General features: G+C 49.9%; 2 protein-coding genes and 2 non-coding genes across 5 annotated transcripts; 3 read left to right on the top strand and 1 right to left on the bottom strand.

The window, feature by feature from the left end:
* Positions 1 to 358: 358 nt before the first annotated feature.
* Positions 359 to 12,821, top strand: PIN1 (peptidylprolyl cis/trans isomerase, NIMA-interacting 1). Its single transcript, XM_069591001.1, has 4 exons — positions 359 to 920; positions 3,212 to 3,424; positions 11,271 to 11,381; positions 12,198 to 12,821. The coding sequence occupies exons 1-4, from the start codon at positions 797 to 799 to the stop codon at positions 12,305 to 12,307; spliced, it is 558 nt and encodes a 185-aa protein (XP_069447102.1). The 5' UTR covers positions 359 to 796; the 3' UTR covers positions 12,308 to 12,821.
* A 4,570-nt stretch (positions 12,822 to 17,391) lies between these two features.
* On the bottom strand, positions 17,392 to 91,580 carry OLFM2 (olfactomedin 2). 2 transcript variants are annotated; one of them, XM_069590999.1, is made up of 6 exons: positions 91,354 to 91,580; positions 24,448 to 24,597; positions 21,398 to 21,544; positions 20,671 to 20,890; positions 20,237 to 20,343; positions 17,392 to 18,564 (listed from the first exon to the last, which is right to left on the bottom strand). In XM_069590999.1, exons 1-6 carry the CDS (start codon positions 91,426 to 91,428, stop codon positions 17,887 to 17,889), a joined length of 1,377 nt encoding a protein of 458 aa, XP_069447100.1. In that variant the 5' UTR covers positions 91,429 to 91,580; the 3' UTR covers positions 17,392 to 17,886. The 2 variants fall into 2 exon arrangements, with proteins under 2 accessions (XP_069447100.1, XP_069447099.1); XM_069590998.1 differs by lacking the exon at positions 91,354 to 91,580 and adding an exon at positions 72,425 to 72,818.
* On the top strand, positions 27,889 to 28,023 carry LOC138441905 (small nucleolar RNA SNORA70). Its single transcript, XR_011257475.1, has one exon. It is a non-coding gene; the product is annotated as a small nucleolar RNA SNORA70 (small nucleolar RNA).
* On the top strand, positions 48,353 to 48,487 carry LOC138441904 (small nucleolar RNA SNORA70). Its single transcript, XR_011257474.1, has one exon. It is a non-coding gene; the product is annotated as a small nucleolar RNA SNORA70 (small nucleolar RNA).
* Positions 91,581 to 109,785: the final 18,205 nt, after the last annotated feature.

Here is a 109,785-nt window from a genome sequence, read left to right on the forward strand (position 1 = left end):
TTTTAAAAGCAACTTGATTCAAACTGAGCTATTATCCTCCCACCCGCGCTTCCACCCACTGATTTCCACCCACAAAGCCACCGTGTCCTCATCTGAATGGCAATGCCAACACCCACGAGTCACCCAGGACAGAGGCAGAAGCCAAACTGGGAGGGAATTAGTAAAGTAAAGTAGATTTCAAAGGAAATGGAAGGTGTTTGGGTCAGTAAAATAGGGAGTTTTGCACAAAAAATTAAAAGGAGGTGGGCTAGCTTTGGACATCTTGGGCAAACAAGTGGGACGAGGGAGAACGGAGGAGCCAAATATAGGCTTCTGGATTCTTAGCTGTTCATCACCAAGGTAACTGCGTTGCTATGGCAACAGCAAAGGCAGCACCGCCTTTTTCAAGAACTTCCTTCGCTGCGGTTACCTCCACACAGGCCAGACACTTCCGCATGGGAGGCTTCAGCCCGCGGGCTATGGTTTAGGAAGGCGGGAATTGCTACAGTAGTAGCCAATCGGATGGGCTCTGTGGCGAAGGACGCAAAGGAGGGGTCGGAACTTTTGGAAGCTCAGCAGAGGGCGTTGATAAGGCGAGTTCGCGTCCCTTTCCCACCATTTAGCGGCCGAGGAAAGGAAGAGGGCGGGACCTGGGTGAGGCCGACCGGGGGCGGGGCCCAGGTTAAAAATGGGAGGCTCCGCCCACCCCGCTTTTGCTCAATAGGAAGCCAGAGAGTCAGTCCGGACAGTTAGGGTGCCCAATGAGTGCTGTCGCCAAGACCCCGTGCGGGGCGGGCTCAGCCAATCGGCAGCAGCGATGGGCGGACGCGGGCGGCAGAGGCGGTGCGGCGGGGGCGGAGCGGCCTCTGCGGCAGGAGGGAAGATGGCGGACGAGGAGAAGCTGCCGCCCGGCTGGGAGAAGCGTATGAGCCGCAGCTCAGGTGCCGCGGGGGTCGGGGCTGGGACGGGGCCGCGAGGGCCCGCAGAAGCAGGGCTCGAGCTTGTCCCTCGAGCGCGGCAGCGCCGCTCGGTTCCCGTGGGGTCCTGGCTCCTCCGCGTCGGCCCCGGGTAACGGCCCCGGCCCACCCTGTTGGGGCTGCGAGCCTGAGGAGAGGGGAATCCCGAGGAAACAGAGGCAAGGGGCGTGGCCGGGGAGTTCCAGGGTGCTCCCGGGGTGGCAGGGGGATGGTGATCCCGCGGCACTCCCTCAGGCGATGGCCCTGGCCCTGCCGATCTGACTGACATTTTCGTTCGGCCTAATGCACCAGAAGTCCTGAGGGAACGTCTGTGCAACCCGCTGGTCCCAGGGTGGGGACCCCTTGGGGAGGACACCCCAACATCATGCTCAGGGCGGGGCCCTATAGGGTGTTGTTCGGCCTCGGATATACAACCTCATTCTGCTAATACGCTCGCTACCATCCACACCATATTCTGAGTTTGCGATATCCGGCCGGTGGTATTCTGCCTGAGAACTGCCCTTGTGCTCCGGAATCCGACTTAAGACTTTTCCCCAATAGTAATGTCAAGAATAGGGAACGTTTATCTCAGGACCAAGCATAGTTCCAAGCATTTTGGGTGTTTGCTTTCTCTAAATGGTCATAATTTTGGGAGAGAGGTAATTGTTACCCCCGTTTTTCAGATCGGGAAACTCGAGGCCAGAAAACGCAAGGAACCCGCCCAAGGTCATTGATTTCAGGGGGTGGGGGTTGGGTTCGGACCCAGTCATTCTGACTCCAGAGCCCCCTACCCTTCTTGCTGCAGACTACCAAGATGCAGGTTCCAGTATTTCACACTTCTTTCTCCATAGAGCCTAGCAGTCATTGTCGCAGTAATAATTTGATTTTTTGAACATCAGGAGCACTTTGCATACAGCACCATCCACTCTCCACATTAACCCTCTGGAGGTTTGATGTCCTTATTCTCCCACCCCCACTTTTCAAATGAGAAAACTGAGGTTCAGGGAGATGGAACCCATTGCCAGTGTTTGTGAGGCAGTCAGTGGCTCAGCTCTCACCAACCCCCACCCCACCCTGCAGCCTTGACCCATGGATGTGACCTACAATGTAAAGCCAATGCTCTGCCAAATTTGGGGCTCCCACTCCAGCCATTTCAACCCAGTTCAATCCTGACAGTGTTCCCTGAGGGTGACATCCAGCCCTTCACGGTGTTTGGACAAGTCCTCCGTGTAACCCCGGGCAGACTCTGCTCCAGGAATGACACCCTATCTCTACTGGGTCCTACTTCAAGCTTCTTGTTGGCAGCCCTCACTCCATGCTCTTTAGTCTGGATAACATCTGACCCCAGTAATGCTGGACCCCAGTTCTGTAACTGGGTAGGGGAAAAGGACAAAGCTTTTGTGTGTGACACACATGGGTACAGTTTATGCAGCAGAATAAACACCCATTGCTTTGTTTTGGAGGCACTAGTAGCTGACCAGATGCCTCACAGTAACATGTGCATGCTCAAGTCGTGTCCTACTCTTTGTGACCCCATGGACTATCCCACCAGGCTCCTCTGTCCATGGGATTTCCCAGGCAAGAATACTGGAGTGAGTTGCCATTTCCTCTTCCAGAGTATCATCAAACCCAAGATTTTTTTGCTTCCTGCATTAGCAGGCAGATTCTTTACCTCTGTGCCACCTGGGAAGCCCACGGTTTGACCAGAGATGTATTAGTATGTTTTTTGTTACCCAAATGTTACTGACTGGAGTGTCTCAACATTCATTTATAATCGCCAGCCACAGGCGTTAGTTTTTGCAAAAATCCCCCAGTCAATAATGTGTTAATATATGTCAAGTGCTGTCCTAAACTCGTTACAGATGTGAACTCATACAGTCCTTCCAAAAACCATTCAGGCAAGTACTGTTGTTATTTCCACTTTACAAGTGAGAAAACTGAGGCCCGGAGAAGGGAGTCATACAGGGAGTGAGTGGCAGATTTGAACAGGGAGTCTGGCTGCTGAGTGCATGCTTTGAACCTCTCTTCCTCATCTTGGATTATTTTCCCCCCTTGAAGTTGTTAATGATCAAAGTTATTATGTGGTCGTACTTGCTTGTTTATTGTCTGTCTGCCTCCCACCTAGAGGGTTAGCTCCCTAAGTCCTGGTGACACTGGTGGACAGCAGTGGGCTGGCTGAATGAAGGCATCTTGTTGGCCAGTTCCATATCATGGCTTGATGGTGGTATGCACTGAGCAGGTCCCAGCTGAATTCTGTACCCCACCCCCCCTTCTAGGCCGGGTGTACTACTTCAATCACATCACTAATGCCAGCCAGTGGGAGCGGCCAAGTGGCAACAGCAGTGGCAGCGGCAAAAATGGACAAGGGGAGCCCACCAGGGTCCGCTGCTCACACCTGCTGGTCAAGCACAGCCAGTCACGGCGACCCTCGTCCTGGCGGCAGGAGAAGATCACCCGAACCAAGGAGGAGGCCCTGGAGCTGATCAATGGTGAGCTGGGGTTGGAGACCAGGCCTGGGGGAAGGGGGCAGTCCCTCTCCCCAAGGGCAGTGCAAGCTTTACAGAAATCACATGAGATGCTCCACCCCAGCCAGCTTAGCTGTCAGCTGTGGCCTTGGCCGACCTATAAGTGCCTGTTGGTGGCATGAGCCTGGCTTCCATGGCTGCCTCTCATTTTCCTCCCCAGCTGGTGTGTGAGAGTGGGCCAAGGTTGGTGGAGAGGACCCAGCCTTATGGCAGCCAGACCTGGGTTCACATGGTCACTATGCCCCTAGGAGCTCCTTGACCCTGAGAGATTCACGTCACTTCCTTGAGACTCGGTTTTCACCTCTGTCAAATGGACGTCGTCATCTCCTTGCCTTCATGGGCCATTGTGAAAGCTCAGTGAGATGAAATGGTGTAATGGGTGGCACACAGTTGTCACTGTGTGGGTCGTCATTCAGTGGGAGCTATCCTGGAGAGTAGTGTCATCAAGCAGGGTCCTGGGGCACGTATGTGGATGGGTCAGGAGGGAGGTTGGAAAGGTAGCAGTGTTAGAACTAGACAACAGAGTCAGTGAATTAATTTGGCTCTGAGCAGGCTGTTCGTCGCTAAGTTCTGTGTTTGCTCCGCAGTCTAGAGCAGCAGTTGGTAGGCAGACTTTTTCTTGAAAGGCCAGATGGTAAATAGTTTAGGTTTTGTGGGCTGTACAGTCTCTGTCAGTTCTGCTTGGCAACTCCATAGCAGCTGCAGGTGATGTGTAAACAAATGGGCGTGGTCATGTGTCAATAAAACTTTATTTACAGAAACAGCAGGATTTGACCCCAGGGCTGTAGTCCTCAGCATCCTGGTCTAGAGCTATCTAGTGTGGCCGCTTCTATCTACATGTGGTTATTTTCATGTAAATTAGTTCAGTTTAAGTCATATTAAAAATTGGTTCCTCAGTCACACCAGCTACACTGTTCAGTAGTCCCACTTGGTTATAGGCTGCCATTTTGGACAGCACAACTGGAGAATATTTCCATCCTTGCAGGAAGTTCTGTTGGACAGTGCTGGTCTGGATCACAAGTGTGGTTTCATCATCCACTCAGCCTCTCTCACCAGAGATCCCAGACACCTCCCAGGCCCTCCAACCCCACAGAACCAGTGCCTCACCCCTGCCCAAACAGCCTGAGTGCCTATCCAGTTCTACCAGGTCCTGGCTGTGTGACCTTGAGCAAGCTACTTAACATCTCAGCCTAAGTCTTTTAACTTACAAAGTTAGTGTTAAGATAATAGGACCCACCACATAGGGTGAAGAAAAAAAATTGTTAGTCGCTCAGTTTTGTCCGACTCTTTGTGACCCCGTGGTCTGTAGCCCACCAGGCTCCTCTGTCCATGGATTTCTCCAGGCAGTAATACTGGAGTGGGTTGCCGTTTCCTTCTCCAGGGGATCTTCCTGACCCAGGGATCAAACCCAGGTCTCGTGCATTGCAGGCAGATTCTTTATCTTCTGGTCACCAGGGAAGCACTAGTGCAGCAAAGCACGAGTAACAGCCCTTGGCATCTAGTAAGTGTTCTGTAATCGCTGGTGGCCATTATGATGGTGGTTATTAGCACAGGCCTGGCATGGTTAGTCAGTATTAGCTGTTGTTTTGTGCCACATAACTGGCCTGTGGGATATTACTGACACACACCTACTCCCATACCTGTTCACCCCATACAGTCCCCAGCATGATAAGTGGCACCTGTTAGCCACCCACCTCTCAGCCTTGTAGAGTGGAGCCAAGTCTTTGCACAGAATCTTGAAGGCAGATTTAAAGAGCTTCCTTGGACTTCCTTGATGGTCCAGTGGTTAAGAATTCACCTTCTAGTGCGGGAGAGGCGAGTTCCAACCCTGGTCAGGGAATTTAGGTCCTATATGCCTTGAGGCAACTTAATCTGCATGCCACAACTAGAGAAGCCTGCATGCTTCAATCCACCACAGCCAAAAAAAAAAAAAAAAAGGGAAAAAACAAAAAATAGCTTGCCTCCAGAGCTCCCTAGGGCGGGGGCTGGGTCTTTTCTTTTCCCACTGCACACCGGACACAAAGCCTGGCCCACAGTAGCGCCCACATCTGGGTCTTCTGAACCCAGAGGAAGCAAGAAGGGATCCTGGCAGAGGAAGCGGCGGAAATGAAGGCCTGGGGCTGGGCTGTAGGCAGGACTCAGGGGAAGACTGCAGGGGACTGAAGAGAGATGAAATTATCTGGGCAGGCCCCAGCCAGGTGGAGAAGGGCCCAAGCTGAAGCCAAAAGTTTGGGTCCTTTTCCAGAGGCTGCAGGAAACACATGGCCACGTGATGCTGGGAGAAGGGCCCTACAGTCTGGCTTTTCGGTAAGAGCTGTGGCTGGAGGGTGACGGGCCAGGAAAGCCGGAAGGCCCAGGCCCAGGCTGGATGGGCCAGCAATGAGCAGTAAGTGATGAGTGGGGTCTGGCTGCCACTCGGGAAGAGGATGTGGCGGGATGCTCAGAAGAAACCACGAGATGACCTCTTGGATGCTTTTAGCTCAAGTGGTCCCAGTTCTGAGGCTTCTGGACCACGTGTGAGTGCACAGAACGTGATGGGCACTTGGAGAGTGAGTGGCAGGAGATGTCGTCACTGGCTGAGGGGACTCGGGAAGAGGCGCAATCTGGGGAGAGTCTCACTAAGTCTGAGGGCTGGAGGAAGGAACTTTGGCGAGGCAACCATGAGAGGATCTGGGTTGAGCAGATAGCAGGCCAGAGACAGAAGCCTGGGGGACAGTCCCAGCCAGAGGTGGCAGGTAGACATGGGGACATCTGAGCATCACTTGAAAGAATAGCTGTTGGGCTGTAGGGCCTGCCTGGGAGTGGTGCCGCCTGTCCCATCTCCAAGGGACAACGACATGTCTAGTGGGGCTGGCAACTGCAGTGGGAGCCTGGGGGTACTGAGGTCAGCTTGGGTCTGGGGAAGGGGTATCCATGGGCCCTGGGGCCTCACCTTAAATCAATGTACACTCGGAAGTGTTAGCAGGAGTCAAACATGCCTCCCTGTGCCAGGGGCCCTGGTGGAGGCCGTGGGAGGAACTGCAGCTAGAAACAGTGTGACTTGAACTTGGAGTGGGTAGGAGGCAGGGGGAGTAGATTCTAGAGAGCTTGAGTGGGCAGAATCAGGAGGACTGAGTGATAGATGAGAGGGGCAGGGAGCAGGTAAGGTCAGAGGTAGTGTGACCCACCCTGGACTGGCCCATAGGTGAATCTCAGTGCCTACTGTGTGAAAGTTGCTCAGTTGTGCCCAACTCTTTGTGACCCCATGGACTGTAATCTGTGGAATTCTCCAGGCCGGCATACTGGAGTGGGTAGCCATTCCGTTCTCCAGGGAATCTTCCCAACCCAGGGATTAAACCCAGGTCTCCCACATTGCAGGCGGATTCTTTACCAGCTGAGCCACCAGGGCTGTGTAGCTTCAAGCAAGTGTGTTCATTCTCAGAGCTCCAGCTGGCCTCATCTGTAGAATGGGCACAGGGTGGCCTGAAGATCCAGGGGCCAGCTGACCGCTGAACGCTTAGCAGAGCAGTGGGCTCAGTGTCATGCTGTCTGCATGGTAGAGCCTTAACCCCAGTCATGTAGGTATGTGTGGTGGGGACCAGGGTCAGGACAGGCCTTTGCCTACCGCAGCCTCTCCTGCTTGCTAATGGTCCATGGGTGGAGCTCTAGGGCAGGACATGGGAGGCCTGGTGGGCTCAGCATGCAGACCCTCCACTGACATTGGCATATGGTCTTAGTGTCCTGAGATGGGCCCCCTCAGGGGTCATTATGAGGGTGCAGTAAGATGGCGCAGACTTCGGTACACTTGGTTACCAGACACCCATGTGCCAGGTCAGCAAGCTCTGGGCACCGGGGCCTGGTGTCCTCCTTCATGAAGAAGGATGTTTCTCCCCCGTCCCCTCTTCTCATCATGGACTTGTTCAGGTGATGACGAGATCAGCCTTTCGGTGGCACAGTCTGCCACTGGCAGCCTGGGTCCCTCCGTACCCATTTAGAACCTGTGCTCCTCAGTTGCCTTGAAAACCAATGTGTTCACATTTTCTGCTGAGGCTTCTTTCTCAGGGCCAGCTCCTCTGCAGCTCTTGGGCTGTGGCCAAAGGCTTGTCAGGGATCTGGGGACTGGCTGCCTGTCGTTGCCTGTGTCCTTGTGTAAGAAAGCCAGGCCGCAGAGAAGCCCTCCCTGCCTGTTCCTCCATCCCTCCGTGCCCAAGGTCGCAGAGAGGCCCCAGTGTGAGTCCCATCCCTGTACCCCGGGCCCAGAGTCTGGAGGGTTAGTGAGCGCCTTCCACCCAGTGTCCCCACTCATGGTGGGCGGCTCCCTTCCAGGCTCCTGGTTTCAGGCTGGGGTCTCTGGTCTCTAGATAGCCCCTCCTGGAATTTGGATTTTTTTTAATATTTAATATTTACTTGGCTGTGCCTGGTCTTAGTTGCAGCATGCAGACTCTTAGTTGCAGAATGTGGGATCTGCTTCCACAACCAGGGATCGAATCTGGCCCCCTGCATTGGTAGCACAGCATCCTAGTCACTGGACCACCAGGGTAATCCCTGGAATTTGGGTCTTGAGGAAGGCAGACTTAATTCCATCACCTTTTTCCCTGTCCAGACCCTTTCCCTAGTTTGTCTCTAAACCTCTTTAGAGTCAGAGACCACTCCACTTGTTCACTCACTGTCCCTGGAATCATGGTGTGACTCTGGCTGCTACAACAGAATACCGCAGGCTGGGTGGCTTAGCCACAGACGTTTATTTTTCACAGTTCTAGAGGCTGGAAGTCTAAGATCAGAGTGTTGATTGGTTTGGTTTCTTCTGAGGCTTCTCTCCTTGGCTTGCAGATTGCCACCTTCTGTGTGCTCACCCAGCCTTACCTCAGTGCATGTGATGGAGAAAGAGCGAGCTTTTGGGGGACCTTTTTTTTTTAATACGTAGTTTTATTTATTTGGTTGCACTGGGTCTCAGTTACAGCAGGCAGGCATGTGGGATCTTTAGCAGTAGCATGTGGGATCTAGTTCCCTGACCAGGGTTTGAACCCAGGCCCCCTGCACTGGGAGCATGGAATCTTAGCCACTGGACCACCAGGGAAGTCCCTAGCTTTTCACCTTGATTTGTGGCCAGACTCCCAAAGGTCAGTTTTAGAAAAGAGAGCTCAGAAAGGAAGTCTTGTTTCTTTTTAAAAAATCATTTCAGGGACTTCCCCTGTGGTTCAGTGGTTAAGACCTCATGCTTCCAATGAGGGGGACGCAGGTTTGATCCCTGGTCATGAAACTAAGATCCCACATGCCGTGGGGCGTGGCCAAAAAGTAAGAAAAAAAATCAGGGTCCCATCCAAGCAGAATATTTTCTTTCTTTTAAAAAACAAAATGTATTTATGTATTTGGCTGCATCAGGTCATAGTTAAGGCACTTGGGCTCTTCGTTGGGTCATATGGGATCTGTCACTGCAGCATGAAGACTCTCTAATTGTAGCTTATGGGCTTAGTTGCTCAGAGGCATGTGGGATCTTAGTTCCCCAACTAAGGATTGAACACATGTCCCCTGCTTTGCAAGGCGGGTTTTTAACCACTGGACCACCAGGGAAGTCCTGTAGCAGAATATATTCTGAGAACTGCTGATCACAGGAAAACGTGAGTGCTGTGAGTGATGGGGAGAAAAGCTTGGCTTTTACTCAGTTCCTAGGCTGCTGTTGCTTGCGTGCACACACGCTGTGTGTCCTTGCCAGGCTGCCTAGTTCCAGGGACCCCTGCAGCTGTGCCCCCAGCCCCAGTGGCTGGAGGATGCTGCAAGGGGTGCTTGAACAAGACTCAGGACCAGGGCTGACCCCCCAAATGCTGGGCCCATGCAGCAGTGCTCCCACGAAGTACCTGGATGCAGGCAGGTACACTGGGGGGTGCTGCACTCAGGATTCCCTGGCTGGGTTTACTGGAGTCCAGACAGGAGGTGGGGGTGGGGGGGCTGGGGGTAGGGAGTTGGGAAACGTATCTCAGTGTTGCTCAGGTGAGACCAGAATCCAGGGAGAGGAAGAGATGGAGGGGAATCCTTGTGCCATCCAGGTCAGATTGGAGTCACCCGTGGATACGTCAGGCACAGGGGGTCCACTTGGCAGCCACGGGGGTTATTGGGAGCCCCCCCGGCTTTTCACAGCAGGAGGCACTGCAGGGACTTCCCTGGCGGTTCAGTGCATAGGACTCCAGGCTTTCACTGCTGAGGGCCTGGCTTTGATCCCTAGTCAGGGAACTAAGATCCCACAAGCTGCAGGGTGCAGCCTCCCCTACCTCACTCCCCCTCCAGAAAAAGCCGCCGCAGCATGCAGGCCACAGGGAGCGGGGCTGTGTCACATCTGAGAGCCTGTCTGACCAGGTAGCACAGCGCGGTGACAGCCAGCGCAGACCACGAGGTGCAGACGGGCACGCAGGTCAGAAAGGAGCAGGGCAATCCGAGTGGCAGGGCCCCGCCGAAGGGAGGGCAGCATGCTGACAGCGGGTGCCGCTTGTCTGGGTGTCTCTCAGTGCCTGGCACTGTGCCTCGTGTCCCTGTGACCGGCTGGCAAATGACTGATGGTTGAGGCTCAGAGGCGCAGGGACACAGGGCAGGCAGGGGTCACGGGAACAGCTGTGGAAGCAGCCAAGCAGATCAGATGCCAGGACACGAGTTACTGCCGTGGCCTGTAGTGAGATGGGGGAGTGGGGTGACAGGTGTGCTGCCGTAGCGTCCTGGACGGACGGGTGGATGACAGTGACAGGCTAGACTGGAGCCGGAGATCCGTGGGCCAAGGTGAAGTTCCCACCAGCTCAGCGACAGGCAGATGGTCTGGCTGGGTGTGTGGGTCTCTGAGCACCAAGTGGATTAATCAGCAGCGTCCATGCGGTGCTCAGAAAGGTGCCAGGCGTGTCACAGCCTCATTTGGTCAGACAGGAGGAAGTGTCTCCATGGTGTTGCCCTCTGCTGGGAGCCCTTTCCCTCAGTCCTCTTCCTTCCCTCCCATCAGCCCGGTCTCCCTGTCCCCCCAGGGAGAATCGGTATCTAGTTTGGGCTGCACAGAGGGTGAATCTGGTGTGCTGCCAACTCACCCCATCAGGGCAGCTGGGAGAAGAGCCGTGTCCGCTGCCCCGGGGGCGCAGTCTGCCGTCTGTCCCTTGCTGAGTCCCAGTCAGGCCGCCTCCAGGGTTCTTCATGACACCCCAGGAAGTGGCCCTGGCCTTCCTCACACTTTGGACAGACAGGACAACCGAGGCCCTCGCGCTGAGGGCTCAGCCATCTCCTGTGGCAGAGCTGGGCTAGTGCTATGGCCTCCTGCCTCTAGAAAATTTTCCTTTTACTGCCTGAGGCGTCCCAGTGTCCCTTTTTATTTTTATTTTCTTGGCTGTGCTGCTGTGGGATCTTAATTCCCAACCAGGGGTCAAACCTGTGCCCCGTACGTTGGAAGCCCCGAGTCTTAACTGCTGGACCGCAGGGAAGTCCCCCAGTGCTCCTTTGTAACGTCCGTCCTGCCTTCTGTCCTCCCCAGCAGAGCCTGGAGGTAGACTTCCTCTCAGTGTGTGGGGGTAGGTAGAGGCCATGCCATGTTCATTATGTGTTCCTGTGTGTGTAGGGAGGGGGGTTACAGAGAAGGGGTTGTAGGACTGGGTAGGAGACCAGCTGCTCTTGAGGTCACCACAGGGTCATGGGGTGCATGCCTGTCATGGGTGTGTATGGCTCCGGCTGTGGTTGTGCATGCATGCTCATGCACACACGATTAGCAGGGGTTGCGGGCTCCTTTCTGAGTGAAGTGCTGCCCTGCCCGGAACCCTCCGCCCACCCCGCCCTGACGAGGAGGCCTCCCTTTGTGTCCCCCTTGCAGGCTACATCCAGAAGATTAAGTCTGGAGAGGAGGACTTTGAATCTCTGGCCTCACAGTTCAGCGACTGCAGCTCCGCCAAGGCCAGGGGAGACCTGGGTGCCTTCAGCAGAGGTGCGCAAAGAATGGGCACCCCTGAACCCCAGCAAGACCCTCTGACCCACTGGCACCTGCACCCCACCTAGAGGGATGGCCCGTGTCGCACTGTCCCCTGGGGTCCACCAGGTGGCAGCAGAGTCCCTTCCTCAGGCTGCAGAGTCTTCTCCCCGGTGGTGGCATTTCTCTCGGGGTGGGGCATCCATCTGTGTGTGTCTCTGCTCAGTTGTCCCCATCACAGACCCACCAAGGTGGGTGCCTGCTGCCATTTCCCTCTCTTCCTGTTGAGGTGCAAAGCTGGGGCCCCTAAGAGTCCCAGAGCACATCCCCCAGAATCCTCTGCCCACCCTCCTGGGTGGAGAAACCAGGAGTGAGGGGAGGAGGGGGTCAGATCAGCAACCCTGCCAAGTTCAGGCCTCTCCACCTGGGACTGTGGGAAGGGAGGAGCAGAGGGAACCAGGCCGCCGCCGCCTCCCCCCTTCATCCTGGGGTCTCTAGAGCATCAAGGAAGGGCCCAAAATAGGCTGAGGGGTGTTTGGGAGCCAGCAAGGGGCTGTGGGCCAGGGAGACCAGCTCCTCGGTGAAGCTCCTCTCTCGGTGCACAGAGGAGACAGCCACTGTGCCTCGTTCTTCATGCTGTCCTCAGCTTCCTGGGGCCTCCCTAATAGCCTTGCCGCCCCCAGCTGCGCCCAGCTCAGGCGCCGTGGCAGGGCCGGAAAGTGCCTGACGGATGAGTCAGAATGAGGGCCCTGGGGGCGCAGTGGGAGCCCCGTCTGCCCAGTCCCACCTGCAGGTCTGGACCCCACCCGCCATCTCTCCTGCTTCCTCCCCCAGGTCAGATGCAGAAGCCATTTGAAGACGCCTCCTTCGCGCTGCGGACAGGGGAGATGAGCGGGCCCGTGTTCACAGATTCGGGCATCCACATCATCCTTCGCACGGAGTGAGGGGTGTGGATGGCCCAGGCCTGGCCCCCTGGGGGAGACAGGTGGGACGGGGTGGCTGGGCCCGCAGACTCCGCTCCCTGCTGCCGGCCAACCAGTGGGGACCCCTCCCTTCTCCTGTCACACAGTATTTATTGATCCCAGAATGGCTGGGAGGGGCCCCTTCACCACCGGGTGCTCCCTGTCCGCTCCTATTGGGGCTGTCCCTGCTAGACTCCCCTCCCCTTTAGGAATCGACTTCAGAAGGGCACAGGGTGGAGAGGCTCCCTGGGCTCCCAGGGCCAGGGTTGGGGGTGACCTGTCCCAAAGAGAAGGCCTAATTAGCTGAGCTGCCCCTGTGCCACCCCAGGTCCAGGATGGGGTCAGGTGGGCCTTGAGTTGTTGCTGGTTGGGCCGTGTTCCTCTGTTCAGTTGTAAAAAGCAGACGCTCCGCGTGGGGCCCAGGCTGCTGGCTGCTATGGGGCCTCTAAGCAGCCATGCAGCGCCTTCCCCACCCTTGATTAAACCTGGAACCACTGCTCTGCTGTCTGGCATTTCATTTCCCACCCCCAGGGCAGCGATCATCTCCCACCACCCCTGGTGTCAGGTGTCCAGGCCATGTTCCCTCCCTGGGAAGCTGCTCCTTTCCCTGGGCCTGGGGTGCTTCATAGCAGCAGCAGACTCTCAGGGAAGTGGAACAACCGCGGTCCTCAAACTTGGGTGTTCAGGAATGTTCCAGAATGCAAGGGCCCTGACCGCACAGCTCTGGGTTCAGCAGGTCAGGTGGAACAGGAGAATCCTCAGGGAACCCAAGTGAAGTCCCCGTTCACCCTTTGTGCTCTCGGTGCCGTGCCCCCCCAAACACACCCCACTTCAGTTGGAACAAAATACTCCCAACACTCCGATGCCCACTTCCCTGTCACCGTAAGCATTCTGCCAGGACCCGGGCACCTCTGCAGATGCTAATTCCATGGCAACGGGGGCCAGTGAGAGGGCACTGCCAGATGTCTCTGAGAGCAGGGGTCCTGCCCAGCCTTCCGGTGGCAGGTGGGGGGAGTTCTGTGCTGGAACATGGTAAGGGGAGGGTCACTGAGCAGAATCCCTGCAGTGGGTGTGGGAGGGGGCAGGACTCTTCAGATGGAGGCTGGGGGCGCGGCCCATCTGTTCTGCATGACTCCTCACAGCTGCCCCTGGATCTGGGCCTGGGCAGGAGGCTCAGAGGTCAGTCAAGGGGTTCATGGGTGTGTTGGAGAAGGGGTTATGTCCGTTCTGCACCCCACGCACACACTTAATGGGGACCAGCCTGGATCTTGGAGTGGTGGGCTAGCAGGGCTTGGGAATCCAATAAAATAAGCCCTGCCTGGCCTGACCCCAAGGAAGAATCCCCTTACCCCCAGAGCTGAGTCTCTTAACACAGGCCTGAGTTGCTCATAAATAGTCACCTGGGCCGACTCCCATCTGGCCAGTTTCTGGAGCAGTTGCTCTCTGCCTGCCAGCACGCTTGTCATTAAGGTTTAATGAGCCTCCTCTCAGCTCTGGCTGCTTGGCTGCCCCTCCAGACAGACCCTTCTGCCACCATCTGTGGGGGCCACGAAGCAGGCAGAGGCCCCACTGCCGTTCTCTGGGGCTTGGGGAGCCTTCGGCCCCCTCTCCTGGTCCAGTGGAACCTCTGGGAAGGATTGGAAATGAGCACTTCGGGGCAGAAAGGTTTGCAGCATCCTCCTCCAAAGTACCACCTGAGAAGTGGGCCTGTGCCCCTTAACACCAAACACCCAAGGAAGGTCTCCCTGAGCTCCCAGGCATCTGAGGTGCTGTTGGGGAAGGGAGAGGGTGGGGGTGCATTTTCCTGTGTGGGGCTGGCAGGGAATTTTTTTTTTTTTTGCCTTGCCACCTGGCTTACGGGATCTTAGTTTCCTGAAGCAGGGATGCAACATGTGCCCCCTGTTGTCCTTAGGTGTGTGTCCTGTGTGACCCTGGGGGTCCCCACCTGCCTCCATGGACCTCCCTCTTCCTTTGTCTAGCAGCAGCCAAACCCAAAACACAAAAGAAAGTTGCTCTTAGATAAACATGCCTTGGAGCCCTCTCAGCATCCATAATTCAGAAGCTGTGGCTTCTGTCACCTGCTCCACACTCCCACCCACCCGCTCCTGCCCAGAATCCAGGCCCTGGATCCCAGGCCCTCAGGATGATGAGAGTGTAGTCTACGCCACTGGTCTGGCGCCTCCCCGCTCAGACTACCTTAGGGGCAGTGTGGTCGCTTCAGTTCGGGGTGACGTGGGTACTGCCACTGGATGGTCTGCAGAGCTTCCCCCGTGAAGTCAGTCACGTCCATCATGGGGGAAGTTGCGATCAGCAGGCAACCTTGGACACAGGCGGATGACATGTGACCCAGGCCAGGGTCAGGGGATGGGGGGTTATTTCTCCTGCTCATATTTTGTTCAGTCGCTCAGTTGTGTCCAACTCTTGGCGACCCCATGGACAGAGCGCCAGACTTCCCTGTCCTCCACTGTCTCCTGGAGTTCGCTCAAACTCATGTCCACCCATCTCATCCTCTGTTGCCCCCTTTTCCTCTTGCTCTCCATCCTTCCCAGCATCAAGGTGTTTTCCAGTGAGCTGGCTCTTCACATCAGATGGCCAAAGTACTGGAGCTTCAGCATCAGTCCTTCCGATGAATGTTCAGAGTTGTTAGAACAAAAGCCACCAATGCAAAAGTGTCAGGGTGGGGCCTGCCCCTGTGTTGTGTGTATGAGAGAAGGAGCTGATGCCAGGCACCTGTGGGCATCGGATGCCCAATATGATTGGAGGGATGGGGTACAGGTGTTCTAAGGTGGGTGGTTTTGGTGTGTTTTTTGTGTTGTTTTTTTAAAGCAGGTACAGAGCAAAGTGCTTCTCAAAGTGCTTATCCAGGAAGTGATTCTTTTCATGTCAAACTTGCTAATTTAAATGGAAATTAATTGCTTTTCTTGACGATTTCTTTAAAAATTGGTTTTAAATGCATGCATCAGGCAGTCATATTTATTATTCATTGGTTTCGTTGGCAGTACAGCCCCAGTGTCCCGCATTCCGGGAGATGCCAGCACAGAGCAGAGATGATTTAATCAAGAGAGGCCATTAATTAGAGATGGGGAGACAGGGAGGGAGGCTTCCTCCCACAGGAGCAGGTTTGGCCACCTCTGTGGCCTCCGCAGGGGGCGGTGGGGTTGGAGGGTAGGGGAGCCTGAGTGGGTGGGGCTGTTCGCATGCTGTTTCTGCTAGAGATTTCAGTGGGGTGGGGGCCATGCGTTGGGGCGAAGGTGGGGGTACGGGGTACACTATCTTTGTTCCTGGCCACAGCTCCAGAGGTGACTGTCCTCCCCCCTCACCTTGCTGTCGCCCAGGCCACCAAGGATCTGGCTAAAATAAAGCCTTCATTGTGTCCTTCCCCTTCTGTGACCCCCTTCCACCCCACCCCGGTCACATCAACAAGGCTTCTGAGGACCTGGACTCTGCTGACTTCAGTTTCTTCCCAACTTGTTCAACACACCCTTCCTGCCTCTGAGACTTGCTAGCTTTGCCCATTTCTTTCCCTCCAGGAGCCCCGATCTCCACGTTGGTCCCCGTTGAGGACTATCCCTGCCCAAACCAGGGCATCAGGTGTGGGTGTGTCCAGTGGGAGACCCCCAGGCACTTTCAGACTGTTGCTACCTTTTTGTTAATAGCGCACTCAGAACTGGTGCAAGTTACACAAAATGGTTTTGAAATTAAAAAGCCAAAACAAGAAAAAGGGAAAATTATTTTGTGTCGCACTCTCATGGTGGTGTTGGTGTTCAGTCACTCAGTCATGTCTGACTCTGTAGCCCCATGGACTGCAGCACGCCAGGCTGCCCTGTCCTCCACTATCTCCTGGAGTTTGCTCAAACTCATGTCCATCGAGTCGGTGATGCCACCTAACCATCTCATCCTCTGCTCCACCCCTTTCTCCTTTTGCCTTCAATCCTTCCCAGCACCAGGCTCTTTTCCAGTGAGTCAGTCTTCAGAGCTTCCGCTTCAGCAACAGTCTTTCCAATGAATATTCAGGGTTGATTTCCTTTAGGATTGACTGGTTTGATACTCTCTTTTGGCCATACCACGAGGCATGAGAGATCTTAGTTCCCCCACCAGATGACCAGGGATCGAACCCACAGTCCCTGCAGTGGAAAAACGAGTTTTAACCACTGGACCACCAGGGAAGTCCCATCATACCTATATTCTTAAAAGCAGCCAAACTGTTAAAAAAAAAAAATGTTTAAAGTTGCCAGATGGTCACCAGTGATGCACCAGTGTGATCAGTGAGTGAAAAAAAGAAAAACACTGGCAATGGGATTTCCCTGGCAATCCAGTGACTAAGACTTTACCTTCCAGTTCAGGAGGGCAGGTCGGGTCGGGCAGCCCTGGTCGGGTCGGGCAGCTAAGATCCCACATACCTCCTGGCCAAAACCCAAAAACCAAAAACATAGAAGCAATACTTGTAACAAATTCAATAAAGACTTTAAAAATGGTCCACATTAAAAAAAGTCTTTTAAAAAACTAACAATGTTCACGTGAGGCCAGTCTTCAGTATCATGATAGAATTTGCGGTTGTTTGGATCAACTGAAACAGCTTTGGATTGGGTCTCCTCACCTGGCTTCCCAAAGGGCTAACCCTACCATGACCCCTGCCCTCATCCCTCCCACCCCACCCTCTACCCCCAACCCCCCTTCACCCCCACCCTCAGGCTGGGCTTGTGTGTGCATGCATGCCAAGTCCCTTCGGTCATGTCCAACTCTTTGCGACTCTGTGGACTGTAGCGCCCGCCAGGCTCCTCTGTCCATGGGATTCTCCAGGCAAGACTATTGGAGTGAGTTGCCATGCCCTCCTCCAGAGGATGTTCCAGACCCAGGGATAAAACCTGCATCTCTTAAGTCCCCCCTTTGGCAGGCAGGTTCTTTACCACTAGCACCACCTGGGAAGCCCCGGACTTGTGCTTACCTGCCCCTATTCACAAAGCTCGTGTCCTCGGACAAGGGAACCCAGCTGGGATGGGCCTCCAGGCTCACCCTCCACTTCACCTCCTCTGCCTCTTCTAGACACACAGAGCAATTAAAGCATCAAATGTCAAAGATCCCATTTATTCCGGCAACCCGGAAAGAAAAAGTGTAAATTAAAAAAAAGAAAAAAAGAAACAGATCCATGCACTCAACTCCTCGGGTTGGGAGGAAGGGATGTGGGGAGAGGAGAAGAGGGTCTGGGTGGGATGCAAAAAGGGAAGGGAGGGAGGGAAGAGAGAGACACATAAGCAGAGAGAGCAAGAGACCTGGAGGGTCAGATCAAATGAAAGAGACAGAGGCATCAGAAACAGAAGAAAGACGTATCCAAATCAGATCATGAAGAGACAATACAGAGAAAACGCACCAGTAGAAATACAGAGGCGGAGAATGAAAGCTGGGAGCAAAGGTGAAGAGAGAAGAAACAGTACCCGGAGGAAGAGAGGGAGGGAAAGAGAGGGCAGGACAGAGACAGGTAAACTCGGAGGGACACAGCGGAGTGGAAAGGGCCCCCGTGGCCCTCGTGTGGCAGCGCGAGGCAGCGCGAGCGACGTCAGCCCCTAGGGGTCCCCGGCGGTGCTGATGACATGGAAGAGGGTGACGTTGTAGAGCACCTGGTGGCCGTTGTTCCAGGTGTAGAGGGCCCGCTCCCGGGGGTTGTAATCCAGCATGGAGATGTGGGAATACTGGTTGTGGAAGGGCACGTCCGTGTACTCGTAACTGGACGTGTTGGTGAAGTAGGCAAAGTAGACCTTGGCCCCGGCCAGGTGGGAGTTGGTCACATAGAGCACGCCGCAGATCATGAAGGCCTCGCCGGCACTGCGCTTGGGGTAGCCGGTGTCCCACGAGCGCACGACCTCCAGGGTGTGCGGGTCCAGCCGGCTGACCACGATGTTGCCTGCATTCTGGTTGGTGGTGTACACAGCCCAGAGCCCGCTCTCGTCCACCATGAAGTCCATGTCCGAGAAGCCACCCCAGGAGTAGGGGAAGGTGTTGTTGTAGCCTGCCCCGGGGAGGCTCCGCTGCACCAGCACGGAGCGAGAGCGGAAGTGGTACTTGACCACCACGTTGCTCTGGTACTTGTTGTAGAACAGAGAGCCATTGTACACCACGTGGCCGGTGCCAGCCCACGGCTGGGGCAGCAGGTGCTGGATAAAGTTCTGACCCTTGATGAAGTCTCCCAGAGTGCGGAACTCCAGGACGCGCCGGCCCTTGTAATAGCCATCCATGTACCAGACCTGCGAGAGAGCTGTTGGTCACTGGTGGGCCACTGCCGATGTCCAGGGGTCTCGACAGGCACACATCAATCACACAGTCATGAGGGGTCAACAGTCTCTTAGTGGTCATTACTCAATCACGGGATGTCTGGTGACCCTTTGGGACCAGGCAGCATCCCGGTGACTGGGGTCACTGGGCCAGTACCATTGGTCTCAGACACTCAGAGGACAGGGCTTGATCCCCAAGAATCAGGGCGACTGCAGTCCCTGGAGACTCGCTGGGCCTAGGAATTGACTGGTCACTGGATATGGGACGGTTAGCAGTCATGAGACTGCCCTGGGGTGGCAAGAGGTCACTTGAATCTACTGCCTGTGGGTAATCCCAGTAACGATAGGTGACTACCATGTCACCATCATCCTCTCCGTCAGCATCACTCACTGTCACCATGGTAGTTAGCAATTATGAGTGTTCTTACTAGTGCTGGTTATTGGGTTAAATATCTTAAAAACTGTAAGGCTGACCTTATTATAACCATTTTGAAGATAAGGGAACTCAGGCTCAGCGACATTAAGGAACTTGCCCGAGATTCCCTAGCTGAGATTCCCTAGCTAAGAACTGGTGGAAGTGAAGTCGCTCAGTGGTGTCCGACTCTTTGCGACCTTCTCCAGGGGATCTTCCCAATCCAGGGATCAAACCCGGGTCTCCCGCATTGAAGGCAGACGCTTTAACCTCTGAGCCACCAGGGAAGTGGGATACTAATCCAAGTCTGATTCCCAAACCTAAGTTCTTTTTGTTTGTTTGTTTTGCTGTTGTTTTTGGTGGTTGCTTTTTTGGTTTCAGCCACACTTGTGTGGCTTGCTGGATCTTAGTTCCCTGACCAGGGGTCAAAATTGGGCCCCGGCAGTGAAATCACCAAGTCCTAACCACTGGACAGCCAGGGAATTCCCCTCAAACCCAGGCTCTTAACCTCTTGATTAAACCACCATGATGCCTCAAGGAGCTCAATGATCACGGTGGGGAAGTGGCTATTATGGGCTTCCCAGGTGGCTCAATGGTAAAGAATGCCAATGCAGGAAACACAGGTTCGATCCTTGGGTGGGGAAGATCCCCTGGAGAACAAAATGACAACCTACTCCAGTATTCTTGCCTGGAAAATCTCATGGAAAGAGGAGCCTGGTGAGCTACAGTCCATGGGATTGCAAAAGAATCAGACACAACTAATTGACTTAACGATCTATGATGGTGGCTGCCCAGTGACCAATATGTGTCACTAGGATAGTCGCTGAGCAGTTAATGGATGGTTCCTGTGGGCCAGAGGTGACAGGCAATTGTGACCATGGGGGTCACTGGAAGTTCAAAGGTCATCGAGTGGTGCTCAGAGGTCCTAGTCCTCTGGAAGGCACTGGTCACTGGTGGTTATTTTGAGATCAGTGCTCACTGGGAGCTAGCTGGTCAGTGGTACTAGAAACCATTAGTCTCTATACAGTCACTGGACGTCAGCGGACTTGCAAATTCACAGAGTTGGAAAGTTCTTGGTCACTTGGTGGTCACTAGACAGTCAGGGGGAGGTCAAGGGCCCTGGAGAACCTAGGACAAGATGATCATTGATGTGGAGGCACTGGGCACCTATGGAGCACCACGGGCTACGTCTCCCTGACCCCGGGTTCTGACCCCCGGCGTGAGCACACTCACCCGGCTGTCCACGCTGGGGGCCATCGTGTCCGTCATCCAGGAGCCAAAGCGGGACCCCATGGCCCGAATGGTGATGGGGTTACTGACCCCGGTCAGCTTCCCACAGCCTGGGAGGCAGCAACAGGGGGAATGAGGGTGGAGGATGGGAAGAGTCCGAGGGACACAGGGCAAGGCTGAGGGGGTGATCAAACTGAAGCGCTGGGACCAGGGGTGAGGGAAGATCCAGAGATCTGGTCCCAAGGTGGAGTTAGGTTGGGGGTGAGTAGGGGTAGGGTCAGGGCCATTTCCAGTTTGGGGGGTCTATTTTTGGCCTTGGGTAAGAAAGTCAAGGATCAACGTTTGGAAGTTAGAGGTTAAAACCGTGTTCTGAACACACAGAGGGTATTGGGGTTGGAGGTGGAGTACAGGGGTCAAGGTGAAGCATCAAGGCATACCCAGCTTCTGGGCGCAGGCGTGGAGCCGGGCCTCCAGGGCCATCACCCGCTGCTGCAGGTCCTCATAGCCGTAGGCGCCCATCTCCTCCTGGATGCTGGCAAGGCTGCCAGAGAGATTCCTCACCTCCTCTCGCAGGCGCACGATGGTCCGTGTGTCTGCCTTGTACTGCTCCAGGACCGAGCTCAGCGGCAACAGCTCTGTCATCCTGTCCTTCAGCTCCTGCCCCCAAGAGGGAACCCGTGGTGATCCCGACCCCTGACCGGTGACTCAGACCTGGCTCCAACCTTCAACCCACAACTCCACCCATTTTGAGGGGGTATTATTTTTATGGGAGTGTAATCACTTTGCCATGTTGTGTTAGTGTCTGCCGTACAACAAAGTGAATCAGTCAAATGCACACACATGTCCCCTCCCTCTTGAGCCTCCCTCCCACCCACCCCCAATTGCTATTGTCCAGTCGCTCAGTCATGTCCAACTCTTTGCGACCCCATGGACCGCAGCATGCCAGGCTTCCCTGTCCTTCACTATCTCCCGGAGTTTGCTCAAACTCACGTCCACGGAGTTGGTGCCAGTGATACCACCCCTTATCTTTGATGTACACCTGACTCTAGACATTCAGCCCAATTAGGACCGCAGATCCCAGGCAACCCTCTGTCCTTCCTGGAAGTAATCGGCACCAATCCCAGTTCCTCCTTTGACCTCTGACATGAACCCTGAAGGACGCACCTGGAAGCTCTTGGCTGAGAGGGACCCGTCGGCTGCCCGGAGCCGTGCATCCAGGCTCCGCATGAGGGTCTCCATGCTGCGCACATACTGGAGGTCCCGGTACGTCCGCAACTCAAGAACCTCCATAGACTGGGAGACGTTCTGAACCTAGGAAGTAGGAGGGTTAGGGCGAGCCAGACGCCTGTCCCTGTCCCCAGGGATGCCACAGACAAGATCTGGTTGGGCCAGAGGCTAAACACCCAACCAACCTTCTTCTCCCGACCTTATCAGCAACCTCCCAAAGGCACGCCCAATCTATCCATCTGGTCTGGCCTCCACCACCTCCCACCTCTCCCTGCCTCCCTGCTCTCCTCGCCTCCACCCTCATTCACAGCAGTCAAGTTTCCACAGCAGCCACACTGAGAAGCATGTGGGGTCTTAGTTCCCCAGCCAGGGGGCGAACCCATGCCCCCTACAGTGGGAGCACAGAGTCTTAACCTCTGGACCCTTGGGAAAGTCTGGAGAGGGAGTTTTTCAAAAGGAAGATTGAGTCACCTTCTCCTGCAGACCCTGCGAGCTGGTTCTGCCCCTTCGCCTGCCTCCTCTTCATGTTCATCTACTCCAACCACCAGCCCAGCTTCACTCTCATAGGCTCAAAGCTCCTTCCCTTCTCAGGGCCTTTGTTGTTGTTCAGTTGCTAAGTCGTGTCTGAGTCTTTGCGACCCCATGAACTGTAGCACCCCAGGCTCCTCTATCCTCCGATATCTCCCAGAGTTTGCTCAAACTCAGGTCCACTGAGTCGGTCATGCCATCCAATCATCTCATCCTCTGTCACCCCCTTCTCCTCCTGCCTTCAATCTTCCCCAGCATCAGGGTCTTTTCCAGTGAGTTGGCTCTTTGCATCAGGTGGCCAAAGTATTAGAGCTTCAGCTTCAGCATCAGTTCTTCCAATGAATATTCAGGACTGATCTCCTTTAGGATGGACTGGTTGGATCTCCTTGCTGTCCAAGGGACTCTCAAGAGTCTTCTTCAACACCACAGTTCGAAAGCATCAATTCTGCAGCGCTCAGCTTGCTTTATGGTCCAGCTCTCACCTCTGTCCACGACTGCTGGGCCTTTACACTTGCTGATCCCTCTATCTGGAGAGCTGTTCCTCTCGTCTTCCCACAGCTGGCTCCTCTTCATCCTTCACGTCTCAGCTCCAGCATCACCTCCTCAGAGTGGCCTTCCCCGATCACCCTCCCTCAAGGGACCACTCACTTTCTCTCCCTTATGCGGCTATTTTTTTTCCAGTTGTGACTACTACTGGAACATTCTTATTCATCTGCCTCCTTCAGATGGGGTCCTCAGAGGCAGACCCGGTGTTTGGTTTGTCCACAGCTGAATTCTCAATAATACTAGATGCTCAGTAAATACGGGTAAATGATGGAATGAAACCTCCCTTGCCCTGACCTCTCTGAATCAGCCCGAGGGCCCCCTAGGTCCCACCTCCACCTGGCTAAGGTGAGCTCCTCCCAGTCAAGGTGAACTCAAAGACAACGCTGGATGCTTGTTGAAATACGCAGACATTCTCGAACCATTGTTCATGTGACACTTGGAAGTTCTGAGGAAGCCAACAAACAGCCTGATACCCATCCTGGACATCACAAAACATTTTAATAGTCATTGTCAACAATCAGGGGACACCCCCTGTATGTGTTTAGTGTCTCCTGGTTTACAGTCTACAGGAACTTGAATACAATTTGTATTTTGCTGTTGTGTGAAAATTGTATGACTCTTGTGTGTGTGTGTGTGTGTGTGTGTGTGAAAATCATTCAGTCATGTCTGACTCTTCTGCGACCCCATGAACTGTAACCCACCAGGCTCCTAAGTGTATGGGATTCTCCAGGCAAGAATACTGGAGATTGCCTTCTTCAGGGGATCTTCCCGATCCAAGGATCAAACCTGGGTCTCCTGCATTGCAGGAGATTCTTTACCATCTGAGCCACCAGGGAAGCCCTGTATAAATCTTAATTATGTTAAATTGATTCATAGTGCTTTCCCGGTCTATTATATCCTTCCACTTTTTGTCTATTCATTCTATTTATTTTTGAGACTTTGATATTAAAACTCAAACTAAAAAATTTGTCTGCTTTAAAAAGTTGTAATATATAGTGGAATTATATGTTACTTTGTTCTGTATTTTCCAAGTCTCCTGTAAATGTTTTATCATACTTTCAAAACTTAAAAAATAAAGAAAGGAAAAAAAAAAACAATCAGGGGACACTACATGGTCATCTTGAACCGTTCTGGTGTCGCAGGCAGACAAGACTTTGGTGCCAACAAGGGTCTCTGTCCTCAGCTTCCTCCTCTACAGGAGGACAGTGGGAGGTGGCTAGTCCCTCTCAACACTGACATCAGAACTGACTCATAAGCAGTTCATCTGGGTAGTGGCAAAGAACAGCAATCAGCCTGTAAAGGGCACCCAAATATCCTTGGACTGAATTGCTGTTGTTTAATTCCTAAGTCGTGTCTGACTCTTTCTGACGCCATGGACTGTAGCCTGCCAGGCTCCTCTGTCTCTGGAATTCTCCAGGCAAGAATACTGGAGTGGGTTGCCATTCCCTTCTCCAGGGAATCTCCCCAAACCAAAGATCGAACCTGAGTCTCCTATGTTGGCAAGTGGATTCTTTACCACTGAGCCACCTGGGAAGCCCTTGGATTGAATGGGGACCAGTTTATATCAGTCACAATCAGAAGGGGGAGGAATCTTCACGTATCTTGGGATGGAGGGCGAGACCCTTCTTAGCAGCTGAGTCCTGAGGCTGAGTACACACTGCGGCTGGGGCTCACACACCAGAGTGCAGATGCTGCCACTGGGGTTCACCTTCCCTGGCCCACACTGTGCTCAGCTTCTCCTCCAAAGAAGCAGCAGAGAGATTTTGACTAAAACACCCGCCCGGAGGGCAGCCAGGTTATCCACCAGCTTTGCATAATCATGGCTTAGATCCAGTCCCGGCTGATCTGGCGGGAAGCAGAGGAGAGGGTGGGGAAGTGAGAGATTTTCACAGGGGAACCTGGACGGTTCTTACCTTCTCCATCAGCTGCCGCAGCTCCCGGCTCCGGCCGTCTCGGGAGCAGGTGCTTTGCGCAGGGATCACAGCTGTGCAGATGCATTTTCCGTCGGGGGCCTGGGCTGAGGTGTACAGCTGCCAGCCTTCCTCTGGGCTTTGGAAGAGGGTCTGCAGGGAGGTCAGGGTCAGAGAGCGGGAACCCCAAGGGGGATTTGCCCCCTCACCCCCTGGGAGAAAACGAGGATCCCAGGGAGATGACAGATGCCCTTCCCTGGATACTTGGAATGTCCCAGACCATGTGCTCTGCGTGCCAGGGTGTGTGATCTAAATCCTTCCTCAGGGAAAGCCCCATTTTACAGGTGACAAGATTGAGGTACGAGGGGTAAAGAAACACAGCAAGGAACTGTGGGATACGAGCTCTTCCACAAGACAAGAATTCATTCTCTCAACACATATTTGCACACGCACACACCACTGTCTCCATAACCACCATTAGAACATAGACCAGGGGACTTCCCTGATGGTCCCGTGGTTAAGAATCCGCCTTTGCAATGCAGGGACTTCGGCTTCAATCCCTGGTTGGGGAACTAAGATCCCACATGCTGCAGAGCAACTAAGCCTATGTGCCATGACTACAGTCTGTATATCAAAATGAAAAGCAACTAAGACCCAAGGCAGCCAAAAAAATGCCCCCAAAACAAAAACCCCTCCACCTATGTCATTCTGCCTTCCCCAACTCCTGCTCCCTAGAAGCCCAAGCAAGGTAATGGCCAAAGAGTGACACAGTCCTCACCAAGACCTTCAAGTCTTTGCCTGGAAGGCATCATTCTCAGACTCCTACACTAAATTTCAAGTTAGATGATGCCACTTAGATAATTCAATTATCAATTATGGCTGTTTCCCAAACCTGGCTTCTTGGAACTCTGGCAAGCTTATCAGGCATGCGAGGAAAAGGGGTGCTCTGTGGTCAAATATGTTTGTGTAATGCTGAGTGAAATGAGGTGTTTTTTTTTAATGCAGGACTTATCAGAGCCTTTGCAATGCTCATGTGCATCAGGGAACTCAGCCATAATTTCCCAAACTTACTAGAAAATATCTAGTGAGTGCCTACTGTATGCCAGGCATGGGTCTGCGATAGGGACTAGGAAGAGAGGAGAGATGAAGAAAGTGTATCTATTGCTCCCCATGGATGTGGAGGAGGCAGAATTCAAGTATGGAATCCCACTGATGCTTCCAGAACTATGTGCATACATGCTAAGTTGCTTCAGTCATATCTGTTCTTTGCCACCCCATGGATTATAGCCTGCCAGGCTCTTTTGTCCATGGAATTTCCCAGTCAAGAAAACTGCAGTGGGTTGCCACACCCTCCTCCAGGAGGTCTTCCCAACCCAGGGATCAAACCTTGGTTTCCTGAACAGCGGGTGAATTCTTTACTGTCTGAGCCACCAGGGAAGCCCTCTAGAATGATATGCTGCAGCGGATGCTACAAAGAAAGTGCAGAGTGTAACAAGGGGTGTCCCCAGGCTGAGAGTCTCAGAGGAGGCATACCAGGGACGGGACATATAACCTGAACTGGAGGAATGAGTGAGCCAGTAGAAGGGCAGAGAGGAAGAGACAGTTTGGGCACCCAAATTCTGACCAATGGGACATCCCTGGCGGTCCAGTGGTTAAGATTTTGCGCTTCCATTGCAAGGGCCTCAGGTTGGATCTCTGGTCAGGAACTAAGATGCCACATGCTGCACCACACAGCACAGCCCACCCTTCCAATTCTAATCAACCTATGGAGGAGTTGGAGAAACACTGCTCAAAAAGCATCAAATCCTCACTGGATGGAGCATACATCATGCCGCCTTGAGCTTCCCCAGAACATACTTCCAGCCAGTCACAAGTCCCAATCTTTTTTATTTTAATGACAATGTTGTTTTTGCTTAGTTGCTGAGCAACTAAGAGTTGTGTGACTCTTGCGACCCCATGGACTGTAGCCCACCAGGCTCCTCTGTCCATGAATTTTCTAGGCAAGAATACTGGATTGAGCGGCTTGCCATTTCTTTCTCCAGGGGATCTTCCTTATCCAGGGATTGAACCTCCTGTCTCCTGCTTTGGCAGGAGGATTCTTTACCACTGAGTCACCTAGGAAGCCTGCAATTTTAGGGGCCCTAAGAAGGCCTTCATGAGAAGGTGTCATTTAAATAAAGACGTGAAGGAAGTGAGGGAGAAGCCTTGGTGGTATCAAGGGAAAGACGGTCCAAGCCAATAAAACAGCAAGTGCAAAGGCTCTGAGGCAGGACCAAGCCTGGTGTGTTTGGGAAACGGAGAAGGCTATAGCTAAAACAGAGGGAACAAGGGGAAAAGTGGGAGGGGAAAGATGAGGACAGGGATGGGACAGGACAGCCTGTGCAGTGCTTATGTGCCATGGGGAGTGACACTGATTTTTGGTCTGAGGGAAGTGGGAGCCACGGTGGGTTCTGATCACAGGATAGACAGGACCTGACTCAGGTGCTCACAGGTGCACCCTGGCTGCGGGGGGTGGGGGGGGGAACAGACTGGGGGTGTCAGGGTGGGAGACCAGGGCAGATGGGTGGAAACTGAAGAGATGGGAAGAAACTAGAAGATTCCAGTCCTATTCATAATGCATCCCTACAGACAGGAAGGAAAGTCTAATAAAACCCCAAACGTTTTACAGAGAAACAAAGCCCCACTACCATGGACTATTTGCACAGCCGCTGCTTATCACCCAGGAGAGGCTGTTTCCATGAGCTGTAGCAGAGATAAAAGCCAGACTATGAATTATGAGCAATCCTAGAGATTCCAGCTATTAGCCCACCTATTTTCTCTCCCACTCAATAAAGTCTTTTTTTTTAAGCTAATTGGAATGTGAGCAAGTGGTATCATTGTACAGATGAGCTTGACTCCTCCACTAATTTATAAGAAAAGCAAACCATTTATAAATGCCAACTGAAACTATTGTAATTAGTCATTCCTTGCACCTTATATACACATTTTGGAGGTTGAGGGAACCCCCACTGTACGAGGTGCTGTGAGAAGACTCTTGAAGAGTCCACTGGACAGTCAATCCTAAAGGAAATCAACACTGAATATTCACTGGAAGGACTAATGCTGAAGCTGAAGCTCCAATACTTTGGCCACCTGATGCAAAGAGCCAGCTCACTGGAAAAGACACTGATGAAAGATTGAGGGCAGGAGGAGAAGGGGTAAACAGAGGATGAGATGGTTGGATAGCATCACTGACTCAATGGACATGTGTTTGAGCAAACTCTGGGAGATGGTGAAGGACAGGGAAGCCAGGCATGCTGCAGTCCATGGGGTCGCAAAGAGTTGGACATGAGTGAGTGACTGAACAACAACAACCACCTCTGTGAGAGTCCATGTCCCCCCCAAGAAGGAATAAAGTCACTTACCTTCCCAGCCTCCCTTTCGAGCAGAAATGGTCCAGGTGGTTTGCAGCCAATTAAGCCAACTGTGCTCTTTTCCCCATGGGGGCCCAGCATGCAAGGGCTGCAAACAGCAGCCCCCTCAGTAGTGTAGATGGCCTGTTGTCTATACAGGTTGCCCTAAGGGATCTTGGAGACAGTCCTTTCCAGCGGACATTCATGACTGGCATGCTGTCTGCAATCTAGGCTCCAGACAGGTATGGACGGTGCCTTTGGAAAGCCCCAAGGCACAGTGGCCAGGGTCCACACTGGCCAGGTCATAATGTCCATCCACACCGAGCTGCAGAACAAGAAGTGTGTGACTGAAGCCCTCTGCAGGGCTTCAAGTTCAAGTTCAAGTTCCCTGGCTGCCAGAAGATCCACATCTCCAAGAAGTAAGGATTTACTAAGTTTAATGTGGATAAATTTGAAATCATGGTGACAAAAACGGGCTCATCCCAGATGGCTGTGGGGTCAAAGACATCCCTAATTGTGGCCCCCTGGACAAATGCTGGGCTCTGCACTCATGAGAGCCTGGGCACTGTCCCCTCCTTACTCATGTGTGGGTGCTAACTTGCTTCAGTCATGCCCAACTCTTTGCAACCCCATGGACTGTAGCTCACCATGGGATTCTTCAAGCAAGAATACTGGAGTGGGTTGCCATGCCCTTCTCCAGGGAATCTTTCCAGTCCAGGGACTGAACCCAGTACTCCTGCATTGCAGGCAGATTCTTTACCATCTGAGCCACCAGGGAAGCCCACCTGGTCTAAAACAAGAAGGATGCCCCATGGGACTTCCCTGGTGGTCCAGAGGGGTTAAGATTCTGGGCTTCCAATGCAGGGTGTGTGGGTTCAATCCCTGGTTGGGGTACTAAGATCCCACATGCTGCATGGGCAATAAGTAAATAAATAAAACAACAACAACAAAAACAACAACAGTTTTTTTTTTTTTTTAAAGGAGGCTTGCTCAAGGTTAGAAAAGTGACCCCAGGGCAGAGATAAATTAGGAGGCTGGGATTAACATACACACACTACTATACAAACTGCTGCTGCTGCTGCTACTATATATAAAATAGATAATCAACAAGGACCTACTATATAGCACAGGGAACTCTACTCAATATTCTGTAATAGCCTATATCGGAGAAGAATCTGAAAAAGAATAGATTATATGTATACGTGGGGTTTCCCAGGTGGCGCTAATGGTAAAGACTCTGCCTGCCAATGCAGGAGACACAAGAGACAGGGGTTTGATCCCTGGGTCGGGAAGACCCTCTGGAGTAGGAAGTGGCACCCCACTCCAGTATTCCCGCCTGGGAAATTCGATGGACAGAGAAGGCTGGCGAGCTACAGTCCATGGAGTCCCAAGGAGCTGGACACGACTGAGTGACTAAGCATGCGCACATATACGTATATGTATAACTGAATCATTTTGCTGTACACCTGAAATTTATACAACATTGTAAATGAACTATACTCCAATATAACATAAGAATTTTAAAAAGAAAAGAGTGACCCAGGAATGCCTCCCCCCTTGGATCTAAGAGAACGCAGAGCTAGTTTCACCTTTTTTCATGGCAGATATAGTTCTTAACAAACAAAAACAGAATCATGAATGTGAGTTCAAACACCTCCATCTGTGCTCCCCTGGCCCTGGTTCCCAAGCAATTTGGACGGAATCCCCTGAAGATTTTCGTTTATGCAGAGACAAAGCAGCCTGGTTCAACATAATTAACATCCCTTTCTTACATTCTGTAGCGTGTCCTTTGAAGCAAACAAGCCATTTTCTCTCAACATATGAAATATTGAATTGTAAAAGAGAAGCAAGATTTAAGTGGCACGGAGAGAAGGCCTTCATGGCTTGCCTAAAGTAATTGTCTGCGTTGGATGTACCTTGCTGGGGTATTCTCTGCAGCAGCGCAATTAAATGCCTGGGGTTTGGCTGCCAAATCTCTGCATGGCAGAGATTCTGAGTTTCACCCATGGGGTTCAAGTTCAAAAACACAGTCAAGTTCAGGTCCCAGGGAATTGCTGAAATGCCCTGGAAGGCTCAGCATCTGAGTGTCTAAATACCAGTTCCCCAGACTGGGTTGAGGTTGGAACCAAAGTTACAAATTCTTGGACGTCATAGTCCTAGGAATAGAGAACACCTATAAGTAATGGAAGGGGCTTCCCACGTGGCACTAGTGGTAAAGAACCCGCCTCCCAATGCAGGAGACTTAAGAGATGAGGGTTCAATCCCTCGGTCAAGAAGATCCTCCGGAGTGGGTAGTGGCAACTTACTCCAGCATTCTTGCCTGCAAAATTCCATGGACAGGGGAGCCTGGCAGGGCTGCAGTCCACGGGGCTGCAAAGAGTCAGACACGACTGAGCACATCACTAACAGAAATGTTTGCATCACCAGGTGTGAGAGCCCTCCTGGTACAGACACTTCTGGTCTGGTAGCCCGTCTCACCTCTAACGTGGCAAACGTACTTGAGGAAGCCAGCCACTCTGTCAGCTGAGCGGTTGGTTCCAAGTTTAATATTCTTGCTAATGGGCTCTAAGAGCATAAGCCAGGCATTCAGCTAGCTCTTCCTCAAATTGTCTTTTCTGCCCAGAATTTTTCAAATGCTTTCACCCAGGCTACTGCCCTAATTAAACAGCTGTCTTGGTAACCAGTCCAGGACTGAGTAAAGACAAGACACGCAGGGAAAGTTTTCTAGCTGTCAGGTCCAGGATCATCAGCTCGGGCTACAGCTCCATCACCTACGTCTTGGTTCAGAAAACAATTCCTGGTTCTTTGGGGAGCAGAGGGATTGCCACAGAATCCGGGGGGGAGGGGCCGCCAACCATTAAGTGCCGGCTATCAGGGGTTTAGCCAACAGGAACAGAGCAAGTGGCTGCCTCTTAATGAGTCAAAGATATTATTGCGTGTGAGGCTGCATAATTTAACCAGGAAGCAGAAATGTCTTGGGGCTCATATATTTATTTGTTCCCCGCCTTGTTCCGGAGAGGACCGCAAGTGGTTTACAAAGATATGTAAAATACTGCACGATAGGTCCAATTAAAGAGGAGAGCAGGAATTAGATATTTCTGGAGGGCAGGCTGTCAATCCAGAGCCAAAGCCTTCAGGCTTCTGCATTTTGTATTTAACCCAGTCAATCCCACTCTAAGAATGTAGCCCAGGGAAATGGTGTGGACGAGCACTCGATGGCTATAAGAATGCTCATTAAAATGCCGTCTAAAATTGGACAAGTGGAATTTTTTCCCTCTCCAGCCTTTTGCCAACAGGGAGGCTGATTTAAAAACTCTACAGCGGAACTTCCCTGGTGATCCAGTGGTTAAGAATCCCACTGCCAAGGCAGGGGACACTGGCTCGATGCCTGGTCTGGGAAGATTCCACATGCGGTGGGGCAACTAAGTCCATGTGCTGCAGTTACTGACGCCCTCATGCCTAGAGCCTGTGTTCTGCAACAAGAGATGCCACCACAATGAGAAGCCCGAGCACTGCAGCTAGGGAGTAGCCCCCACTCGCCACAGCTAGAGGAGGCCCATACGCAGCAACGAAGACCCAGTGCGCCGAAACTAAGTGAAACAAACTAAGAACTCTACAGGGAGGAATACTGTGTGTGTGTGTGTGTGTGTGTTAGTTGCTCAGTTGTGTCCGACTCTTTGCAACCCTATGGACTATAGCCCACCAGGCTCCTCTGTCTATGAAATTTTTCAGGCAAGAATACTGGAGTGCGTAGCCATTGCCCTCTCCAGGGGATCTTTCCAACCCAGGGATCAAACCTGGGTCTCCTGCATTGCAGGAAGATTCTTTTACCACATGAGCCACCAGGGAAGCCCAGGGGAAATACTATGCACTCATTAAAATTAAGAACAAGCAGGGATTTTTATCACCATCTTTACATGTATCTTGAAGCAAAAGTTCTCTACAATAAACACGGACTGTTCTCGTGAAGAACTTCTTTTCAGTCCCTTAAAGTTTTGTCTTTGCAAGGGAGAAAAGAAAGAAAGAGAAAAAGTAGAGACACTAGAGCTCGAAGGAAAGCTAAGAAAAACCCAGCCCTTAAAAACCTGAACAACCAGCATATGGTCAGGCCATAAATTTGGCTCCCAGCTCCTTAGCAGCCAACTCAAAAAAGGGAAAGCTGGTCATTTATGCGGCTCCCAGTGTCCTGAAACAAAAGCACGCCAGATGCTCAGGAGAAAACTTAACTATTTTTAGTACCAAGAACAGGCAAGGCTCTCTCCCACGGTCCTCCCCAAAAAAGGAGCCCATGTGATGTCACCAGGATCTTTCCAGACAACATCCTTACGGTAGAAACGAGTCGTTTTCTCTGGACGTTCCTTCTCCCTGCTCAGATGGTGGAAAGATCAGATGGTCCGAGGGTCAGACTGCCTGGGTTTATGTACTGGCTTGGCCTCTCCCCTGTGGTATGAGTGGGGTCACCTCTATAAGCCTCCATATCCTCATCTGTAAAATGGACATGATAACTGTACCTACCTCACAGAGTTTCCAGGAAGCTTGAATGAGTCAAGACTACATGTGTGAGCAAGAAGAGTCATCAGCATGTATTGACAGTAAGGATTTGCTTTTGTTATTATTATAATCCTCATGACAATCTAATGCCAATCTGGTGACTTCCTAAAGTCAAAATTGTTTGAGCTTGATGCAGGCATGAAACTGAGATAATTGGGAAGAACTGGTGCTGGGACTTCCTTGGTGGTCCTTCCTTGGATTAAGACTTTGCCTTCCAAAGCCGGGGGTGCAGGTTCTATTCCTGGTCAGTGAGCTAAGATCCCATGTCACTCGGCCCAAACAACAAACAAAAAAACATAAAACAGAAGCAATATTGTAAGAAATTCAATAAAGACTTTTTTAAAATGGCCCACTTTAAAAAAAATCTAAAAAAAAGCAGGGGAACTTCTCTGGTGGTACAGTGGATAGGAATCTACCTGCCCATGCAAGGGACACTGGTTCAATCCCTGTGCAGGAAGATCCCACGTGATTAGGAGCAACTAAGCCCGTGCACCACAACTACTGAGCCTGAATGTTGCAATTACTGAAGCTGGAGTGCCTGGAGCCTGTGTGCCACAGCAAGAGAAGCTACCACAATGAGAAGCCTGAGCATCTCAACTAGAGAGTAGCCCCTGCTCACCGCAACTAGAGGAAGCCCTCTTATAGCAACAAAGACCTAGTGCAGAAAAAAAAAAAACAAAAGAGTCACTGAAAGTCCATTTGATTTGGGACTGAGAATGCAAGATGAGGAAGACTCACAGACAGCCGGATGGCAGAGAGATAAAGAGAGAGAGAGCATCAAGTCCTGCCAAAGAGGGACAGAGTTGCTGCTCCGTCTTACTTGCCACGTGACTTGGCTGGCTTCTGGTTCCAGACCATCTCCTTGACATAACTTGGTGGAGAGGAGTCCTGCTTCAGAGTAACAGGCAATCAACAAGGCTCACATGACCCTGTTCTCTGTGGCTAATCTTCTGGCCAGTGGTCCCCAACCTTTTTGGTTTCGTGGAAGACAATTTTTCCATGGACCAGGCAGGGTGGGAGGGATGGTTTCAGGATGATTCAAATGCACTTCACTTACTAGGCACTTTATTTCTATCATTACGTCAGCTCCATCTCAGGTCATCAGGCATTAGATCTCGGAGGCTGGGGACCCCTGCCAGTCATCTTACTCTTCCTGGAACACATCACGCTTTTTCCTCACAACCCATCTGGCTGGACCCTCTGCCATCAAAACTCTTGCCCAAGTCATACAGCAAATTCCCATTGGCTATCTATTTTATATATGATAATGTAAGTTTCCATGTTACCCTTTCCATACATCCTGCTTCAAACCGCAGCTCTGTAACAACCTAGAGGGGTGGGATGGGGAGGGAGGTGGGAGGGAGGTTCAAGAGGGAGGGAATCATACCCTATGGCTGATTCATGTTGATATTTGGCAGAAACCAACACAATTCTGCAAGGCAATTACCCTTCAATTAAAAAATAAATTTAAATTTCTTTTAAAAAAGAACTCTTGCCGGGGAGATCCCTGGCACTCCAGTGGTTAGGACTCTGAGCTTTCACTGCAGGAGGTATGGGTTGGACCACTGGTGGGGGAACTTAGAACCCACATGACATGCAGCACGGCCAAGAAATTGAAAAAGAAAAAAATGATTTTTAATCTTGCCCTATCTCATGGCTAGGCTAACCCTTCCCCATTAGGGCTCAGGCATAAATGTCTCTTCCAAAAGCAGCCTCCACTGTCCCTTCCCCATCCTACCCAACTCTCAGGCATCCTGTGCCTTTTTTCCCCTAATACTTCTATTTCTTCTTAGTGTATGTCAAGCACTGTTCTAAGCACTCTGCATGCTTTAAGTGATGGACTTCTCACCACGACACTTAGACAGGACTGTCATTATTCACCTTTGATGAGTTGAGATTCGAACACGACCATCTGTCTCCACAGTCCTCATCACCACACTGCGACTCCCCTGTCCTCCTTCAAGCCCAGATCACAACGGCCACTGGGGGGAACTTCCCTCGTGGTCCAGAGGTTAAGACTCCATCTTGCAACGTGGGGAACTTGGTTTCAATCCCTAGTTAGGGAACTAAGATCCCACATACCACAGGGGAACTAAGACTCAATGAGGCCAAACAAATAAATATAGGGGGAAAAAAAGAAAAACAAAGGAATTAGGGGCTTCCCTGGTGGCTCAGTGGCAAAGAATCCACCTGCCAATGCGGGAAACACAGATTCCATCCCTGATTAGGGATCTTATCCCACATGCCATGGAGCAACTAAACTCCTGCGCCACAACAACTGAGCCTGCGCTCTAGAGCCAAGGAGCTGCAACTACTGAAGCTGCTCCGCAACAAGAGAAGTCACTGCAGTGAGAAGCTGCAACTAGAGCTGGCCCAAGCAGCAACGAAGACCCAGCACAGCAAAAAATAAATAAAATCATATCCTTTCAAAATAAAATAATAATTTCTTTTTTAAAGCAATGGCTATTGGGACCTCTTGGGTGTGACCACTGGCTCAAAGCCTACCTCTGTTCTCAGACAGAAAACATCATGGAGATAGGGAGTTCTGTCTGCTTTGGTCATTGCTGAATCCCCCAGCCCTGGCATGATCAATACTGAGTAACTAGACGCTGATGGGCTGGTGAGTCAGAGAGCAAACGTCCTCACAGACCCACCATGCATTTCCCCTCTGCCACCAAATAGGTTTCCATCTCTTCCAGGGAGGGACTGGCTGAGATCAAACGGCAGGCAGATCAGCTGAGGCAGGCACGGAGGCGGCCGCGGCTTCCCTCTGACTCTGGGGATGGCAGCAGGGCCATGATGAATGATCAGGGACATGCTTGTCTGCCTCGTCTCAGCCGTGACGGGTCCTGAGTCCCTCTGGAGGGCTTGAGATAATAGCAGGCTGCCCCTGTCAAACCTAGCGGTATTGGGCAAATCCCCCCTGAGTGATAAGCTTGACAGGCTTTAAAGAAGACATCAGCTCACCCGTGCTGAGATGGAGAACCAGGATCTCCCTCAGTGTGAGCAGCGGGGGCCTGGCTGGTGAGAGCCTGTGGCCGGGGGAGGGGCTGAGATGGCATGTGGGGAGGGGGGCAGCTGGAAATCCATTCATTCATTCTTTTTTTTTTTTTGCCGCACCACTTAGCTTTCGGGATCTTGGTTCCCCCATCAGGGATGGAATCCTGGCCCTCGACGGTGAAAGTGCCACGTCTCAACCACTGGACCAGCAGGAATTCCCAAATCATTTATTCTTTTTTTAAAATATAATCTTATTTATTTATTTTTGGCTGTGCTGGGTCTTCACTGCTGTGTGGGCTTTTCTATAGTTGCAGCAAGCAGGGGCGGCTCTCCGTCTGAGGTGCGCGGGCGGTTCTCCCTCTGAGGTGTGCGGACGGCTGGCCCTCCGTCTGAGGTGCGCGGGCGGCCCTCCGTCTGAGGTGTGCGGGCTCCTCGTTGTGGCGGCTTCTCTTCTTGGAGAGCACGGGCTCTAGGGCATGCAGCCTTCAGTGGTTGTGGCTCCCAGGATCTAGAGCACAGGCTGAGTCGCTGCGGCACGCAGACTTACTTGCTCCAAGGCATGTAGGATCTTCCCAGATCAGGGATCGAACCTGCATCTCCAATACTGGCAGGTGGATTCTTTACCACTGAGCCACCAGGGAAGCCCCTGATTCATTTACTCTTTCATATCCTTCCAATGCAGATTACCCATCTTGCCCTGAGAGGCTATTCAGGCTGGCACACACAACCTCTTCCCCTCTGAAGCCACCCAAGCCATGGCAGAAGACCGCCCCCAGTGCGCCCTGGGCCACAGTCTACACACATATTCCTGGATCCTAGGCTCTGCCATTACAGTGCCAATGGGGGCCAATAACGAATGAAACAGACTTTCTTGGGAGAGATGAGAAGAGACACAGGTCTCTGAGTTTGACTGACTGCCTTCCTTGGGGTCCAGGGAAGGTGTGGAGAGGGCTTGCCTTATGCAAAATTTTACAAACAGTCCATTCTCTTGGAGTGTGGCCCAGACTATTGGAATCACCTCAAATCCCCATGGATAGCCCCAAGAGTAGGGTCTATGGGCAGAGCTCTGCATCCAGGCTACCATACAAGGGCCACTCCAGTCCTCATACCAGCTTGCTTCGATGAGGACAAGTTCTTCTCTGTCTCCAGCCCTCATGAATACCCCACTTGAGAAGACCCCTCTGGGAGGAAACAGACTTTCACTTGAGTCTCCTGAGTCTTACCATCTTCCTTTCAGATCCCCAGCGCCTCCTGAGCTCTTTATCACCCCAGGGCCTTTGAACATGCTGCTTACCCCAAAGTCATTCTGGTGTGAGGGTTTGCCCCAGGGCAGATGGAATGGAGACAGAAAATAGGCAGATTCTGGTGTTTTACACAAGTCACAGCCTGTGACTTCCCTGGTGGCCCAGTGGTTGAGATTCTGAGCTTCCACTAGAGCGGGCAGAGTTTTGATCCCTGGTATGGGAACCAAGATCCTGCATGCTGCTCGGCAAAGCCAAAAAAATAAAAAATAAAGACAGAGTCCACAGGACTCTGACCACCTCCACGTGGAAACGCCAAGTTAGGTAGTTGGGATGAGGAAGAGAGGGGGTTTGGCTGGAGATACATATTTGCATGTTCTTGGCAGAGATGGGATGGAAAGAGACATCCCTGGTGGTCTAGTGGTTAAGACTCTAAGCTTCCAATGCAGGGGACGCAGGTTCAATCCCTAGTCAGGGAACTAAGATCCTGTATGCCAAGCAGCCAAAAAATAAACAAATAAAACTAAACCAATTGCTTGAATTAAGATCCCTGAAAGCCCTAAAAGAGTTCTGTTTCTCTTACCAGCCTCTAAGATACCTTAGCTGCTCACTAAATACCTGTACATGAACAGGCAGCTATAGAGTTCATCAGTACAGGCTGCTTCAGCCCCAATTCTGATCCACTCCTTCCTGCGTGACCTTGGGCAAGTAGCTTAACCCCTCTGTGCCTTCCTTCATCCCTCTGCTTCCTCATCTAAAAGTTGGGATCATAATGGCCAGGCTTCTCAAAATTCTTGTCAAAATGATGAATTGGTACATGTCAAGCGTTAGTCACAGTGTGTGGTACATTGTGAATGTCCAGTCAGTGGGAATTTTTATATCAGTTCATGGAAAAGACTCTGATGCTGGGAAAGGCTGAGGGCAGGAGGAGAAGGGGGCAACAGGGGATGAGATGGTTGGATGGCATCATTGACCCAATGGACATGAGTTTGAGCAAGCTCCGGGAGTGATCGACAGAGAAGCCTGGTGTGCTGCAGTCCATGCTGGGGTTGAAAAGAGTCGCACACGACTGAGCGACTGAAAAACAACGAATGAAAACAGCACTGTTCTAGAACTGTCTTATGTCCCCTGCTGACTGTTTAACTTTTTATATATTATTTTATTCAGGCTTCTCAGGTGGCACAAGTGGTTAAAGAACCCACCTGCCAGTGCAGGTGATGTGAAAGATATGGGTTCGAAGCCTGGGTTGGGAAGATCCCCTGGAGGAGGGAATGGCAACCCACTCCAGTATTCTTGCCTGGAGAATTCCCTGGACAGAGGAGCCTGGCAGGGGGGTTCATGGGGTTGCAGAGTCGGACACAACTGAAGCGATTTAGCACACACTCACGCTGTGAGGCATGTGGGCTCTTAGTTCCATGACCAGAGATCAAACCCTTGCCCTCTGCATTGGAAGAGTGGAGTCTTAACCACTGGATCGCCAGGGAAGTCCTTCCTGCTGACTTTTTTAAAATAAACCTTTTATATTGGAAGGATTTTAGATTTACAAAAAAGTTGTAAAGAGAGGGCTTACATAGACCCCTCACCCAATTTCCCTTGCTGCTAACCTATAACATATTCATGGGACACTTGTCACAACTAAGAAACCCGTTCAGGTGCATCACTCATTAAACTCCAGACTACTCAGATTTCTTCAGTTTTTCCAGGGGTACCCTGGTGGCTCAGACAACAAAGAATCTGCCTACGATGCAGGAGACCCAGGTTTGATCCCTGGGTCAGGAAGATCCCCTGGAGAAGGAAGCGGCAACCCACTCCAGTATTCTTACCTGGAGAATCCCATGGACAGAGGAGCCTGGCGAGCTACAGTCCATGGGGTCACAAGGAGTGGGACACGACTGAGCACACACACACACACACACACACCAGTTTTTCCACTCATGTCCCTTTTCTGGTCCAGACTCCCATCCAGGATCCCACACTGCATTTAGTTATAGCACTCCCTTAATCTCTGGTCTGTCATAATTTCTCCATCTTTCCTCGATTTTCATGACCTTGGCAGTTTTGACGACTACTGATCAGAGATCCTGTAGCAGGTCCCACTGGCTTTGAAGGGGCAGGAACCAGGTTCTAATTTCTCCCTGAGGCTTCCCTGGCTCCCAGCCTGATGCCTAGCACGCAGTAGCTGCTGCACAGACACTGCCTGAATGAATGAACACATGAATGACAGTCATTTATTTCTTTATGCTCCGCACTCTATGTTCCACAGGCATTCCTGCCAGAGGCTAGATCTAGAAAAGTTCACAGAGAAATAAAAGCTCTTCTCCTTTCAGAAAGGTTCGTTTTTGATCCCTTCTTTGTCGACATCAAGGATTCATTTCTTTAATATTTAGGGGCTTTTGTACCAAAGGGAAGTGACTACGTCTGCATCAGATGTCTCATTTTTAAAGGCAAGTGAGAGAGATCTTTCTAGCAAGACGGGGGTTTCTTCCTTGCCAGTGCTATCATTTGATTTCTCTACTTCTCCCTCCCCAGCCTTCAGGCAGGGGCGGAGTGGAGGGGTGAGGGAACTATGGAATTATCCACATTTTGATGTCCTCTCTGTCATAGCCCAGGGAAGCTTAATTAGAAGAACCTTGCAAAGTTTACCGAGGCTGAAGCAGCCTCAGGACCTGGTGCAAAAAGTGGCACGGCTGGTGATGGAGATGAATTGTTATTGTTGTTTAGTCGCTAAATTGTGTCTAACTCTATTCTGGCCCCATGGACTGCAACCCGCCAGCCTCCTCTGTCCATGGGATTTCCCAGGCAAGAATTCTGGACTGGGTTGTCATTTCCTTCTCCAGGGGATCTTCCTAACCCAAGGACTGAACCTGTCTCCTGCATTGGCAGGTAGATTCTTTACCGCCAAGCCACCTGGGAAACCCAGAAATGAATTAGAAGTTTTATTTCCCATCCCTCTGAATGACCCAATATTTGCCACGGGGACCAAGAGACCTGCCTTTGGGTACACACAGCATGCCCCTTTTTAGTTAGTCAGAAATGGGAATGCCCTTTAGCCAGGCAGGCATTGGGAGTCTGGCTGTTTTTTTATTCCTCAGCTCTGGGAGGCCAAGATGAAGCCAGGGAATGGAAGAAAAATGTACACGTCGAGGTCATCTTGCTCCCCCCAACCAACCCCAGAACCATGGTCCCTGCAGATGAAAGACACTGAGCCAGGTTTAATCTCTTGCCTGAAGTTTGTCAGAAGTAAAAATGAGCCTGGGTGAGCTTTTCTGACACTTCTCCTGACTTACAGGAATTCAATTTCTGGCCTGGGCATAAATTTGCTGCCAACAGCCCCCGCTGTGGGGGATGGGCCCATTGGCTGAGGTTGGATTCCTGAAATCAATGCGGCGGTGCGTGGAAAAGGTCGTCATGGGGGAAATTGATCTTCCGTGGCTGGCTCAGGAATTTCACGCTAGGAGCCAGGGACGCCTTGGCACAAAATGAAGGCATTCGCTATGAGGCTCCTGGGCAAGGGATGAAGGGAGGGACGCCTTGAAGGCTGGACAGTGCAGTCAGGAGGTGACGATCTGCTGGCTAATAACTCACAGGGACAGCCAAGCATCAGCACTGTATGAAACTGACTTTCAGAGGCTCCATGGGCGCCTCTGGGGGTGGCAAGTTAATTTGGGGTCCAAGGCTTTGATCATTTGGTTACACCTTGGATACATATTCCAGGGTTTCAAAGATGGGCATTCAATTCCCCAGGCCAAGGTGAGGCAACAGAGCATGGTCATTTAGGGTGCCAACTCTGCACCCAGGTTGCCTGAGCTCCACTCTCAGCTCTGCTATGTGGCTTTGGGCAAATGACTTAACCACTCTGGGCCTCCATTTCCCCACTTGTACTACAGCACTAAGAATAGTACTGATGTGGGACTTCCTTGGTGGTCCAGGGATTAAGAATCTATCTGCCAATGCAGGGGACACAGGTTCAATCCCTGGTCCAGGAAGGTTTCACATGCCAAGGGGCAATTACTGAGCCTGCGCTCCACAACAAGAGAAGTCACCACAGTGAGGATCCTGAGCACCACAACTAGAGAAAGCCATCAGGCACAAAGATCCAGCACAGCCACAAACAAAACAAATATATGAATCTGTTTGCTGTGAGGGAGGAAGGGGAGAACTGTTCAGCCCATGACCACGTGTGAGCAGGGAAAAGGTCTGGTCAGGAAGATCGTTGAGGGTGGATCAGCCAGAGTGAGACAGAGAGGCAGAAAAAATCCACCAGCAAGATTCAACTGAGCACATCAGGGGGCTGACTCAGCCCCTGCTTTGGAGTTTTCCAGAGCTTTCAAAGAAATAGATCTCAGAGAAAACAGCCCCAGCCACGAGGCACATCCTCCGCTCAAAAGGGGAAGAGGCAGTGCTGGCCACCAGGGTCACTGGAGCCCTTTGTTAGCAAGAACGGGCCACTTGAAGGGAAATCGATCCTGGCTAAGCACGAAGCAGCTGCTCCCAGCCAAAGCTGCTACAGAGAGGCCCTTTGCACCCTCTCCTCCGGGGCTGGGACAGGAGCCAGCAGGAGCCCGGGGATTGTTCTGCCAGGTGGCGGGTCTCAGAAGGGCCTTCAATCAGCATGCATTGTGGCCGCTGGCTCCTATATCCGTCCAAAGTGAAGTTTCAGCATCACCTGCACTCACCAGAGATCCGGCCTCATATGGAATGGTTAACATTATCATCAGCCTTGCCAAGTGCCATCCATGTGCATGCATGCATGCTAAGTCGCTTCAATTGTGTCCACCTCTTTTTGACCCTATGGACTGTAGCCTGCCAGGCTCCTCTGGTCATGAGATTCTCCAGGCAAGAATACTGGAGTGGAGTATTTCCTTCCCCACAGCATCTTCCCAACCCAAAATTGAACCCGAGTCTCTTGCATCTCCTCCATTGGCAGGCAGATTCTTTACCACTAGAGTCACCTGGGAGGCATTATGCAGGCACATCTATGCCTGAGGAAATTCCCAGAGTCGCCTCTTAGCCACGTGACCTTCAGCAAGCAACATGAACCTCACTGTGCCTCAGTTTCCCATCTTTAAAACAGGGCCAACAGCAGCACCCACTTCTTAGGATTGTAGTGGAGGTGAGTGGCACACAGAGCTTCAAACCATGAGTGATAAGAACTGTGGAAAGAGACTTCCCTGGTGGTCCAGTGCTTAAGAATCTGCATTGCAATGCAGGGGACATGGGTTTGATCCCTGATCTCAGAACTAAGAGCAATTGAGCCCATGCAATTACTGAGTGCACACATCACAACTAGAGAGTCCATGTGCTACAATGCAAGATCCTGCAACCCAGTGCAGCCAAATTAATTAATTTTAAAAAGACGGGGGCCTTCCCAGGTGGTGAAGTGGTAAAGAATCCACCTGTCAATGTAGGAGACACAAGAGACTTAGGTTCGATCCCTTGGTGGGGAAGATCCTCTGAAGTAGGAAATAGCAACCCACTCCAGTATTCTTTCCTGGAAAATTCCCTGGATAGAGGAGCCTGGCGGGCTACAGTCCTTGGGATTGCAAAGAGTCAGACACAACTAAGCATACACATACACATCCCTTGCCATAAATTAAAGATAATTCTAAAAGTAATCACAGCAAAAACAAAACAATGTTAAAAGAAAAAACAGAACTATGGAAGGTCACCCCCTGATAGGGTTGTCCCCTTTCATCTCACAACAGTTGTGGGATGTAGGGGGTGTCCTAAGTCAAAGGTCAGGGAGGAAAGTAGCAGAACCTGACATGCCATCAGTCTGTTGGGAGACAGTAGCCACGCTAGACGGGTCCATGGAGAAAATTTAATATGGGGAATATGGTGCCAAGGACCCAGAAGGCCTGGATGAGGAAAGTGGGGAAGGTAATCAGAAGAATAGCGATTGTAATAAGCTGCACGATTAGCAGGGCAAAGGGGGTTACTAGAGCTGGACCCAAGGAGGGGACACGAGATCACTGCCTGCAGCTAAGAAACAGGGACAGAAATCCCCTGATTTCTCTTTTCCTCCCACCTACAACTCCTACCACGGCTTCCCATTGGCCTAACCTAACAGGAAGCCACTGAGCAAGGAAACCTGGGAAATGTAGTTTTCAGGGGTCAATTTCCCTCAGATACCAAGAGCAAGGTAAGGGTACTTAACTCAGGGCCCAGGCTGCCTCTCTCTAAATTCTGCTCTGGTCAACTGTCCCATTTTATGCCTCACAATATAATAAGTCTTTGAAGGAACAGTGATTCTTCTTTAAGGGAGGTAATCAGGGATGGCTTCCTTGAGGAGGTGACTTTTTAAATTTTTTTATTTTTCTTGTTGAATTTTCCTTTTATTTTATTGGCTGCACCATGCAGCATGTGGGCTCTTAATTCCCCAACCAGGGATCAAATCCATATCCTTGGCAATGAAAGTACAGAGTCTTAACCACTGGGCCACTGGGAAATTCCCCAAGGAGGTGACTTTTAAACTTAGGTGAATTTTTTTCTTCAAACTTTAAATTTTTGTATTGGGGTATAACTGGTTAACAATGTTGTGGTAGTTTCAGGTGAAGAGTGAAGGGACTCAGCATATATATACATGTATCCATTCTTCCCTAAACCTCCCATCCAGGCTGGCACATAACACTGAGCAGAGTTCCATGCACTATACAATTAGGTCCTTGTTGGTTATCCATTTTGAATATAGCAGTGGTACATAACCTTCCCAGACTCCCTGACTAGCCAATTCCCCCAGCAACAGTACATTCATTTTTTTAAGTCTGTGAGTCTCTTTCTGTTTTGTAAGTAAGTTCATTTGTACCATTTCTTTTCAGATTCCACATATAAGAGATGTCATGATATTTCTCCTTTGTCTGAGTTACTTCATTTGGTATGACACTCCCTAGGTCCATCCGTGTTGCTGCAAATGGCATTATTCTATTTTTTTAATGACTGAGTAATATTCTCTCTCTCTCTATATATATATATATATACACACATACACACAGACACACCCCCCACACCTGCTTTATCCATTCTGTCCATGGACATTTAGGTTGCTTCTATGTCTTGGCTATTGTAAACAGCTAATGCAGTGAACACTGGGATGCATGTATCCTTTCAGATCATGTTTTTCTCTGGAATATGTGCAGGAATGGGATTGCAGGGTCATTGGTAGCTCTATTTTCAGTTTTATAAGGAACCTCCATACTGTTCTCCATAGTGGCTGTACCAATTTACATTCCCACCAACAGGGAAGGAGGGTTCCCCTCTCTCCACACCCTCTCCAGCATTTGTTCTTTATGGATTTTTTTTGATGATAGCCATTCTGGCTGGTACGAGGTGATATCTCATTGTAGTTTTGATTTGCATTTCTCGAATAACCAGCAATGTTGAACATATTGTCATGTGCCGGTTGGCCATCTGCATGTTCTCTTTGGAGAAATGTCTATTCAGATTCTCTGCCCATTTTTTGAGTGGGCTGTTTGTTTTGATGCTGTTAAGCATCATAAGCTGTTTGTAAATTTTGGAGACTAGTCCCTTATCAGCCACGTTAAACCTAGGTGACTCTTAACTATGAAGGAGACTTTCTCAGTCCCCAGCTCTGCCTGGCATTTGTCACAGAAGATATCAAACTATATTTGTTGGCTGGTGTAGTGTATGACCCACTAGGGAAGAAGTGTACAAATACAAGGACCTTATGTCTTGGTCACTGCCATGTTCCCAGTGCCTAGAATAGCACTTGGCACATAGTAGGTACTCAATAACCCTCATAGCTCAGTTAATAAAGAATCTGCCTGCAATGCAGGAGACCCTGGTTTGATTCCTGGGTTGGGAAGATCCCCTAGAGAAGGGATAGGCTACCCACTCCAGTATTCTCGGGCTTCCCTGGTGGCAATCAGCTGGTAAAGAACCCACCTGCAATGTGGGAGACCTGGGTTCGATCCCTGGGTTGGGAAGATCCCTTGGAGATGGAAACGGGCTACCCACTCCAGTATTCTGGCCTGGAGAATTCTTTTTTTTTCCTTATTTCATTATTTTTTATTGAAATATAAATATATATACTTACAATATTACACTCATTTCAAATATACAACATAATGATTAGATGTTTTTATATGTTGTGAAATGACCATCATGATAAACCTGGTTACCATCTGTGCCCATGCAAAGTTATTATAATATTATTGACTATAATGTATTTTACGTTCCCGTGAAGGAGAATTCCATTGACTGTATAGTCTATGGGGTCGCAAAGAGTCAGACACGACTGAGCAACTTTCACTTCACAGGTGCTCAATAAACGTTTGTACAATAATTTTTAAGACCTTGAAGTGGCGCTGCTTGCTCTGTAAATTAAGTAGAAGAGCTGGAATTACAAACCAAATCCTATGGCGCTCTAGAGAGCCTGGTGTTTCTACTCTGCCATCTACCCGCTACCCCAAGACTGTCCAAACTCTCTGCATCCTTCAGGGTTCAGAGTAAACACGGTGGTTGTTTAGACTCTGTCATGTCTGACTTTTTCAGACCCATGGACTGTAGCCTGCCAGGCTCCTCTGTTCATGGGATTTCCCAGGCAAGAATGCTGGAGTGGTTGCTGTTTCTTCTCCAGGGGATCTTCCTGACTCAGGGATCGACCCATATCCCCTGCATTGGCAGGCAGATTCTTTACCACCTGGGAAGGCCATCTCTGAAACATTACCGCCCCCAAAAAGCCTCCCCATCTCTGCAGACAGGTCAAGGTCCCCTCTGTGTGTGTCTCCAAAGTCCCCCCCCCCCCTTCTTACAAGGTTCTTATATCTCATAGTTTTTCTTCCCGGGTGAGTGTCTGCATGCCCTTTCAGGCTGTGAGCTCTAAAAGGGCAGAACTAGGTGCTCTTTCCCGCTGTGGCCCCTATTCCAGCACATGCTGGACAGATAAGACAGGCATCATCAGGACATGAACAAATGAATGCCTCCTACCTACTCTGCGTCCTCCACGTGACCTCCTCTCTCACCCTCCATACACTGTTCTATTCTCTCAGGGATTTCCTCCCTTCTTCCCATCCCTTCTCAAGTGAAGGCAGGGGTTTCAGGTTTCAAAGGGGTCATGGGGTCTAAGGGCTTCCCAGGTGGTGCTAGTGGTAAAGAACCCACCTGCCAATGCAGGAGATGCCAAAGACACGAGTTCTACCCCTGGGTCAGGAAGATCCCCTGGAGAAGGAAATGGCAACCCACTCCAGTATTCTTGTCTGGATAATCCTATGGACAGAGGAGCCTGGCAGGCTACAGTCCTTGGGATTGCAAAGAGTCAGACACGACTGAAGCAACTTAGCACACAGCACACACACATGGGGTCTAAGGTGGGCTTCCCTGTGGCTCAGATAGTAAAGAATCTGCCTGCAGTGCAAGAAACCTGGGTTCGATCCCACGGTCAGGAAGATCCCCTGGAGAAGGGGATGGCAATCCACTCCAGTATTCCTGCCTGGAGACTGAGTGACTAACACACATGGGGTCTAAGGCAGTTGAATGTGTCTCAGAAGCACAAAGATTCCAGGCCATGACGACCTGAGTTCAGATCCTGGCTCCTCCAGTTTCTAGCTATGTGACCTTGGCAAGTGATTCGACTTCTCTGTGCAACCGTTTCCGCATCTGCCAAACGGGCACGATGGCAGTGCCTTCCTCTAGGACCATGGGAGAATGAGGTGAGCTATTCAGAACTGCTTCCGGGCTGTATCTCTTCCTCACAGCTCCCTTCTGCAATTCCTAGGCAAGTCTGGGAAGCGGAGGGCTGAGCCTCTGGCAGTTAATGAATCCAGAAAGGATCTCAGCTGTGTCAGGGGAGCCCCAGTGCCAAGTTGGCCTGATTTTCATCCCAAAAGAGCTGAGAACGGGTTCTGGTGTCAGACATCTGCGCTGCAATTGGCATAAATGCCTGGTGTTCCCGTGACCCTCTTTGTTAGAGCCTGGGGGTGTAGATGTTCTTGGGGCTCTGCCCAGATCTCCTTATAACGGGGCACACCCACCCCACAAATGCTGAGAGTGGAAGCTCAGAGCTAGCACTGCTGACCTTCTCTGGAGACCTGCCCTTGGCTTTCGGGAGCTACCACATGCCTGAGATGCCTCAGAGGCTTCCTCCACCCCTAGGTGCAGCCAATGGTTAATTGATGCCAAAGCCCACCCCTCGGCAATGTAATTTACATTCCAGAGCTTCCCCCATCCTTGTGGATCAGGCCAGTGTACCTGAGTCCCCTTTCCTGGTCCCACTTCTCTTTACCCCTCCCACTACTCACAATTAGTCATGTGCTCCAAATCCCCGTCTTGGGTTCTGCTTCTCACAAACCCAACCTGAGATGGGGAGAAACAATGAGCATTCAACAGGAGAGGGCATTTATGCGAGAGTCCCTTCAAAGCTCATCTTCACACCCAGGCACCAGGTTCTGTCATTTCCACCTACACAGGCCATCCATCAGCGAATCCCGAGAACAGCTCTCGCTTCAAAATGTATCCCCAGTTCTGCCCGGTCCACCCAGCCTACAATGTGCAGTCCTTATCACTTTCTAAGACTTGCTCTGCTGCATTTTATTGCATAAAATGTACTGCCCCTGACCCTACATTAAAATTTATCTTGTTTCTTGTCTGTCTCCCCTGTGATGCTGTCAGCGTTCCAAGGGCAGCATCCAAAAGATGCTTATTGCTTTGTGTGTTGCTGTATCTGCAAGCCAGAACAGGGCCTGGCACCCAGTAGGTGCTTAATAAGCATTTCTGGAATTAAAGAATGAGTCCTTTAAATGCATTCATTTAGAAACAACTTTAAATGTCTCTCTCTTGCATGTGTGTGTGCTAAGTCGCTTCAGTCATGTCTGACTCTGCGCAACCCTATGGACTGTCGCCCTCCAGGCTCCTCTGTCCATGGGATTCTCCAGGCAAGAATACTGCAGTGGGTTCTCATGCCCTCCTCCAGGGGATCTTCCCAACCCAGGGATTGAACCCACGTCTCTGGCATCTCCTACATCGGCAGGCAGGTTCTTTATCACTGGCGCCACCTGGGAAACCCATGTTTTTCTTTCATCTCTCTACACTCAGAATCTATGCACCTTTTGCTCTCTGGATGGACATCTTAGTGCAGTCACTTCTGCCCTGGTCCCCTGGATCTCACTCTCGCCACCCACAGTGTGTTCCCTGCTGCAGCAGCTAGAGGCCACCTACAGGCATAAGTCAGATCATATTCTCCCTCTGACCAGAAACCTTTATGACTCCCACCCTCACTTGTAAATAGCAAAGTTCTCCCACAGCCCACAAGGCCTTGCATAATCTGCCCCCGTCACCCCTCTGCCCTCACCTCCTCTATGCTCCCCTTCACTCACTGTTTCAGCCTCACAGGCCTCCTCACTGTTCCTACGACACCCCAGGCACACTTCTTCTACATCAAGTTTCGCACCCACTAGTCCCCCTGCCTGGAAAATGTCCTTCCATTTCCTTCATTTAACGTCATTTTTTCAAGAGGCCTCCTTGACAGCCCCCCCACCTCGCCCCCGTCAAAACAACGAATGTTTCAGCACCACCCATTTCCTTCTTTGCTTTATCAGCTTCCAACACACTACATCATTTATGCATTAATTTTGTGCGTTATCTTTCTTCTTTTCTGGAATGTCAGGCAGCGGTCTTCACCTGTGTTTGTTCACTGCTGTATCACCAGTGCCTAGAATAGTACCTTGCATACCACAAGTATTCATTGGTTACTTTTAAAAATGTGCATATTTGCAGCCAATTAATCCAACTGTTCTCTTTTCCCCATGGGGGCCTAGTGTTCAATGGCTGCAAACAGCAGCCCCCTTGGTAGTGTAGGCAGCCTGTTGTCTGTACAGGTTGCCCTAAGGGACCTTGGAGACAGTCCTCTCCAGTGGACATTCATGAATGGCATGCTAGTCCCAGTCTAGCCTCCAGACAGGTGTGAAGTGCCCTTGAAAGCCCCAGGGCGCAGTGGCCAGGGTCCACACTGGGCAGGTCAAAATGTCCATCCGAGCCGAGCTGCAGAACAAGGAGTGTTTGACTGAGGCCCTCCGCAGGGCCAAGTTCAAGTTCCCTGCGGCCAGAAGATCTACATCTCCAAGAAGTGAGGATTTACTAAGTTTAACATGGATGAACTTGGAAACATGGTGGCAGAAAAGCGGCTCATTCCAGATGGCTGCGGGGTCAAATCCACCCTTAATCACGGGCCCCCTGGACAAATGGTGGGCCCTGTGTTCACGAGAGCCTGAGTGCTGTCCCCACATTACTCATGCATGTGTGCTAAGTCGCTTCAGTCATGTCCAACTCTTTGTGACCCTATGCCTGTCAGGTTCCTCTGTCCATGGGATTCTCCAGGCAAGAATATTGGAGCAGGTTGCCATGCCCTCCTCCAGGGGATCTTCCTAGCCCAGGGATTGAACCCTCATCTCTTGCGTCTCCTACACTGTAGGCAGATTCTTTACCGCTGAGCCACTGGGGAAGGCCCACTGGTAGCATTAATGCCTTCTTTTTCCACCCACTGCCGGAGGCAGGTCAGGGAGAGGGGACTAAGCAGGGCCAGCCTCATCTCAGGCTGGAACCCAGGTCTCCTGCATTGCAGGTGGATTCTTTACCACTGAGCTACCTACTCATGCCCACCAATAAATCCTACTTTCCTATCCAAAAAAATAAATTGCATAGCAGGACTTCTCTGGAGGTCCAGTGGTTAAGACTCTATGATTCCAAAGGAGGGAGCACGGGTTTGATCCCTGCTTAGGGAACTAAGATCCCACATGCCACATGGGACGGCCAAAAAAAAAATTTTGCTCAACACCCTATGAGCCAGGGACTCTCAGCATCCCCCCAGAGAGATGAGGACACTGAGACCCGCCAAGAGACGTGCCATGCTTGGTGGGTCCAAGAGTGATCCACAGGCATCTCTTTGGGTGTGTGTGTGACTGTATGGGATTCTGAGTTTTGCCTGCTGGTCTGAGCCCAAATGCCTGGATTTGTCTGGATGCCAACACCAGAGGAGGCTGCCTGGACATGTTCAGGCAAATTTTGCATGTGAGTGTCTGTGTGTGGAAGGGAGGCAGCGGACCAGCTCCCAGACAGGTGGGAATGTGTGTGTGCTCAGCTGTGTGGGAAAGTGTGTGTGTGACAGCGCACAGGACGACGAGGATTCATGCATCCACAGCCAAGCTCTGTGTGTGTGCATGTGTGTGTGTGTGTGTGTGTGTGTGTGAAGGGGGGAGGGACAGCTCTGGGAGGCTTGGATGGGGCTGGAGCTGAAGTCAAAGGAATGTGGTGGGTGAGGGAAGAGCCCCGCCAGTCACAGGCCTGTTATTTATAGACGGATCCTGGTTCATAAATTCCAAATGTTTTTTTTTTTTATCTCCCTCACTGCCAGGCCCTTATAAATATTCATGAGTTTCCTGCCTCGGAATATTCAGAGGAGGAGTGGGGTGGGCCGTGAGAGGGGAAAGAGAGGGTCCTGGTGGCAACGAGAGGACACGCGGGTGGAGAGGACTGGGCTCTCTCTGGAATTGCCTTCTCCCCTCAGGGCTCCTCTTCCAATGCAGCTGCTGAGATGAGGAAGGTTCTCGGCCAATGCAGAGATCTCTCAATGCCTATTACTATTCTTCCCCAGTGTCTGTGGAAAAATACCGCCCACTTTGGGGGCAGAGAAGGCATGTGTGCTGTTTTCTCAGCTCTGACGATAGCTCCGGCTTGGAAACTTGTTACCCTGGGACCCCCCGGCTCTGAAGGGGGTGGGACACCCCTCAGACATACGATGAGACAAAGGAGCTCTAGAGGCAAACCCCTCCTGTCCCGTCCCATGGAGGGGATTAGGTCCCAAAGACTAGTCTGTAAGGGAAGAAATAAAGTGTGTGTGTGTGTGTGTGTGTGTGTGTGTGTGAGAGAGAGTGAGTGTGAGAGTGTGTGTGTGTGTGTTTGTGTGTGTGTGTGTGTGTGTGTGTACCTGCATCTGTGAGTATCTCTTCAAATGTGAAACAGACTGCGGCAGGTGGTAGAAGTGTTCACAAATTTTCCAGTTCTCTCTTGGGCTCAGGATAAGACTCTACTTCCCCAGTGTGGCCCTGGGACTTCCCTTAGCCGTGTGGGTGGAAGTGACCTCCAGGGAAGAGCTCTAACAGCCAGTGCGTGATCTGCCACATTCTTGCCTCAGTAACTGTGGAAAAGCGTGTGGATGAGAAGCCTCCAGCAGTTGGCCACACGAAGCAGAGACCCCTGCCAACCAGCAAGTAGCATGAGCAACTGCTCATTTGGTTGTGCTAAACCACTGAGATTTGGGGACTGTGTGTTAGGCAGTACAGCCTTGCCTGTGCTGACTGGCACAGAGCCTGAGTGTGTGAGATGGATGAGCGGCACATCTGTGTCCATGTGGCCAAGAACACACGTGAGTGTGTAGCCGAGTCCAGGCCTAAGTGTGCAAGCATCAGCAAGTGTATGGAACTATACACATGAGTGTACAAAACAGGGACTGAGTAAGAGTGTGCAAGGCTCTGTAGGTGGGTAAAAAAAAATGTGAACATGAATGGCCAGGCACTACACTGCATTGCACAACTCCAGGGGGCACTGTTCTCCAAGAACACATCCCCTAGAGTCGGGGCATTGCTGTAAACATGAAAGTATCATAGGGTGGGAGGCTGTGTCTGAATGCGCTGCCTTGGCTGGCTGGCAGTGTGTTTGTGATTCATTCTGTGCCCGTGTGTGTGTGTGTGCAAGGATTTATATACGGCTGCTGTATCAATGTGCATATATGTGTGAAGCGTGTGGCTGTGGGTTTGAGGAACATGCATGGGTTTGGATGCTGTGTGTCTGTGTGCTGCTGTGTGACCTGACCCCCTGTGTGATGAGTCTGTGTGAAGTGAAAGCACCGCTCTAGTCTCCATCAGAGTGGCCACAGCCAACACGGAGGGAGGCACGGCCACCTTGGGCATTCCCAAGCTGTCAGCTCTGCTGAACATGTTTCTGGGCTCAAGGGCCTGAGCTGGCTTCAGCTTACGCCCTAGGATGACCTGGCACTGGAAAATAAAATTCACGTCCCCTCATTAGCCCTGGGACATGCTATGTCATTTACAGTGGACATTAATCAGCAGTACTCAACTGTTTGAGCAAAGTGGCTCAACAGGTAGGGAGATCCCTGCTCTCCTCAACTTCCCCAAGAGAAGCACATTTTCTTTTTCTATCCTCATAACCTCTTCTCTGGTCTCAGGATATGGGGTCAGCACTGGTCCATCTCAGGGAAGTAAAAGAAGTTAAAGTGTTAAGTTGCTCAGTCGTGTCTGACTCTTTACAACCCCATGGACTGTAGCCTGCTAGGCTCCGCTGTCCATGGAATTCTCCAGGCAAGAATAGTGGAGTGGGTTGCCATTTCCTTCTCCAGGGGATCTTCCTGACCCAAGGATCGAGCCCGGGTCTTCTACATTACAGGAAGATTCTTTACCATCTGAGCCACCAGGGAAGCCCTTGGTCCATCTCAGGACTTAGGTTCAACTCTGGTCCATCTGAGGACCTGGATTTGACCTTGCCTACTATCTCAAGCCTGAACTGTGGCCTCAATTCATCCAGGACTTGGGTTCATTCCTGGGCTCCTAAGTCTCCTAGGACCAGGTTTATCTTTGGTCTATCCCTAGACTGAAGTTCAGTCTTTGCTGATCCAGGGCTTGGGCTTGACCCTAGACTGTCTCAGAGTCAACCGTGGAGTATCTTAAGACCTCATGGATATATCTCTGCAGGGCTTGAAGTACTCTCCAGTCTCAGAACCTGAGTTAAGTCTGTTTTGACTCAGAACCCAGCTTTCCCCAGATCTATCTCAGGGTCTGAGCCCCCCTTACCCAAGCTCAACTTTCAGCCATCGGTGGTAAACTCACACCTGACATTTCCTCTTTCTGAGCATCTCCTTACTCATGGATCACTTCCCCCAACAAGTGCTTAGGCTTCTTGAATGAATGTCCACTTCAAATGATTGGTGTGTCCCATGATTAATGAGGGTAGGGGGATTTTATCTCTCCAATGCCATTATCTAAAATTCACCAGCGTGGATTTTATGGGTCTTTCAAGGATTATTGCAAGGCTTTCTTGATAAGCTATTACAAGCAGCATTAATCTTCAAGAGTTGGGGAGTTTACGAGAATCCATCATGAGTCTTAACTCATAAACACTGGAGTTGGACACCCCCTCCCCATCTGATCTCTCTCTCGGCTCAGAGGCCCAATCTGAGGCCAGGAGCTCAGTAGCAGACTTTGAAGAGGGCCTTCTTCATGGGTGTGTACAAAGGGAACGAATGCCCGCACACTGTCATGGGGCAACTTGAGCTAAACTGGGAGGCTCAAACTATTCTCCATTTTCCTCCAATGTTCCCTGATCTTCCAGGGAAAATAATAGCCATAAGGTGGACCCTCTCTTCTCCCCTGACATGTTTCACAAACATCTGCTCCATTCTGGCCCCTCCCTCCTGTTACAATAGAGGAGTTGCCCTTCATTTCAAAGACCATGCAGCTCTTCTTGCTTTGGTCCTCTTCTGCCTTCTTATGTTGCTGTTGCTCAGTCACTAAGTTGTGTCTGACTCTTTGCAGCCCCATGGACTGCAGCATGCCAGGCTTCCCTGTCCTCCACTATCTCCCAGAGTTTCCTCAAACTCATGTCCATTGAATCGGTGAACCAGCTCATCCTCTGTCGTCCCCTTCTCCTCCTGCCCTCAATCTTTCCCAGCAGCAGGGTCTTTTCCAATGAGTCAGCTTTTTGCATCAGATGGCCAAAGTATTGGAGCTTCAGCTTTAGCATCAGTCCTTCCAATGAACATTGGAAATCAACAGGGTTGATTTCCCTTAGGATTGACTAGTTTGATCTCTTTGCTGTCCAAGGGACTCTCAAGAGTCTTCTGCCTTCTTATACGATCTCTTTTATCTGTATTTATCTATTTATCTTACTCAATTTAAACTTTTTATTTTGTATTGGAGTATAGCTGATTAACAATATTGTGATGGTCTCAGGTGAACAGCAAAGGGACGCAGCCATACATATACATGCATCCATTCTCCCCAAGCCCCCCTCCCATCCAGGCTGCCACATAACACTGAGCAGAGTTCCCTGTGCTCTACAGTAGGTCCCTGTTGGTTATCCATTTTAAATATAGCAGTGTGTACATGTCGATCCCTAACTCCCTATCTATCTCTTCCTCCCATTCTTCCCCCTCGGCAACCATAAGTTCGTTCTCTAAGTCTGTAGATCCGTTTCTGTTTTGTAAGTAAAGAACTTTCTCATTGGTTTTTAAATAAACTCAAGTCTCTCCTATGAAAAAACAAAACGCCTTACTTGACTCCTCCTTCCATCTGTCTTCAGCTCCCCTCCTCCTCTTTTCAGTTGCCTACACTAACTGCCTCCGTTTCCTCACTTCCTGAACTAGCACCTCCACTGCTCCTGTCTAGTTTCTGACCCCATCATACCACCGACACAGATTTTGTCAAGTCCACCCACGGCTTCCATGTTTCTAAACACAATGGCCATTTTTCAACCTGCCGTCTCTCTTGACCTCTCATCAGGGTTCAACTCTGTTGACTTTTCTCTCTTTCTTGATACATTTCCTTCCCTGGCTGCCTTCACACATGTTTGCAAGGTTCCTTTCCACCCTAGTGCATCTCCTTTGCAGACTCATCTTCCTCCACCTGGTCATTAAATGGTACTCAAGATCAGGATAAGTCAACCTGAGCATGACAGACATTGTGGCCAGATAACAATTCTGTGCATTGTAGGATATACAGCAGTATGTCTGGCTTCTACCCACTAGACACCAGTCGTATCCCCTTTCAGCTGTGACAACATGTCCCCAGACAATGCCAAATATCTCCCTGGGTGCAGAATCACCTCCAAGTTGAGAACTAGTGCTCCAGACTCAGTCTTAGGCTCTCCCGTTCCCTCGATCTTTCTCTGAGGGTGTTTACTCTTACCAAATCTCCTCTCATCACTTGCATGCATGTACATCCTCAGAACTCCAAATACGTATATATATCTGACTCCTTGATCCCCTCACCCTCACCCAAGACCCCTGGACATCTCAAAAGCATCTCAGTCCCAAAAACGCTCAAAATGAAATGCAATCTTCTCTCCTGAACCTAGTTCAGATCTAGATTCCTATGTTAACTTCTCCATCCCCTTCCCTACCCCCAGGCAGTGGTTCAGATGCCCAGGCATTATCCCCACCCCCATTTCTACTCTCTCACTTGGTCTAGTTGACTTTAACTCCTAGATACTTTTACAGCTCATGCAGGGTTCTCCACGCTGTATCATCACTCACTGGTCCAAGCCACCCTCACAGTTCAGAAAGTCTGTCTGATCTGTCTTGATCCACCCTTTCTCTTACCAGTGCACTCCACACATGGGAGCCTCAGGAACCTTTTTTTATATATATATTCCTTACTCCATTATGGCTTATCACAGGATACTGAATATAGTTTTCCTGCCCTTTACAGTAGCACTTTGTTGTTTATCCCTTCTGTATCAAATAGCTTGCATCTGCTAATCCCAAACTCCCAGTCCATCCTTTTCCGTGCCCCTCCCCTTTGGCAACCACAAGTCTCTTCTCTGTATCTGTGAGTCTGTTTTTGTTTTGAAGATAAATTCATTTGTGTCGTATTTTTAGATTCCACATATAAGTGATATCATATGGTATTTGCCTTTCTCTTTATGACTGACTTCACTTACTATGGTAATCTCTAGGTCCATCCACATGGCTGCAAATGGCATTATGTCATTCCTTTTTATGGCTGAATAATATTCCATTGCATATATGGACCACATCTTCTTTATGCATTCATCTGTCAGTTAATATTGAGGTTGTTTCCATGTCTTGGCTACTGTATATAGTGCTGCTATGAACACAGAGGTGCATGTATCTTTTTGAATTATAGTTTTGTCTGGATATATGCCCAGGAGTGAGGTTGCTGGATCATATGGTAACTCTATTTTTAGTTTTTTGAGGAACCTCCATACTGTTTTCCACAGTGGCTGTACCAACTGACATTCTCACCAACAGTGTAGGAGGGGAGGGAACTTTTATAATGCATACTGATGATATCATTTTTCTAACCAAAACCTCAGTGGCAGATTTCTTTTATTCTTAGGATACAGATAAAACCCCTTAACACAGCCACGAGGCCCTGCCGGCCTGACCTGTATTTACTTCTCTGCTTTCATGCTACGTTGTCTCTCCCTTCCAAGGCCATCTTTGGTCTGCCATATAGTCTGCCTCATCCCAGAGCCTTTGCATAAGCAGTTCTCTCTGCCTAGGATACCCTTTGCTCTCTGCTTCAGATCTCAGCTCTTACTTCCTCTGACTTTCCAAATTAGATCAAATCCCCTTATTAGATGCTCTTTTGACACCAAGAATCTTTCTTCAAGCTGTTATCACAGCTGCCATTTATATTTATTTGTGAAATTTGGTCATCACCTGTCTTTCTGTTTTGAAGGAGGCTCCATGCACTGCTTGGCTCACCATCTTATCCCCCAGGAAGGGCACATAGTCGGCCCTCAATGGTTATTTGTCGAATAAATTAATGATTGGATAAACGGCCACACTGCTTTCAGGATCAAGTTAGAGTGATGTGCTCTGGCATTTGAGAATCTCCATGACCTCGAGGACTGAGCTCTCAGTCCCGGTAAAGGTCAGAACAGAGACCAAAAGGCACAAGACACAAAGTGGAGAATAATAATTCTGTAGAAGTGGGAAGTCAGAGGCAGGGATGACCAAGAAAAAAACAGACCCTCCAAGGAGCGTCGGGGGTAAATCTTGGGGAATGAAATGCCCTTCACAGAACTTAGAAGGGAAATTCAGGCCATTATATCTATCTGATTATTAATGGGCAGGGTGACCCAGCTGGTATTTGGTCTGCTCTATTCACCACCCTCCACACCCCAGCCTTTAGAAATGGTTCCTAGGTCTTTGGTTCTCTCCATACATCACCCCATTTCTCTGTTCCTCACTTTCTCCTCCCCGACGTCAGTTGGATCCATCAGCAAGTCCTGATGGCTCTCCCGTAAGAAACGTGCCAATCTGCCCACTGTTCACTTTTCCAGATGCTTCTTTCCAGCCCAGCCACCTCTGGCTTTTGCTTGGACCATTGCAGTCACCTCCTCCCTGATCTCCCTGCTTCCACGCTCACTCACTGGTATCCTTTCCCCATCCCAGAAGTTACAGGGATCTTTAATCAATGTGAATCAGATCATGGCTCCCCTCTCCACTGCAACTTATCCAGCAATTTCTCATTGCATTTAGAATAGAAAACTCACTTTGGCCCATGAGGCCCTGCATTAAATGTCCCTTCCCAACCTGTAAGACCTTAGTCCTCTCCTCCTCTTGAGTAACCCAGCCCTCTTTCCAGAAGGCATGAAACTCATTCCCATGTCAGAACATTTGCACTGTGGTTCCCCCTCCTAGAATGCTCTTCTCCCAGAATGCTCTTCCCTCTCCCAGAATGCTCCTCTCCCAGTTCCTTCCCTCTCCCAGAATGCTCCTCTCCCAGTTCTCTCCTCTCAGAATGCTCTTCTCCCAGGTCTTCCCCTTTCTCAGAACACTCTTTTGCCAGAATGCTCTTCCTTTTCCAAGAATGGTCTTCCCTTTCTCAGTACTTTCCATGGCTGGCTCCTTCTCATCTATCAGGTCTCTGTTGACATGTCACCTCTTCAAACTTCTAAGATGAATGAATTCTGAGGATCTAATGTACAGCATGGTGATAATAGTTACCAACACTGTATTATATACTTGAAAGTCGCTAAGAGAGAAATCTTAAATGTTCTCACCTCACACACACAAAAATGGTAATGATGTGAGGTGAAAGAGGTGTTAACTAACTCTGGTGAATATCATTTTGTAATACACGTGTGTATCAAATCATCTTCTTGTACACCTTAAAGTTACACAATGTTATATGTCCATTATATCTCAATAAAGCTGGCAAAGAGTCACCTCCCCAGAGAGCTCTATACTGGTGTCTTGACAAAATGAAGTTCTCTGGTCACTTTCACTTGTTAGTTTCATTACAGTACGCATCTCTCCAAAACGAACTTGTTTATATATCTGCTTAGGTGTTTGTTGCATCTCCATGTAATATACACATCACAAGACTGAGGTAGACCCATCATATTCACAGTTGCATCTCAGCCCCTACAACAGTGCCTGAGACTCTAGGCATTCAATCAGAGTTTGTAAAGTGAATGCATTCATGAGTGAATGAGTGATGATGTCTAGCACTGCCTCCCTTCCCAGTGACCTTTCCAAGAGAAAACTCCTACTTGTAAATCCCAACTGAGAGGAAGACCTCCAAACCACATGTTCCCAGGCACCCAGGGTGTCTGACAAATTGGACAACAAGTGGATTCCTGATACAAGTTGAAAGGGACAAATTCTCTAGTCCAGGGAGATGGAATTGGAACATGGAGGTCACGGCGATTAAAAGGTATGGGGGCCAGTGAGGCCCTGGAGCTGGAGATGCATGGCGGATCAGGGGCTGCAGAAACCAGAGCCACGACAGGCTGGAGTGAGGAGTGCAGAAATGAAGACTCCTCAGAGTAGAGGGTGGACAGAGAAGAGGGTTTCCTCCTGAATCCATAGGAGCCCCACCTCCGCCACATCCTTCACCCTAGTTTACATCTGCACAGTGCTGTTACCGGCTGATAATCTCTCATTTATTACCAGTCTCTTTTCTTACGTATAATTTTACTTATTCACTTATTTTTATTTTTGGTTGTGCTGGGTCTTCGCTGCCGCGCATGCTTTTCTCTAATGACAGCAAGTGGGGGACTACTTTCTAACTGCGATGCTCAGGCTTCTCACTGTGGTGGTGTCTCTTGTTGCCGAGCACAGACTCTAGGGCACGCAGGCTTCATCAGTCGTGGCTCCCGGGCTCCAGAGCACAGGCTCAACGGTTGTGATGCATGCACTTAGTGGCTAAATGGCATGTGGGATCTTCCCGGACCAGGGATCAAACCCATGTCCCCTGCCTGCATTGGCAGGCAGATTCTTTACCACTGAGTCACCACGGAAGCCCTGTTACTGGTCTCTTTCCACTAAAATATCAGCTCCATGAGAGCAAACACCCTGTTTTTCTTGTCCACCTGGCGCCTAGTAGGTGGAGAATAAATATTTGCCAACTGAATTGCTAAGTGAGTGAGTGAATGACAGCTTCCCGAGTCCCTGAAGTCCCTGTTATTGGGTTTTCTGAGACTCCCTGTACTCTTTATCAAAAACTCTTACTTCACTGGGCCATATTAGGGTTTTTTTTTTTTTTTAATTCCAAATAGATGCTCCGACATCCCCAGGCAGACAGACAGGAACTGTGATGTTTGGAGGCAAATAAGAATGAAGAGAGATGTCAGGGAAGAGTGCACAGTGGGAGAGGAAACCGTGGCTTTAAAGGACTGACTCTCAGAGCAGGAGAGAAACAGATGAAACTGGAAGGCTACTGGGACACTATGATGATAATGCCAGGACTGAAATGCAGAGGATAAAGAATCTCTTTGCATTTCAAAAATATTCATAATAGGGGACTTCCCTGGCGGTCCAGTGGCTAAGACTCTGTGTTCCCAATGCAAGGGCCTGGGTTCCATTCCTGGTCAGGGAACTAGACCCCACATGCCACAACTAAGAGTTGGCATGCTGCAGCTAAAGACCCCTTGTGCTGCCACTAAGACCTGGTACAGCTAAATAAATACATAATTTTTTTTAAAAAAAGAATATTCATGATGATGGTTCTATTCAGTGTTAGAGATAGTCCCTGACACACACTGAGCTCCACCTGTGCTGGGTGCCACTTTAAGCCATACCTGAGCATGGCCGGCCATAACTGGCCCTGATGGGAGAGGGGTGTCAAACAGGGGAGAATCTCAGCTAAGACAGCCTGAGTGAGGCTGACTCGGGGCTCTGGATTCGCACTTGTGTAACTTGGGTCTTCTCCTCCATGGTTCTCTAAAAAGGGTCTGAAAAGGTCACTCATGCTGGCTTTGAGACCTCATTTTGCCAGGAACCCTGGAGAAGTTTGGGGAGGGGTCGGTCATTTGCATCCCAAATAGTGGCATGTGGGTACTGGGGTACAGAGGGGGCTCTGTGACTGTGGACATCAGTGTTCATCCACAGGCACCTGTGGGCATCTGCATTCTGGACACACATGGAGCATCTGGACACATCTGTGACGAGTCATGTGCATGGCTGCATATGAGCATACACTGAGGGGAATGCTGGTGTGCATCACTGGGCCAGTGCAAATATACATGCCTCTTGCACTGTTGTCCATAGCTGTGAACATTCCCTTCGTTTAGACGTGTTCACAAGAGTCTATTCCCATATGCAATTTGTGAGCCCACAAGTCAGTCTGCATAAGGACTCTTAAATATATATATACATATTATACACACATATGTACATACACACATATATATATATATGTATATATGGGCTTTCCAGGTGGCTCACTGCTAAAGAATCCACCTGCCAATGCAGGAAGACTCGGGTTCAATCCTTGGGTCGGGAAGATCCCTTGGAGAAGGAAATGGTAACCCACTCCAATATTCTTGCCTGGAGGATCCCATGGACAGAGGAGCCTAGCAGGCTGCAGCCCATGGGGTCACAAAAGAGGTGCCATGACTTAGCAACTAAACAACACAACATATCTTTATATATATCAGGTGTACACTGCACACATGTGCATTTATATACCTCTCTCCTTGAGTCCTCAAGTCCATGTTAGCCACGCACATAAATGCACACTGCTTAATCCAGAAACCGCACTGCCACAGTGCCCATCACAGAAGGGAGTGCCCCCTTATAAATGCCCATGACCCTCTGTGCGCTCATCTGCACAGCCAGGTACATATCTGTATGTCTAATCAGGAGCCACAAGCATGTTAGACATTTGTGTCCATTCAAGAAGATCCCTGCCCTTCCATGTATTCATATAACTCTCCGTGTGCATTTGCGTCCATCTGCCTGTAACAGCGAATATTTCCACATTCCTCTCAGCAGGAACTGACATCTGTATATGTTCTGTCAGTTGCCCTCTTAGGTCTCCTCAACCAATTCATTAGCATGGCAGTCAGTCCTGAAATATTCCTGCAGGATTTATGCCTTACTAATAAGCCTGGTGTCCTGCTAAGGCCACATGGCACTTTACAAGGGCTAATGGAGCCAGCTTCGGCCAGCAGGGCTGGGGATTCCTGGTCTCCTAGAATAGCCAGAGAATGCGCTCACCGGAATGAGCACATTTCTCTTCCTTCTCACTGCACCAAATGCCCCAGCCAACGCCTGTCTGCAGAACGGAAGTCACATTTCAAGGTATGTTTATCACCCAAATGCAACCCTGGCATCACATTAAGGGGGGCATCATCGTCTTTGTCATTATACTGGAGGCTGCATCGCGGGTGGACGCTATGCTGAGGGCTGCCTCAACAAACTGTGTGCAGTGGGAAGGGACAGGCAGAGGTAAGAAGTAATCCCAAGGGACCTGGTGGGACTAGAGCAATGGAAGAAATGAGGACCCTGGTGCTATGTCCTGGGGGAAGGAAGCTACAGAGGAGCAAACAGGGCATCAAGACTTGGCACTCAGGGACTTCCCTGGTGGTCCAGTGGCTAAGACTCCACGCTCCCACTGCAGGGGCCTTGGGTTTGATCCCTGGTCAGGGAACTAGATCTCACATGCTGCAACTAAGACCCAGTGCAGCTCTGGGGGGACCAGCAGGTCTCCAGCCTCTGCCTGAGTCTATGCACCCGAGGCCACCTTGCTCTTCTGGATGGATGGATAGGGCAGCGGGGAGAAGGCTGTTATAAATTAAACATTGAGACACCATCTGAGCACCAGACTGCCGTCACCTCATTGGCTGGTTCTCTCCCAGGAGGCTGCGGGACCGCAGGGTGGGGGAGAGGGCAGGGGAAGTGGCTCGCTTAATTAATTAGTCCTAATTGAGATATCTTTGTAAATACCCCTTTATGGAAGGACACGATCCCATCATTTCCTGGGAATTTGCCATCTCTATTTGTCCGCAGCCCCTGAGCATCGCAGAAATGACAACAAAAGAAAGAGCAGTCCAAAAGACTGCTGGAGATTTATCCGTGCTTCTGATGATGACAGCAGCACCGAGGGGTTGGGGGAGGAGGCTCAGAGATACACAGAGACCCAGGCGGAGCAGCAGGCAAGGAGAGATGGGGAACTGAAATACTGGGCAGGAGGCGGCAACAAGCAATAGGGAGACCAAGCGACACAGGCAGAGTCAAGAAATCCAGGCTCTGGAATACAGGAAGAGAGAGAGACAGCCAGAGATGGGCGGAGAAACTTCACACCAGGGAAGACCAGAAGTGGGGACAGATGGACCACGGCTGGGCCAACAGACCTTCCTCTGCCTTTTCCCGCCTCGCCCGGTCTCCCCATTTCTTAGGCAAACTACCCACTGCGGCAGCGGCAACCATCAAGCCTGATTCCTCTTTGGCCCTTGCTCCCCTCCCCTTCGCTCTCCCTCCCCCAATCACTCCTGCAATCATCTTCCTTGTTCAAAATGAGCTTCCGCAGCTGTAGCCCAGACAGCTGTTCCATCTTGGAGCCAATGCTGGGTCCTGGTGGCTGGGTCCTAGAGGGACACCCTCCTGGGCAGCAGAGTGGGTGGGGGAGGGTGGTGGAGGGTTCAGGCTCGCCAAGAGCTTGGGCATCCACTCACTCTTCACCCCAGACTCCCATTAAAGTGTGCCTCCCATCCCCAGCATCACCAGGGGTACAGACACTCCCCGCTTGTCCTTCTAGGGCCTTCAAGGGCTGATGCTGGCCTGGCCCATCCCGTCCCATTCACTGAATCCTGCCCAACACAGGTTCCAGCTCTGTCCTGTCTCAGGAGCCCTCTCAGGTCTGAGAATTTGAGCCTCAACCCTACCCCCTGTCAGGGTCCTGGACTGTGATACAGCAACTATGGCAATAATGGAAACAGAATCCTAGAGAGAGACACAGATAGACAGAGACTGAGAGACAGATGTGGCTTCCCATGTGGCACAGCAGTGAAGAATCCACCTGCCAATGCACGAGATGCAAGAAACGAGGGCTCAGTCCCTGGGTTGGGAAGATCCCCTGGAGAAAGGAATGGCCACCCACTCCAGTATTCTTGCCTGGAGAATTTCAGGGACAGAGGAGCCTGGTGGGCTAGAGTCCATGGGGCCACAAAGAGTGGGACACGACTGAGCACACACACATGGCATGGCACAGGAGATAGACGCGGAAGAGATATAGTGACAGACACATCAAGAGGCAGAGATGACAGAACCAGAGCCAAAGAGACACAGAAAAACAGAGACACAGAGGAAGGAGGAAGGAGACTCACAGACAGAGAGAGAGGAGAGAGATGGAGAGAAGACAGTGGGACAGAGACAAAGAGAGGCAGACATGAGACACAGGCAGACAAACAGATAACCACGAATATCCACTCAACACACACTTTTTGAGGGGACTTCCCTGGTGGCCTAGTGGCTATTACTCCACACTCCCAATGCGAAGGGGCCTGGGCTCGATCGCTGGCCAGGGAACTAGGTCCCACACGCTGCAACTAAGAGTTCACAGCTGGCAACTATTAATAAAAGATCCTGCATGCTGCAACTAAGACTCAGTGCAACCAAATAAATACAAATAATAAACAAAGGAAAAAAGCCTCCATTTATTGAATGCCTATTATGTGATGAATCTGCCTGCAATGCGGAAGACCTGGGTTTGATCCCTGGGTTGGGAAGATCCCCTGGAGAAGGGATAGGCTATCCACTCCAGTATTCTGACCTGGAGAATTCCATGGCCTGTACAGTCCATGGGGTTGCAAAGAGTCGGTCACGACTGAGCAACTTTCAATTTTTCACTTTCTATTATGTGATGGCGATACACAGTGAAGACAAAGAGAGAGGAATAAAGTAGCTAATGAGACAAAAATATGAGAGACAGAGAGAGAGACACAGAGAGAGACTTAAAAGACAATGTTTAAAAATAGAGAAGCATCAAGGCTGAGACAAGAGAGGACTGAGAACCAGCCTGGTCCCTCAGATCTCTCAGTGGCAACTTCTTCACTCCCACACACAAAGACACCCAACCCCACATCAAACTCTCTCCAAGCGCCTGAACCTCCCCCGGAAGGCTGCTTTTCTTCCTCGCCCAGCTTCGCGGCTGCTCCTCTCTGGAGCTTCACAAAGAGGCGTTAGCCACCCAGGGCCAGAGGTGAGAAGGATGCTGGGGGGAATGCAGACACCAAGAGGCAAAAACCAGAGCTTCCCTCTGGAAGAGAAGGAAGCCTGTTTTAACTGCACTCAAGCAGCCCCAAGGTTCAGACTACCCTCCCTTGGTAGCTGTCCATGGTGCTGTTAGTGGTGCCAATTGGATGGGCAAAGGCAGCATTTCAAGCCATTTCTATGTGTTGCATCAAGCTCGGGTGGTAGTTAGCAGCACCCAACGGCTTGGTCCCTGCCTATCTCACCAGATCATCAAACAGAACACCTGCCATTCCATCCCAACACCTTTACATCCCCTGTTCTCTTGGCCTCTCTCCCTCCAAGTTACCAGCTCCGTCTTTACCCAGCTCTTACTCATCCTTCAGGTCTCAGGGCAAACATCACCTCCTCAGGGAAGGTGACTAGTCCCTCCCAACTTCCTGTCCTCATAGTTCCACATCTTCTCCTTCACAGCCCCCACTAATTTTTAATAATCTAGAAGTGTGCAAATGGCTATTTGCACAATTCCAGGTTCACTGTCTCCCTACGAAGCTTTGTGAGGAAAGAGACCAAGTCTTCCCTGTTCACTGCTGTATCCCCAGCCCCCAGCACAGGACCTGGCACGGAAGAGCTCAGAGATCGCTAGTCGGGGATGATTGCTTTCTGGTTGCAAGATCACTTCATAACTTTTATGTGGGCTGCTGGCAATGTGCCCGTTTGTTGGACATCCATTCAAACAGAGAAGAGTTGAGAAACAAAGACACAAAGGGAAAAAAGGTTTAAGAAACAAATGTTTCTGAGGAATTCTCTAGCAGTCCAGTGGTGAGGACTCTGCACAATCACTGCTGAGGGTGAGGGGTCAATCCCCCATTGGAGAACTAAGATCCTACAAGCCACAGTGCCAAATTAATTAATTAATTAAATAGAAAAGAGAAAGAAACAGGCACTTCCGAGCCACGAGAGAAGATCGAGTTGTTGTTACTCAGTTGCTAAGTCATGTCTGACTCTTTACAACCCCATGGACTCCAGAGTGTCAGGCTTCCCTGTCCTTCACTATCTCCTGGAGTTTGCTCAAACTCATATAGTCACAGAAATACTCAATCAAGGCTCAGAAGTTTCACACAGCAGAAAGAAGGGGCAGTAGTGTCATGGGGCAGAACTGAGACCATTCAAGAAATACCTACTGCCCCAAATGAGACAATTCCAGTAACAAACAAGAGGGACAAAAGTTTTTGCTTGCACGGCACTACCGTTCTGTTGGTAGAAGACAGTTACCAACACGATTTCAGATCAGGATGAGTACTGGGAAAATAACAGAACAGGTTCAAATAATAAAGTGGGGGCATTTTAGCTGGGGAGGCCAGGGGAGCTCTCTCTGGGGAGATAATGTTTGAGCCTGAATCAGAGGGGTGAGAAGGAGCTGGCTAGAGGAAGAATGTTCCCAGAAGATGGGAACAAGTTCCAGAGGCAGGAACTAGCATGGGATAGCAAAGTGGTCCTTCCTAGATCTGAAACACAGGCAGGTATGGATTTGTGATAATTATAATCGCTAACCTTCACAGGCTCCTTCCATATGCCGGGCACACTGCTAAACACAACGCTATACGGTATATATATATATTGTTGTCCCCATTTTATGGATGAAGAAACTGAGGTTTACTGAATTGGGCCAGGTAAGGAGTTTAGATCAGGTGCAAGTGAGATGGGGAAATTTTTAAATGAGACAAATTTCACACTCCTAGTCTAGAAGGCTATGCTAACAATTAGGCCTCTAGAAAAATGCATTCCTGCTCCGAAGTCCTCCAGGTCCCCCATTCTTTGACACTCAGAACAAGGTAAAGGCAGACTTCCCTGGTGGTGCACGGAGTAAGAATCCTCCTGCCAATGCAGAGGACATCGGTTTGATCCCTGGTCTGGAAGGATTCCACGTGCCACGGAGCAACTAAGCCTATGCACCACAAGAATTGAGTTTTACCTCTAAAGCCCACAAGCCACAACTACTGAGCCCACACGCTGCATCTGCTGAAACCCATAAGCCTAGAGCCTGTGGTCCCCAAGAGGAGCCATCGCAATGAGAAGCCCTCACACGGCAACATAGAGTAGCCCCCACTCAACACCACTAGCAAAAGCCCTCACCAGCAAGGAAGACCCATGCAACCAAAAATGAAAATAAATACATAAATAAAATTTTTAAAGAATGAAGTATAGGCACCTCAGGGCAAATCCCATCATGACATGGTCCCCCCTGGCCACTTAGGCCACTTTCACACCCTTCCCATCCTGGTACATATTGGTGTTTAATAAATAGCTGTTAAGTGAATAAATGGGATGCCAGGGAGGGTGCTGAGCACAAGAGCGATGGTGACTCAGGTGTTCAGTTTTTCTGAATTGCTTGCATCTCTCTGTCCTCAACAGGATGCTCCTCACCTCCGAGCCTTTGTCCCTGCTGTTCCTCCTGCCTGGAGCCCCCCTGCTCTGCTTTCACCTGGCCAATTCCTTCTCCACTTTAAGCCTCAGTTGGACATCACCACCTCCAGGAAAGCTCCATCACACCCCGGCTGATTTCAATGCCCCTCTCCTGTGTCCCCGCAACACTCTAGAAATATCCCTGTCTCCAGGCATACCATGACGTGTCACAAGTACTGTGGATGAGACAGTGATCTGATTGAAGTCAGGGCTTTATTTATCTCTACATTCCACAGTCCAGGACCCTTCCCAGCACAAAACAGGTACTCAAATATTTCCTGACATATTGAGGTGTTTGAACAGAAGCCATAGTCCACAATTAGGAGCAAGTGAATAGGCAGGTGTGCATGAAATCCACAATACTTCACCTCCTTGGTTCCTGCCCTGGTCCAGTCCCCATCATCACTCACCTGGACCAGGGCTGCGGCCTCTTCCCCAGTCTTCTGGCTCCTGCCCTTACCTCCCACAGTCTGTCCATCCTACAGGGGCCAGAGAAAAACTGTGAACACCTGAGTCAACATCCCTCTATGCTCAGCATCCCCCTGGCATCTCATTTATTCACTTAAAAACTGTTCATTGAACACCAACTGTGTGCCAGCCCCAGTGCTAAGGCACAGGGGCTACAACAGTCAACCAAAATGGATTAAAAAAAAAATCTCTGCCCTCAGGGAGCTAGCGTTTCAAGGGGGAGGATCAGACAACAAAATAAATAAATCAGCTACACTGTGAGCAACAGAAGGTTAAAAGTGCACTGCTGAGGGCTTCCCAGGTGGTCTAGTGGTTAAGAATCTGCCTGCCATTTCAGGGGACAAGGGTTCGATCCCTGGTCCGGGAAGATCCCACACGCAGTGGAGCAACGAAGCCTCTGTGCTGCAACTACTGAAGCCTGTGTGCCTTGAGCCCGTGCACCACAGCAAGAGAAACCACCACAATAAGAATTCCGAGCACTGCAACAAACGGCAGCCCCCTCTTGCTGCAACTAGAGAAAGCCCGAGTGCAGCAATGGAGACCCAGGCACAGCCAAAATTAAATAAATAAATTGTTTGTTTGTTTGTTTTTAAGTGAAATGCGGAAAAGGAAAGCATGAAAGGAGGACAGATAATGTGCAACAAGTTGCAAGTTAAATATAAAATCCTTGCAAGTCTCTCTCCCACCACCTCGCTACCCTCATTTCTTCTTGCTGTCCCCTTCACTCACGCTGCTTCAGCCACACTGGTCTCCTCACCGTCGCTCCAAAACTTCCGACATAGTCCCACCTCAGGGCCTTTGCATTTGCTGTTACCTCCACTTACTTCCTTCAGATCTCTGTTCAAATGTCACCTCCTAAGAGACATCTACTCAATCTAAAATAGTCTCCCCAAGACTCTCCACTCCCCTTATACTGCTCTATGGTTCTTCACAGCACATTTATCACTCTGTGTGTGTGTGGGGGGGGGGGGCGGTGGTAGTTGTGTCCAACTCTTTTTGACCCCACAGACTGTAGCCCACCAGGCTCTTCTCTCCATGATGTTCTCCAGGCAAGAATATGGTTGCCACGCCCTCCTCCAGGAGATCTTCCCAACCCAGGGATTGAACCCTGCATCTCCTGCATTGCAGGCAGATTCTTTACCACTGAGTTACGGGGGAAGCCCTGCATCACCATGTATATATTATCGATTTATCTGTGCACTTATCTATTTGTCCCCCTTCCTGCCCTAGAATGTCAGTTCCCCCAGGACAAGATATCTGTCTGTTTTGTTCATGGTCATATCCTTGCCACTTGGAAGAGTGCCTGGCACACAATAGGTGCTCAATAAATATTCGTTGACTGAATTAATGAATGGAGAGAATCTCCAAGAGAATTCTTGTTATAGAATAAGAGGAGGAGGGATCAGTAGTATACAGCCATGTTTAGGGTTGTTCATAAATATTTGGCCACGTCTCTCTGTTCCAGGTCATAGTAGGGCCCCCTGTCTCACCCTCTTCGGGGTTAAGCATGCCATGTGACTTGTGCTGGCCAATGAAATGTGAGCAGAAGTAACATGGGGTTTCCAGGGGGAAGCTTTAGGAGGCAGTGAGTGGGGCTATGCTGTGCCTTGCTCTCCCTGTTTCAGCGATCATGTCACCATAGAGCCTCCTTCATTCCAGGTCCCTGACTACCACCGACAGAGCTCACCAGCCAACGCGGATGCATAGTGCAAGCACAAAATAAACCAGTGCAGTGTTAAATCACTGAGTTGTGAGGCCATTTGCCACAGTCCTTCCTTGCCTCAACTGACTGCGTATTAGGGTCCTTTCCCCACTGAAAACCGTCGAGAAAAGAAAAGGATTCCGAACTTTGGTTCTTACTGGGAAGTCCTCAAAAAGCCTCTTGCTGATAGCTGCCAGACGGTCCTTGTTTCTCCCAGGAGGAAAATGGTCCTCCCCCAAACAGAATATTCCTCCTTCATCTCCCCTTCCTTCCCTCCATCCCTCAAGCAGGAGGGGTTGGACAAGGGCATAACATATAAGATGCAGGTAACTTACTTCAGGCCCTGTAATGACGGCAGCCGCTGGCAATGGGGCTGACAATGCTCAGTCTGGCTCTGAATTTATGACCCCCAGGTGAGAAACCATTCCGCTGAAGGCTCCCATCCCACAGGGATGGTTTATGGCTGGGAGTTGGCCAAAGGTAGTAGCAGAGGCAGTTCCCCCTCCCCCTCTCTTCCAGGGACAGTTTGTAGCAGCATCTTTCAGAATCTCTTAGAATGCTAAGCTGTTTCTCTGGATCAGATCAGGGAGGTGAAGAATGGCCAGAGGATCTGGGCTCATTCCATCCTCAAAGAGACCCATTTTAAAGGGTCTGCTTCAGGACCGGGAATTCTCACTACCCGGGTTCCTGAACCCCTCAGCTTAACCACGTTGCTGCTGTGTACCTTCCCACAACTCTTCCCTATTAAACACCTACTCTGCGCCTTCCATTTGTTCCTCAATCCTTATGAAAGTGGATTACTGATTTAGACACTTGACAAATATTTATTCCACGTCTATTATGTGCTTGGCTGTAATGGCAAACAGAGAAGCCTCTCCTTACTGAACCTAGCCATTTGTTTTTATTTGAAGGTGGAATCCTTATGAAGATGCAATTGTTGATTCAGCCACTTGACAAATACTTATTGTAGGCTCACTATACATCAGGTCTTAGGTTTCAATAATGAGTAAAACACAGATGTCCTCATGGATCCTGTGGTTTAGTGGGGACCCTCCTTGACGAATGAGGATATTGGAGCTTAAAGAGATTAAATAATTTTCCCCAAGGTCATAAGACTGGTAACTTGTAGGACCAGAATTCAAACCCAGATTCCTCTGACTCAGAGTCCTGCCGCTGAGCATCTACTGTGTCAGGCACTGAACTGGGATTTTCTGGCATACACACACTTGACATAAAGAAAGTACTCAATAATTTTACTGAATAAACAAAAGAGTTGGATGGATAGAGAGATGGATGGATGGAAGGATGGATGCATGGAAGAACTGATTAAGAGACAGATAATGAATAATAGGTGAATGGAAAGATAGATGGATGGAGAGGTGGATGGAGAAACAAGTGGAAGGATGAAGAGAAGAATGGGTGGGAGGATGGTTGACTGGATGAATGAATGGATGGAGAGGTGAGTGGATAGACGTTTGGGTAGATGAAACAATGAGTATAAAGATAGTTGGATGGATAGATAGATGAAAGGATGAATGGATGAGGACCTGGATGACAGCCCTCTAACCCACAACAGTTCTGTGAGGTAGAAATTATCATTCCCATTTTATAGATGAGGAAACGTCTGCCTACAGTGGTCATGTTGCTGGCCCGGAGTGCAAGTCATAGAGCAAGTTGGGGGAAAGTCTGCATTTCAACCTATGTCTACAGACTCTCAAGACCCTTTCTAGAGCACCCTCATGTCACAGTCCCCTTCTAGGTGCTACCCTGAGTTCTCTGGCATCTCACCCCATAGAGCTCTTCTAGCAAGGCTGAGTGAGACTGAGGGATGGGGATGGGGATCAAGGATGGGAGAACTACCAGCTTTTAGTAGGTAACTTCATGGAAGCATTGGATCAAGGTCCTGTCAGCTACAGATAGGCTAGAGTGGAGACCACGTCAGACCACACACCCCCTCACACTTACAGAAAAATTGATACACACAGGAATCCTCCCACACATAAAACTAGGCACACACACCATTCATAGATAAACACTTGAACATATATGCATGCACTTCTAAAGACAGACACGTCCACATTTATATGCACACGAACATATCTGCAAAGACATATTTACACACACAAAGTCATAATTCAGTGACATGCTGTTACACACTTATGTACACATTCCCCAGACATTACCCATATGCTGTACATGATACGAGCACACATTTACACTGACTCACACTTTTTAGATGGTAAGGGAGTGGAATAATCTGGCTTCTGATTTCAATGAGACGCCATCTCTCCCCGCCCCCAAAAGGCAACAGTAAGAAGTCTGTCTCAGAGTCATGTAGACAGACATATGCACACATGCAATTACGTACATGCAAACCCACAGTCAGGGACATACAACTGCAGATACACACTTAGACACATCCACACCCAGACAGTGAGTACCCAGGGACACACCCACTCAGTCTGGAATGCACCCTTACATACAGGCAGACACATCTATGCCCTCATGCCAGCAAAGCACATGAACTTTCTCAAAACCTCCACTCACACACGCCCCCATACACACACCAAAACCCACGCATAGACAGATACACCAGGACATTGCTTGATGTGACTGACACACAGAAACACATTGTTTCACACACTGACTTCAATTCTGAGAATTCAGACTGAAAGCCCTCACCTGGGCCAAACCCAGTGACAATTCCTTCCAGGGGCTGATGAAGCCTGAGCACAGGACACAGCACCCCTGCCTCTACTTGCCCACAACCCTTGGGAGCAAAGACCTCTTTCCTTTCAGGGTGGTGGCCCCTGGAGGCTCAAGAGGGGAGCTGATGAAGCTGGGGGACCATCAAGCAGGAGAGGGAGACCCCATGAATTCCAGATCCAGATAATGGGAGGAGTCCCAAAACCAGACTGAAAAGGGGAAGGGATAAGGGGTATGGGGCATACCTAGAGGAGCCTGAGGGAAATTTGTCCAGGAGCATGTCTCCCCAGGACACCAAGACCACCATCATTAACCCTGAAGGAGCACCCCCACCCCCCGCCCCGACACACACACATCCTGCCCTCTCTCCTTGTGCCCCCTCACCCCCAGCCAAATTCCATGACTTGGGAAGCTAGAGGATGAAGGTGATAGAAGAGGATAGGATGGTATGGGGAAGGCAGCAAACCTGGAGTTTCTGGGGGCAGCACAGAGCCCCAGGCCCTGCTCTCTGCGGCCCCCTCCCGTGGAGTCTGAGACCCCATCTGCCTCCTAGGGTTTCAGCACATGGTGAGACAGGTAATTAGAAGGGAGATGCTGGGGGGTGGGGCGGGGTTGCACAGGGGAGAGGAAAGGAGAGACAGAAAAAGAGAAACACTAAGTCAGAGACAGCTCAACAGAGACTCACAGAGAGGGGAAACAGAGAAACAAACCGGAGGAAAAAGAAATCAAGAAGACAGAGCGAGACAGACAGGGAAACCCACAGAGAGAGACAAAGCTAGAAGAGAGGGAGAGAGACAGACAGACCGATAGGCATACGGGACTACTCAGAGACATCAAGACACAAGCAGGGAGAGACTGTGACAGTGGAGACGCTCTGAGACCCGAGATTTCCCCATTCAGAGGCTGGGTTCCCCCCAGACCCCCGACTCTACCCTCCCTCTTCGCCCCATTCAGCCCGGACCAGGCTCAATTCCGCAGCCCTTGCTGCCTGCGCCCCGGGGCCGGAGCGAGCCTGGTACCTTGTTGCCACTCGGACACTGCACATTAAGCCTAAGAAATAATCATAACAATAATAAAGGCGCCGCGGAGGTGGCCGGGGGTCCCAGGGCGCCTCCGCCTCGGCGTCCCGCCCCCAGCCCAGGGAGGGCGCCCCTGGGACCCGGCGCGCAGGGAAAGCAGGGGGGCGGGGGCCCCCGGGGGCTGCGGCGGCGGCTCGGGCACCACGCCCCCCCTCGGGAGCGCCCCCTGCGCGGCGGCCACTCACGATTTTCTCGGAGGCGCCCGCGCGGGACACGGTGCCGTTGAGCCCCACGAGCGAGGGCAGCGTCTGCGACATCCAGTTAGTGACCATGGCCATGGTGCTGAGCACGGCCCCGATCTTCAGCAGCGGCACCGACATCGCGCCCCCGCCTCATGCCCCGCGGCCGCCCGCCGCCTGGCGCTCCGTCCCTCGCCGCCCAGTCGCCCCAGGGGACGCGAGCGCGAGCTGGGGGCCGGGCCGGGGCCAGGCCGGCCGGGGGGCTCCGGGACGCGGGCTGCGGCTCTGCGCGCCCGGCGGGGCTCCGCTTATAAAGCGCCGCCTCGGCCCCCCCCCCGCACCCCCTCCCGCGCCTCCGCGCCGGGCACTTCCAGCCGCCGTGACGTCACGGCTCCGGCCCGGAGCCCGGCAGGGGGCGGGGGGCGCCGGGCTACACCCCCCCGGGCCTGGCCACCCCGCTCTGCGCGGGACCCACCCATCCCGCGAGGGGGCCCCCTCCGGCGGCCTCCCCCACCTGCCCCACCCCCACCGCCGCGGCATCCCGGCCCCGCCCCCATTGGTGTCCCCGCCCCCAGTTACCCCCCAACACCCCCAACCCCAGTGAGGTATTCCCGGGCCACTCTCCACGCACAGCCCCTCTCTTGACCCCCGGGTGCTTGGCCAGCGTCTAAATGGGCACCCGCCCCACCCCGACCATCCAAAGCTGGCAGGGGGCGGGGGAGGGGCGGCCGGAGTCACAAGTCCCTATCCACCTACTGCTAGGACACCGACGCCGGCTCCCTAAAAACTGGGAGACCAGGCATGGGCTGGGGGGACTCTGGTGCGCTCCCTTGAATGGGAAGGCCAAGGGCCTCCTTTTCCTTGGGGAAGGGGCACCCTGGTACCAGGACCATTCTGGAGACCACTTGGTCGTTTTCGGACGAGGGAAGCCTAGAGTGGCGCGTCCGAGACCAATAGATGTGATTACTCGGATGAAGGTTCGGGAATGGGGTCACTTTTGCAGTAGGAGGACCCGCCTCCCCAAATGACTCCAAGGGGCGGCATGGCCACCCCCGACGGCTGAGACAGGAACTAGCCTTTTGCAGACAAGTCCCAGGCGGGTCTCCACTCACAACTTGAACTTAGGGTGAGGGCGGGGAACTGATGCTTTGGACCCTCCTCCAGACCCCAGGGACCAGCTCCCCGGCCCGCCCCTTCGAAGGAGGGGGGCGTGCAGTGGCCCCCGACTTTCCACCCACGCACCAGCCGGCAGCGGGGGCGGCCAGGCCGCCAGGAGGAGAGCCCGGCCGGTTTTAATTTCCTCTGTTTTCCCTGCACTCACGCCCCCTCCTGGCGTCCCCGCATCACCTCGCGTGGCCGCCGCCACCGTCGCCTTCAGCCCGCGGCCGCCGCCGTCTGGAGGCGGCGATGACTCAGGCCTTTCCTGGGTAGTGGCCGCTCACCGCCCTCGGGAGTAGCGCTGGGCATGGGGGGTACAGATGGTGGGGGTCTTGAACAATCCTTTTTTTCTGAGCTTAACGATCCGGAGAGGAAGGTTCTGCCCTTTATGTGACCTCAAGCAATGACCTCTCTCTGCCTCAGTTTCCTCATCTGCAAAGTGGATGGTTTTAAGGACCCGCAGACCTAATACCTGTAGATGGCCCCGTGTCCTGACAATCAAGTAAAAGATTTATTGAGCATCTACTGTGTCCCAAGCACCATGAACAACAGATTTAAAAAGCCCTGCCTTTGTGGAGCTGAACATTCTATAGCCGACAAAGGTCCTTCTAGTCAAAGCTATGGTTTTTTCAGTAGTCATGCACACATGTGAGAGCTGGACCATAAAGAAGGCTGAGCGCCAAAGAACTAATGCCTTCGAACTGTGGTGTTGGAGAAGATTCTTAAGAGTCCCTTGGACTGCAAGGAGAGCAAACCAGTCAATTCTAAAGGAAATCAACCCTGAATATTCACTGGAAGGACTGATGTTGAAGCTGAAGCTCCCATACTTTTGGCCACCTGATGTGAAGAGTCGACTCATTGGAAAACACCCTGACGCTGGGAAAGACTGAAGGTAGGAGGAGAAAGGGACAACAGAGGATGAGATGGTTGGATGGCATCACCGACTCAATGGACATGAGTTTGAGCAAGCTCCGGGAGTTGGTGACGGACAGGGAAGCCTGGTGTGCTGCAGTCCATGGGGTCACAAGCAGCCAGACAAGACTGAGCAACTGAAAAACAATAGGATCAGAAGACAACAAATGGGGATGGAGAGGAAGGGGCATATGGACTAAGTAGGGGAGTCAAACTTTAATCGAGGTGGTTGGGAAAAGTGACATTTGAGCAGAGACCTGAAGAAAGTGGAGGGAGCCATTTGGATATCTGAAGGAAGAGCTCCAGGCAGGAAGCATAGCAAGTGCAAAGGCCCTGAGACAGAAGCAAGTGTTCAAGGAACAGGAAAGACGCCAGTGTGCAGGTCGCAGCAGATTAAGCTGGGGAGAGATGGTGCTTGTAAAGCACTTTGCTGCTTGTCTGGGACATCGTGTTTCATAAATAGCTGACATTGTTATTATCTGCAACTGATTATGAGCTTTAGAAAAATGAGATGTCTCTTTGCCTACTTGTACTACAGCTTGCATTTAGGAGTGCTGAACACTTTGCAAATACACTTGCTGAGTACTGGGTGAAATCCCCTGTGAAAAGGACAGCACCTTTCCTATTTACAAGAGAGGAAACCACTCAGAGAGGAGCCAGGAGATAAATTTGAGCCCAGGATTTGAACCTAGGTGGGTCTGATTTCAGATCCCCAAGCCACTGGGCTCCAAGCCCTCCCAGTTTAGAGAATCTGAAACAGGATGATACTCTCACTCACTCAGTGTTGGTGATGCAGGAAACTGCACTAGCTCCTTCCAGCCAAACTCCTTCAAGGAGTGGTCTACACTCACATCTATACTTGCTGTCTCTGCTCCCTCACCTCCCATTTCCTGTATGCCTCCCACAGTCCTCTCACTAAAGGGCCAGTGGCCCTACAATTTGTTCATCCCACAGGCTCATTTAGTCACTCTCACAGGTAAGCCCTTGTGGATCATTCCCTTCTTGAAAGTCATTTGTCCTCTGAATTCAATGCCACACCATCACTGTCTCCTGCCTTCTTCCTCAGTGTCTCCTGGGGCTTTGTCCTAGGTCCCCAGCCCCTGCCATTCTGCATTCTGTGCCTGGACCATCCAGCACACTCACTCCTAGGGTTAGGGTTGCATTCAGCACACTCCCACCTCAGGACCTTTGCACTTGCTGTCTTCACTGTTAACACAGATATACGCGTTGTTTGTTCATTTTTAAATTTGTTACTGTATTTATTTATTTCGGCTGTACCATGATATGTGAAAGCTTCCCTGTTGGCTCAGATGGTAAAGAGTCCGCCTGCAATGTTAAAGACCCAGGTTCGATCCCTGGGTTGGGAAGATCCCCTGAAGAAGGAAATGGCAACCCACTCCAGTATTCTTGCCTGGGAAATCACCATGAACAGAGGTGCCTGGCAGGCTACAGTCCATGGGGTTACAATGAGTTGGACACGATTGAACTACTAACACAGTGGGACAAATGGCATGTGGGACCTTAGTTCCCCAACCAGGGATTGAACCCAGGCTCAATACATTGGAAAACAGAGTTTTATCACCACTGGACCGCCAGGGACATCCCTAACTTTATTTATTTATTTGGCCATGCCACCAGGCATGAGGGATCTTACTTTCCTGACCAGTGATTGAATCTACACCCTCTACCGTGGAAGCGCAGAGTCATAACCACTGGATGGCCAAGGAAGTCTCTGTGGTTTATTCCTTTATTTCACCTATATTTCTGGGCTCTCATTATGTAGGTCAGAGCCATACTCTACCTTTCTCCAGAAAACTACATTTCGCAGGTTCTCTGGCACCCTGGCTTCCTGTTAGTCCCACCCAATGAGAGGCCCTGGAGGGAGACTGGAGAGTGCGGAGGAAGGGAGAGGGCCAGGGTATTTCTTCTTTCTCTCTCTGCTAGGGTGGCAGTGTGTATTCTGACAGTGGCCACACCTTCTCCATGATCCCGTGATCCCAGCTCCCACAGCCTCTTCCTCATCACACCCTTCCTTTTGTCTTGTCCCTCCAGTAGCTTTGTGCTGTGGCTTATTCCTGGATTCCCTGATCATTCCATCAGATTGGCTTCTCAACTCTTCCGTTTCGTGACAAACTAATTCTCTATATTATGAATACACTTCCTCTCGTTGAAACACCTAGAGTGGTTTGTTTCCCTGCCTGGACTCTGAGTGATCTGACCACTGTTTCCTGAAGACCTCCCCTGCACCCCCCCCCCCCATCTCCATCAGCACCACCAACACCACTACCACCTCTCCATCCCTTATTCTGCTCTACTGTTTTTTGAACAATATCTATCACCATGTGACATTGTACTGTACTTTTGTTTCTGGTCTGTCTCTTCCACTAGACTTTCAGCTTCACAAGGGCTCCTACGTGCCTGTGTTCTCCACAGCTGCATCCTTACAGCTTAGGATAGTGCTTGGCATATAACAGTAAGTGCTCAAGGGGCTTCCTGGGTGGCTCAGTAGATAAAGAATCTGCCTGCAATGCAGGAGACACGAGTTCAATCCCTGGGTCAGGAAGATCCCCTGGAGGAAGGGACGGCAACCCACTCCAGTATTCTTGCCTGGGAAATCCCATGGACAGAGGAGCCTGGTGGGCTACAATCCAAACGGTCACAAAAAGTTGGACACAACTGAAGCGATTGAGCACACACGCACGCATGCAAGGCGCTCAGGAAATTATCGAATTGGCTGAATCTACAACCGAGACTCCCAAAGGTATTTCTACAGGCCATATCTCCACCTAGAGCTCAAATTCCTATGCCCATCTCCTCCCTGCACACCTCCACCTGTGTCTTTCACAGGACTAAGCACGTATGACATCCACCAGGCAAACCTCAATCAAAAAGACAGGCAGCAGCAGGTGCTGGTGATGATGTGAAGAGACCAAAACCTCTTGCTGGTGGAAATATAAAATGTTGCAGACTTCTCTGAGGGTCCAGTGGGTAAGAATCCACCTGCCAATGCAGGGAACATGGGTTCGATCCCTGATCCGGGAAGATCCTATATGCCGCAGAGCAACTAAACCCATACACCACAACTTGAACCTGCACTCTAGAGTCCCTGCTCCTCAACAAGAGAAGCCACCACAGTGAGAAGCCCCTGTACCTCACCCAAGAATAGCTTTTGCTCACTGCAACTAGAGAAAACCCATGCGTAGCAAGGAAGACCCAGTGCAGCGAGCCAAAAATTAATTTAAAAAGTAAAATAAACTGTTGCAACTACTTTGAGAAACAGTTTAGCAGTTTCTTAAAATGTTAAACAGAAATTGACCATAAGACTCAACAATTCCATCCACTCAAGAGAAATGAAAGTATATGTCCATGGAAAGACTTGCACATGAATATTCATAACAGCACTGGTCACAATGAAACAATTCAAACGCTCATCAACTGGTGAAATGATACACTCTGTGGTACTTCCATACACCGTGGTACATCCATACAGCTGGTGAACACATCCATACCACTGTGGCTCAGTGGTCAAGAATCTGCCTGCCAATGCAAGAGATGTGGCTTCGATCCTTTGATCCAGGAAGTTCCCACGTGTGGCAGAGCAATTCAGGCCGTGCGTCATGACTACTGCACCTGTGCTCTAGAGCCTCGACTACTGGGCCCACAGGCCCTGAGCACCCTAGAGTCAGCGCTCCACAACAGGAGAAGCCGCTGCAGTGAGAGCCTGAGCAACAAAGGGTAGCCCGCATTCAATGCAGCAAGAGAAAAGACCTCACAGCACAACCAAAAATAAATAAATAAAATTTAAAAAAGAATAAGGAACAAACAACTGATATATGCTTCAACATGGGTGAACCTTAAACATATTTTGCTAAGTGAAAGAACCTATATATGGGTGAACCTTAAACATATTTTGCTAAGTGAAAGAAATCAGATACAAAAGACCACATTTTGTATGATTTCTATTTACACAAAATGTCCAGAAAAGGCAAATACAGAGACAAAGAAATTAGAGCGGTGGTTGTCTGAAATGGGATGGGGTGGGAATGAACTGCAAACAGGCGTGAGGGATCTTTTGCACGTGATATAGATGTCCTCAAACTAGATTGGGATGATGTTTGCACAACTCTGAAAATTTACTCAGTCACTGAGTTGCACAGTTAGGTGGATTTAATGGTATACAAAGTGAAAATGAAAGTCGCTCAATCATGTAAGACTCTTTGCGACCCCATGGACTGTAACCCGCTGGGCTCCTCTGTCCATGGGATTCTCCAGGCAAGAATAGTGGAGTGGGTTGCCATTTCCTTCTCCAGGGGATCTTCCCAACCCAGGGATAGAACCCAGGTCTCCTGCATTACAGGTGGATTCTTTACTGTCCGAGCCCAGAGAAGACCAATGATATATAAATTATACCTCAAAAAAACTGTTTAAAAGGGGGACCATGCCTAAACTTTCCCTGAAAGCTCCCTCCCCCGAGGAACCCTGTACTGACATGAGAATGCAGCTGCTGCTGCTAAGTCACTTCAGTCGTGTCCGACTCTGTGTGACCCCATAGACAGCAGCCCACCAGGCTCCCCCGTCCCTGGGATTCTCCAGGCAAGAACACTGGAGTGGGTTGCCATTGCCTTCTCCAACGCATGAAAGTGAAAAGTGAAAGGGCAGTTATTCAGTTGGTGTCTGACTCTTTGAAACCCCGTGGACTGCAGCCTACCAGGCTCCTCCGTCCATGGGATTCTCCAGGCAAGAGTACTGGAGTGGGGTGCCATTGCCTTCTCCGGACATGAGAATGAGTTCTTCCTTAATTTTTTTTTTTTTTTGCAGCATGTGGGGTCTTAGGTCCCCGACCAGGAATTGAACCCACAACCCCTGCAGTAGAAGCATGGAGTCTTACACTGGGCCACCAAGGAAGTCCCTTCCTTAAATTCTACATTCTTAATTTCTTGCTTGCCCTACCCTGGTCCTGGCCCAGAGGTACCCACAGTTAGAAACTATCGATTATGCCCCTCTTGTATTCTTTCTCTGTCCAACTCCTCCATTCACATTATCACCAATGCCAGCTGAAACTGATGTAGAAATATCTCCAGAAAGTGTCCCTTTTTCACTGTCACCATCACCACTCTAAACATCGTGTTGGGGAGTTCTACAGACTGAATGTCAGTATCCCCCTACTCCTTCCAAATTCACATGCTGAAAGCTAACCTTCAATGTGATAGTGTCTGGAGGTGAAGCCTTTGGGAGGTGACTAGGTCCTGAGGGTGGAGTCCTCATGTACAGGATTAGTGCCCTAATACAGAGACCCCCAGAGAGCTCCCTCTCCTTCCACGTGAGGACACAGTGAGAAGACACTGAGAAGCTGGTCCTCACCAGACACCAAACCTACCAGCGCTTTCACTCTGATCCAGGGCTTCCCCAACTCCAGAACTGAATAGAATTCTGTTGTTTATAAGCCACCTGGTCTATGTTATTCTATTACAGCAACCTGAACACACCAGGAGCCATGAGAAGAAATCTTTTTCCCCTGACCTGAAAATTATCAGGAGGAAAAAAGTTTGTAACAGTCAGAAACAGTAACAATAATTGCTAAGGTTTATTGAGCACTTATTATGAGAAGGCAGTGGCACCCCGCTCCAGTACTCTTGCCTGGAAAATCCCATCGACAGAGAAGCCTGGTAGGCTGCAGTCCATGGGGTTGCGAAGAGTCGGACACAACTGAGTGACTTCATTTTCACTTTTCTCTTTCATGCGTTGGAGAAGGAAATGGCAACCCACTCCAGTGTTCTTGCCTGGAGGATCCCAGGGACAGGGGAGCCCGGTGGGCTGCCATCTATGAGGTCGCACAGAGTTGGACACAACTGAAGCGACTTAGCAGCAGCAGCAGCAGAAGCAGAAGCTTTCTTTGGAAGGAAAGCTACGACAAACCTAGACAGTGTATTAAAAAGCAGAGACATTATTTTGCCAACAAAGGTTCATATACTCAAAGCTATGGTTTTTCCAGTCGTCATGTACGTATGTGAGAGTTGGACCACAAAGGAGGCTGAGCACTGAAGCACTGATGCTTTCAAATTGTGGTGCTGGGGAAAACTTGTGAGAGTCCTTTGGACAGCAAGGAGATCAAATCACTTGTTCCTAAAGGAAATCAACTCTGGATATTCATTGGAAGGACTAATGCTGAACCTCCAGTACTTTGGCCACCTGACGCGAATAGTCAACTCATTGGAAAAGACTCTGATGCTGGGGAAGATTGAAAGCAAAAGGAGATAGGGACAGAAGAGGTTAAGATGGTTAGATAGCATCACCAACCAATGGACATGAATTTGAGCAAACTCTGGGAGATAGTGAAGGATAGGGAAGCCTGGCATGCTGCAGTCTATGGAGTTGCAAAGAGCTGGACACAGCTTAGCAAGTGAACAACACCAACATGAGCTAGGCGCCATTTGTAGCAATGTACATGTAATCACTCATTTACCCTCAGAATACCAATATGGAGTAGATAATTTCAGTTTTTAAAATGAGGAAATAGTGGCACAAAGATGCTAAGAAATTTTTCCAAGATCCCCTGGAATCTAGCCCAGACTCTGGAGCCTGTTCCTGGATCATTCGGCCCTATTCAAAGGGGAAAGAATAAATGTTGATCTGTACCTCACGTCATATACAAAAACCAATTCCAGGTAGATTTTACATCTAAATGTGAGAGGTAAACAACGTGTATTTTAAGTAAATATAGAAGAACATCTTCATTACTGTGGGGTGGGCAAAGATTTCTAAAACAGGACACTAACAAGCACTAACCTTGAAGGAAAAACATTATTATTTAAACTACATTCAGGGACTTCCCTGGTTAGTCCAGTGGTTAAGCATTATCATTCCAAAGCATGGGATGTGGGTTTGATCCTTAGTCAAGGAACTAGGATCCCACATGCTGTGGGGCAACTAAGCCTGCAAGCTGCAACTAGAGAAGCGGCACAATGAAGACCCAACCCAGCACAGCCAAAAATAATTAAAGTTCATTTGTTAAAAAAAAAAAAACCATAGTTAAGAATAAACTACATTCAAATTAAATTCTATTTATCAAAGACATTAAGAGAATGAAAAGACACGCCACACAGTGGAAGATACTTGCAATCCTATGTCCAACAAATAACTGATATCCTAATTTTAATTTATATGAGAAACAGAAATACAGATCCAAAATTTGGATGTATACAAAACACATATTCTTACAAATTAATAAGAAAAAGGCAGACAGCCTAATAGCAAAATGGGCGAAAGACTTGAAAAGGCATTTCACAAAAGGGAATACTCAAGTGGTCAATAGACATGTGAACAGGTATTTAAATATTATTAGTCATCATGAAATGTAAATTAAGCCCAAAATGTGATACCACTATATACCCATCAGAATGTCTAAAGGGAAACAAATTCAACACCAAGTGTTGGTAATGATGTAGAGCAGCTGAAGGCTCAGACGCCACTAGTGGGACAGTAAACTGGTAAATTCTTTGAAGAGTCTTTGAAACTTTCAAAGACTGTTTGGCACTTACCTCCTCAAGTTCAATATATTCCTCCCCTGTGTATGCGTTCAGTTACTAAGTCATATCTGACTCTTTGTGATCCCAGGGACTGTAGACCACCAGGCTCTTCTGTCCATGGAATTCTCCAGGCAAAAATACTGGAGTAGGTTGCCATTTCCTATTCCAGGGGATCTTACTGAGATCAAACTAGTGTCTCCTGCATCTCCTGTATTGGCAGGCAGCTTCTTTACCACTGAGCCACCTGGGAAGCCCATAGTCCTCCCCTATGACTCAGCAGTCCTAGGTATATATACTTGAGTCTCACTATTTGTGGGTTCCATGTTGTCAAACTCACCTACTCACTACAGTTTATTTGTAACCCCAAAATCAATCCTCCTGGAGCTTTTGTGGTGATCCATGGATGTTCACAGGGTAGCAAAAATACTGAGTCACTGACACACAGGTTCCCAGTGCAGAGCCAGTGCAGCCATGCTTTGGGCCTCTTGTTTCAGTTCTCATCACTGCAACAACTTTCTCTCTCACAGTCTACTTGATGCTGAAATTTTGACATTCTCATGCACTTTATTGGTGACCTCGCTGTTTTAAGGGACCACGTGCACAGTGCTAAGTTCTGTCTAGGGTTCTAGGCAAAAGAAGGTTGTAAAGTGTCTTCTAGAGAAAATAGGACTCATTGATAAGCTTTGCTCGAGAGTGTCTTTGGGGGACTCAGTTGGTGGTCCAGTGGTTAAGAATCTGCCTTACAATGCAGGGGACGAAGGTTGGAGCCCTGGTTGGGGGAACTAAGATCCCATATGCGGAGGAGTAACTAAGCCTGAGTGTTGCCTGCATGCTCTGGAGCCTGTGCGCCACAACTAGAGAGGCCCCTTGACGCAACGACTGAACCCTAGAGACACAACTAGAGAAAGTCCCTGCACCGCAAGGAAACATCCCGCAAGACACAAGATCCCGCGAGCCACAGCTAAGAGCTGATGTAACCAAGTAAATTAATTTAACTAAGGTTTAAAAAAAGAATGCCTTCGGCCATGAGTTTGATGCCAATGAATCAGCAACATATATTAAATAAAGTATTTTTAAACACAAACATTCATAAAAGGGGTTTGCGTATCGTTTCGTAAACAAAAATGTGACCAGAGCCTTGCAGGAATCTAATGCCATGATGACTCAGTATTCACAGCATACAGTCTTTACCTCACTAATTCTTTGTAGAACATAATCCCTTGGAAAAAAGAGAATCTACTGTAAATATACACCCAACAGAAATGCAAACAAGCATCACTAAAGGCATGCATCAGGGTGTTTAAGAATGTTTGTGTCAGCCACAAACTTCACCAACCCAAAAGCCAAGAAACAGTAGAATGGATATCTCACACTCGATATATTCACACAATGGAACACCACAAAGCAATAGAAACAAGCAGTCTACCACAAAACAATAATATGGAGGAATCTGACAAGCACTATGCTCAGCAAAACAAACTAGGCACCCAAAACAATATATTTAGTGACTTCATTAAGTTGAAAAGCAGGTCAAACCAGTGATAGTGAGACTATGCACTAGGTGGACGGGGAAGGTGAAAGCGCAGATGGGAACTAGAAGAGGCATCAGGGGGCTCCAGATTCTTACAAAGTTCTGTTTCTCAACCCAGTACTGGTCCCATTATGTCACTTTAAGACAATTTCTAAAGAGCACTGTTATGATTTGCATACCTCTTTGTAGATATGTTTTATGTCAAAAAGGAAGTTCACTCAAAAATATGAACTAAGATACCAAGCATAAAGAGACTTCCCAGGTTGCTCAGTGGTAGAGAATCTGCCTGCCAATGCGGGAGAGCCGGGTTCAATCCCTGATCTGGGAAGATCCCCTGGAGAAAGAAAAGACAACCCACTCCAGGATTCTTGCCTGGGGAATCCCACGGACGGAGGAGCCTGGCAGGCTACAGGCCTGAGTCCTAAAAGAGTCGGTGACAACTTAGCAACTTAACAACAACAACCAAGTATAAAATATAAGTGTCATTTCTGTTTGACGTGCAGCAAGTAAAAATGCTAGAATGTCCAGCGGAAAAGCTAGAAAACATAAACCAAGCAAAACTCAGAGTCCTTTGCAAGAAGCCAAGTGGCCTCTGTCAAAGGGACCATGTTGGCTCCCATGATATTTCATTCACACAGAGGAAAGGCATGAATTTCTGTCCACACATACAGAGCTTTGCATCCCTCAGAACACACAAACACACATGGTATTAATCTTCTAGCCTGTGCCTGCCTTGAGCTTTTTTTTTTTTTTGCTTGGTTACAACAGGTGTTTAGAAATGGTGTTGAAACATCTTTTCCCAGGAATTCTCTGTCTTGCCATCTCTGCTTTCCTGCCTGGTTCAGAATTCCAAGAGGAGACTCCAAAGGAGAGAGCAGGCCTGGCTGAGGACTTTGGCCACTATGCAACGAGACGCACATTCCCCCTGCCCCCTAAATGTTGGTCCTGCTCTACCCACGGCTGCCGCCAACTTGCCTCTGGTTTTGTTAGCTCTTGTAATAATTCTGTTTTCATACCTTTACTCTCCCTATGCCGGCCTGTCTTCCAAGTTACAACCAGAGGATCTCTCCCTCTTACAAATCCAACCATGTCTCATTCCTGGCTTTAAAACCTTGTATTTAAACAGCAAAAAAGCAGACATCCCAATTTTGAAAATGGACAAAGGTCTTGACTAGACATTTCTCCAAAGAAGATATACACATGGCAAACAACAACAACAACAACAAAAACACATGAAAAAACGCTCAACATCATTAGCTCTTCTTTTTCCAACATCACTTAATGAAACGCAAATTGAGGCCACAATGAAGAACCGCCTTACACACCTTCAAATGAGAGCCCAGGAGCCACAACTATTGAGCTGATGTGCCGGAAGTACTGACGCCCGAGCGCCCTAGAGCTGGTGCTCTGCAACAAGAGAAGCCACCGCAATGAGAAGCCTGCACACCACAACTCGAGAGGAGCCCCCGTTCATCACAACTATATAAAAGCCCACAAGCAACAAAGACCCAGCACAGCCAAAAATAAATTAATTAATTAAAAATAAATAAAATTTCTTTTTTAAATAGTAACACTTTTTTTTTTTTTTAAGAGTAAACCAGCACTGAGAACCTACTGGATTTCCCAGAAGCAACACAAGTCAGTTTCTCTGCACAGACTTCATGGAACTTATTCTGACTCCTCTCTGCTCCTTCTGGTTTCTTCTTGATTTGTGGCTGAGCTCTGAATGGATGAGGGCTTCCCTGGTGGCTCAGATGGTAAAGAATCTGCCTGCAAAGCAAGGGACTTGGGTTTGGTCCGGGGATCAGGAAGATCCCCTGGAGAAGGGAATGGTTACCCATTCCAGTATTCTTGCCTGGGAAACCCCAGAGATGGAGCTACAGTCCATGGGGTCGCAAAGAGTTGAACACAACTGAGCAACTAACACTCTGAATGGATGGGGTTGTGAGACAGACCAGGCTTCTGTTCTGGAAGTGAAGATAAGTCAATGTTCTCAGACATGAGTTCCTGGAAAAACGCGAACAAAGTCTCCTGCCCCTGCCACAAAGCCCTTCTCCCCAACAGAGCCAGGCTCAACTTGAAAGAAGTTAAATCTTCATCTCACTCCTTGAGAGCTCAGTCACCCAGCCTCGGCGTCTGGTATAAGGCTCGAAACACAGAAGACTCACAATGGATGAATTGTGAAATGAATACATGAATGCACGAATACATGGAAACAGCCAGTCACTGCTTCCCAGGCACTGGCCACCAAATTCTGGGGACAGAGTCATTGCTAACACCAGCTGCTGAGATCATAAGAAATCTACACATGTCCATGTGGTCAACTTGTATGGACACAGAATCACTGTGCCTATACACCCATGGGGTGATATGGCACACGTGTGTCCCGGTGCCCAGTTTGACCAATGCCAAGTGCGTGGCTCCTAAACACACACACATATGCGCATGGACACTATAGACACACTACTGTTGGGGCAGGGCTAGAGTGAAGTGAGCCGTACACAAGCAGAGGTTGATCCTGCCTTTATTTAAAACTTTGTTATTTTGTTCATCGTGGATTTTTTTTTGCGATTTTGATTTTCTTAAAATATCGCATACAAATATTTATCTTGGGGGCTTCCCAGGTATCCCAGTGGTTAAGAATCTGCCTTGCAATTCAGGGGACACTGGTTCAATCCCTGGTCCAAGAGCCCACCTGCCACGGAGCAACTAAGCGCGTGGACCACCACTACTGAGCCTGTGCTCTGGAGCCCTTGAGCCACAACTACTGAACCCACAGGCTTCAGTTACTGAACCCCGAGCACCCTAGAGCCTGTGCTCCACAACAAGAGAAGCCACCACGATGAGAAGCCCGAGCACCCCAAAGAAGAGTAGACCCCCTCTTGCCTCAGCTAAAGAAAGCCTGCGTGTAGCAGTGAAGACCCATCACAGCCAAAAAGTAAAAATAAACCTTTTAAAAAATATATTGGTTTCTGAAGCTATTGGCACCTCCTTCAATTCTGCACCCAAGGCGAGTGCCTCACCTGTCTCACACCCTGGCCAGGACTGTGACTGACACACACACCCCCTCACCAAGGGTATCTGCCTGCACCTCCTCACCAGAGTCAACGGGACACACACACACAGTCTCTGCACAAACCTCATTCTACCACTAGATGTCGCCCCAGCTCCTCCAGCTTGAGCTCAGCAGCAACCCCTTAGGAAGAAAACGTCCAATTCACTTAATTATCTGGGAGTCCTCGAGATTTCCTTTTACTTCCCTCCACCCGAAACATTTACATTCTCTAATGGAGCCCTGGGGGAACAGCGTCTTAATCCTAAATAGTGGTGCCCTGGAGTGCTAGAATTTTTAGGCACAGATGAAGACGGGTTTTCCTAACGCCTGCGATCCAGGAGCGATGGTTGACTTGAAATTGGTATGGGATAACCCAAGGGGAGGGTTGTTCCCCTGACCTTCCCTTGGCACAAGAGTCCCACTGTTTGAGAAAGAAAGAGACTCTGTGGGGGGAGGAGGAGGAGGGACTGATCCATTCATTCGACAGATATTTTTTGAGATCCTACTGCGTGCCAGGCTCTGCTGTAAACACTGATACAACAGATCACCAGACCCCGATAAGTTGCCCCTCTAGGGGGAGAGAGACAATAATTTGTTGTTTTGTTGTTGTTTAGTCTCTAAGTCACGGCCGACTCTTTTGTGACCTCATGGACCGTAGCCCGACAGGCTCCTCCGCCCAGGCTCCTCTGCTCCTCTGCCTGGTATTCCCCAAGCAAGAACACTGGAGTGGGTTGCCATTTCCTTCTCCAGGGGATCCTCCCGACCCAGGGACTGAACCCATGTCTTCTGCATGGCAGGCAGATTCTTTACCACGGAGCCACCCAGGAAGCCCAGTAAGTGAATAAACAAATCCTGGAGACGTAGTGACAAAGGCTATCAAGAAAAACAGCACAGAGGCAGAGCTCTCAGAGGTGACATTTAAGCAGAAGGGGAGGGAGGAAGCTGAGTAGCTACCTAGGGGAACAGTGTCCCAGGCAGAGGGAATGACACGCGCCGAGCCCCTGAGGCATGCAGTATGAACTGAGCCATCCCTCCTGTCCCATCCCGCGAGGACCCCAGGAAAGCGGGAACCCCAAAGTCACACAGTGCCACAGATGTAGCTGTATCTTTTCTCTTTTTCTGACTGCTGAGTCTTCATTCCTTTGCTCGGGCTTTCTCTAGTTGCTACAAGTGGAGACTACTCTCTGGTTTCGGTGCAATGGCTGCTCATTACAGTGGCGTCCTTGTTGTAGACTACAGGCTCTGGGGCACACAGGCTCAGTAGCTGCGGTGCACTGAGGCTTAGCAGCCCTCCATGGCATGTGGCATCTTCCCAGACCAGGGATTGGACCAGTGTCCCCTGCATTGGCAGGTACATTCTTAACCACTAGAATACCTGGGAAGTCCCAATGCAGCTAGATCTGAAACAGGACTTCCCAGTGGTCAGGAACGGAGCATCTTTCCAATAGGAAAGATGGTGAGCCTTGAAGCTATCAAGCTCTCTGGTAGCTCCAGACCCTGGATGGATGGACAGCTCCTCTGACATGTATTACTTTCCTGTTCTCAGGGTAAAATCAAGCTCCTATCCACAGCCCACAAGTTTCTACTTGGTCTGGTCCTTTTTTTGGCTTCCCTGGCCTCATCTTCCCCTCGGCTCTTCCTTCCCTCACTCCTCTCTAGCCACACCAGCCTTCTTGCTGCTCCTCAAACACTCCAAGCTTGTTCCTACCTCAGGGCCTTTGCACTTGCTGTTCCTGCTTTGAAAGCTTTCCCCCTGGGACACAGAAGGCATCTCTCTCACTTCTCAGGGAGCCTCACCACCTCCTTAGAGACACAGTCTCTATCACACCTGCTAAAACAGCTCCCCACCCCACCCACCACCTCCTTTGTTGTTTAGTCACTAAGTGGTGTCTGACTCTTTTGTGACCCCATGGACTGTAGCCCATCAGGCTCCTCTGTCCATGGGATTTTCCAGGCAAGAATACTGGAGTGGGGTGCCATTTCCTTCTCCAGATCTTCCCCGCCCAGGGATAGAACCTGCATCTCCTGCTTGGCAGGTGGATTCTTTACCACTAAGCCACAAGGGAAGCCCTTAACCTCCTTTACCCTGTTTAATCACTCTTCATGCCACTTGTGCTGTATTATATATTGATTTAGTTGTTCACTCTGTATTATATATTTATTCGGTTTTTGTCTGTCTCTCCTACTACAAGGTCAACCCCAGGAGGGCAGGGACTTGATGACTTGGTTCAAGGCTGTATCTCCAGTGCTTCATCATATCTGTTGATTGAATGGACAAAGGCATAATTTCCAGAAAGGACCCCTGGTGGAGCCCAGGGCCCATCAATGAGGGGAGGAGGCTCTGGGAAACAATGGAGGAGACTCGGAGGGGACAGAGTGTCCATTTTCCAGACTTCTCTCCTCGCTGGGGCCCTAGGCTGGGTGGGCAAGCTGGGACACACAACACAGAAGCGCCCACTGTATCTAGTAGTAGGACCCGACCAGCATCACCCCAACTGCTTACCCCAGCTCTAAGTTCTGCCCCATCCACCGTTTAGCCCCGCCTCCACGGACTCAGTTTAGTCCCGCCCCCAAACAGCCTCATTTAGCTCCTCCCCCATGAATCGTCATGTGAGTCCCGCCTCCAAGCTTCTCCCACCCTTCTCTGGGGTCACCCAACGGCACCTCTCACTGCACTCTCCCGCACCCCTAGACAATCTTGGCCACAGGACAGGAAATCTAGAGTTTCCTAAAGGTTAGCAGGGGTGAGGGAAGAGTCCCCTGATGGTGGTTCCAAGGATCCTTCTTGGAAATGCAATTCAACTTCCCTCCTGGTGCATTTTTATCCACCGTTCTCTTGAGTGTAAGCATCTTTTGGTTTCTTGTCTCTCACTCAGCTGACGTTCTTTACTTCTTTGGGATTCATGTACCAATCGAGCACCTGTAGTGTGCCGCCTGATGCCTGGCACTAAGCACACTCCCATCCCAGTCAGTACTTGGATACTGTGGTGGGAGAACAGAGTGAGGGAGGGGACCTCTTGAGGTCTTCTGTGGCCTGGAAATCCTTATACCTGGAGTCTGATCTCCATCCCTCCCAATGTCCCCAGACCCCCAGGGTGGGCACAAGGGCCTGATTTCTTTCTTCTCTCTCTTTTTTGCCACACCACGCATCTCGTGGGATCTTAGCTCCCTGACCAGAGGTTGAACCTGGGCCCTCAGTAGTGACAGTGCAGAGTGCTAACCGCTGGACTGTCAGGGAAGGCCCTTTTTCTTCTCTTGACCACAAAAGAGAAGGTGCCAGGACTGTTCTTCCTCTGAGTTTCTACCTAGAAACCCTTCTAGTGTGCACACAGGCACTGTCCACACCCATAGAGTAGATTATTTAACAAGACAGTAAATGTGTGGGTTCAGGAGCCTTGGTTCAGTCCCAGCTCTGCCACACCCTAGCTGTCTGAGCTTAAGCAAGTGACCTAACTTTCCAGTGCCTTGGCTTCCCCATCTGTAAAGCGAAGGTAACATGAGCGCCCATTAATTACTGATTAAATGCCTTAGTTCATTCTGTGTGCTTGAAACAGTGCCCCGCACATAATAAGCATTTAATAAGTGTTAGCTGTTATCATAATTATTATTTTATTATGTTGGATTCCAGCTTCCTTCTGAGCTTCTAAGATGAGAACTTAGGGGGCTCCCACCCCAAGATGGAGGAGGAAAGAGGTTTCCCAATAGCATTAGAAAGCTGGGACCACCCCTCCTTTTGCAAAGCCTGCTCAAGAGGTGAGGTAGCATGGAGAGGGAGACACGCTTCTGTGAAAGCATGGAGTGTGCAGTGCACACACACACATGGATATACACGTTTGCACACACAGTCCTTGCCCCACACACCCCCTTTTAGAATGACTTGGGCACAAATGACACACAATTACCCGAAGCTCCCACATAGCCACACACCTGGTCGCGCACATTTTGTACAACACCCAGGCAGATGGACAGAGTCGTGGGGACACTGACACACACAGTCCTTTACACACGGTCACAGCTGCCCAAACGCCACTGGGATTAACACAGACCTCACTTGCTGCCACTCTGCCAGCCACACACACATACACAACTCCGGGTCGCAGACTCACAAGCCTCCCACTGTCACAACAGCCCTTCAATTCACAGCTTCCAGCTGTGACACTCAGACTCTGCCTCACATACACACACCCTCTCCCAATCCCGCCCCAACTCAGGCACAGCCGGCCCCACACCTGCACAGCCACACACACAAACTCTCAGTCACACCCAACCGTGACACAAAGGCCCCCACGTTCACCCAGCACCCCTCCAGCACCTCACACACATCCCCATCAGTCACACACATGTGAGTCCCACCCCCTGCCCGCACTAGGGGGTGCTGGCGAGGAGTGGGGGGCTGTGATGGAGGGAGTGAAGGACAAGTAATGCCCAAACCCCCCTGAAGTCCCCTCCCACAACCCCACTAAGCTCGAGCGAGATGGCGGGTGTGGGCTCCGGGTCACCAAGAGGTTGATAACCCCGAAGCTGGAGTCAGGTGGTCCCCCAAACCTAGGATGCTTTGAAGCTGAATTTAAAGCTTCCCTTCTTATTCCCGAAGCCAGGGTGGACGGCCCAGCCCCTCCCCCGCTGCGACCCCCCTTCCCTCACCGCCCCGGGGGGGAAGCCATGGAGCCCCCAGTCCCGTTTCTGCGGGACCTCCTGAGCCCCCTCCCCTCCTGGAGCCCTCGGCGCCCGCACCTGCCCGCCGGGCCCCTACCTGTCCGGCGAGGCCTGAACACAGTAGCAGCAGCAGCAGCGGCGGCGGCGGCGGCGGGACCGCGAGCGGCCACATGACGTGCCCCCGGCCCGGCGTCCCGTCCCCCGCCCGCCCTAGCGGCGCCTCGGCCCGGGGACCGCCACCAGGCGCGACCCCGCCCGCCCGCCGGCCAGGGCGACCCTCCGCCGCCGCCTCCCCCGCCTCGCCGGCGGCTGGGATCCCGCCCCACCCCCGCCCCCCGCGCTCGCTCAGAGTCTTTGTTGCGGGCTCCGCCCCCCAGCCCAACCCCCAGCTCGTTTTCGGGAGCGGATCTTACTGGGTCTGGGGGTGGGGAAGAGGGGGAAGGAAGATGGAAGGAAGAAGGGGAGGGTAGCTGGGGACGCGACCCAGAACCCCAAGGCCATGGGGGGGGGGTGGTGGTCATGGAGATGGGGGGGAGGGAGTGAGGTTCCATCACGTGGTTGTCAATTTCCCCCTCCCTGGACATTTCCTACGTTGTCGTGAGGGGTGGGAGGGGGATCAAGGGACGGATTAGTAGGAGAAAGGCCTGGTAGCAAAGAAGAGACATTGAGAGGCCTCATGTTTAAAGAAGTCAGGAGTGAACAGAGAAACTGAGGCAAAGTGTGTGAAACTCTTCTTTGCAGGAAGGGGCCACGGCCATGACATGGGGGGCCAGGGGTGGAGTGGAAGAAGGAGACAAAAAGGAAGACAGATGCAGCGGGCGGGAGATCGTTAGACTAGGCCGAAAGGGGTGACCAGCTGGTGGGCACCTTGTTTTCACCTCTTCCCCTTCTCCAGGGGTCCTCAGGCTGCCTCCCCTCCCCCACCACACCTGCGACAGTCTCTCCCTCTCATTTCAACGGCCCAAGACTGGAGACCAGAATCCTAAGAGAATCCGTACTAACGCCACCTCCACACGAAGCTGTTTGCAGATGAGGAGCGTCCTTGTCTTGCCTCCATCCTTTCTCTGCCTCCCCGCTCCTCGGCTTCCCCAATCGTCTTCTCTCCAAAGTCCTTCTGTGGCTTTTTTGACGGGGAGGGGTAGTAAGGGAGCAGGCCAGTCAGGTTATAGAGGAATTGATCATAAATATTGGGAATAGGGAAGCATGGAATTTTGCTGATCCTATTGTGTGGGACAGATAACAAGTTATGGGTGTTTTTGTCAAAGCAAGGAGAAAGAGCTTGTTATACGATCAGACCTGGGTTCCACCCTGCTCTGTCCCTTCTCGGCCATGCAATGCCAGGCAAAGAGATTTCCTTCTCTTGGGAGAACTGTTTCCTCTTGAGTTGTTTGGGGACTTTGTGACTCACGCATAAAGAGAGCACCTCGCCAGCGCTCAATTCCCAGAGGGCATTACTACAATGAAGGATATATTAAAATTATGATCAGGTCATACTACGGTCAGGGTCATACTCGGTGTCCTGATTGTACGTTGTTAGTTTGGACATCAGCGCCATTGGGAGTCCTCACCATGGTTCATTCAGCTCCTGCCAGGTGGCCGTTACCCTGGTAACCCGCTCCTCCCTCTGCTGCTTCAGCCCTTGGAGGTGGCTTGCTACTCTTGAGTAGATTCACTTTCTCGTATTTACTTTTAAAGCTTAACTGCCATCTCTGTGACTAAATCCCCATACAAAATTCCTGCTGTTGAACTATCTGGTGTGAGCTCTGTTTTTCTGACTGGACCCTGGCCAATGCATTCAACAGCTGTGGTCGGCCAATTTCAGTGCCCTGATCATGCTGTAGTCAGTGTCCTGTTAAACTATGACCTGTGCTGGCATCAGCACCCTGGTCCTACTGGGGTCAGCCCTGCAGTCAGTACTCTGGCCTCTACCGCTCTTAGCTGTGCTGTGGTCAGTGTGGTGGTCAGCTTCCTGGCTGTGTTGTGCTCAGAGTCACAATCACTGTCCTGGTCATGCTGTGGTCAGGGTTCTGACCTAGCTTTGGACGGTGCCCTGGCCATGCTACCATCAAAATCATGATCAGGCTTTACCGTCCTCACTGTCATGCTCAGTGTCCTGGTTGTACAGTTGTCAGCTCTGAGACCAGCATCACAGTCAATGCTATGATGAGCATGGTGTCTGCCTTCCTCTGTGGTTAGTGACGTGGTCAGAACTGAGCCCCAGCATTGAAAAGAGATCGGCTTCTCAAGGACCTTATACAACAAAACTGTTGGGCCAGGTGGCTTGGGGTCTGGCACTGGCAGTTGGCTCTCCACAGTGTGCAGAGGTAGGGTAGAAGGGCCATGGATCCCTGCCAACTCTCATCAGGTGTCATTGGGTTTTCTTAATTAGTGCTTGGGTATCCATTGGCTTTACTCACCTGTGACCCCTCTATGTGTCCAGCTAGAGGAAGAAACAGTCCAGGCCTTTGTTTTCCTTTATTCTTCACAGAGCCTGACATGGAGAAGATGATCAAGAACAATTTAACAAGTAAGTCAACCTAAGCCATGCATGTCTACCCAGGCCTTTGCTCTTGCTAATCCCACCGTATATTATTCAGTGCTCCTTTGATAGCAAGTAGCAGAAAGACAACTTGAATTGTCTTAAACAGTAAAGACTAGCTATTATCTCACAAAACTGAAAAAAAAAAAAAAACAGAGGTAATGGAATTCAGGCATGGCTGGATCCAGGGATTCTGTTATATCATCAGAATTCTGTCTCTCCCCATTTATCATCTCTACTATTCTCTATGTTGTTGATGTTGTTCAGTCACTCAGTCATGTCTGAGTCTTTGTGATCCCCTGGACTGCAGCACGTCAGGCACCCCTGGCCTTCACTATCTCCCAGAGTTTGCTCAAACTCCTGTCCACTGAGTCAGTGATGCCATCCAACCATCTCATCCTCTGTTGCTCCTTCTCCTCCTGCCCTCAAGCTTTCTCCTCATCAGGGTCTTTTCCAATTAGTTGGCTCTTTGCATCAGATGGCATGGCATTTGCATCAAAGTATTGAAACTTCAGCTTCAGCATCAGTCCTTCCAGTGAATATTCAGAACTGATTTCCTTTAAGATTTACTGGTTGGATATCTTTGCTGTCCAAGGGACTCTCAAGAGCCTTCTCCAGTACCACAATTTGAATGCATCTATTCTTTGGCACTCAGCTTTCTTTATAGTCTAACTCTCACATCCATACATGACTGCTAGAAGAACCATAGCTTTGACTAAACAGACCTTGGTCAGCAAAGTGATGTCTCTGCTTTTTAATCCCTATTCTCTATAAGGGATCTCTTTTAGCCAGGAGATGACATAGATACTTCCCAGAAGCTTTCATCTTCCAAGCTCAGCAGCTTTAGCAGAAAGAGAGCTTGCAAAATAATGAATCTCACTGGCCTGTCTCAAGTTATGTGCCTATCTCTGAGCCAATTGTATTTCAGAGGACTTGACTGTGTAGCTTGATCAGACCTGGTTCATAGATCACCCCTCTGGAGCCAGAAGGAGGAGTTAGCCTCATTTAAACTATATTGAATAGAAGACAAGGGGGTAGGGGTGGAGGATATGAAACTTTCACCATTGAAAGAGGGAAAAAATTCTGTGTATCAAAACCAAAAGACAATGAACTGTCTCAACACCATCCCAAGCCCCTAGTGTGCCTTCCTGTACTACAGAAGCTGCAAAGCTAAAAACTATGTTAGCCAGACTCCCTTGCAGCTAGATTTCTGTATGGCAATGAGATTCCATCAATTAGAAGCATCAGATGTGGGTGGGGGAAGTGAGTGAACGTGGGTGGAGGTCATCTTTCTATTGTGTTACAGTGATGTCTAGCAAGCACAATTGTAGAGACACTAGGTTTTCCTGCAGGAATGCTACTGTCTACAGTCACCAGTGTCACTCACTTTTGTTGAGAGGCAGTTGCAAGTGACAATGATGGAAGCTTCCAAATCTCTAAGTTAAAACCAGGGATAAATAAATAAATAAATATATATATATTTAAGTTTTATTGAGATATAATTCACATACCATATAATTTTCTCTTTAAAATGTACAATTCAGTGGGGTTTGATATATTGCAGTATTAATTTTTTAAGTTGTAAAATACATGTATCATAGAATTTGCCATTTAAACCATTTTTAAGGGTACAATTCAGTGGTAGTAACTACCTCTGTGGTGTTGTGAAACTATCAACACTATTTTTTTCAATTTTTAGTTTTTATTTATTTATTTTTAATTCATTTTATTGGAGTATAGTTGATTTACAATGTTGTATTAGTTTCAGGTGCACTGTACAGTGAATCAATTATAATATACACATATCCACTCTTTTTTTATATTCTATCCCCATATCGGTCATTCCAGAGTACTAAGTAGTTCCCTGTGCTATACAGTAGGTCCTTATTAGTTATCTATTTCATATATAGTAGTGTGTATATGTTAATCCCAATCTCCCAATTTATCCCTCCCCCATGAAACTGTTTTCAGAACTTTTTCATCTTCCCAAAATTTTAGATATTCTATATAAGTAGAATCATACAGTATTTGTCCTTTTTTGTCTGGCCTCTTCACTGAGCATAATGTTTTCGAGGTTCATCCATGGTATAGCATGTGTGAGAACTTTATTCCTTTTTATGGTTGAATAATATTCCATCATGGGCTCCCCAGATGGCGATAGTGGTAAAGAACCTGCTTGTCAATGCAGGAGACAAAGAGATGCAGGTTCGATCCCTTGGTGGGGAAGATCCCCTGGGGGAAGACATGGCAACCCACTCCAGTATTCTTGCCTGGAGAAGCCCCATGGACAGAGAAGCCTTGAGGGCTACAGTCCATAGGGTCGCAAAGAGTTGGACACAACCGAAGCAGCTTAGCACACAATATTCCAATGTGTGGCTGGACCAGATTTTATTTACGCATTATGGTGCATTCTTGAAGTCAGTGGTTCCCAGTGTGTTATTCCCCACCTTCCTGTGAATAATAGAGGTAGAAGTTCCTGGAAGCACAAAGTTCCCTGATTTTGGTCCTTATTTCCTACAGCTAATCCCTGATTGACATGTGCTTGGAACATGCATTCCTCTTATTTGTATGGAGAAAACCTCATCATTCACGAAGCCCTAATACCCCAGGCTATGTGAGACTACCCACTCAGGTCTACATCTCTTTAAAAAAAAATTTTTTTTGGCCATGTCTCACAGTTTGTGGGCCCCTAACAGGGGCCAACCCCATGTCCTCTGCTGTGAAAGTGTGGAGTTTTAACCACTGAACCAGCAGGGAATTTCCTACATCTCTTTAATAACAACCATCCCACTCATCGAGCTCCCACTTAGGACTCAACACCAGGTGAAGTCTTCCATTGCTTCTTTGAATTCCTCCAACAACCCTTGAGGTAGAAATTAGTATCCCCATTTTAAGATTGAAAAGTCTGAGGCTCAGAGAGGCCAGGTAACTTGGCCAAGACTGCCCAGCTATGAATATCAGGCACAGGATTCAAACCTAGTTCTGTCTGCCACAAAGTCAACCTATTGACCTCCGTAGTATTGTACTGGGTTATTTTTTCTGAATCTTTCCTTTCCTATCAATTCCGATTAGGCAACTGAGGGTCAGTCCTCCTGGAGACCCCTGGGAGAGTGTGTAGATGCTGGCTGCCTTTCCTAATTGTCCCACAGGAGGGTGAGGGAAGTGGGTTTTTATTCTCCAAATCCCACGTGTCACTGGGGGAGGGCTGCTCCCAGAAGTGTCAGCTCCTCAGCATTTCTGGTCTGGCCAGCATGTGAGCTGAGACATCCCTGAGGCTGAAATGTGCACAGGAACCCATGAGGGCAAGGGGTATACAGGCAGGGAACTGACATCATCTGCCTTGGTCCCATTTTTCAGATGGAGAAACTGAGGCTCAGAGAATTTAAGACACTTGAGCAAGGCCACAGAGGGTGTATAGCAGAGCTTAAGACTGTAATTTGATTCATGTGCAATTCCAGACACAACGTACTTTATTTTCTTTATTTATTTAGTTTTAGCTGCCCTGGGTCTTCATTGCTGCGTGCAGTCTTTCTCTAATTTTGGAGACCGTGGGCCACCCTTCATTGCAGTGGCTTCTCTTGCTGCAGAGCACAGGCTCTAGGGTGTGTGGGCTCAATAGTTGTGGCACATGAGTTTAGTTGCCCCGCAGCACATGGGATCTTCCCAGAACAGGGATGGAACCCGTGTGCCCTGCATTGGCAGGAGGATTCTTAACCACTAGACCACCAGAGAAGTCCACAAGGCTCTTAATGCTGTGGTTGCCAGGGATATCTGGGCCAGCTCCTCCAGTGTCACATGGCTTCCAAACACCTGGTCTATCCCAGGTGAGCTGAGCATCATCTCTTCCCCTCCCCAGCTTCCGCGTCTCCATGGCGATCATTCCAGGGCCCTTCCAGTCCAGGGCTCCCAATCCTGCCCCTCCCACTGCTCACCCAGAATGGAGCCCAACTCTCTTTCCGTGTCCTGGAAAAGGCTCCAAGGTTGAGCCCTTGAGCTTGGGGTTCCCCACAGACTGTGCCCACCGTCCAGCCCCGTTCTTTCCTTCTTGTGAGGCTTTCTCAGCGTGGGACTGTAGCCACCCAGGAAATCCCTCCTCTCCAGGTATCACACACACACACACACACATACACACTGAATGATCACATGAAAATAGGAATTTGTCTTCCAGTTGCATAAGACTGGCCTCAAGTCAACTGACACACAAGCACATAACATGAGCGTATGGTCACCCAGGGACACTACACCCCCATAAGTGGTCCAGGCACAACGCCATGCTCAGACCGAACAGTGTCACCCAGAACCGGTACACACAGCCACAATCGACATACAGCCAGACACGTGTTCCAGGCACAAGGGCCCACAGAAACCACCCCACCACCGCCGACACACACACACATACCCATCAAAGGGAGGAAGAACATCAGAGGTGAACCAGCCAGTTACCCAGGAACCAGCACTCACACAATTGACCCAACACACACACAGACCCCCAACACAAAAATTACACAAACCCCACAGTTCCGGCACACAGCTCACGCACACAGATTCACACACAGATCTGTAAAACAGATTGTTGCTACATTAACATGCGGGACTTCTTGGTGGTCCGGTGGCTAAGACTGCACTCCCAGTGCAAGGGGCCCAGGTTTGGTCCCTAGTCAGGGAACTAGATCCCATACGCTGCAACTATAAGGTTGCCTGCCACAACTAAGCCAAATAAATAAATAAACATTTTTTAAAAATACGGTAACATGCTCAAACCCACAGGACAATCACACAAAACAGGACAGATAGACTACATGCAACACAATTCAGACACAGTCACACACACAAACAGTACAGGCAGACAGCTCAGACACACACACAGACCCACAGGGACCCATGACATGATAACAGACATCCTGGACACGCGAACCCCAGGCCGGGGCAGCGTGGGAATGAGGTTGTGAGAAGCTGGGAGAGGGGAGGTGGACCAGATGACTCAGGAGGCCTCTCTGGGGGAGGAGGTGGAGGAGGGCAGGCGGATGGGTGGGCAGGCGTCCAGCGCATATGGTTCCCATTAAAGGCTTGGGAATTGAGGGTTGAGTTGGCGGGACAAGGAGACCCAGCACTGCTCTCCAGCCCTGCCAAGCCAGGAAGGAGTGAAGCCCTAGTCCAAGGTTGTGGGGCTAGAACTTGGCTCTGAACCACAGAAGCTCCTACCAAGAGTGGTCTATCCTGAGCCAGGTCCGGCTGGGGCTCATTTGAACCCCTGCAACAGCCCTGGGAAGGGTTTCACAGAAGAGGAGCATGAGGGGCTCAGAGGAGTTAAGACACTTGCCTGAGGTCACACAGCCAGGAAGCAGTGGAACTGGGATTGGAGCCCAGGTGTCTCTGCAGCTGCTGCCCCAGCCCCAAAACAGATGCAAGGACTCCTCCGTTTAGCCAGCAGCAGAGACTGGGAGCTCAGTCTGGGCCCAGCCTGATTTGAAGCAACCCCATTTTCAAATAATTGAAAGTTAAGAGTGGGGCAGGGTTTGCTGACTGGGGGTGTCAGCATCAGAGAGTGACACCAGAGTTATAACCTGAAGGTTGAGTAAGAGCTGACAGGGTGTGTTGGGCAGAAAGAAGTGCAGGTGCAAAGGGCCTGAGGCCATGGGGTGCAGGAGGCTATGTCTTCTGGTGAGTTATGGTGACAAGTGAGACCAGAGAGGCAGGTAGAAGAACCTGGACTTTGTCTCAGGGCCAACAGGGAGCCTCAGGAGGGCTGTGAGCTGAAAGGTACACAGTGAAGTTTGGACAACCAGCATGAAGATCATACTCAGGATAGATGAACATGTACTTTCTCCCTGACCCAGAATTTCCTGTTTTGTTATATATTTATACACTCTAGAAGGGGAAGATGCCCTGGAGGAGGGCATGGCAACCCTACTCCAGTATTCATTCTTGTCTGGAGAATCCCATGGATGGAAAAGCCTGGCTGGCTACGGTCCATAGAGTTGCAAAGAGTCAGACACGACTGAAGCGACCTAGCATGCACGCCCTGGATACACTTAGCCATGTGCACACATGCCTGGATGTTTGCAGAGGAACAAAATGGGAAACACCTAAAAGTTTATGAGTAAGAAAACAGCTAACTCTGTTGAGGTAAACCTTTTCAAAGCAATTAAAAAGACAAGATTAGAAATACTTGTGTCTACATGGAGAAGTTGGGGGAAAAAATCTCTGGCTGAGCTAACAAAGCAAGTCGCAAAAGAGCATGTTCAATATTGTACCCATGTGAGACAGTTTAGAAACTTGCCAAATCATGTTGTGCATCACCCCTGGATACAACTTCCTGTATGAGGTAAACATGGAGAAATAATGAGGTCAAAAATTCCCACAACCTAGGGAGAGGAAAAAATAGGGAGTTAGGGTTTTATGGGGACAGAGTTTCAGCTGGGGAAGATGAAAAAGTTCTGAAAGCGAATGGTGGAGATGATGGCTCAACAATGGGGCACAGAACCAGACATTTAAAATGGGTAAATGGTTTAAATTTTACAGTATGTGCTTTCAACCACAATTAAGCCCATGTTTTTCACTGAAATTCATCTACACTTGGTGGAGAAGGAAGAGAAATGCCATGGCGGAAATATACTCTTGTGTGCAATGCATGCTAAGTCATGTCTAATTCTTTGCTACCCTATGGACTATATCCCACCAGGCTCCTCTGTCCATAGGATTCTCCAGGCAAGAATACTGGAGTGGAATGCCATACCCTGCTCCTTCCCAACCCACGGATCTCAATCGTGGTTGTGATGCTCTATTCTTAGGTTGGGTGGTAGGCATATGTGTGTTCATTATAAAATTTCTCTCTTTTTCTCTCTCCATATGTGGATGTATATGTTGCATGTAAGTGTTGCATATTTTTATATATGCAACACTTAAATACAACATTTGTATAGCATTTACCTCATGGCAGACATTGCTCTAAGTGTGTGATCTCTTTTAACTAATTCAACCCTCGCACAAATCTGATGCTGTAGGTGCTATTATTCACCCCATTTTACAGCTCTGGAGACTGAGACTCGGTGTGGTGAAGATCACATCTGTTATAGCAAAGGAGCTGACCCTTGCACCATGTGACTTGGCTCTAAACATTATGCCACACAGCCTCTGCACAACGTCCGTGTTTCATTCATAGGTTTTGTCACACATGGAATGGATCTGAGAAGAGGGTGTGTCTGGGGGCGCATGGGAAAGGATGTGAGGAATTTTCTGGGTGCTGGAAACAGTCTACGTCTTGTTTGGGGTGTGTAGACAATTGTCAAAATTCCTCCACAAGAACACTTAAGATCAATGCATTTCATTGTACATAATGTGTGTCTGAATGAAAACAACTTCTAAAAAGAAATAATACCCGATCCAGCAATTCCACTTCTGCGTATAGATCCAAAAGAATCAAAAGCAGGGTCTCAAAGAGATACTTCCACTCTTTTATTTATAGCACCATTATTTACAGTAGCCAAGATCTGGAAGCAATGCAAGTGTCCATCAACAGATGAATGGATAAACAAAATGTGGGCCAACCATCCATTGGATTATTACTCATCCTGAAAAAGCAAGGAAATTCTGACACATGCTATAACACAGATGAACCTTGAGGATATTATGCTAAGTGAAATAAGCCAGTCACAAAAAGACAGATATTGCATGATTCTACTTATATGAGGTCCCTGCTGCTGCTGCTAAGTCATTTCAGTCATGTCTGACTCTGTGTGACCCCATAGACGGCAACCCACCAGGCTCCCCCGTCCCTGGGATTCTCCAGGCAAGAACACTGGAGTGGGTTGCCATTTCCTGCTCCAATGCATGAAAGCGAAAAGTGAAAGGGAAGTCGCTCAGTTGTGTCCGACTCTTCACGACCCCATGGACTGCAGCCTACCAGGCTCCTTCGTCCATGGGATTTTCCAGGCAAGAGTGCTGGAGTGGGGTGCCATCAAGGAGTCAAATTCCTAGGGACAGGACTTTCTAGGTAACCCAGTGCTTAAGAATTCACTTGCCAATGCAGAGGACATGGGTTCATTCCCTAATCCAGGAAGATTTCACATGCCATGGAGCAACTTAGCCCGTGTGCCACAACCGCTGAGCCCAGGCATCCTAGGGCCTGTGCTCCACAACAAAAGAAGCCACTGCAATGAGAAGCCCTCGCACCACAACTCAAGAGGAGCCTCTCATCGCTGCAACTAGAGAAAGCCCGTGCACAGCAACCAAGACCCAGCACAGCCACAAACAAACAAACAAAAAATTAAAGGTGAGCACCAGGGTTTGATGAGGGGGAATGAAGAGTTGTTTAATGAGTGTAGGTTTTCAGCTTTGCAAGATGAAAAAGTTGTTGCCCAGCGGTGTGAACATACTTAACACTACTGATCTGTACAGTTAAAAATGGTAAATGGTAAATTTGATGTTATGTAGTTTTTCAACACAAAAATACTGTAAAATAAATATAGCAAGGGAGGAAAAGCATATATAAGGGAGATGAGACCAGCATCATGGAGGGACAAGACAATCCCTTGATGTCAATCTGGTCTTTCGTCTGCTCAGCCTCCCGTCTCTCCTGCGCTACACAGTCGCCTTCAGGGTCCAGGCCCATCCTCTGAAAAGGAAGTTCTGATATGTCTGGGACACTAAGCATGGGAGGCCACACGTCTGCTCTTGTGGGGTCGGAACCTCTTTGTGTGACCAGGTGGGGATCAGCATGGTTCTGAGTGGTTCACTGCCTCTGGGCCCGGCTGTGTGAGGTGTTGCTTGGCTCCCTCTCTCTCTCTGTATGAGCCTCCACTTCAAAGATGCCTTCTCCAGGAAGACCTCCCTGACTATCCTGTCTTAAAGAACACCCCTCTAATCCTCCTCCCTGCCTTATTTTCATAGTGCCACCTGACATATCATATATATATATATATATATGTATATATATATATATATATATATCTGCTTACTGACTGTCAGCCCCACTAGAGTGTTAACTCCACGAGGGCAGGGAATCTTTGTTCTGTTCACTGCTGGGTCCCTGGAGCCTAAAACAGTGCCTGGCACATGATAGGTACTAAATACAGATTTGTTGGGACTTCCCTTGGTGATCCAGTGGTTAAGAATCCATCTTGCAACGCAGGGGACAATGTGGATTCAGTCCCTCATCAGGCAGCTGGGATCCCACATGCCACAGGGCAACTAAGCCCCTGCATCACAACTACTGAGTCACCCACGCCACAACTAGAAACTGTGGGCCCCTGCAATGAAAGACAGAGAACGCAATGGCACCCCACTCCAGTACTCTTGCCTGGAAAATCCCATGGACAGAGGGGCCTGGTAGGCTGCAGTCCATGGGGTCGCTAAGAGCGACTTCACTTTCACTTTTCACTTTCATGCATTGGAGAAGGAAATGGCAACCCACTCCAGTGTTCTTGTCTGGAGAATCCCAGGGACAGGGGAGCCTGGTGGGCTGCCGTCTGTGGGGTCGCACAGAGTCAGACACAACTGAAGCGACTTAGCAGCAGCAGCAATGAAAGACCCTGCATGCTGCAGCTAGGACCCAGTGCAGCCAAATAAATAAACTAAATATTTTTTTAAAAATCGGTGGATTGATTGAGTGAATGAATGTGTGGGCAGAGCAAGGGTTGTCTCTGAAACAACCATGATGGAATTTACCTGGACCCGCATCTGTGGCTTGTGTGTTGGTGTCGTCTCTGTGTGTGGGGTTGTCTGCCAGGATGTGGTACTTCTGTGTGTGACAGTGAGGATCTCCCTCCAGAGATGGCTCCATCTCTGAGTGTGGGTTTGTGAACACAGTTGTCTGGGGGGCTCTGGGTGTGCATCTAGACACAACTGTGTGTGTGGCCTGCTATGCATGTCACCATATCTGCATCTGACTAAGGATGTAGGGGTGTATGTGAGGCAGATCTGCCTCTCTGAGTCTGCTTGTGGGCCCAGACTTGCAGCTGTTGGTGGCAGAGGGGGAGGGGAGGAGGTGACAAGATGCGGGTCTGATTCCACCTGCCCTTGGTCTGTATATGTCATTGTTTGTATCTCTGACAATGTTATCAGTGAGTACGTGTAAATCACCCTGCTCCAGCCACCCTCTACAGCCCTGTCTAAAGCCACAGGCAGGCCTCCCCGCTGGCTGTCCCATGCCCCCTCCACCACCACCTCGAGAGTAATTGCTCAAGAAGCACTAGCGGTGTGATTAATTACGGCTGCTGAATATGCAAATCAGCTGGGGGTTTCCTAGCAGCCGCCTGGGTGCTGGTGATGATGTGAGTAAATACACAGAGCAGAGGCGAGCCAGGCCTAGAATTCCCTCCTTACATCTTTGTCAATTACCCTTTAATTTAGCAGGGCAGGTTTCTAATTCTTTAATGAGCTTTTACCTAATTAAAGAGCCCTCATTACACTATTAATTGGTCCTCCCCTCCAAAATACCTGTACCAGCATGGGATTGGAGTTGCCAAAGCAGATGCTGGCTGACCTGCACTCAAACCCTGGGGTGTTATTGGGTGTAATTTTTAAGATTATGTTGGAAATAATTCCCTTTAGGGAGAAGATGGCTTTTTGCTTAGCAAAATCTTTAGCTGTAGACTCTGGGCAAGTTACTCTCTACTTGTTTCTTAGCTCCGTTATCTGCAAAAAGGAGGTAGTAAGAGAACCTAGTGGCTCAGACAGTAAAGAATCTGCCATCCTCTGGAGAAGGGAATGGCTAACCACTCCAGTATTCTTGCCTAGAGAATTCCATGGACAAAGGAGCCCGGCAGGCTACAGTCCATAGGATTACAAAGAGTCGGACACAACTGGAGTGACTGAGCACAACAGAACCCTCCTCAAAGGTGGTGATGAGAAATAAATAAAAGCATTCAGGAAAGGCATTTGATGAACAGTGTCTGGCATGGAGACAATCGATGGTCTTTATTAATATTATTAACAGTGTGAGTTGAACTAATCGTGGATCATGTGGTCATGGGGACAGGGTCTAAACGAAGGGTTGAGGGGATCGCTCTTCATAAGACAGTGAGATAAATTCGATCTAGCAAGATAAGTTTGATCCAGGGAATTCCCTGGTGCTCCAGTGGTTTAGGGCTCTGTGCTTCTGCTCCAGGGGGTGTGGTTTCGATCCCTGGTCAGGGCACTAAGATGTTACAAGCCACACTGCGTGGCCAAAAATTAAAAAAAAAAAAAAAGAGCAGAAAGACTTAGAGGAAGGGAGTGAAGACTCAGGCAAGGAGAGCTATCAGGGAGGGAAAGATGGTCGGGGGCGGGAGAATGGTAGGAAATCTGGGCTTGGGAAGAGCATACCTCCAGTGACAGATTCACAGTGGTGGGCACATTTGAAGATAACGATATTCAATAGTAAACTTTTGGAGAAGGCAATGGCACCCCACTCCAGTACTCTTGCCTGGAAAAACCCATGGACAGAGGGGCCTGGTAGGCTGCAGTCCATGGGGTCGCTAAGAGTTGGACACGACTGAGCGACTTCCCTTTCACTTTTCACTTTCATGCATTGGAGCAGGAAATGGCAACCCACTCCAGTGTTCTTGCCAGGAGAATCCCAGGGACGGGGGAGCCTGGTGGGCTGCCTTCTATGGGATCGCACAGAGTCGGACACGACTGAAGCGACTTAGCAGCAGCAGCAGCAGTAAACTTTAGGTTGATTTTCCTGCAATGAGACCTCCTGGTTTGCACACATGCTTACATGCTGATCTTCAGTAAAAGTTGGATTTATTCACTGTGTTAGGATAATTAATGATAGCTGCCGTAACAAGCAACTCTTAAAAATCTCAAGGGCTTAAAACAAGTAATTTCTTAATCATATCTAATGGAGTTCTCCCTGACAGCATTCTTCCAAGTGCAGTTGACCCTTGAACATGAGTTTGAAATCACAGGTTCTTTTATATGTAGGTTTTTTTCCAATAAATATATACAGTACCACGGGCTTCCCTTGGTGGCTCAGTGGTAAAGAATCTGCCTGCAAAGCAGGAGCCACAGGAGATGTGGGTTCAATCCCTGGGTCGGGAAGCTCCCCTGGAGGAGGGGATGGCAACCCACTACAGCATTCTTGCCTGGAGAATCCCATAGACAGAGGAGCCTGATGGACTACAGTCCATGGGGTCACAAAGAGTTGGACATGGTTGAAGCGACTTAGCATGCTCACATAGTACTATAATGACCTGAAGCTGGTTGAACCCATGGATTCGTAATCATGGATGCAGAGGTCTGACTATAAAGTTATGTGCAGATTTTTGACTATGCAGGGGTTGGCTTTCCTAAACCCAGCCTTGGTTCAAGGGTCAGCTGTAATAACTAATGGAAGCAGTCTTTCTAGTTCCACATTGATACTCTCATCTGACACACGTGATCTCCAAGATCTTCATGGAGTGGAGAGAAAGAGCAAGGAGGGCTGTGTGGGAGGTTTTATGGCTACACACATCCTATTGGCCAAGACCCAATTGTCCCCAACCTGACTACAAGGGGAGCTACGAGATGTGATCTTAATTATGTGTGCCCAGGAAGAGGAAAATAACATACAGCATTGGTGATACTATTATGCATTCTTCTAGGGGGCTGTGATGGGTCTTAACTGCAGCATGCAGGATTTTGGTTGCTACGTGTGGAATCTAGTTCCCTGACCAAGGATGGAACCTGAGCCCCTCCATTAAGAGCTTGGAGTCTTAACCACTGGACCACCGGGGAAGTTCCCACTCTAAGCCTTCTTTTTTTTTTTTCCTTAAAAGATGCATTTATTTATTTATTTATTTATTTTAGCTGTGGCGGGTCTTTGTTGCTGCACGCAGACTTTCTCTAGTTGCAGCAAGCGCAGGCTACTCTCTAGTTGCAGTGCGCACCCTTCTCTGCCATGTCTTCTCTTGTTGTGGAGCACAGGCCCTAGGTTCGTGGGCGTCAGCAGTTGCAGCTCTCAGGTTCCAGAGCACAGGCTCAGTAATGGTGGCGCATGGGCTTAGTTGCTCTGCAGCATGTGGGATTTTTTTGGACCAGGAATTGAACCTGCATCCCCGACATTGCAAGGCAGATTCTTAACCACTGGACCACCAGGAACGCCCATCATATGCATTCTTGAGTTAAAGATGTTTGAGAGAGGAACTAAAAGAAGGCAGGGCCAAGTCAACATTTGGATTGATAGAAGTCAGGATGAAGAAATCAGCAAAAGCCACACATCCAGAGAAGAGGTGACTGGGAGAAACACCATCCTCTCAAGAGCCCTCAAGGGTATTTGATGCTTTCCGGGTTCTTACACTGTGTGTCAGATGCTTCCTTAAGACTTCACATGATGAGTTCCCTGGTGGCCTAATGGTTAGAATTGGGGGCTTTCACTGCCATGGCCTGGGTTCAATCGCTGATCGTGGAACTGAAATCCCATGTGAAAGCCACGTGGCCAAAACAACCTCCATATGGCTCTTCTCTCACATCCCTCAGATCTCTGCTAAAACACTGGCTCCTCAGCAAAGCCTCATCTGACCAACGAGTTTCAAACAAGCCATTACTCCATCAGTCTCTATCCATGCAACTTGTTTGATTTTCCTTCACAACAATTGAAAGTGTTAGTGGCTCAGTTGTGTCCAACTCTGCGATCCCATGGACAGAGGAGCCTGGAGGGCTACAGTCCATGGGATTCTCCAGGCAAAAATACAGGAGTGGGTTGCTGTGCCCTTCTCCAGGGGATCTTCCCAGTGGACTCTTTACCATCTGAGCCACCAGGGAAGCCCTTACCACAATCACTACCACCTGAAATCGTATTACACAGCTATTTGTATATAATCTGTTTTCCGCGGGAATAAGATCTTAAGGGCAGACACCACATCTTTCTTTTATCCCCAGCATCTGGAAACATGCCTCGTTCTGAGTACATGTGCCGCAGAGATAATGAATGAATGAATAAGTAAATAAATGGAGGACCTCTGGGCATCAACATTCTTCATAGAATTTCAACTCTTAGTAACATTTATTGGATGAAGCTAAAGCTGAAACTCCAGTACTTTGGCCACCTCGTGCAAAGAGTTGACTCACTGGAAAAGACTCTGATGCTGGAAGGGATTGGGGGCAGGAGGAGAAGGGGACGACATAGGATGAGATGGCTGGATGGCATCACCGACTCGATGGACGTGAGTCTGAGTGAACTCCGGGAGTTGGTGATGGACAGGGAGGCCTGGCGTGCTGCGATTCATGGGGTCACAAAGGGTCGGACACGACTGAGCAACTGAACTGAACTGATTGAATGAATAAATGAATCCAGGTGGCCTTAGAGAGCCTGCCGGCAGAAATAGCAGAGTAAGCCCTGGCTTGGGCTTCCCACGTGGCTCAGTGGTAAAGAACCCACCCGCCAATGCAGGAGATGCAGAAGACTCATGTTTGATCCCTGGGTCAGGAAGATCCCCCAGAGAAGGACATGGCAACCTACTCCAGTATTCTTGCCTGGGAAATCCCATGGACAGAGGAGCCTGGGGGGCTACAGTCCATGGGCTGGCAAAGAGTCAGACATGGCTGAGTATGCATGCATGCAAGCCCTAGTTTGGGAGAGGCAACTTACTCCAACCTGTTACTTCTGCCCACCCAATCCCACCTGATCCAACTTAACGCACACCAGCCCTCCCTCACTCCTAACTCAATAATGTCTATCAGCCCGATGAATGGATAAACAAAATGCAGTCAATTATTATTCAACAATAAAAAGGAATGAAGTTCTGATACATGCTGCAACTTGAACTGTGAAAGTATGCTAAATGAAAGAAGCCAGACACAAAGGACCATATGTTGTATGATTCCATTTATGGGAAATGTCAAGAATGGGCAAATCCATAGGGACAGGAAGATTAGTGCTTTTCTACCACTCAGAGGTTTGGAGGAGATGATGAGTGACTGCTAATGGATATGGGATTTCTGTCTGAGGTGAGGAAAATGTTTCAAAATTGATTGTGGTGATGGTTGCACAAGTCTGTGAATACCCTAAAAACCATTTAATTATGTACTTTAAGTGGGTGGATTAGATGGTACGTGAATGACATCTCAATTCAAGCCGGTGGCTTGTGGGATTTTAGTTCCGCCACCAGGGACTGAACCTCGGCCACAGCAGTGAAAGCACCAAGTCCTAACCACTTAATCGCCAGGGAATTCCCAATCAATCTGTTTTTTAAAACTCTCAACCCAGGGACTTCCCTGGTGGCGCAGTGGATAAAAATCTGCCCGCTAATGCAGGGGACGTAGGTGCAGTCCCTGGTCTGGGAAGATTCCACGTGCCGCGGGGCCACGAGCCCACACACCACAGCCCGTTCTTGAGCCCGTTCTCGAAGGCCTGTGAGGCCCAAATACTGAGCCCAAGCGCTGCAAATACCAAAGTCTGAATGCCCTAGGGCCCGACAGCCAGGACTAATGAATACCTGTGCCACAACTACTGAAGACTGTGTGCCCCAAAGCCTTTGCTCCACAAGAGAAGCCACTGCAAGGAGGAGCCTGCACGCTGCCACTGCGGTAGCCCCTGCTCTCCAAAACGAGAGAGAACCTGCGTGCAGCCACAAACACCCAGCACAGCCCAAAATGGATAAAATAAAGCAGTGTGTCCACGTCAACACCAAAGTAAATATCCTCAGCCCAACATCTAATCTCCATCACAAGTCATCCCACATCCAACTCATCTTAACTGATCCCATTTTGACTCACCAAATAGGTAATCCTCCACCTCAAATTCATAGTAACCCCTACTCACCTCTACTCAACTCAATCTACTTCTTAAATCAACCCTAATTCGACTCAATCCAGTATCCAGTTTCAAACCCTTAACTCAACCCTCTCATCATTTCAACCTCCAACTCAGGCTGACTCAACTCACTCCAAACTACCTCCAACCCGACTCATCTTTAACCCACCTCCCCAGTGGCTCAGGGGATAAAGAATCTACCTGCAATGCAGGAGACACAGGAGGTGTGGGTTCAGTCTCTGGGTTGGGAAGATCCCCTGGAGGAGGAAATGGCA

This window comes from Ovis canadensis, chromosome 5 (genome assembly GCF_042477335.2).
Source record: "Ovis canadensis isolate MfBH-ARS-UI-01 breed Bighorn chromosome 5, ARS-UI_OviCan_v2, whole genome shotgun sequence".
NCBI classification, from domain to species: Eukaryota; Metazoa; Chordata; class Mammalia; order Artiodactyla; family Bovidae; genus Ovis; species Ovis canadensis.

Coding starts and splice junctions, on each gene's coding strand:
- OLFM2 (XM_069590998.1), bottom strand. CDS start 72,559: ATGTCGGTGCCGCTGCTGAAGATCGGGGCCGTGCTCAGCACCATGGCC. Junction 21,545..24,447: donor TGCGGCAGCTGATGGAGAAG/GTAAGAACCGTC, acceptor CCTACTTCCTAG/GTTCAGAACGTCTCCCAGTC. Junction 20,891..21,397: donor TCTCAGCCAAGAGCTTCCAG/GTGCGTCCTTCA, acceptor TCTTGGGGGCAG/GAGCTGAAGGACAGGATGAC.
- PIN1 (XM_069591001.1), top strand. CDS start 797: ATGGGCGGACGCGGGCGGCAGAGGCGGTGCGGCGGGGGCGGAGCGGCC. Junction 921..3,211: donor GCGTATGAGCCGCAGCTCAG/GTGCCGCGGGGG, acceptor CCCCCCTTCTAG/GCCGGGTGTACTACTTCAAT. Junction 3,425..11,270: donor GGCCCTGGAGCTGATCAATG/GTGAGCTGGGGT, acceptor TCCCCCTTGCAG/GCTACATCCAGAAGATTAAG.